This window comes from Phragmites australis, chromosome 1, assembly GCF_958298935.1.
Source record: "Phragmites australis chromosome 1, lpPhrAust1.1, whole genome shotgun sequence".
NCBI classification, from domain to species: domain Eukaryota; kingdom Viridiplantae; phylum Streptophyta; class Magnoliopsida; order Poales; family Poaceae; genus Phragmites; species Phragmites australis.
In genome coordinates, this window is record NC_084921.1 from 55,465,788 (window position 1) to 55,599,658 (window position 133,871).

The 133,871-nt window shown below is 43.2% G+C and overlaps 11 protein-coding genes, 1 long non-coding RNA gene, 2 other non-coding genes and 2 pseudogenes across 22 annotated transcripts; 9 read left to right on the forward strand and 7 right to left on the reverse strand.

Moving 5' to 3' along the window:
• Positions 1–3,440: 3,440 nt before the first annotated feature.
• Positions 3,441–7,923, forward strand: LOC133886425 (uncharacterized CRM domain-containing protein At3g25440, chloroplastic-like; annotated as a pseudogene).
• A 5,175-nt stretch (positions 7,924–13,098) lies between these two features.
• Positions 13,099–18,293, forward strand: LOC133929000 (uncharacterized). Of its 3 annotated transcripts, none has more exons than XM_062375573.1 (6): positions 13,099–13,632; positions 13,933–14,080; positions 15,165–15,348; positions 16,474–16,510; positions 16,612–16,924; positions 17,174–18,293. In XM_062375573.1, the coding sequence occupies exons 1-6, from the start codon at positions 13,432–13,434 to the stop codon at positions 17,290–17,292; spliced, it is 1,002 nt and encodes a 333-aa protein (XP_062231557.1). In that variant the 5' UTR covers positions 13,099–13,431; the 3' UTR covers positions 17,293–18,293. The 3 variants fall into 3 exon arrangements, with proteins under 3 accessions (XP_062231557.1, XP_062231566.1, XP_062231574.1); XM_062375582.1 differs by having other exon boundaries at positions 15,201–15,348; XM_062375590.1 differs by having other exon boundaries at positions 15,204–15,348.
• A 1,729-nt stretch (positions 18,294–20,022) lies between these two features.
• On the forward strand, positions 20,023–22,767 carry LOC133929020 (MACPF domain-containing protein At4g24290-like). Of its 2 annotated transcripts, XR_009911554.1 has the most exons (4): positions 20,023–20,169; positions 20,322–20,867; positions 21,410–21,576; positions 21,723–22,767. XR_009911554.1 is itself a non-coding variant. In XM_062375599.1 (3 exons), exons 2-3 carry the CDS (start codon positions 20,601–20,603, stop codon positions 21,542–21,544), a joined length of 402 nt encoding a protein of 133 aa, XP_062231583.1. In that variant the 5' UTR covers positions 20,023–20,169; positions 20,322–20,600; the 3' UTR covers positions 21,545–22,767. The 2 variants fall into 2 exon arrangements, 1 of the variants encoding a protein (XP_062231583.1); XM_062375599.1 differs by having other exon boundaries at positions 21,410–22,767.
• Positions 22,768–33,813: 11,046 nt separating this feature from the next.
• LOC133929033 (DNA mismatch repair protein MLH1) lies at positions 33,814–41,329 on the forward strand. Its single transcript, XM_062375613.1, has 16 exons — positions 33,814–34,141; positions 34,711–34,883; positions 34,964–35,036; positions 35,116–35,250; positions 35,324–35,534; positions 36,119–36,267; positions 36,372–36,470; positions 37,246–37,318; positions 37,507–37,639; positions 38,488–38,582; positions 38,659–38,767; positions 39,020–39,179; positions 39,318–39,479; positions 39,776–39,941; positions 40,254–40,402; positions 41,023–41,329. Exons 1-16 carry the CDS (start codon positions 33,857–33,859, stop codon positions 41,065–41,067), a joined length of 2,217 nt encoding a protein of 738 aa, XP_062231597.1. The 5' UTR covers positions 33,814–33,856; the 3' UTR covers positions 41,068–41,329.
• Positions 41,330–41,836: 507 nt separating this feature from the next.
• LOC133929048 (serine/arginine-rich splicing factor SR45-like) lies at positions 41,837–46,769 on the forward strand. Of its 2 annotated transcripts, XM_062375646.1 has the most exons (13): positions 41,837–42,086; positions 43,030–43,140; positions 43,669–43,757; positions 44,294–44,340; positions 44,407–44,487; positions 44,578–44,740; positions 44,926–45,166; positions 45,244–45,312; positions 45,712–45,831; positions 45,951–46,023; positions 46,173–46,210; positions 46,322–46,417; positions 46,499–46,769. In XM_062375646.1, exons 1-12 carry the CDS (start codon positions 41,929–41,931, stop codon positions 46,389–46,391), a joined length of 1,260 nt encoding a protein of 419 aa, XP_062231630.1. In that variant the 5' UTR covers positions 41,837–41,928; the 3' UTR covers positions 46,392–46,417; positions 46,499–46,769. The 2 variants fall into 2 exon arrangements, with proteins under 2 accessions (XP_062231630.1, XP_062231621.1); XM_062375637.1 differs by having other exon boundaries at positions 41,838–42,086; positions 46,322–46,769.
• Positions 46,770–46,898: 129 nt separating this feature from the next.
• Positions 46,899–49,749, forward strand: LOC133929041 (pentatricopeptide repeat-containing protein At3g13880-like; annotated as a pseudogene).
• Positions 49,750–49,996: 247 nt separating this feature from the next.
• Positions 49,997–50,069, forward strand: TRNAA-UGC (transfer RNA alanine (anticodon UGC)). The gene has a single exon. It is a non-coding gene; the product is annotated as a tRNA-Ala (tRNA).
• Positions 50,070–50,432: 363 nt separating this feature from the next.
• Positions 50,433–59,129, reverse strand: LOC133929062 (phosphatidylserine decarboxylase proenzyme 2-like). Its single transcript, XM_062375658.1, has 21 exons — positions 58,882–59,129; positions 58,632–58,711; positions 58,019–58,043; positions 57,856–57,915; positions 57,591–57,659; positions 57,103–57,195; positions 56,964–57,014; positions 56,060–56,143; positions 55,874–55,965; positions 55,634–55,789; positions 55,426–55,510; positions 55,206–55,317; positions 54,653–54,753; positions 53,637–53,684; positions 52,728–52,874; positions 51,868–51,963; positions 51,638–51,712; positions 51,422–51,514; positions 50,994–51,080; positions 50,845–50,895; positions 50,433–50,726 (listed from the first exon to the last, which is right to left on the reverse strand). Exons 1-21 carry the CDS (start codon positions 59,059–59,061, stop codon positions 50,583–50,585), a joined length of 1,929 nt encoding a protein of 642 aa, XP_062231642.1. The 5' UTR covers positions 59,062–59,129; the 3' UTR covers positions 50,433–50,582.
• Positions 59,130–60,291: 1,162 nt separating this feature from the next.
• Positions 60,292–62,153, forward strand: LOC133929073 (NAD(P)H-quinone oxidoreductase subunit O, chloroplastic-like). The gene is made up of 6 exons (XM_062375669.1): positions 60,292–60,732; positions 60,865–60,920; positions 61,022–61,087; positions 61,329–61,370; positions 61,498–61,557; positions 61,803–62,153. The coding sequence occupies exons 1-6, from the start codon at positions 60,483–60,485 to the stop codon at positions 61,830–61,832; spliced, it is 504 nt and encodes a 167-aa protein (XP_062231653.1). The 5' UTR covers positions 60,292–60,482; the 3' UTR covers positions 61,833–62,153.
• Positions 62,154–62,872: 719 nt separating this feature from the next.
• LOC133929082 (probable gamma-secretase subunit PEN-2) lies at positions 62,873–65,397 on the forward strand. The gene is made up of 3 exons (XM_062375681.1): positions 62,873–63,021; positions 63,341–63,738; positions 65,115–65,397. Exons 2-3 carry the CDS (start codon positions 63,435–63,437, stop codon positions 65,276–65,278), a joined length of 468 nt encoding a protein of 155 aa, XP_062231665.1. The 5' UTR covers positions 62,873–63,021; positions 63,341–63,434; the 3' UTR covers positions 65,279–65,397.
• Positions 65,398–83,096: 17,699 nt separating this feature from the next.
• Positions 83,097–89,810, reverse strand: LOC133929091 (uncharacterized). Its single transcript, XM_062375694.1, has 13 exons — positions 89,562–89,810; positions 89,248–89,399; positions 88,641–88,732; positions 88,390–88,503; positions 87,571–87,901; positions 86,688–86,867; positions 86,432–86,512; positions 86,005–86,223; positions 85,759–85,901; positions 85,128–85,294; positions 84,457–84,674; positions 83,969–84,061; positions 83,097–83,624 (listed from the first exon to the last, which is right to left on the reverse strand). Exons 1-13 carry the CDS (start codon positions 89,731–89,733, stop codon positions 83,433–83,435), a joined length of 2,154 nt encoding a protein of 717 aa, XP_062231678.1. The 5' UTR covers positions 89,734–89,810; the 3' UTR covers positions 83,097–83,432.
• A 343-nt stretch (positions 89,811–90,153) lies between these two features.
• Positions 90,154–94,644, reverse strand: LOC133929100 (E3 ubiquitin-protein ligase RGLG3-like). 3 transcript variants are annotated; one of them, XM_062375715.1, is made up of 12 exons: positions 94,316–94,644; positions 93,733–93,874; positions 93,082–93,166; positions 92,817–92,957; positions 92,605–92,718; positions 91,958–92,055; positions 91,805–91,881; positions 91,629–91,734; positions 91,238–91,365; positions 90,988–91,132; positions 90,851–90,907; positions 90,154–90,550 (listed from the first exon to the last, which is right to left on the reverse strand). In XM_062375715.1, the coding sequence occupies exons 2-12, from the start codon at positions 93,859–93,861 to the stop codon at positions 90,467–90,469; spliced, it is 1,164 nt and encodes a 387-aa protein (XP_062231699.1). In that variant the 5' UTR covers positions 93,862–93,874; positions 94,316–94,644; the 3' UTR covers positions 90,154–90,466. The 3 variants fall into 3 exon arrangements, with proteins under 3 accessions (XP_062231699.1, XP_062231708.1, XP_062231690.1); XM_062375724.1 differs by having other exon boundaries at positions 94,512–94,643; XM_062375706.1 differs by having other exon boundaries at positions 94,379–94,643.
• A 1,537-nt stretch (positions 94,645–96,181) lies between these two features.
• Positions 96,182–96,254, reverse strand: TRNAR-UCU (transfer RNA arginine (anticodon UCU)). The gene has a single exon. It is a non-coding gene; the product is annotated as a tRNA-Arg (tRNA).
• A 509-nt stretch (positions 96,255–96,763) lies between these two features.
• LOC133929116 (mitochondrial import inner membrane translocase subunit PAM16 like 2-like) lies at positions 96,764–98,849 on the reverse strand. The gene is made up of 4 exons (XM_062375736.1): positions 98,629–98,849; positions 98,429–98,516; positions 97,166–97,296; positions 96,764–97,060 (listed from the first exon to the last, which is right to left on the reverse strand). The coding sequence occupies exons 1-4, from the start codon at positions 98,629–98,631 to the stop codon at positions 96,941–96,943; spliced, it is 342 nt and encodes a 113-aa protein (XP_062231720.1). The 5' UTR covers positions 98,632–98,849; the 3' UTR covers positions 96,764–96,940.
• Positions 98,850–99,874: 1,025 nt separating this feature from the next.
• LOC133929123 (uncharacterized) lies at positions 99,875–103,217 on the reverse strand. 2 transcript variants are annotated; one of them, XR_009911560.1, is made up of 4 exons: positions 102,610–103,217; positions 100,967–102,489; positions 100,158–100,296; positions 99,875–100,062 (listed from the first exon to the last, which is right to left on the reverse strand). It is a non-coding gene; the product is annotated as an uncharacterized LOC133929123 (long non-coding RNA). The 2 variants fall into 2 exon arrangements; XR_009911559.1 differs by lacking the exon at positions 99,875–100,062 and having other exon boundaries at positions 100,082–100,296.
• Positions 103,218–103,460: 243 nt separating this feature from the next.
• On the reverse strand, positions 103,461–105,692 carry LOC133891117 (protein NRT1/ PTR FAMILY 2.3-like). Of its 2 annotated transcripts, XM_062331844.1 has the most exons (4): positions 105,514–105,692; positions 105,173–105,390; positions 104,502–105,079; positions 103,462–104,346 (listed from the first exon to the last, which is right to left on the reverse strand). In XM_062331844.1, the coding sequence occupies exons 1-4, from the start codon at positions 105,611–105,613 to the stop codon at positions 103,512–103,514; spliced, it is 1,731 nt and encodes a 576-aa protein (XP_062187828.1). In that variant the 5' UTR covers positions 105,614–105,692; the 3' UTR covers positions 103,462–103,511. The 2 variants fall into 2 exon arrangements, with proteins under 2 accessions (XP_062187821.1, XP_062187828.1); XM_062331837.1 differs by having other exon boundaries at positions 103,461–104,346; positions 105,173–105,692.
• Positions 105,693–133,871: the final 28,179 nt, after the last annotated feature.

A 133,871-nucleotide genomic window follows, 5' to 3' on the forward strand; every position in this document is an offset into this window, starting at 1 on the left:
CAGTGACATGCTTGCAGGGAACAAGCTAACGTGAACTGTATATGGACCATCGCTCCGGTCGTAAACCCACTTATTGGAAGGTACCAAATGGTGCAGAGGCGAGACCAAAGCGTGCAGAGTGACATATGCATGCAGACAACAAACAACGTGAATCATACATAGACCATCGATCCTACCTGTCAATCTGTGATTTTTTTAAATAATAGTATTGTAATGGAAAATTGTAAACTAAAGTTCAAAAAATGGAAAAATAAAAAATAGGTGCATTGGGCACTTAGAATGATTAGACTCTTATCAGCACTCCGTATGCTAATAAGTGGCCAGATCGGCACCACGAAGGCGTTGATAATGCGCAGAGATCTGTCGGTACTCTGACTGATAACAAATAGCTATATATGACATATCGACACCTCCATTGGTCTGTAAAGAGGACATGTTGGCACTTCTATTTACCGTAGAGCGGGATCTATTAGTCTATTATGCCAATAGACATGTCAGCACACGGAGTACCAACATGTATAACATATCAGTACTTGGAGTGCCGACAAATCTCTTTCTCACGGTCATGTATGTGCCACATGAGATGTCGGTACTTAGAGTGCCAACTGACACTTATTTTTATAATTTTCTATTTTTGAATTTTATTTTTTAATATTCCATTAAAATACTATTATTCGAAAAAATCTCAATCTGTCACGAATGGCCCAGCTTCTGCGGCTTGTCACGCGTGCCGTTTTGCTCTGTACTACAATACTGCATACTTGAAAAAAATCTCTATACTAGCTGGAAATCACATTTCGATGGACTGGTATCTTCTTTTTCTCTTTTGAGGGAACGATCCAGTGGTATCCAGCAGGCATAGTAAGATCAAGCTCAAGGGAGTTTCTTCACGGGCAGATTCCTATCGTGAAGGGATTTCCGTTCCCTTCAGCGCTCTCAACGGTTTCCCTTCACGGTTCCCTTCACGACGGGATTCCCAGGGTCATTCCCTTCAGGACGGGATTATCTCTCCGTTCCCTTCGCGATTCCCCTCGAATGGAAGCTGTTGGAGATGAGAGGAAATAAAGGGAATAATAACGGGGAAGGGAATCGGAAAGTGAACGAAATGAAGGGCTAGCTCAGCACTGTGTCTGAAAGTACGAGACGGCCCTCGGTCTCGGCCCTTTGGTCGGGAGAGAGCCTGTGGCATGTGGGTTGGCTGGCAGCAAGATCAGAGCTTTTTTTATTTTTATATTTTTTCAATTAAAAATTTAAATAAATAGATTTTTTTTTAAAAAAATACAAAACTAGTCGCTCTTATAAGATGATTAGACCCTTATCACTCCCTAAGAGGACGTTCTTACCGTCTTTTCATGGGAGGGTAGACTTACAACGCTGTGAGTGTAAGCCCGTCCATAAACAGTAATCTGTGATAACTCGTACTCTGAAGTTTAATTTCTCCTACTATCTTATCTATTCAAAACAGTGATATTCTGTTGCTCCAAAAATTCTAAAACTTTTTGTACGTGTTCCATAATTTATGTGCAACCCATTTTAATTGAATTCACCCAAAAATATTGTGTAGAATTTAAACTAAAATTCTCAAAAAAGACTACTTTTATAACTTATAGCAATTGTTAGGGCCTCAAATAAATTTCTAAAAACTGGTAAAATTCACTAATATTCTTATTACGTGATGTGATAATTTCTAAAATTATTTTAAGCCCTATATTATATGGTAAAAAAGTGGATTCCTTTGTAATGCACCATTTATATGTATTTTTATAATTTCATGTGATATTCTTCTTTTAACTTAATTTGAATTCAAACATATATAAACCTACTGCTAAAAATAATTTTAGAAATTATAAAATCACATAAGAAGAATATTAGTGAATTTTTTCAGTTTTTTAGAAATTTATTTGAGGCCCTAACAATTGCTAGAAGTTATAAAAGTAGCCTTTTTTTTTAGAATTTTAGTTTAAATTATACACTAGATTTTTGGGTGAATTCAATTAAAATGGGTTGCACATGAATTATGAAATACGTACAAAAAATTTAGAATTTTTGGAGCAACGAACCATCAATATTTTGAATAAAGAAGGTAGAGATATTGAACTTCAGAGTACTGTTCATCAGGAATTACTTAGTGAGACTGCTTACTGCCCTTTCAGCGTTCGGTAACCGCCTCATGAGAGGTGGTAGGCACCTAATTTTATAATTTTTTTCATAAAAAATCTATTTATTTAAATTTTTAATAAAAAATATAAATAAAAAAAAAACTCGCAAGATCATTCACTTGCAGCGGGCCGATCGATCATACGACTACGAAAATAAATGGAGGCCCAATACGGCAAGACAAGATCGCTTCTGTGCACCTACCTAGCTCCTTTAAAAAATAATCCTGTAAGACCTGATCAAATAAATTTGATGTTTGAACTTAATTTATAGTGTGGCATGTAGCAAAAATTATCATAAAATTTATAATGAAAATAAAGGAAATCATATGTGATGAAGAAAATAAGAAAATAAATTATCACGTGTCACAGTATAAATTTAGTACAGACTTTAAATATATTAAATCAGATCTCGTAGGATTATTTTCCGTTGCTTATTGCTGGTGTGCGCTGCCACTAGGAGAACGGTCGGCAACACGTCGTCCCGTGCACTGCTTGGGTTTAGGGAGCCTGCCCAATGAGAACGTTGCCTGATGTGCACGTGCCCCGCGTCCATCCCAAGGACGGAGCCGTTTGACTACCCGTCGCTTAGGGCGTCCACGACCTAACGGGCTAACACAGAGGAAATAACAAACCGAGAGATAAGGGAGCCTCACTCCACCTCGTATCCTGATCAGGAACATAACTAACTCTATTGGTTACGATCCTATTCCATATAACGCTATATAAGGGTGACGTTGGATCTCATGTGCAATATCCCTACATCCTAAATCCTATGATCGATCATGTTGAGCGTTGAAGTGGAACGAAGGTCGCTGTCACTGCTAGGTCATTGTCTTCACCGAGCCCTGCTCCACGTCAGCTACTACTACATCGACCGACACTTCACTGCACTACACATATTGATCCTTGTTGCGGCTCTACGTCGACGGATCTTCACTTAACGGATACGACCAAATCATATACGTTGATCATGCTTTTGTTCTTAGTTCTTAGGGTGTTCATGCTTTACAGTTAACGAATTATGATGATTACATGAGAAATTAGGCTTACACCTCACCATCGTCGACGAAAGCTTAAGCATCTATGTTAACTCCAAGCCCCCACAACGCTACTACGATTCAGCAAGACCACCGGCATCTATGCGACAATGACAGCCTCACCGTGATCGCTCCACCTGGTGCTCCGCTAACCACCATCCAGCTGCCCACATTCGATGCCAACACGGTGGAGTTTTTTTATTTTTATATTTTTCGATTAAAAATTTAAATAAATAAACTCCTCATGGTAACATTTGCAACCCTTTCAGAGGGCGGTAAGGATTGCCACGGTGGTAGGGTCACCTTTTACCGCTCTCTGAAAGGGTGGGTGAGGCTAACTGCACTCTCAGAGGGCGGGTAGGACATAACCGCCCGCTGAGAGGGTGGGTAGGTGCCAACCGCCCTCCCAAGGGGCAGGTAGGCCCAGGTGTGGGGTTTTTTTTTTATTATACATTGGTATTGCTCAATATTAAAAATAGTGGATATTCGTTCGGTGAAAAATATTTGAAATTGATATGTTGCAAATTCCCAGTGTGCAATTACGCCTTGTCCACCCTCTGAAAGGCATTATAAATAAGAAAAAATAAACACTCAAAATTGCGTCGAAGAGGATTTAAACCTGAGTGATCTAGACGTACATCAGCACCAACTGAGCTAGGCTCAGTTCCGAAACCACAAAGCTTCAATTCCAGTTATTCTGTAATGAGTTTGTTTTTGTGTTTTCACACACGCGCCCACCCACACACACAAAGGTGCAAGCAAATCTGTTTTGCTGGGTTCTGGAACTTAAATTACTAGAGTTCATTCTGCAAGTGTTGCCCACTAGGTTACTCAAATTATCGTATGAAGTTTACTAATCCAAGATGTGACTGAAGCATGTTTAACATATGAATTGTCTAGGAAGGGCATATCATATTGGTTTTGAGTACCCTTTTTCATCCATGACAATTAAATTTAGTTTCCCTCATATTTTCCTTCTACTTGTTACAGATCTGCTGTTATTTCCCCTAGCAAATGCTTCAGCCCCCTTCCCCTGTTTGGGCATTCATGCGCTGTTAGATGGGCTAGCTACGGATCAGTGAATCTAGTTCTGTCTGATGATGGCAAACCCAAGTTTCAGATTGAGGAGGTGGAGCCCTCCAAGAAGAGGAGGTATTTGACAAAGAAGCGCTTGAAGCTTCAGAGGAAGAGGGAAAAGAAGAAGAGGAAGGAGGCAAATAAAAATGATCCACGGCGCATCAGACCCAAGGGAAATAAGATAAAACAAAAATTTCCCACAGCTGAAGCTAAGCTCAAATATTGAGAAGGTTCTCATCATATTTCTATGGCTTGGTCTGCTTTGCTTTGCTTGTTTCTTGCTGAACCATTTCTTCACGTGTATTAACTGATGTATTAGTCAACTTTCTGGCATTAGTAACGTATTTCTGGCATTAGTAATGTAAACTTCCTAATTATTATACAGCATTTGAATCACCATTCTGGTTTCATTCTTACAGAACATTGTTTTTTCAGTTGTTTTCCTGCTACTGTTATAATTAAGCGCATGGAAGTTCTTTTGTATTAAGTCTCAGTCAATTCATTTGAACCCACGGGAAATTCATGGGGTATCATTTTATAAAATCAAAACCTAGATTAACACAATGTGCTTGTTTTCTTTCTTTCTTTCTTTGGTTTTGGTAGGAGAAAATGAATTGAAATGAGCTATTTCTCTTTCAGGCCAAATAAAAGAAGCTATGTTGGTTGAAAAGCTAAAGAAGTACGAGGTTGCCAAAGCTCAAGGCCTTATGACTAGACCAGATGATCTTAGCGGCGAGGAAAAATTTTACTTGAAGAAGGTTTCACAGAAAAAAGTCAAATTATGTCCCTGTTGAAAGGCGAGGAGTTTTTGGAGGTGTAATTCTGAACATGCATTTGCACTGGAAGAAACATGGAACTGTGAAGGTCATATGTAAGACCTGCAAACCAGGGCAAATCCAGGAATATACAAATGAGATAGCCAGACTGAGTGGTGGTATCCCTGTTAACATCATTGGAGATGACACCATAGTCTTCTACCGAGGAAAGAACTATGTTCAGCCAGATGTCATGTCACCTATTGACACACTTTCAAAGAAAAAGGTAATTAGGACGGTTTTTATTAATTTTGTTTCTACAGAGATATTGAATCTTGCTTATGGATGCTACAAACTGCCAATAATTTTATTTCTACAGATATATTGATGCTATCAACAGACAATGGTTCTCTCTGTCCTTTTATGTGTATTAACGAAGTAAATATGCGCATAACAATAAACTAGTAAAACTGTTGGTGCCTTGCCATTCATTCTAAATTCTTGTCGGCATCATACCACCCCTGATCCCAGCTCATGTATCCTAATACACAGTTCAGGTTCTCTGCAATCTTTTGGTCTTGATAATTAGCATCAGATTGATTCTATAACTGTATACAGCTTTTAAGTGCCCTTTACATATTCCTTTTTTTTATCATCAGGCACTTGAAAAATCAAAATATGAACAATAGCTGGAGATAGTTAGGCGTTTCATTGTAGTATCTGAAAAGGAACTTTTTTTCTCGAATACGCAGGAGATCTGTGCATCATTTCATTAAGAGAGGAAAAATACCAAAATAGCCAAATGACCCAGTTTATAAGAAAAACCAGGCCGAAAAACCTCACAAATTGCACAATTTACCGGAACCGGCAAAGAACCCTAAGACGGCAATACGACCTCGAAGCAGAACGACGCCCAAACCAACGGCACAACCAGATGACAGCTAATTCCAACCCAACTCATTTCGCGTGCTAACCAACCCAACCACTAACTCTCTCACAACTCGGACGTCGGAGCCCCGCTCCAATGCTGTCGCAACTAGGCCGGCGGAGCCCTGCTCCCACGCCGCCACAACACAACTCGGTCGGCGGAACTCTGCTCCCACGCGGCACCTCTCTGTCACACAGGTCGGCAACACGTCATTTCGTAGGAGCGCGCATTGGAACGAAAAGCAGTCGAGAGGTGCCAAATCAGATGGAGAGCCGCCGTGAAACGAGGGCATAGAGGTAGACCTACAGAAGAAGCCGTCGATTCAAATCGAACCCGACCAGGCCGCCACTAAGTCGACGACCACTGTGGCATGAGAACTGGAGCTCCAGAGCGACACCTCCAAGAAGGATGCGACGTCGAGGCGCCACCGTCGCCCGTCCAGATTCCGGAACCAGGTTTTCACCCAGAGACTCCAGGGGAGGGGGTGGGGGAGGTGCCATGACAACGCCTCCAGGGAGGAGAACAGCGTCTGAGGGTGTCGCCGTCATCGACGTCGACCAAAGATCAGGCTAAGCTTTCGCCAGCGGCTCTCACCCCCCCCCCCCCACATGCACGACCAGCCCGCACAAGGGCATAGAGTAGTAGCAGCAAGCAGCACCACGGTAGACAGCGGCACCCACAGCGACGACCCTCGTGGCGGACACACAAAACCACGGCGGCGCCACCACTGCAGACAACAGCGCCACGACGACACCCCCACGGTGAACCCCCGTAGGACCACGACGGCAGCACCGAGCAGCACCACCGGCGAACAAGCAGGAGGCCGACAAACATGACGCCATGAGCAACGCCGCCGCCAAGGAGGTCCCCACCGTGGCACCACTTGAGCAGCACCACGGTAGAAATGGCAGCGGCACCACACCAGACAGTAGAACCACAACGGCGGCCTCCATGGCGAACATGCAGCACCACGACGACGCCATCACGGCGACAGCACCACGACGGCAGCCCACACTGAGGACATGAGCATGGCGGTGGCACCAAGGCGGTGATGGACACACGAGCAGAGGCCACCGTGGTGTCACGCCCACGCAGCAGCCGCCGCAGCACCACCACAAGACGACCAGCACGCCACAGAGCCTGCAACTGCTAGCCCCTGAGCGGACGCCGACCCCGGAAGAACACTAACGGCAGACGCGTCAGCAAGCGCCGACGGCATAGCCATGCTGGGCCCGGCAAACGCCGAACCTGGCGCCGATAGCCCTCCGCCGACCATCACCCACCGAAGCATTGGAGAGGCGCAAGGCCACGATGAGCGGGCTGCCAGGACGCAGATCTAGCCGGTGAGAGACCGGAATTGGCCAGGCACGAGCGGATCCAGTGAGGACACGCTGGGCCCGACAGTAGCCCGCAACGGAGAAGAACAACTGGCATAAGGGAGAGGGGAGGATGGGACACGAGAGAAGAAGTGGAAGAGAGGGAGGGGTGGGCCGTCGCCGCCAGAGCAGGATGCCGAAGGCGGCGACGGCCGGGCGGATTGCGGCGGAGGTGAGCGCTAGGCGGGGGGTGGAGGAGTCGCCCTGAGTCGCCCGAGGAGGACAACGCGAGGCGGCCACGACGTTTCATATACCTCACCCTTTCGGGCATCTAAAAAGGAACTTGAACTTTATTATCGGCATGTTGCACTTTATGGAATTCCACAATCCCGGAATGCTGATCTTGTTTGTTGTGATGATAGAAAAGCTTCTTTGCTAAAAATTGCGGGATTGAATCAAGGGAAGGACCAAGAACCTCATTTGTCTACTAATGGTTACTCTGATGTTCATATCAGTGATGTTTCTGAATCCGATGAAGAAGATTATTCTGGTAGTGAATATGATGTTAATGCTGATGAGACTGAAGATGCAATCAACATTTCTGAAGACACTGTTGTTTCTGATCATGGTGGGGCTTTGGCCAGCAGGTAGTGAAGGTCAATTACGTTGCCTGGCATAATCACATTGTTGGCTAGAATTGATTCAACAGCTAGAACCCTTTCATGTGGACTTTTTGAACCGTTCTGGACAATGACATATCTTCATTGCACGAGGAAGAGCCTCTTTTCATTTTCCAGGCCCTCTTTATTGTCTATGCTACTAGGCCGATTATCAACACTATGAGTGGCTTGCTGCCAAAATTCTGAAATTACATGTTCCTGAGAAGTATCAGTTTGATAAGGAACAGATGTTGGCACGAATAGTACTCCAGGATGCAGATTGCCTTGTGCTAACTAGAGCAGTGCATTCTATATAACATGTATCTTCATTTCTAACATGTATATTTTTCTCGTCATTTCTTCAGAACACTGAATTTGCCTCAGATTGAGCCACCACATTGTAACATGTGTATTTCTCGTCATTTCAGGTAGAGCTCTTTTAGAATGATGTCGATGTTGGACTTTGGATATACTGAATCATTATATTATGTTGATTAATCATTACCATTTTATGGCCCTTCTATTGTCAGTGAAAACTAAGCTTTTGTGGTTGTTTTCCTTTGAAAGTTGAAAGAGCCTTGATGTATATAATAGTACAACAAATTCAGCCTTGATATGCATCTGTCACCAAATACAGTGATGTATCTTGCATATCCTTCTAAAAGTGCTCTCTCCTCGTTGTCAGAAGCAAAGTTGGGAGCTGGGACCCAGAAGACAGCTGTGGAAAAGTATACACTACCAGCTGCTGATCAGAGATACGATACTCTACTGCTCAAGAAAGTAGTCACTGAGTTGGCCTCACTACAAGGCCATCGACATCTGAACCGGTGAGGTAATTTCTGATGAATAACAAGTTAACAACGTCGGACATCCAAGTCTGAGCTTGATGTGATCATAGATAGTAACTCACCCGACACTCAGAACTCTGTTGATCACAGCATTATGAAGAATTAGACCCGTCATGCATCGATCAATTCGTGGGATATCTGTTTCTTATTTTTCTTCAACTAATAATGCCGTTATTTGGTAGCATCTATTACTGAAGAATTCTGAGAAGTCGTGGGTGAATGGCATAGTAGCAGGACAGAAGAGAAAGTTGTAAATACTCGCATAAGTCTGTCACTATCTTCAGTTTCAGAAAAACTCCATCATTAGTATCATTATGAGTTTAACTTAATACGTGCATAGTTGTCACTGAATTCTTGCATAATTATGTCACTATCATTGTGGGTTTTAACTTTATCTCCTAAGTCCTCGTTTAGAAACAAGGACATCAAAACAAATGAAGGGTGAAAAACGTAGGAATGAGATGGAGTGTAAAGTAAGAAATTACAGGAATCCAAAACACAAGAATAGAAAGTTTAGGCTGTTTGGATTGTAGGATTTTTTTTTTAAATTTTCACTAGTGACGTGCTGCTTTCTTTCCTCTCTCCTTCACTCTTGCTGCCTAGAGCATTTGCGGAGGAAACAAAACCAAGAGATAGGATTGGACTTTTTGTTTCCCGTGAAATGAGCATCTAGCTATAGTAAACACAGAGGAAAGCAATCAATACTTCCTGCATTCCTAATGCTCAGTTAACTTTCTTTCCTAGTTTGTTGATTCCTGCTATTTTCCTTTGGAAATCCTTCGATCCAAACGAGGCATGTGAATCGATTGACTTTTGGGAGAAGAAGATTATTTGCGTCGATTCCCTTGTGACTCAAGTGTTCATTGAAAAATGCAAATGGAGAACGTCAACTATTCCACCAGAAAAGCCATTGTGAGTCGATGAGATCAAAGATGAAGCCTGCAACATTATTCTGTTCCTATTTGCCATGCCGTATGAAACCTTTGCAGGTACGACTTACAGAACACAAGCCACCAACTGCATGCATATAAACAGATGTAGTTCATATATAATCCTCTTCTTATACAGATGCAAAGTTAACACATAAAAAACTTGGTCAAGAATATGTATAAAAACGAATACTGTCCCACAAGGAATCCTATCCTGAAACCAAACTCAACTAAAAGTCAACACATAAAAAACTTGTCAAGAATATGAATCAAAACCAATATACTTTTGACCATCTCTATACACGCAAGACGCGACCCAAAAGCGGTATACTTCCAATTCAACAATAGTTTGGATATTGTGCCATCCAAATCGTGATGTTTTTCTATACAAACTGAATTAAGACGATAGAATTGTATCCAAAGTTATTAGCTGTATGCCGTGTGTGTGGTGACCAGAACTGTACATAGCTAACACTAGCATATAACCTACACATATCCAGCACCCTAGCTAGTGCCTACCATAGAATGTGTCTTCCACTACTTCACGAGGTAGGTCAACTGCATTAGAACAAAGTACACACATAAATAGTTTATTGCAGAGCTAGTAGAGCAATACTTAAACATATCATCATTGTAAACAGTAGATAAGTTATTGTTAATGTGCCTGGCTGTCATCTCAAAGAAGATTCATGTATTGGTCTCCCACTCAGCAATATCATGGAGACCTTCCTGTGACAAGATTCACATATTCGATCTCCTCTTTTCTCTCGTGGGGTTATTTTGTTGCTGAAATTTCTGTCTGTAGACCTTTTTCTTGGTGTCATTTTCATAACTGGATATGGTCACTCGGTGTTCTCATTACGCCCGAACGAATCAATATCATTGTATTTCTGCGTAGTCCTGCTATCATTGCATTTCTACGTACTCCTGCCGTTCATTTGTTACTTGCTATCCTAGAATGTGTGGTCACTTTTTAAAATCTGGACCACAAATATCATTGTATTTCTACGTACTAAGTACTGCCAACATATAACGAGAGAATAAAAACAAAGGTCAAGAACAATTTGATGAGAGTAAAAATTCGAGAAAGTAAAAAAAGAAAAGGATAAACAGAGCCCCACCGAGCTCTCCCCAACTACCGCAAAAGAGCACATCAGTGCCGGTTAAAAAACGGTTTCATTGCCGATTTTTCAACTGGCACTCTTTACTCGACTAGTATAAGTGCCGGTTGTGCGTCCGACATAATTTCCATTTCCAGAGAATAAAAAAAAGGAAAATTGGCGGTGGCGGGAGCGGGAGCGGCATCCGAGCTGGCTCAGCTCCCGCCGCCGCTGCCGTTGGGCACACCTGCAAATGTGGCTGCTTGAAGGCCACCGCCACAGCACAGCATAAACATGGTGGCTCGAAGACCGCCACCACAACACAGCACATGCGCGGATCAGAAGCCCTTCAGCCCCGTGCACGGTGTGACTCCTCGCAGCCACCCTCCTGCGCACTCCGGTTCCGTCCGACGCTCCACGCCAACCTCAACTACAGGACCGCCGCGCCTCAGCCAGGCCCGCGTGGAGCCCCTCCGGCTCAACCGGCCTTGGTGGAGTCCCTCGAAGCCGTTGCCAGATCCAACGAAGCCCCTCGAAGCCACCGCTGCCAAATCCGATGGCCACGAGCTCGCTGTCGCCTTCCTTGCCGGTGGAGACCGAGTGGGAGAGGAGAGAGGCTGGATGAGGCAGGAGAGAGAGAGAGAGAGAGAGAGAGAGAGAGAGAGAGAGAGAGAGAGAGAGAGAGAGAGAGAGAGAGGAGGAGGAGGACGGTGGCGGGGAAGAGATGTCATGAGGAGTTGCCGATGAGGGTCTGACGACTAAGGGAGAGAGAGAGAGAGAGGAGGTTTGGGTCTGAGGAGAGAGGGGATAGATGGTGCAGGGAAGAGATAAAGTCGAGCCGTGAGCCCGTGACGGACGCAAGTTGAGTTTGAAGCCGATTCAGTTAAAATTTAGGGTCCGATCCCATTATCAGTGCCGGTTGAAATTAAAAACCAGTACTGATAGTATCAGTATCGATTTTAATTCCAACCGACACTGATAATAACTTATTAGTGCCGGTTATTTTTTAAAACCGATGCTAATATTAGTTTTCTTACGAACAGATAGTGATAATTGCATCAGTGCCGATTTTAATCTAACCGGCACTGATGACCCGGCACGGATGATCAATTTTGTGTTAGTGCCCCTACCACTACCACATTTATTTATTTTTCCATGGATGATGGAGAGAATGAAGAAAGAAAAAAAGAGAAAGAACGGTGAAGAGGATAAGAGGTTTTTGTCTAGTGTGGAGTCGTACCCTACATGGCTACTCTGCATCCGTCACTGCACGTAGGTTTGGATTTTACAAAGGTATAGTAACATCAGCAATAGTGCACATTAACACTCCTTTGTCTTACTAAATGATGCAGTTCTAGGGCATAATTTATATACGTTCTTTTGCACAGATCATCAGCATTCTTTACATGCGCAAGAAATTATTCTACTTTGGATGGGTAACTGAGAACCCGATCCCTCTCTTCTTTCCATCGTGTCGCAGGTTTTTGCCCATCAATAATCAATATCCCTAGCTAGCTAGCAGTAGCAACTGGGGCCTTGGCGTGCAATGCATCTTTGCAAGCACTTTATATCCACACAGTGGAAAGACAGATCGGTCAATTTTAAGCATAATAATCACAAAACTTCGACATCTAATTTGGTTGATGGATCTGTAATATTGCAAATATTCTAGTTCTACACCCAATTTTACTCTGAGTGTGCACCTAAACACTTTTGCTCAGTTGAACATATATACACGTAGAATGCATGAAATAAAATAAGTAGCTGACAAGTAATAGCTTAGCTGGGAACCACTCTTATAGTGGTGGTGAAATTGTAATTGTATGACTCCTCCCAGTATGCAAATCTCTGGTGTCCACGATTTACACATATGCAAGTATATTTATCGGTACTATATGTAGGTGTGTGATAGGTGCACATTTGCTGATGTGAGTGTGATGTGCGCATATAGTGGTGTCCGCGCATGTGTCACCTTGTAATCGAAGAAAGAAGTAATTGCTTAGCTGTTAACCCTGGTGAGAAGAACACTAGGTACATATGCATAGGTTGAGCTTACATTTTTAATTTCAAGCAAAACTGATAGTCAAGCAAAATACGATACATATGTAGGTATACTATTACTAGACTATATAGCGAGGCAGGTTGGTTATGTGATCCCAATAATACAGGGATCAAAGTTAAACTCTTGTACGATTATATCAGCTAACAATAAAGATTAATAAAACTCACTTTTCCAAAAAATAATATAATATAACGTGCCAGGTCCTACCTTCCCTCCTGTGGTCTCTTTCTTTCCCTTTGCCTGCAGCCAACTTTTGCTTCTTCTCTCTCTCTCCCTCCTTCCTTCCTACACCCTGATCTCTCTCTGCGAGCTAGAGGTCAGGCAGGCTGGTTAGGGTTGGTGCTTAGAGCCTTTCCTCCCTTGCATATCAAGCCTTGATCACACCTCACCTTTTTGACCTCCCAAACACAAAGTTAGTTCTCGGTTGGTGGATAGTCCGACAGAAGGGGGGAGAAAGAAAGAGGTGCTCTATCTAGAGGAGGAAGAAGGAGAGGCGGTAGTTGTCTGAATAATAATACAGCTAGGATCGATCCACATATACATAGCGAGGTTACAGTACAGATGTCTCAGGCGATGTCGGCCGGTGGCGGCGGCGGCGCAGGCCAATTCGGCGACACGACTTTCACGAAGTTGTTCGTGGGGGGCCTTGCCTGGGAGACGCACAAGGAGGGCATGCGGGCCTACTTCGAGCAGTTCGGCGACATCCTTGAGGCCGTCGTCATCACCGACAAGAACACCGGCAGATCCAAGGGATACGGTTTTGTCAGTACTAAACCTAGCTTACTAATTCTATGTTGCTAGCTATCCATCTATCCGATCTCTTTCTTGTTAACTTATAATTTCCCCCTCATAATCTGATCTTTTTTTCTTTGTTAATTTTGTACTATCTCATACCATTACCTAACTTCTGGTCTACTGCACCCTTAAGTTGATTAACCAAATATTTAGCATGCATACAACAAGTTGCATATACATAACCATTGAATTGAAGAACCTAATGAATCTTCGAACTATATTTAGATATGTATATAATAGTTCATGAACTTAATTTGATAACTGTAGGTTACGTTCTGTGAGCCGGAGGCGGCGCTGAGAGCTTGCATCGATCCGTACCCAGTCATCGATGGGAGGAGGGCCAACTGCAATCTTGCGTATCTCGGGGTCAGCAAGTCCAAGACAGCACCAGTACCGCCGTATCTGCAACCATATGGTAATTCATTATGTCTTCTAAAAATTAAGCAACTCTAAATTGTTTCGTAGATTAGATCATCAAAAGAATTTCTGCCATTATTATTTGACAACATAATAAGCTAGAAGCTGCAAGACAGATAGATAGATAGATATGTATGTATGTATATAGACACACACGCACATACTACAATGATAGATCAAATATTTTTGCCTTTGCTTCTCTGTGCATCATTGTAATCTAATGTATACCTTGCCAATAGACTACTTTGCTACTAAGATTTGTTGCTGCCTTACACTAAACAAGATATTATTTTCAGGCACTGCGCACACTTTTAGAATCAAACCAATATTGTCTGAAGAAAAAAATGCATTCCTTTTGTTTAGAATCAACTAAATAACTACTAACTAAGTTAAAATTTGTCACAATATTGGGCAATCTGCAATGCTAGTTTTTTTTTTGGAAAATTAATGTTGCAACCATTAGTTGTGGTTTTAATTAACACTGGATTAATTAACAGCGCATAAATCTACACATGTCTCCAGCTAAAAGAGATGCTATATACCGTGAAAAAGGGTAAAAAAAAAAAGAACATAGTATCCGGGTATCCGACAGTATTTCACCCAAGATGAAAAAAGCCGCATCGTCTTCAGCTTTCTGCAAAGCGCTAAAAGCAAGCGTGGTTAGTTATTCTTGGAGGCTGTTCTTTCGAGTCCAGGCTTGCGTTTGATTCTTCCAATACTGCAGCTGCAGTACAATTTCAGTGCGCTTTGCTGTCCTTGTCCTCTACTCCGCTGTTCCTATCGCACCCTTCTCTAACTAATTACTGGCCCCAATGTTACGGAACATGCATTCATATCTTGTGGGTTTATTTTCATAGTAGCAATTATCCTGTGTCTTTAATGTTCGCTAATACGTGCACGACGAGACTGCTGGATTGTAAATTGAATAGAAGCAGAGATCGATGCATTATTATCAAATCAGTTGCAGTTTTGATCTTCAGTACATAAAATCTAAAAAATTCAACCTAACTTTTTTACTTAGAGACGAACCGTTTTCATTTAGAATTACGATGTTTCCATTATATAAAAAAATTGATTTACAGCTGTTCCTCCTTTGGTGTGCATGAATGGATGCACAGCAGCTCATGTCTACGGGGGAGGCAACATGAGGGCAATGAAGTCCATTCAGACAGCTGCTGCTGGTACTGGTGGTGCCAGCTTGATGAACTTCGTCCCGGCCGATCATGGCATCCAGCAAGGGATTCCTACTTACAACGTTTATGCCGGGTGAGTAGCTGAGTACTTGACCACCACAATGCACCGGCCGGCCGCCGGCCGGCCATCTTTTGCAGGCCAGCTCTGCCTGTCTCCCGATCTGCACTGGGCTAGCTATGGGCGATGGCTAGCTGTAAAGAGATGGGTTTCGATCGGTTAAAGCCAGCCAGCCAGCCAGCCAGCCGTTGCTGCGCCTGCATGCCTGCTCGTTAATGGTAGGAGGGGCCAGCGACTGCACCGTCCATGATCCATGCATGTGCATCTCATCTCCATGCATGTGCGCCCACAGCTAGATCATGCATGCACATATGCACTTCTCCAACTGTAGATTGCATGCATGCTCCTTTTGTGTAGTAGAGTGCAACTAGCAGCTACTAGTATATGGAGTAATATGTATGTGTAGGGCTAGGAGACCAGGAGTATTATACCGTACTCCCTTCGTTTTGCAATATTTGTTCACGTTCATCATCACGTACAAACCAAGAATACTGAAATCGAGTGAAAAAATACACTGAGATGACCATGCTACCCCTAATCAATGTAAGTATGAGAGCAAGTAACTCACCAGTGTTAAAGTAAATGCATGCATACACTCAAGAGCATAGCAGTAAAATAGACCATAAAGCATCCTTGGTTACCGCAATGGATAAATAATTTGAGACAGATACTCTTGAGACTATGGATAAATATTGCGAAATGGAAGGAGGGAGTAGTATATTAGTTGGAGTAGTATGCAGCAGCAATAGAGAGTATCGAGCGTGCATGATCGAGCACCTGATCGTCATGTGAGCATGCTGCATCTGCTCTGGCCATTTGATATAATACTGTAGCAACATACACCTCGGGTACGGCGACTGGCGTGTGGGGCAAGGTTCGCTACTTTGGAAAAAAGCTGGTTCCTTTGCTCTTGCATGCACGCTCCCTGCACTGCTGCATGCGTCGAAATGCGTGTCTGGTCAAGTGCGAAACATGACTGCATGCATACATGCAGCAAAATGCCCTCATTTCCAATAATCAAATCATGCAGCGCGTTAATTCGATTATGATCCAATAGCAGAGGCCTGCATGAACGATCTTGCGTGTTTAAATACAGTATTTGGTTGCAATCTGAAGTTTTCTTGGCAAAATTAATTTCAGGTACTCTCCCTACTTCTCGGACTACGGCTACCCGCTGGTACGTATGCGCCTCATCTTCTTGTTCCTGAGGTGCAAAATGTTTCTTGACATGTCGTGCTGATCAGATATGCGTGCCTGTGGCATGCCAAAATTTTGCAGAACTACTATCAAGCCTACGGTGGGCTGCAGGGAGCCCAACAGTATGCAGCATTTGGTGGAGGCGCGACGGCGGCAGGACTAACAATGGCGGCGAACTCCACCGCGGGGCTCTACCCCTACTTCCAGTACGGCCCCGCGAGTCCGGTCGCCGCTGGGTACAGCATGGCGCAGTACCCCCAGTTGTACCAGTACGCCGCGGCTGCGGTGGGCGCCACCACCACGGCGGCGGCGGCCACCGTGACCGCGGTGGCCGGCGGCCTCCAGCAGTACGGTGGCGCGGTGGCGCTTACTTCTAATTCTATGGGACAAGCAGGTATTGTTTCCTCGGGTCAAATTTCCTTTTTTTTTTCCTTGGACATTTACATTTTCTACCATATAGATGCACAAGCTGAGTAGATTTACACTCTACTAGCTAGATTCCCTTAATTACTATGATCGATCATGAGAAACGCTATATGAGCTACAAGTTGATCCATACAGGATATTTTCATATGTATATAACTCGGAGTTGATTTTTAATTCGCAATTATCAGTAACGTGCTCCTACACAACGACTTTTCAGGCATGACAATGTCTCTCACAACTCCAACTCTGCCGGCACCGACAGTGCAATACCAGTACAGCAGGGTGATTCCTTCTCAGCTCGCTGCAGCACCAGATCAGAAGCCCAGCTTGGCCTAGACAACCATGGCTGCCTCTCCATGCACCTATCTCTTCATCCTTCACTAGATGTGTCATTACTCGCATGCATATCATACATCCGTGCTCTTAACAAGTCTTGCTTCAAATGAAACAGCATACCCATCATGCACGCACAATATAATGTCTGCACTGATCGAGACTCAATAACTTGGTGCCAATGTTCACTAGCTCTGGGTTGAGTGGTGCATTTGCCTGACTAACCAAGGGCCGTGGCAGGTCCAATTTTGCATGTGATTGATCGGTTACTCGTCGATCGTCTCATTTTATGGTAAAGAAGATTATTGTGTTACAAAATCTCCTTCTGGTCTTTAGGTTCTCCTTCCCAATATGCCTCGTCAGTCTAGTAAGTAGTATTGATTAGCATGCATGTGTTGGTCATGTAGTTCTCATTAGTCATTACATTACTTTGTAGGTAGATCGGGTTTATTTGTTAGTAGTTATGCCTTTGAACTCTTAAGGAAGGGTGCAATGGCAGGCAAATATAATTAAGCCGCAGAGTTGCTGCTGTTTTTTCATGTGCAGCTTCAGCTAACCTCTGCCATGTCAAGATGTCAAGAGTTTGATTACTTAGGTGTCAGTTTGTGGTAGTCCGTATATACACCTTCATGCATGCATGTACGAACCAGTAGTTCAATTTCTTTATCTATTTTGATCCTTAGTTTTGGATCCCCTTCGTCTTCTCCATGTTATGCATGCATCGTCACATTGATCCTCTCTTCACCAAGAAAGCCAGCCATGGTTAGGCCCAGCTCAGATGAACAATTACTGGAAGCCATTATGACATGTATTATCATCAAAATTCGCCGGCCGGTGATATTGATCTATAAAAAAATGCCGGTGATATATGTAATATCTGCAATGAAATATGATTAGCTTCAGTTTGAGAAGCTAATGTACCGCGCATATATTCATCACACATTTACATGAACTCTAGCCTGCTACATATATAAGTGACAATATTAATTTCAAACTTTTATGTAGCCTGTTCTACTTATATATGCCTGGCCTGCTACATATATAAGTGACAATATTAATTTCAAACTTTTATGTAGCCTGTTCTACTTATATATGCCTGGCCTGCTTGATTTTTCTCGCAGACCTGATTTATTGTATGTAGTACAATAATTTCAAGAGAGATATCTAGCGTTACGCTAGTGAGACACGATGTTCACTCAGAAAATCAGAGTATCATGCATGCATGTGTTGATGGAAACAACTGTATTGTCATGTTTGATCTATATATGTAACTGGACCAGGTTTGTTTTCTTTTCTTTTGTGTGCTTAAGTAACTAGACTGTTGGCCTTCTGAGAGGCCATGCTTTTAGAGCCATCCGGACTCCTGAAGCCAGGAGACCTTGAGAAAGATCAACTTAGAAGTGACCAGCAAAGCTGTCCTCACTTGTAGTGAGTGACATTTAATACTTATCAAATTATAGTTGCCTGACATGCTAGTGCAATGAGACGTCGAAATAGACGACCAGCTTCCTCACTAACCGTAGTGATGATTTACGGAGCTATCCCTATGCCCTACTATACAAGAAAAGAGCTTGTATGTCTACCAGCCATATATGAGCACGTTTTTCACATTTTAAATATCAGTATAAATACTGATCTTTGTCCATCTAGTCAAGGAGAACAGGTTTTTACTAAAAACTCTAGGTATTCTTATCCTCTCTATTAACTTGAATTCACTACTGTAAATTTGTTCTCGTCTCATTTTTGTGTGTGAAAGATTTTTTTTTTCCACCAACATAGACCCAGTTGATGTATAACTCAGCCAGTCGTTGGAGATTGACACAAGGGTAGACATGATCCTGCGTGCCGTAGAAGGCCCTCTGGGCGAGGACCAGGATGGCAGCCCAGAAGACGTACTGGTCGCGGTCGTCGCACGGCACGGTTCGCACTGTCCTTGTGGGGCCAGACTCATACTCGGTGAGATCACTTGGATTGGAGTATCTGTCAGTGAGTGCCGACGAGCCTGGCTGGTGTGTATTCTCGGGGCTGTAGTTGTCGCCGGAGCGACGTGAGATTGTCTCCAAGTTGAGCATGCAGGAGCCTGCAAAATTAACGACCGGCAAGCAGCAGCTCAATGCAGTGTCAGAGTGTCAGTGTGGATCCGTAGCGCCCCTTGGTTTCCGGCGGCCGGCATCTCGCTGCCTAAATTTGTCTTAGTCAGGTCCGTTAGGTGCATGTAATCTTGAGAAAAAGCGTTTTTGTTTGGTTTGTCTATATTTATTGTGCAAATAAACACATTCAACTTTTCGTCAATGCTATTGTAGAGGATTATAAAATCATTTTTATATAAACAACTAATTACAATTTTAATGTTAACATCTGTTCATATAACTCAAATTTAATTAATTAAATAAAAACCCAACTTGAACCGTCTAAACATATATATAATCATTCAAATACTATAAGACCCACCCCAGGATAAGGGAATCAACCGGCCAAAAGCAACGTGCATGATGATGACCCTGAGAAAATGTACCACGGCGTGACTTTTCAATCGCAGAGCCGGATGGATAGTCCTGTCCTGCCTCAAATCTGACAGCTCGCGTGGGCCGTTGATCAGTCGGGTCGAGCGAGCCTGTCTGTCCTCTGGCCTACTAATCACCACGACGTTGACGGGCCCACCCGCCGTCCAAAAAAAAAATCTGATATGTAGGCCAACTACCTCGAATTGGACCCAAAAAAAGATGAAGAGACAGGAGCTAAATTTAGCTCTCTTCCACCTTCGCCTCCTCTCCCTCCCTCCCTCTCTCTCCGACGGTTGCTCCTCTGTCCGCCACAGCTTTCTCGGTCCAGTGGAGTTGAGATCCATCCGGACGTGGACTGGTTTCCTTCTTTCTGCGGGTAAGTAATTATGGCTCGCTTGGATGGATTCTGAGTTGGATTGTTGATTCCCAATCGAACCTGTATTTCTTTCTCTCCACTCCATCCAGTTAGTTGTGGATATTTGTGCCATACTAATCCAATCCTTTTCCATCCATCTGTGGTTCGACTAGTTCGTCGTCGTCTTCTTTGTCGCGAGGGGACTGGGTTCTTCTTCTTCTTCTTCAGCGTGCAGGTGGCCAAGATCGACACCGGTTGCCTCCATACAACTTATTGGTATCCAACCAAGGCTGACATGATGTTTATTTTCCAAAAAAAATTGGGGTTTCGACTGACCCCCCATGCTCCATGCCAAATCCGCCCCTGAAATTTCTGTTGTCTGCTAATCCTTCTGCTATCTCAACTCAAAAGAATCGCAAGGGTTAGGATTCACCGTCGTGGAATGATCGGAAATGGCGCACAATAAAGCCATGCTGCAGAGTTCAGCAGAGTCCGCTGTACGGTCCATTGGTCTTGGCTTTGACCTGGCTACCGATATCCATCTCAAGTACTGCAAGCAGCGAAATTTGCCTGACCCGTCGCTGATCGAGCTTGACCATGGTGAGGTTCAGGATATCGTGCTTCCCGGTGGCCTGACAGTTGCCAGTGTGCCCAAGTCAATTAAGTGTGACAAAGGGGAACAGATGAGGTTCCGGTCCGATGTCCTATCATTTCAGCAGGTATGTTTTGTATATCCCCTTCGCTTTTATCGCACTATTTGGCATGACGAAGTATATCAGATGATCCACAACATGCTCCGCAAAATAATGTACCAGTAAAACACTAGAAAAAAGTCATGGTAAACCATTGCTACTTTGAACTAAGAAGTAATGCTGTTGCACTGTTACTGAATGTTGTGTTTCACTAATATAACTTATAAAAGTCTATGCTCATATCCTGTAGTTTTCCTCTCCATCTGTCATTGCTTTAAATGGTAGAGTACATGTATAGAAAAGTTAAAAAGTAATGTTTATATTCTGTTTACAATGTTCAGAGGGGAAAAAAAAAGCCAGTTGTCCATTTTCCTCAAATTCTGAAGCATTTAAATCCTAACTGTACCGTAACATCTTTGGTTGCAACATTCTGATTATAGGCCATCGTTCTGTGAATAACATATAAGCTTATAAAGAAGCACGCAAGCTGGCAAAAGTAGCATTAGGCCGCAACGCAAATCCAATTGTAATGTATCAACAACCAGGTGATATATTCAAATTTGGTGCAGATAAACCCCCAATCGAGGAATTACATCAGTTTTTGGAGTTCCAGCTTCAAAGGCAGTGGGCACCTGTTTACAGTGACCTCGCTCTGGGTCCTCAGAGGAGAAGACAAAGCAGTGCATCTTTACCAGTCAATTTAATCGGTCCAAAGCTTTATGTTTGTACCAACATGGTATGGATGGCTTCTGCTATCATCGTAATTGAAGCAGTTTTCTTTCTACATTTCATTCTTTTCTTTTTTATATAAAAAAATACGATCGTACCATTTCAGAATTTAACCCCTCTTTCACAATTTTTGAACGGCATCTCTTGCTGCAGGTTGAGTGGGTAAAAGACCAGTAACAGGGGTCCGGTTGTTTCTTGAAGGAAGGAAGAGCAACAAATTAGCTATACATCTCCAGCATCTCTGCTCTCTCCCTCGGATTATTCAGCTTCAAGATGACCCTTACAATCACCAAACTCCAGAAGCATATGACCGCAAATACTACGAACCAATCGAGCCATGGAAACGTTTCTCCCATGTCTGCACAGCACCAGTTGAGTCAGACGAAGATTTATCCATTGTCACAGGGGCACAATTAGATGTGGCCAACCATGGCTTCAAGAAAGTACTGTTTCTTCGCCTGCATTTCTCCAAAATATGCAATGCCGCCCTTGTCAAGAACCCTGAGAATTCTCCCAACCTGGCTCAGAAATCAGGCCTTATCTGAACACTCATTAGCACGCATTTCTCTGCAGTAGCTCAAAAGCCCCCACCGCGCCCCGCTGATGTGAACATCAACTCGGCAGTGTACCCTGGTGGCCCACCTGTTCCAGTGCGGAAACCAAAGCTGCTCAAGTTTGTTGATGCAACAGAGATGATGCGTGGGCCGCAGGACTGGCCAGGCTATTGGGTGGTTTCAGGCGCAAAGCTGAACCTTGAGAGGGGTAAGATATCATTGCGTTTGAAATACTCACTGTTGACAGCTATGTTGCCTGATGATGAGTTTCCATTTGATGACGAGTGTTACAACCTGGAACAAACGAAACCTGTGTAGCTAACATTGAGGATACAAACGAAGGATCCTAGGATTTGCATAGCTTTTGTGCATTTGTTCGAAGTTTCTGTTGTATACGATGTGGTTTTTGAACACCAAAGCATAAATGAGTTCTCCTGAATGGAGTGACAATTTGTTGTACCATTTCTTTGTAACGTGGCATTTAGTGGTCAGTGTTAGATGATAGGTCAAATTATTTGTATATATAAGATGAAACAAAAAATATAGAGAACCTTTACAGTACACCATGATACTAGATGGTGGAGAGTATCATTGTTGTGATCCAACCGTCTATTTTAGTAGGTATTATTGTAATTATCTTGATACCCTTAGGGGTAATTACGTCATTGACTGACCGGACTTCGGACCTTCACCACCCATCATTAACCGGCCGACGGAGGGTGAAAACCCTAATAAATGAAATGAACATAATAAGTGAAAGCTTATCCGAAGAATAAACTAATATTTTGACCTTCCCTAATTAAACATATAATTTATAAGTTTATCATGTTTTTTTTCCAATCCTACCCTTATGATACCTATGATACTTTTTAATGATACCCATGATACTGGTGGGCGATAGTGTATCATTGGGCCAATCTAAACCACCAGATGAAGAAAATGGACGGCATGCACTCATTTAGGTGTACCGTAAAAATCTTCAAAATATATTGTTTGTTCTTGTACCCGTGTATGCGATAAGCTAACTTAAAGCCTTATAATTGTGTGCCCAATGCATACTTCCCAGTCTGCTCCACCTCAATCTGCTCCTCTCAGGTTTGTCATGGTTGTCCCAATTTTCACCACCTCATCCCCCTCAAATCCTAGCACATAAACCTAGCACAGATCTAGCAGGCCTCTTTCACCTCAGATCTGGGTGCTCCCTCACTCTTACATGCATAATTGTCACTTATGAATATGTAAAATAACAGGTTCAGAGGAGGAAGGATGAGCGCTCCCCCTCCCCTCCCCCTTCTCCCACACCACCATCGTCATCGCTCACCCTGAGCTCGGCGACCACCATCTCCCCACCACCGGCTCCTGCCACCGCACCGCCTAGCTCCTCCCCCCTATCCTCGCATGCTCGCCCTTTTTGGCCCGCCGCGTCGGGCTCCGGTAGAACCAAGGTTCAACGATGGCTGCATGAATCCCCTCTTTCGGTCACCTCCTCGTCGGCGTGGTCCTCCTCGTTGCCTTCGGGTCGCTCGGCTGTAGACCTCCCCGCTGTCAGGCCGTTCTCCTCAAGGAGCAGCCAGTCTACCTCCCTGGCCAGTTTCCGCCTGACAGTTTCATGGCTGTCGCCGGGAGGACTAAGTCTGCCATGCACCGCCCACACGACCGTTATCCACCGCAGCCACTGTCTGCCCCGCCTGGTCTGTCCGCAAAAGAGGGTTGGACCCTTGTCGTTTGTCATTAGCAGCGTCGCACACAGAAGGATGGCCACCGCCGACCGGCCTCTTCGCAACACAAACGCAACTTGCCAGCCACCCTAGATGATCGTTGCCTCAACTACCTGTCTTGGATGCAACGTTGGGCGGACTGTCGTCTGCCCCCGAGGTGCTTCTGCTGTTGAGGGTTTCGTCACCACGCAGCAAATTGTAAGCGTCCGCGGGGCAGCTCTTCCGGGTCTGAAGATGTCGGTCATCATCGCAAAGTTCCTCGGATCTCTTCCGGTGGGTCCAACCGGTGGGCTCGACAGTCGGGGGGGGGGGGACACACCGCCGCTTTCCTCCCCCTGATCCCTTTGTGGGTTCCACACCTACTGGATCACGGGCTTGGGGACCTATCCCGCCCGGTTCCCCACTGGTGAACGTGTGCCTCTTTTTGCTGCAAAGCAGGCTGTATGACAGTTTCGTGGTTGTTGTAAGTCGGACCTCCGCTAGCGAGGTTGTTGTCCCACGTCAGGCGCCCACTGCATCTCGCAACATCATTTCGTGGTTGGACGCTTTTGCTGCGGATGAGAACCAACTTCGTTGGGCACTATTGGCGTACGTTGATCATGCCCGGTGAGGTTTCTAGACATAAGAACTCTCCAATCTCCTTTCGACCAGCCTCGGGATCCCGTTGGGCAAGTTCAACATCAAGACTTTATTCCCTGAGAAGTTCCCAGTTGTTTGCAAATCCTAGGCCGTGCGTGACGCCATCTTTGCTGCTAGTGGCAAGCCGCTTCCAGTCACCGTTCTTTGGTTCTTTCGGCCATGGACGAGGTTGGCCCTTGCGTCTACTGGCCTCCTAGCATACCGGGTGGTTGTCACTCTGCACGGGGTCCCACCTCACACTTGGTCCATGTCCACAGCTCAACATCTCCTCGGTGAACACTGCTAGGTCGAAAGGCTCAAGGATGATTCCATCTCAGCGGAGCGAACAGACCTCGTTGTCCTACGTGTTATTGTTTCGTGTGATTCACTGGAGAGCATCCCCAGCAATGTCGTTTTGGAGGTGACGGAGCCAAACTGCGTCATCCGCTACGACGAACCATGCAGTAGCTCTTCAGCAATCTACCGTAGTACATCATGGACAAAAGGTCTCTACATTACAACATCTCCATTCATCTCACCTCCTTGGCGGAGTTTCGGGCCCCTTCATCCACAAGCAGTGACGGGTCCATCCCCTCCGATGACGGGGATGGTGAGTTTGATAGTAAGCTGGCTAGTGGTTTGGGTCGCTCGGGCTTGTCCCCTGGAAGGCACCTTTCGACCCTGTCATTGCCAGTCAGTCGATGCAACCTTGTTGTCTGGAGGCTGTTCTCATGGTGTCCGCTGGGCGACTGGACTTCTTCCTCCGTCATCAGACTTCGTGCACATCACCTTCAGTTATCTCCATGGCTCGCCTTCCGACAACCATTTGTCTTTGGTGCCTCATGTAGGAGCAACGTGCTTTGGGGAAAGGTTGTCACCTTTTGGCACGTCTCTGACAGGGTTGCTGGACCCTTTGGTTGTCTCGGCCTCCGCCCGTGACGAAGGAATCTCGAGGGACTTTGATCCAATTTCTGAGGAGTACTTCTACTCGTGATTCCGGTGATAAGCGCCCTGATTCTTGAGTCGCCTTCTTCACAAACACCCAGTTTGACCGCTGCGACCTCAGTACACTTGCAGTCATCTTCTGGCTTTGCATTGACAGAGCAGTTTGAGCCTGTTGTTGTTCCATTCACAGTCTGTGACGAGGGCCTCTCAAAGGAGGTCAACCATACAGTGGTGGTGTGTCTTCTGCTTGAGAGGCAATTTGAACAGGCCGCTCCGGCACGCGTTAGACGCTTCACATTGGTGTACTCAAGGCGGTGTAAGGCTACCAAGTCTCGTGACGTCCACTTGCAAACTCCCTCTCCACGTGGCCCTACACTGAATTCCCGCATCCATGGAGGCATCTCTCCATGTAGGCCCTCTCCCATAGGCCGTGCCAGGCGGCTCACTTCCGCTTCAAGGAGCCCAGCAACGTGGCTTGGTTTGTGGCTCAGTAGTCGAGCCCGTTGTCGAACGAGCACCAGTAACTCGACGTTGCTACCACAACTTGATGTTGTTGTCCAAGCTGCCTCTATGAATTCGGTCAACATTTCGGTCAGTGACACGAGCTTCACAAATGTCTCCATGGTTCACTCTTTCCTTCTTGGTATTACCAGGGAGATCCCTACCCCTCTTGTGACACCTACTCGCGAGTTGCTGCACGGTTCTGCTTCAGTCCTGGGTTCGAGAAGTAGTGAACGACTAGCCGCCAAGGCCAGGCTTTCAGTCGTGTGACCATCCAAGCAGGGGAGGTTCTGCTTATGTGCCGGTTGGGTCTCCTCAAGGACGACAAGGTCATCTCGCCACAGCTTCATCAGCTTATGAACGTTTTTTCGAGCAGGCTATCCAGGAGCTCTTCCCATGCCAGGGAACCAAGTCCAGGGTTCTAACGCTTCCTGCTGAGGCCATGGCCTGAGAGAGCACTTGCTGGTTGTTGGCACTTGCATGGATAACCTAAACATTCTTAGCTGGAATGTCCACGACCTCAACGGTGTTGCACACCGAGACATTGTTCGAACTTTGATAGCTAATCACAAGGCTTCAATTGTATGTTTGATCGAAACAAAACTAGAGGTTCTTACCCCCCCCCCCCCTTCTGATTAATGAGATGTGCAACCCTGCTGTTTCTAGATACTCCTATTTGCTTGTCTCTAACACTCGGGGGGGGGGTGTTGGTTGCATGTCGACAACCTTTTTCCTTAACCACTGTTCATATACACCAATTCTCCATTACCGTCCACATCTCTTCTGAGCAGATCGACGAAAGTGCTTGATGTCGACTAGAGATGGGTGAATAGTCATTTCTGAAAATTAAAACTCTGCAACAGATCAAACAGTGTCCGAAAACTCTGGCTCAATCCGAATACTCCGAGTTCACCCGGATTATCCGAACTATACAGGAACTCAAAATTAAAGTAAATGTAAGTAAGTCTAATATTGTCTACGAGTTACCACAGGCTCTATAAAATGTATATGTTCCTTTTCAATAATAACCTGCACTCAAATACTCACAAGCAACAAAATCGAGGCAAATCCCCAAATATCAATTTGAACGAGTAAAGTGCAAGAAAGTAAATGGAGACAAGATTTGTTCTCGAAGTTCGGCCACCTCACAAAGAAGTGCCTACGTCTCCATTGAGGAGCTCACAAAGAGCCGGATCTTTTTCAATCCTATCCTCGCCCAAGCGACCACAAAGATCGAGCTAGGGCTCTTACTCAAATCACGGGTAATACAAACTTCCCGTGGCACTCCACAAAGATTGGGTGCTCTACGGGTGACCTCTTGTCGTCTAGAAGCACGAAGCGTCAAGAGTAAAGAACGCAAATCATAGCTTAGAAAGAACTCAAATGCTCAAAGGTTTGCTTTTTGCTCTCTTACTCTAAATTTTACTCCCCAAACTCTAACTCTCAAATCTTGCAAAGATCAAGCACTAGAGGGATTTGGGAGGGCTATTGAATGCTCTTAAGAAGGTTGGTTCACAGGTAGCTCAACAGCATTGAATGGAGGGAGTGAAGAGATATTTATACCCTTCCTCCAAAACTAGCCGTTACTGTGCTTTTCAGACAGACCCGGAATATTCGGGTTCACCCGAAGACTCCGGGTAGCACAGAAACACACACACCTAACCTGTCAGAACTAGCCGTTACACTGACTCGGAGTATCCGAGTTCACCCGGAGACTCCGGATAACACTTGAGAAAAACGGCTAAGACACTAGTTCGGATGATGCCCGGAAGGTCCGGAAGCATCAGGACCCAAAGACTCCGAACCTACTCGGAGACTCTGGCTTTAGCACCCTCGGCAGATAGAGACTCTTTCTCGGAGACTCCGGGATACTGACAGCATCTGGAGTATCCAGGCTCAGGCTTTGAAGCGAGACAGAGACTCTCTCTCGAAGTCTCACTCGAAGACTCCAGGACACTAACACCGTCCGAAGTATCCGGGCTAACCTGGAGACTCCGGGCTCAGACTTAAAGCCAGACAGAGACTCTCTCTCTCAGAGTCTTACTCGGAGACTCCGGAACACTTAACAGAATCCAGAGTTTCCGGGCTAACCTGGAGACTTTAGGCTTAGACAACTCTGTCCTTTTTTCTGGTGTCCGTGAGTGATTGTGCCTCTCAAAATTTGGTTTAACAAGATACTTTGAGCATTGAGACACTAGCAAGACTATCAAAATGCATCCCTCTTAATAGTACGACATTCCTAAACTCAAATTCAAAAGTAAAATAAATTAAACCCTATGAGTTTCTTCATGTCGCTTCTCTTTTCTTTTTGAGGTACGTCAACTTCTTTTAACCTTTTCAATGGGATTAAAACCTGTTCATAAACTCGATAAACTCATTAGTCTCTTAATTGTTTGTCATCGATTAGCCAAAACCCACAAAGGGGCCTAGATGCACTTTCAATCGGCTCGTTCCATCTTACAGCCATGTATGGGCCAAACGATGACGGTCTAAAGGAAGCCTTCATGCTTGAGCTTGCTGTCTGGGGCTTGGTTGGTCGTTGGCGATTTCAATATGATTGCCACTATCGTAGACAAGAATAATGGGAACATCAGTAGGCATTCTATTGCGAGATTCCGATGTTTCATTGCTGATCAGGAACTCAAAGACTTACATCTTTTTGGCAGACGCTGCACCTGGTCAAACGAGAGAGCTGCTCCTACTCTGGTTAGGCTCAACCGTGCTCTTACGTCCTCGTAGTGGGATGTTGTTTTTCCCGATTGCTACTTGCAAGCGTTGTCCACAGATTGCTCAGACCATTGTCCTTTACTTCTATCAACCTTACTTCTATCGAGTCCTTCTGGGTTAGGATGTTGGGCCTCCTCCAAGAAGTGGAGTATGGTTGGAAGTTGAGTCCTGCCAAACAAGCCAAACCTCCTCTTCTGCGATTGCACATTCTTCTTATGCACACCGCCAGAGAGCTTAAACGCTGGAGCAGCAAGTCCATTGGCAACATCCAGGATCAACTTCTCATCGCCCGGGAGGTCATTGCCCGTTTGGAGTCAGCTCAGGAATGAAGGGTTCTTTCATTGGTAGAGTATGCACTCTGCAAAGACCTCAAGTTCAAATGCTTAGGTCTGGCCTCCCTTGAACGCACTATCACAAGGAATCGATCCCGAGTTGCTTGGCTGCAAGATGGCGATGCCGACACCAGGCTCTTCCACCCTTTTGCCAATTTTCGCGCGCGTAGGAACTCAATCACCACCCTATCCACAACGATAGGCCCAATATCATCCCATTTTGCCATGGAGGATACATTGTTCTCGCACTTTCATTCTATCCTCGGGGTCACCACTGCTAGAGAGTTCACAATTGATCTGCAGCACGCTAGGATCTCTCTTCTCAACCTATCCTCCCTGGAGACACCTTTCAATGGAGATGAGATTTTGGCGGCGATCAAGAGCTTGCCACTCAATAAGGCTCCTGGCCTGACGGATTTACGGCAAACTTTTGCCGGGCTGCTTGGCTGGTGATCAAGGATGAGTTGACATTGGCTTTCAGTGCCTTCACCATGGGCAACCGTAGGGGCCTCTCTCGGCTAAATGGAGCTCTAGTCACTTTGTTACCTAAGAAGGAGGGTGCCTCTGCGACCTCGGACTTTCAACCGATCATCCTAATCCATAATGCTGGCAAACTGATCACCAAGATCTTGGCTCTCCGGCTTGCCCCTCGTCTAGACTCTATCATCTCTACCAGCCAAAGCGCTTTCATTGTTGAACGTTCCATCCATGACAATTTCAAATTGGTGCAATCCACTGCGATGCTGCTCAAGAAAGCAAAACGGCCAAAGGTTTTGCTTAAGTTGGATATTTCCCAGGCTTTTGATTCCGTTAACTGGGCCTTCTCCTTGAAGTCTTAAGGGCTTGGGGTTTCGGTTCTCGCTGGTGTGGTTGGATCGAGGTGATCTTGAGCTAATCTACTTCTCGGATTTTGCTCAATTCCTATCCGGGACTTACCCTCTTACATGCCAGAGGTATGAGGCAAGGCTACTCCCTTCCTGTTCATCTTGGTCATGGACATATTGGCTCGACTATTGTCTTTGGCTGGCGAGGCTTGCATCATAGACTCCATGGGACACGGTTCGATCTTACATCAGTGCTCATTTTACGTGGACGACATGGTCGTGTTCCTATCACCTACTCAACAAGATATCCAGGCTCATCTTGCCATCCTCAATTTCTTTGGGGTGGTCACCGGTTGTAGGGATCGCTGGATCGGTGACGTCCTAAGAGGGAGGGCGAATTAGAACACTTAGAACTATTTAGACTTCAAAAATAACACGATATAAACCTATATCAATTTCTATCTAAATGTGCTATATGTTTATCTAATGTGTCTACTCTATCGATCGAAGTGCTTGTAACCTATCTAAGAAGGTAAATTGCAAGTAATTAAATGAGGAAACGTAAATAAGGTAGAGAGAGCAAACTCGGTACAAGGATTTTTTTCTCGTGGTATCGATAGCATGAATGTTACCCTTGAAAGGATCGAATGGGCCAAGAGAGGGGGGGTGAATTGGGCGCTAATTAAAACTTCTACCGCTTTCTAAAACAAATAACAACCTTAGCCTATATAAAAGGAAATACAACTATATGATTTAAACTAGGACAAGACAACTAAACAAGCAAGATAACTAAGAGAGAGAGAGCGGTAAAGAAAAACTTGCAAGAACAAAGATACTCAAAGTAAATTGCGGGAATGTAAATAGTTGGAGAAGAGAATACCAATTTTTTTTTCGAGGTTTCGAGAAGTTGGCACTTCCCCCTAGTTCTCGTTGGAGCATCCACCAAGGATGTAGCTCCCCCTTGAGTCACCAAGACTCAAGTGCTCCTTCTTGATTGCCCCTTCTCTATCTTCGGATTGGCGGGCATCAAATCAAGTACATCATCTCTTCCCGGGGCTCCCACAGGTCCTCCAAGAGCTCACCGAGAACACCTCTAATCACCAAGACCGTCTAGGTGTTGCCAACCACCAAGAGTAACAAGCTTCAAGCTTCACTTGACAAAGACCAAGCCTAGACAACAGCTAGATGCACACTTGTTACTCTCCAAGCACTAAAGATGTCCTTAGGGCATGTTTGTTTCCAGCTGCTTCTGGCTTCTGCTTCTGTCAGAAGCCTAGAAGCCAGAAGCCAGAAGCCAGAACAAACGGGTTTGCTGAGAAGTGGCTTCTGGAGAAGCCAGAAGCTGCTTCTGAGGAAAATAAACTAAAAGCTGAGAAGCTCGCTGAGAGTAGCTTTTCTGAGAAGTTATGTGCTGAGAAGCCAAAAAATTATTGTAGAAGCCAACAGCTTATTTCCAAAAGCAACTTTTCAGAAAAGCCAAAAGCACAACTTTTCAGAGAAGCCAAAAGCAGAAGCTTAAACAAACAGGCCCTTAATCTTCAACTAAGAACTTGGAATTAACACAAGTGCTCTCTCTTGCTTCTAAATGACACACCAAGTGTATAAGCTGTTACAGGGTCGCAAGGGCATCATATGAGACCAAATGAGTAGGTATTTATAGGCTAAGGATCAAGAATTAGCCGTTGCCTAACAACCCTGAATTTTTCTTAACGCCGGAAGGCCCGGTGTGAATAACTCTCTCCACACCGGAATATCCGGTGCTAATACCCCTGACAGAATAGCCGTTAACTGTTTCATTAGCCGTTAAAGCTCCGGCGTTTCATCCGGACTAACGCCGGATCATCCGGCGTATTGAAATCGGCCAGATGATCATTTGCAACCTTTCTGTATAAAATCATCCGGCGTTTATCCGACCATACGCCGGACCATCCGGTGCATATACGCCGACTCTCTCTGCGTAAAAGAAACTCCGACGAATACTCTTCAGTACGCCGGACCATCCGGCTTGTAGAATCACGCCGAGACTACAGTGCAAAGATTGCTCCGGCGATCTCACCACTCGAACGCCGGACCATCCGGCGTGGACTTCAACAAATTTTCAACTCAGAACTCTTAGGAAATTGCTCCGGTGCTAACAACAATTTTGGCGCCGGACCAACCTGACCAAGCTAAAGAACTTTGCTGTCCTCGACCAAAATAAACTCCGGTGAGTACACTATTCATATAGAGGATCATCTGGTGTGTTGAATTTTTCGCTGAATTCATCCAATTCAAACAATCTTGAGTTCTAACTTCTTGGACACTCAACCAAAAGCTTGTATGAGCTACCTAGCTCTAGAACTTCACAAGTGTGCATCAACTATGTCTAGACTCACCTAGGTCAAGCTACAACTCTTAACCCCCTTTATAGTACGATCAAAAAACTAAAAAGAAATAGAACCTATACTACTCTAAGTGTCCTTTATCTCCTTGTGACACTTAGAACTAGTATAACCTAGCAACATACTCTCTAGACCTATAAGCACTGATCACTCTCTAATGACGTGCTTAATCACCTTAGATGATCACTTTAAGCACTTTGGTGGCTTGGATGTCTTCTCAGGTGTATATGAACTTCAGCTGCACGTCACACCTTCAAATGACTGAGTGGAGAGGTATTTATAGCCTCAAACCGCGTACTAGTCGTTAGCCCAATAACTCTGAAAAGCTGTTAACACCGGATGATCCGGTGAGAACAGTAATACTAACACCGGATCATCCGGTGAGTACACTCTCACAAAACTACCTGTTGGAACCCCACTCAAGTCACTGTGAACACCGGACACTTCGGTGTGTACTCCTCCTTGATCACCGGACTTTCCGGTGAGTATACCTTAGCAATCCGAGCTAACATATTCTCTGTGTAAATTGCTCCGGTACCTTCTCCGGTGCTTATCAGTCTATCACCAGACTATCCGGTGAGCAATTCTCAGCCATCCGAGCCAAATACAACCCTCTCTAAAAAATATGCTTCGGTGTACACATGACTTCATCACCGGACCATCCGATGGCTTGGGCTTCGTCTACCTCTTTGTACTATTCATTGTCCGGTGTCTTTGTGCGATGTACTCTTGCTTCATCACCGGACTATCTGATGCCTTCAAAATCTTCTGCTCAGAACCAAATGCTCTGGTGTGTATTGCTTGTCGAACACCGGATCATCCAGTCAGTTGATCTTCAATTTCAACGTCTGAAACTGCCTCTGCTGGAATTGCTCTGATGCTTCTGCCCATTTGACACCAGACCATTCGGTGAGGCAAAACTGCCTCTGTCTGTATGCATTGTTCATTGTTTAGTGTGTGCAACATATTCAACACCGTACCATCTGGTGATAACAAAACTCACGAGACTTCTCCAATTCAACCAAACTTTATCTCGACTGCAGTGACTTCTTCATATATTGCATCCATGAGGTCTACTAACATATATTCTTGACAAACATGTTAGTCATATTGAGTATGATGTCATTAATCACTAAAATCACAAACAAAACCTAATAGGATCATTTTCCCTACACCGACCTTACAACGAACTTGGAGAAGAGTGTTGTTGTTCCCATCTATTGTGCCGAGGAGCACATCAATACCATCAATGACAATCTTCAGTGCGGATCCTCCTCCTCCTCCATTAACTACCTAGACGTTCCGCTCACGACTGGTTGTTTAAACAAAAATAGTATTATTGGATTTTGTCATAAAAATATCAATACGTAGTAAATTTTATTTTTTGTTAGTATTTTCCTATAAAAAATAGCGCTCAAAGTTTCATACTGCCAATGGTATTGATGTCCAAAACGTCTTACAATTATAAAGGATGGAGTGTTTGACAAGTCAAATGCAAAATTTTCAAAATTTGACTTGTTTATTAAAATTCACGAATTTTGAAATCCATACATGCCATATAAAGAGAAATGAAAGGGCCGGATTTTAACCAACTTATGTGTAGTTCTGTGAAATACGCTGCCAATTTGATTTTGAGCTAAAAAATGTATTTTCGCTGCTATTATGCTATAGCTTAGACCAAGGATTCATGGTACAGCGCGCGCGAACTCCAAAGCCCTTCGCCTCCCCCGTCCCCACCTTCTCAGCCACGGCGGTCATGGACGTCGACGACCCGTCGCCGCCGCGCATCCGGCGGCTGGAGGAGTCGGTGGTGAACCGCATCGCGGCGGGGGAGGTGATCCAGCGGCCGTCGTCGGCGGTGAAGGAGCTCGTCGAGAACAGCCTCGACGCCGGCGCCTCCACCGTCTCCGTCACCGTCAAGGACGGTGGACTCAAGCTCATACAGGTTTCCGACGACGGCCACGGCATCCAGGTACGCCCACTAAACCCTAAACCCCCGACCGACTCCCCATCTCCTGAGCCCTGGCTGGCTGCTATGCTAATAGTTAGGAAATTTTGTCGCCTTCTAGCGTCGAATAGCTGGAGAACCGAGTATCTGAATTGTTGATTGCGATTGTTGCTTAATCGTCTCCGTGAGTCCATGTAGGATCATTTGGTGGAATCGATGAATTACCAAGCATGTGGACGAGGAAGGATTAGGAAATTTTGGTTCTGTGATTTGAGAAGTGTTTTTTATGTTCTGACTAAATTGCAAACAATGTCATAGGAATAAAATGTGAGGGCATAACTATCCCCATTAGGCATTTCAGGACTGCAAATGCCAATAAATTATGAGGGCATAATTTTGGTTTTGTAGTTGTTTGTGATGCTATGCTGTACTGTATGCGACTACGAGTTAGGCTTGCCGCATTTTGAGGGGCCTGCTCCGTACTACTAGGATCAGTACATTCAAAATTTCGCCTTAACTATCCCACTGAAGAAGTATTGCATAAGTATTGCTGATCCTCACCTTTCGCTAGATAATTTATTTTCCTTTCACAGTTTGAGGATTTGCCAATATTGTGTGAAAGGCATACTACCTCAAAGTTATCCGCATATGAGGATCTGCAGACCATAACATCTATGGGGTTCAGAGGGGAGGCCTTGGCCAGTATGACTTATGTCGGCCATGTTACTGTGACAACAATAACTGAGGGCCAACTTCACGGCTACCGGTTAGTTCATGAAGAGTTCATTTAATGTTTGTGCTGCATTCTATACTTGTTGATAAGTTTTATCATTTTTTTCCTGTCAGTGTTTCTTATAAAGATGGGGTAATGGAGAATGAGCCAAAACCCTGTGCTGCAGTTAAAGGAACTCAAGTCATGGTGAGTTAAGTACTACTGCCTTTTATTGTTGGATATGCTTTGTAGTTCTGAACTTCTGATAAAAACATATTTTCTGCAGGTCGAAAATTTATTTTACAATATGGTAGCTCGTAGAAAAACATTGCAGAACTCCAATGACGACTACCCCAAGATTGTAGACTTCATTTGCCGGTTCGCAGTCCATCACATCAACGTGAACTTCTCTTGCAGAAAGGTAAATAGCCCCGTCTTCTTTATCGCATCAGTCATCAGATTGAATTGGGTATCATTTTCTTCTTATGTCACAGCATGGAGCCAATAGAGCAGATGTTCATAGTGCAAGTACATCTTCTAGGCTGGATGCTATAAGGAATGTCTATGGGGCTTCCGTCGTTCGTGATCTGATGGAAATAGAGGTTTCAGATGACAATGCTGCTGATGCAGTCTTCAAGATGGATGGCTACATCTCTAATGCAAATTATGTGGCAAAGAAGATCACGATGATCCTTTTCATAAATGGTACAAATTGTGGTTCACTGGAATATGGAAGACAGTGAATGGTTTTTTTAGTCTATATTCCTCCATAAATAATATCTGATGATTTTATTTGGATTTAGAAACTTTGCTGCACTATGAGTGCCCGTGTAGATAATGCATGTGATGTAGTTGTGGTAAAAAATTGTCAATTTGACTGAGGTACTCTTGATTCCTTAAAGATGCTAATAAACAGATTAAGGCTCAGTTTTGCAGGCAGCATACTTTGCCAAACAGCTCATGTGTTGAAAAACAACGCATTACATGCGCCTATTTGAAAAAGGGTCTAAAATGGAAACCATAGCCTAATAATTGCACATAGACAAATAGTCTCCTAAATTGTTTTGGAAGATTTTAGATATCTGGCATGGATTTACCAACAGAATGATGAAAAGAAGTTTTTTCTACGGGCAGCAAGTTGTCAAATTATGCACCCAATTATATGAAACTGTTATTCTGCCATATTGTAACCCTGATCCATGGTGAACTAGTAATGTACAGTTCTTTTTATTTGTATATGTATTATATCTCCAGTTTATCATTTACGTGTCTTCACAATTACTCTTCAGATAGGCTTGTAGACTGCACTGCTTTAAAAAGAGCTATTGAATTTGTGTACTCGGCAACGTTGCCTCAAGCATCCAAACCCTTCGTATACATGTCGATCAATCTTCCGCCAAAACATGTGGATGTCAATATACACCCAACTAAAAAAGAGGTATATTGTGAAACTGTTTCTGATGTTCAAGGATTTTTTTTTTCAATTTTCCAGTTAGAAAACAAATGTTTCATTTTGTTTTTTGTGAATCCTTTGGCTTGCAGGTTAGCCTCTTGAATCAAGAGTGTATTATTGAAATAATTAAAAATGCTATTGAGGAAAAGCTGAGGAATTCTAATACCACAAGGATATTCCAAACTCAGGTGATTAACTGGTTATTTAGCGTTCTATATCTGCAATGATGATCTACTAGTTTGTTCTATTATTTATGCCCACGTAAGTTCTGAGATACTTACCCGTATGTGTATTGTTAAAATTGATATTTTGTGGTACTTTTGGGTGATAACACGTCAAGTGCTATGTGGTTACTAACCACATATCTGGTTGAGGGGGTTTTTTTTTAGCCCTTTTTAAACTAATATTTTAAAAGCAGCACGTGGGACACTAAATTTCTAGGAACTAGCACATTTTGTCACACCAAAGTACATGACGTGACTCATAATTTGGTCACGCCAATGCATGTGGTGTTACCAAGGTGGCTACGCTGGCATCCCGTCCCGGCCTTGCCACGTGGCCCCTTTTGTCACACCAAAGTACATGGCGTGACTCACCATGTACTTTGGCGTGACAAAATGGGCTAATTCTTGAAAATTTAGCGTCACACGTGCTCTTTTTAAAATATTAGTTTAAAAGGGCTAAAATAAAGAATACCTCTGTTTGATGACTTTTGATTGCATAGTTGGTCACCATCCTCAGACACAGTGTATCTGCCTGTAAAGCTGCTACACGTTGCACGAGTTTGTGCATTAATTCTCAAATGATATGCCATAGATGTGAAATGTATAAGGTACTGACAATCACCAAAATCATAATTGGCTTTCTTATACTTGACATGCTGTATGCTCTATGTAAATATGTATTTGAGCTTTGATGTGGACTTTTGTGCTCATTAATGATGCTGTTCCATGAATGTTGCAGGCAGTAAACTCCACAACACTTACTCAAGCCAACACACAGAAGGAAAAGGGTACTGAGGTCAAAATGACATCTGGTATGTAGAATGTTATACAACACTTATATTGGGCCAGAGCTTTTTAAGCTAGAATGTGTTCCAGTAATGCTCTATGCTGCCATGGCGTATTGGTTAATTATGCATTATTTGCTACCCAGTTAGTAGTGTCTGAAACCTCCACTGCCCCACCTAGCGAATCATTTCACTGTCATCATCTTGTACTGTAGGAGTGAAATCTCAAAAGACTCCTGTAAGCCAAATGGTCAGAACTGATCCACGCAATCCATCTGGGAGATTGCACTCTTACTGGCACGGGCAATCGTCAAAGCTGGAAAAGAAATCTGACCTTGTTTCTATAAGGTATGTTTTTAATTAACAAGCTGACAACCAGCGATTATTTTATTTTATTTGTAATTTGATTTCATCTTGTATTTGTGCTCATTAATCCCCCTCCCCCATCATATGCACCCTTAATGTTTTACTAAGTACCTATTATATGCCTTTTCTCATGTGAGGAATTTTGTGTTTACATGCTGTAACTCTGGTTTAGTTGGGGCACTTTTTACATTGGTTGCTGTAGGGGTGAAAACGAGTCGGATACAGATACGGATAGTGTCGGATAATTATTTCTTCATCTTGTATCCTACCCTACATTTTTTTTCTCGGATTCGGAGCGGATAGTTGGATAGGTGTCGGTTAGTCGGATAGGTGTCGGTTAGTCGGATAGATGGAAAATTTTCACTTCATTTGCATCCCCACACAACATATTAAACAGTATAGAGGTGGAACCAAAGTGAGCACAGATAGTGATCGGTGAGATGTGAAAACAAAGCATTCAATATTACATATCTACGGATGTGTGACAATCTACCTATACATTATCATGTTTTTAAGTGAAGTTACAATAGTTTTTCTCGTAACACCCAACATTCGGATACTTCAGACGGCTACTAGTCATCCTGTATTCCATCCTATATTTTTTCTTGGATCCAGAATCGGACACGGATAGTATTAAACAGTGTCGGACACGGATATCGGTCATCCCATATTTGTTTTTTCCAGTGTTGGGTAGTCGGGAAATATCCGTCCCGTTTTCACCCCTAGGTTGCTAGTTCCAACAATCTTAAAAACGTGAGAAAGGGTGATTTTAAGTCATTGATTTTTGCTGCAACTGATTTTTATTTTAAATGTTTACATGGTTCCACAAGAAATGTTGTAAGATCAAGGAGAAATCCAAAAGATGCTGGTGATTTATCTAGTCGTCATGAGCTTCTTATGGAAATAGATTCTCACTGCCATCCTGGTGAGCTCATCTTAGCCTTTGATTCCTGAAAGGAGTGCCTCAATTCTTTTAGACTGATGTTTTTCTATTGCTGTAGGTCTTTTAGATGTTGTTAAGAATTGCACATATGTTGGACTCGCTGACGAAGTTTTCGCTTTGATACAGCACAGTACCCGTTTATACCTTGTCAATGTGGTAAATGTTAGGTAAACTCCAGTGAATTATCTCTTATCCTGTCCATGTATGACTGGTGCCTACATAAAGTTGTTCAGGGCTTCATGCTGTCATGCTACACCATCATCAAACTGCTATCCCAATATCTTATGCATATAATATCCAGCTGCAAGCTTGCAAATACTGCCACCTCTTTAAAATATTGCATTGAGATTTATTTATTTCTGGGGCCAGTTTGGCATTTACTTTCATGTGGTATGTTCATGATCCAATTTGTGGTGCAGTAAAGAACTCATGTACCAGCAAGTTCTGTGCCGTTTTGGAAACTTCAATGCTATACAGCTTAGCGAACCAGCTCCTCTTCAGGAGTTGCTGATGATGGCACTGAAAGATGATGAATTAATGGATGATGAAAATGATGAGGAGAAATTGGAGATTGCAGAAGTAAGTTGTTTTCTGAACTGCTCAAGTCTTTGTTAATGTGGCAGGTGATGTTTATATTTCTTAATTCTTTTATTTCAGATGAGTCCGCTGACTCCTGTAACATCCCTCCCTCGATGAACATAATCTTTTTCTTTGCAGGTTAACTCTGAGATACTTAAAGAAAACGCTGAGATGATTAATGAGTACTTCTCTATTCACGTTGATAAAGATGGGAACCTGACCAGGCTTCCAGTTGTACTTGATCAGTACACCCCTGATATGGATCGTCTACCAGAATTTGTGCTGACTATGGGGAATGATGTAGGTTTTCTCTTATCAAGTTGTCAAGTTCATTATATGTGCTAATATAAATTCGGGCATGGCATTAGACTCTTCACTCCCTGTTGAGGAGATGTCAAGTCATAAATTCGCAAGCTGTTTCAATGTTTCAAATTTAATTCTGGATTTTCATGTAGATATGGCAGCTAAATATCTGAAAATAACTTCTTATTTAACTTATTTCATAATTTTTTGCTTCATGGCTTATTTTGTTTGAGATTATGCAGTTTTCCTAGTTTTGGCAATCCTAATTTTTAGTGACTACAATCTTACAATAGGTCACCTGGGACGATGAGAAAGAGTGCTTCAGAACGGCAGCAGCTGCTATTGGGAACTTCTATGCACTCCATCCTCCCATCCTTCCGAATCCATCTGGTAGTGGTATTCAGTTATACAAGAAAAATAAAGATTGCATGGAGAGTGGTGAGCCTGTTGATAATACAGGTGATCTTATTCGAGATCTGTATTCTACTTCCATTACTCATTGAAGTGCTATTGGTGTTAGGACATTATCAAGAGCTGCCAAGTTTACACCTTAGTAGACATTATCAAGATTACCGAATCTGGAGTTTGACCGAGTTGACAACTCTGAAACCAATCAGATAACATGAGATGGAAATTTGATGATACACACAAAAATTTCCGTGATATATGATGCTAGGGCTAGATCTTTCGTAGGCTCAATTGCAGCGATAAATGCATGTCTTTTCATCAATGTTAATTGCTATTGGTGCTAAAAAATAATTTACACCACAGATGAAGATGAAATTGATCAAGAACTACTTGCGGAAGCAGAAACAGCATGGTCTCAACGCGAGTGGACCATTCAGCATATCTTGTTTCCATCCATGCGACTTTTCCTCAAGCCCCCAACGTCAATGGCAACAGATGGGACGTTTGTTCAGGTTTGCTCCCCTTAATTTGATATTTTTGTGTCTCAAAGCTTTTATGTTTGAGAGTCTAGAAAAACCACTAGCTATGGCCTAACCCCTGATGCTGCAGTTTGTCTATGGAAGGTGTAATTGCTGCACCTAGTTTCTTGGCATGCTTTATGTACATGTTTTCTTTATATTTTTCACCAGCTGTGCATTGAATTGCCAATATTACTTTCCCACTTATAAATGCATGTACATGTACCATTGCTACCATCAAATGTGCCTCCAGGTTGATGCATACTTCCAAAACTGAAACCACCATCCCATCTTCTAATCACTGCAATGTCCTTGGCACATATCTTGAGGCATTCTTGAGGGTCAAGATAGTACATTTACAAGTGATTTTGCATTTTCTTAAAATTACCAATAAAGCTGTAAATTATTCTGGACAAATCAAAGTGTCACAACTTCTAGACCGCCTGGCCAATGACATTGTTTTGAGTAGATTATCTTATTCTGTATTGACAGGTAGCAAGAAGCTTTGAAATGAATTTAAGTGTTACCACCCAAAGTTGTATGATTCACCTTTGTCGATGACAATGAAAATGATCGCTAACATTTTGCTGTTTGTTCTTAAACTTAATTTGCAGGTTGCTTCTCTGGAGAAGCTTTACAAGATTTTTGAGAGATGTTAGCGCACGCAGGTGACAACTTAGAAGCCGAAGTAATACGCGGATGAGAAATTTGTGCCGTGTATATTTTGTACTTCTAGTGTCGTAAATGTTTGTAGAGTGGATAGATTCGACACCTGAAGTGGAGGTTTGCCCTGACCAAAACATCACGTGTACTATCAACTGCACGATCTTCTTAGTTGGGGTGTCCCAATTTTTTTCGACTTTCTGATGTACCGTTATCTTGGTGGAATTATCAGCCCTTGATAAGAACGTATTGCTCCTATATGGTAAAGTTCGCTAGCCTTCAATTTCAACAGAATACGGTGCAAATTGCATCTTTTTCGTTCTGGATGTGGTTGGAGTCAGATTAACAAGTACCTACATTATTGTAAATGAGAGTTTGAAATTTGAATTCAGTAATTTACCTCATAATACAAGTAATAGCAATTGCACATGTGAAATTAATCCAGGATATATTAATGTGTGAAAGGTAAATATTAGATGTTTAAATATGAAGATAAATAATAAGAGATTATATGTATTTTTTTTAAAAATATTTTTAATATTGAACGTCTGGATATAAAAGATAATTAATATGAGATTAAAGATATCAATTTAGGTATTTTACAGAGTACGGATGAGTTTTCCCAATTCAGTTATCCCAACCTCACAAATCACAAAAGTGTCCTGGCTGAGGGCAACGTTCTGCTTCTGCAGCAGGTGGACCCGAAGAGAAAATCGCAACCAATCGCATCCGTCCACCACAACACGTGGGCGGTAGGCCAGAGCCAAGGACTCCCACTTCATCTTACACCCCCCCTCCCCGCTCAAAACCCTAGCCCGCCTCCGCTCGCCCAGCCGATACTGCCGCCGCCGGGGACGATGGCGAAGCCTCGTCGCGGCCGCTCCGGCTCGCGCTCCTCCTCCGGATCTTCCTCCCGCTCCATCTCCTCCGGCTCCGTCTCGTCCCGCTCGCGCTCCCGCTCGTCGTCGTCGTCCTCCCCGTCCCGGAGCCGCTCCCCTCCCGCACCCAGGCGCAGGTGAGGCCCGACTCTCAACCTTACGGATCCACTGACTTTAGGGTACTCTTAGATTTTGGTTCCCGTGCGTTTTGTTCAGAGATTTTGGGGGGTTTAGCGAGTTATTTCTTAGACCCTGCTCCATCTCTTTCGATTAACTGATCTGGGTGTCACTTAGTTAAAAAAAAAAATGAAAACCCTAGAGCTTTCCGTAGACTTGGTCCTAAAGCTTGGGTGGTTAAACTGCTCCTTGATTTGTTCTTCTAAATCTATAGTTTCTAGAGAGGTGGAGCATCGCTTAGACCAATATTATATGAACGGGCTGCAGCTGGAGTATTTAGTATAAGGCTTGTTGATTCTGGTATTTGTACGTCTAACAATGTAGGCGTGGCTTGCATGTTCAAAGTACTTTCTGTTGAATACAGTTAGTCCTTGTGGCATTCAACAGAATGGATGGAGTCATTCAGTATCTGACAGAACCAAATTTTGGTAATACATAATAGTTGTATTGACCATTAGAAAATTCGTTTTTGAATCATGCTTGAGATAAGCTGGAAATTTAAGTTAAATGTTGGACCCTACTTTCAGAGTTCAGATGGACTTCTTTGATTTGATCTAGTTCCTTCTTGTTGACTTATTGTTTAGCTGTAGCGATGCGGGCATGTGGTTACCTGCATTTGCTACTGAAATTTGTTTGTTGGTGTCTATTTATTGAATTCATCCTGCCTACTTTTGGTTCTTCCCGTTAATTCATAACTCGCCATGTTTTTACTGTTGTCATGGGCTCACGGCGGTCTAAACTCTAAAGTTTTTCCCTTATATGAAGTCCCTTAGTTTTTCCCATACATGCTTTCTGCTTTTGTGAACATGGTTATTTGATATTGTTCTAAAGAATAGTTATGCTTCACATGCTAGTTCTCTTTAACCTCAGTGCATTTACATATGGATACTATTATCTGCCCAGCTCACCTGGAGCACGGAAAGGTCGATCACCTTCACCACCTCCTAAAAAAGGTTCACCCTCAAGGAAAGGCCGTTCACCATCTCCGCCACCTAAAAAGGCTTCACCTCCTAGGTATGAGTTTGCAGAGTATCTGTGTTTTTTATTTTAATTTTCTGACTCTACATTGATACTTATATGTTTAAGCGTGTTGTTCAACTTGCTAGTTGTTACTACATTTTTATCTGGTAGTATTGTGTGTAATATGGGATGCTGTTTGTGGGGTAATGATACAAACTACAAAGCTTGTTTGAAATGCCTATTATATTGGAGCTTTCAAATCATGTTAGCAAGATGAAGTACTAGTAGCTTCTGATACAATTTGTTATTTTAGCTGCTACGTTTCCACTGACTGTTTGTACTCTAACTGACCTTTTTTTTTGGTACCCTGTAATTTTTTTGGGGAAGTTTATTTGTGTACCTAACCTGCTGCTGGGCATTTACTTTACTGCTTGTTTCTCAAAGTAGGAGTTGCATGTTTAGAGATTTCGTCTATTCCCCAGGCAATATTAACTTAGCATTGTTTTGCGCTCTCTTTCTGTCTCTTCCTCTACATCTATCTGGTGTGCCCTACAATATTGAAAAGGTGGTTATTTGTTTCAGGAAAGCGTCTCCTCTTCCTGAGTCGGTTGTTCTCCACATTGATCATTTGTCAAGGAATGTTAATGAGGCTCACTTGAAAGAGATATTTGGTGAGCCTGTGTTTACACTTTCATGGGCTTTATTCTTGTTGGAAGTTTAGTGATGTTATGGTTTTAGTTATATTGAACTATTACTCAGATAGTGAAACTAGATTTATGTTTGCATTTGCATGAAGTTTCCGTATGTGATAGTTAATCGAGCGACCTCTTAGCATTTGGAGACTCTGTTGACGATGTGAATATTTGAGTATTTAAATGTCGATGTTATGCTTTTGGGGGTTTTAATTTCTTTTTCTATCTCCAACTGTCGTATTTTGCATGATGTGCCCAGTTTTAAGGTTGGTTATGTGCTAACCATACTGATCTTCTTGCTGGTAGCTTCATGCTTAGGTGTGTTCCTGTCACTATAGTAATGGGCAAACACAAATCTTCATTAAATCTAGTAGGATTTTACTGTTACACTTGACATAAGATGCTTTTAACAAACTGTTGCATCCAAAATTAGAATAAATAAGCGTTTTTGAAAAGCCACCATGTTGCCAAATGGAGCCACAAACTATATTGGGCTAATGATCCATGTTTTGTAGGAAACTTTGGTGAAGTGGTGAATGTGGAGCTAGCAATGGACCGATTGGTAAGTGAATTTGTTGTTCTCATTATCCGAGAGAGCTCCTCTTGACACCTACTCGTCGTTTTATAGGTTAATCTTCCTCGTGGGTATGGATATATTGAATTCAAGAAGAAAACTGATGCTGAGAAGGCTCTTCTTTACATGAATGGTGTATGTGTTCTGCCCTATGTTTATGCATTCTGTCATTTTTTTGGTTGATAAGTAAATGGCCAACAACTTACTGCTAAAAAATTTCTTCAGGCGCAAATTGATGGAAATGTTGTTAGGTTGAGATTCACTCTTCAACCACGCCAAAGGGCTCCTTCACCTATGAAGGCTCCTCCCCCTCCAAAAAGAGATGCTCCTCAGAATGAGAAAGCTGCTAGCAGTGCTGAAAAGGATGCTCAGCAGCGTCCTAGGGAACGTAAGTTTCTGAAGCGTTGTAACTTATAATTTAGCCATTGAGATTACTATCCCATAGTGATCATCTGGTTCTTCCATAACCACCTCTGTTTGTTGCTTGTTACTTTTGCTCCAATCTAGGATTTAGTTCTGGAGGTGCATGTTTCAGCTCTCTGATGATTTGAACGTTTACGTGCGTATCTGCAGCATCTCCACGAAGAAAGCCAGCTTCACCTCCACGAAAGCGATCTCCAAATAGAAGGGCCGAGTCACCCAGGCGTCCACCTGACCCATCACCTAGGCATCGTCCTGATTCTCCACCTGTTCGTCGTCGAGCAGATCCTTCCCCTGTCAGGCGTGGTGACACACCTCCTCGCCGCAGACCACTATCTCCAGTTAGAAGGCGTTCTCCTTCTCCACCACCTAGAAGGCATAGGTCACCGATGCGGTGAGCAATGTGTAAATACCTTATATAAATCTTAGGTATTGTCACTGAAATTGCTGACACTATCTTCCCAATTACAGTCCTTCACCTAGGAGGGGTCGTGGCAGTCCTTCACCACGCAGACGCTCCCCTGGGCCTCTTAGACGCCGGTAAGAAGTCTCTTTCAGCTTGCCTCTATTTACTATTTTTGTACAATATCCCTGCAATGCGATATATTGTATGCACTTTGAGACGTATGTATACAATATAGTGCATTTTCCTGATGTTCAAAATGTATCAAGTATGCTCCATTTTTATATTTCACAGCTGTGGATTGCTTGTACCTATCCCATGTTTATACTTGACTGTATATCTCGCACATGATTATGTGATTGGTTTCTTTGAGCTGTTTGCTAAAATTACTCTTTATTTGGATACTAGCTTTACCGTTTTCTTTTTGTGTTGGGTTCTGTACTTCTGTTGTGCCTGAAGGTTAATTTTTTTTCGTCCCTTTATTTTGTTTTTGTGTGGTAGAGCCATTGTGTTCATTCCTCTTTTTCTCTCTCTAGGTCACCACCCCCAAGGCGGTTGAGGAGTCCACCAAGAAGGCCACCACCTCCACGTCGTTATAGTCGTTCCCCTCCTCGCCGCCCTCTCCACTCACGGTCCAGATCAATATCTCCTAGAAGGTATTGTATTTGTTGAGATCTTGCACTAAATGCCCAAATAATCCAGCGGAGCTCCTCTCTCTTTTGTTCAACATCATAGGTGCTATTCCACAAAGTTCTAATTCTCTTTGTATTAGCAGGGGTCGAGGACCTCCATTGAGGCGTGGAAAGTCAGATTCATCATATTCTCGATCACCCAGTCCTCCAAGAAAGGTGAGCACTACATCTGCTGTGGTGTTTGCAACCCAAAGGAAATGGTGTTTAATGTCTGCTGCTGTTGTTGCTGTTTAAGCTGTGTAATACTTAGTGGTTATATGTTCCACCTAAAAATATGGTTAAATTCTAATACTTTTGCTGTACAGGGGCCAAGAAGGGTGTCAAGGAGTCGCAGCCCTAGGAGGTAACACGTTTTTTTAATGTAACATTTTCTGGTAGTTTTGCGCTTGTTGAGATATTTTAATATATGGTTGAAACAGTTTAATTTGAAAACTCACAATGTCATTTCTTGCAGGCCTCCTAGAGGAAGAAGCATCTCTAGTGACAGTCGGAGTAGCAGTTCACCTTCCCCTAGGCGCAGGTAGAACTCGTGACATTGTGTTTCCGGCAGGTAAAGCCTTTTATCCCTTGACTCTATCACTATCGTTTGCCTGTGCTTGTGAGTTGCTGTGAGCTCAAGTGTTGGTTTGAGGAGACGATGAGAGAATTCTTTTGACGGCAATGCTCCCGATGGATCTCGCTTAACATGCTACGTGGAGTCTCTGGCCTATGACTTGTACTCAGACAAATATCTGCTATGTTGGTTTATGTACTTGTTGCCTGTACCGAAGTACTACTTTCTGAAGTTGGTTTTTTCGCTTAGAAGGTCTGGATCAGAATATTTTGTAATGCCGAATACTGCTGTGTTGGTTTATGTACGTAGAATACTGTCGTCGTGGAAAGTATTATTGACTTTCGTTTAATGTGTGCTGCCTGCTGCTATTTTGTTGTACGGGTTGATCAATACTTTTCACCGAGGCCTGTATCGCGACTGTTGGATGACAATTTTTCAAAACTCATGAGCCTGGACAGACAATGCGCGTATGTTCCTTGTCTGTCGCGGCGTTTGCTAGTCTTCTCGGTATGGCGTCACGTACTCGGGCGAGAGATGGGTCCCAACTTGTTTTGAGTTGAAGTTGTCTCGCCGGCGCCGTCGCTCGTCGCCTCGCCAGCCACCGAGCATACTTTTCTTAAGAGGGAAGCGTTGGACCGGAGTGAATAGACGGTCGTCAATAAACGCTATCGGCCTCAAACTGGACCCAAATGCATGGCAGTTTTTGAAACCTCTCCCGCCTCTCCTCTCCCTTGCGGAGACGGAGGCTGAGATGCCACCGTCGTTCGCGTTGCGTCCATGGACGCCTTCTACCTCCACCTGCTCCGCTTCTGCGCCGACCTGCCACACGTTGCCGCCGTGCACGCCCACATCGCGCGCGCCCACCCGGCCGCCTCCCTCTTCCTCCGCAACTCCCTCCTCGCCGCCTACTGCCGCCTCGGGGGCCCCTCCCGGCCCGCCGCCTGCTCGACGAAATGCCCCGACGCAACGCTGTCTCGTTCAACCTCCTCATCGACGCCTACTCCCGCGCCGGCTTCGCCGAGCAGTCCCTGAGGGCCTTCGCGCGCGCGCGGGGTGCGGGGGTCAAGGTCGACCGGTTCACCTACGCGGCCGCGCTGGCCGCGTGCTAGCGGGCGGGCGACGTGAGCACTGGCAAGGCCGTGCACGCGCTGGCCGTTCTTGAAGGTCTCGCCAAGGGGATGTTTGTGTCCAACTCGCTTATCAGCATGTACGCCAGGTGCGGCGAGATGGAAGAGGCGAGGCGGGTGTTTAACGTCGCCGATGAGCACGACGATGTCTCCTGGAACTCACTGGTCTCGGGGTACGTCCGTTCCGGTGCGCACGGGGAGATGCTGAGGGTGTTCGGTCTGATGAGCAGGTGCGGTATGGGTTTGAATTCGTTCGCGCTTGGGAGCATCATCAAGTGTTGCTCTTGCGGTGGTGATATTGGAGGGCACATTGCATTGGCAGTTCATGGATGCGTGGTGAAGGCTGGTTTGGACAGAGACGTGTTTCTTGCAAGCGCGATGATCGTCATGTATGCTAAGAAAGGCGCCTTGAGCAATGCTGTTGTGCTTTTCAAGTCGGTGCAAGACCCAAATGTGATTGTTTTCAATGCAATGATTGCAGGATTCTGTTGGGACGAAGCTGCAGTTGGCAAGGAAGTCACAAGAGAAGCATTAAGTCTGTATTCAGAAATGCAGAGCCGAGGGATGCAACCTACTGAGTTCACATTCTCAAGTGTTCTACGGGCGTGTAACTTGGCTAGGGAGTTGAATTCGGGAAACAACTACATGCACAAGTGCTCAAACACAGTTTCCAAGGCGATGGCTTTATTGGGAGTGCACTCATCGACTTGTACTCCAGCTCTGGTTGCATGGAAGATGGATACAGGTGTTTCAGATCTCTTCCTAAGGAAGACATTGTCACCTGGACATCAATGATTTCAGGGTGTGTTCAGAATGAGCTTTTTGAGAAGGCACTGAGATTGTTCCAAGAATCATCATGTTGTGGATTGAAACCTGATCTTTTCACTATATCGAGCGTGATGAATGCTTGTGCCAGTTTGGCTGTTGCAAAGACTGGTGAGCAGATCCAGTGCCTCACCACAAAATCTGGTTTTGATCGGTTCACTGTCACGGGGAATTCATGCATACATATGTATGCTAGGTCAGGGGATGTTGACGATGCAACTCTGAGGTTTTAGGAAATGGAATCACGTGATGTTGTCTCTTGGTCTGCAGTGATATCAAGCCATGCGCAGCATGGTTGTGCAAGGGACCCTTTACGCATTTTCAATGAAATGATGGATGCAAAAGTGGCGCCTAATGAAATTACTTTTCTCGGTGTCCTTACTGCATGTAGTCATGGAGGATTGGTTGACGAGGGACTCAAGTAAGCCTTTGTCATATCTTTCAAGTCAGATCATTCATTCAACTGCACATCAAACTTTCTTTGTTATGCATGCCTCATATGTCCATCTCCTTTGATGATCTCATGCAGGTATTATGAAATTATGAATAAGGAATATGGGTTTAGTCCAACCATAAAGCATTGCACTTGTGTTGTCGATCTCCTTGGACGAGCTGGGAGGCTAGCTGATGCTGAGGCTTTTATAAGGGATTCGGTCTTCCTTGATGACCCTGCTGTTTGGCGGTCTTTGCTGGCCTCATGTCGTATTCATGGAGATATGGAGAGAGGTCAACTTGTTGCGGATCGGATAATGGAGCTGGAGCCCACTTCCTCGGCATCCTATGTAATCCTTTACAACATGTACCTGGATGCTGGGGAGCTTTCCTTAGCTTCAAAAACTAGAGATCTGATGAAAGAGCGAGGTGAAAAGAAGGAACCTGGTTTTAGTTGGATTGAGCTAAGGTCTGGAGTTCACTCTTTTGTTGCCGGTGACAGGTCCCATGCAGAGAGCAATGCAATATACAGAAAACTGGCAGAGATGCTTTCCAGGATAGAAAAGTTGGCAATCGGTGGTAATGTTAGGACGGAGTCAAATGACATCTCTAGCAGGGAGCAAATTTTGGTGGGTTGCCACAGTGAAAAACTAGCTGTGGCATTTGGAATGATTCATTTGCCAGAATCAGCTCCTGTACGAGTAATGAAGAACTTGAGAGTTTGCCGTGACTGCCACTCGACTATGAAATTGATATCAAGGACTGCGAGCAGAGAAATAATCTTGAGACATCCAATTCGCTCCCATCACTTCAGAGGTGGTTCTTGTTCTTGTGGGGATTACTGGTGATGACCTGTACAATTGTTCTAGGTTGAGTCTTGGAAGATAAACATGACCCATTTTGTATATTACAGATTGCCACAGCATGAAAGGAAAGACTTGTGCAGTGATGAGCCTTAGCCTGCGTTGTAGGTGTTTACCCGAGAGAAATATAGGAGCATATCGGGTTTTTTTCCCTGGCCATACCTGACTGGAGTAATCTGTCCTTAACCAATGACGCAATTGAAGCCTTACTTGGATACTATTTTAACGAAGTGAATAATTTTGCCAAAAACCTTGTCTCCACAAGTTCCAAAGCATAAATCATGTTGAATTGGCTCATCGATTAGGCTATATAAAATAACAGGCAGACAGGGGATGTAGCTCAAATGGTAGAGCGCTCGCTTTGCATGCGAGAGGCACGGGGTTCGATCCCCCGCATCTCCACTCGGCCAGATTTTGGTTTTCTCTTTTATTTTTTTTTTATCTCGCTGGCCGGTTTTTGGCCCCCCCGGGCCCCGGGTGTTCGTTCGTTCAGTTGACTTGGGTGGGCTCCACTCGGACGGTAGAAATCGGCCTCGACGTTCACGCTCACTTGTTCGCTATAATTTTTCTGGGGGGTAACGTACGACAGATCCACTGGGGGAAAACTACGCACACGATTTTTTTTTTCCCGACAACAGGGTGTCAACTTATATTTGAAGCTAAACTATTCGTGCATCTGATGAAATTGTTCGTCAGTCATGCGGCTCAAATTTCACTAGAAAATATATCAACCTGCTTCTCATAATTAAGTTTGCTCCAGGAAAATGAGATCCAGCAGTGAGCCTTTCATTGAAATAGCAATATTACGAAGCTAACGTGAAAATAATAATTGCAACTAGTGGTCGCGAATACTTCCTACTATTTCCTTGTGCCTGCAAACTATATGAATTTTACAGCTCTGTACCGTGGCGCGCTTCACTCAAGCGAACATTTCTGCAACTCAGGGACTTGCAGCTCCTTGTTCCTTTTGGAGACGCCCAGAGTCATGCCAACAGAAACAAGGGTTTCGAGCGACCTTCCAGTGTTGGCCACAAGATCAGCATCAAATTGTATCGCATCCTACCATAAAAAGTCAAAAAAATTTGCAATAATTTGGCTTCAGAATCTGTATGCATGGGTGACTTCGATTTTTTTATATAAAAAAACACAGTTTGTTAGCAAACGGGGATGAGCAAACCTTCTCGAAGATGCATATCACTGTGCTCCCTCCAAAGGAGAAATACCCAAACTGGAAGAGAACAAAAAAGATGAATCAGATAATTTTACACATTAACACGAGCATCAGGATTCTTACAATATAGTAAGGGATAATGCATGAAGAAAAACCTCATCTCCTTTGTGGACGTAGTCACCCTCATTTTTTAAGAACGTGATGCTTCCTACCATGGTTGCTCCAATGGCAACAAATGCTACCTGAACCATGCCATCAGAAAAAAAACATTGCATGGTGAGTAAGGGTCAGGTAAGCAAGCTACTGGCAAAGCTCCATGCTGTTTTGAGTTCATTAGTTCATCCCAAGGAAATGGAAAGCACAAACGAGTGAATCAAGCAATGTGCTTTGACATTCTTGATGCTCCAAAAATAAATATGCAGAGATATGCTGATAAAACAAGCATTTCACAAACGGATCTTGACAAATTCTACTGGTAAGTGGTAGCCTCTGGTGATGGTCCTACTGATCCCAAAGATTTAAGAGCTCACGATTGAAAGTGGGTGCCCGGTAATATATAAGGGACAAGAACACAAATTCAAACCTTTCCAAACTCGGAAGTTGATATCATTGCGATAACTCTTTTATTCTCCGTGAATACATTGCAATACTTACTATTCACAGCGATGGGATTGACCTATCGAATGAAAAGATACCAGTGTCAGTCAGATGCTGAGAAATGGTACAAAGAGAACAGAAACAGAAACACATCCCTTTCCACACACAGGCATTAAAGCATGCCAATATAAGTATTCTATACCGTATACAGGCATCCAGGAATCTCCACAAATTTCTCCACGGTTCCGGAGACTGGTACATGAAACCTATGGTAATCCTGCATATTACAAAAAATGTAAGATAAATAATTGCATAGTATGTTTTCAACAAAACATTGAGCCTTTAGGAACCAAATACATAGACACATATGAAACCAGTATTAATAAGTGAGGATTCTTTTTTTTTTCTTAACAAGGAGATTAAAAGCTGTACCTGAGGTGCAAGCCGAAAAATGACCAACGATCCATTGCTTAAAGCATTCGAGTGCACATCCGGTCCTACGAGACCCTCAACTGAAAATTTGCGGCCCTAGGAACAGAAGACATACTACAATGAGACTTCAACTAAACACTCTACCATAAGAAGGATCATGTTGTGCTTACATGACCATGTCCCATCACTCGTAATATGGTAACAGTTACTTGATTACAACATTTGAGTAATGATAATGTAATCATCAATAAATGCTGCAGTCCTATTCATGTTACCCTGGTATATAGATTTATCTTCACCTTGAGAATCATGCTACCTTTACAGTATCCTGAAAGTACAAGTAAAGCAATCAACCTATCCCATAGACATCACTTCAAAAGCGCCATACTCCTGAAAGGCCCAAATGCAACAGTATACAATCCTTCACCTTGGCATAGGAAAGCTACCGGCTATATGCTTTGATTCATAGGATGCTAGGATTCTTGTTTGTTTGTAACCATGCCCTTGATTTAATGGCTAACGGAAGATGACGGGCACTGAAGACCAGCTAGAAGTTAACAGGCAAAGCACTGTACATTACTGCTCACAGTGTGGCACACTGGGACTAATGTGGTAAGCATTCCTATATAAGATGACATGGGACATATATAGTGGACATGACTGTTTCCCCTTTACCATGCAACTGTAAGGAAAAATCAGGACATATCATATGAAATAGACATCAGTTTTAGTGAGATTAAATTGGTTCAAGAATATACTGGCCTCCATTTATTGCAAGTACTTAGGTTTTTATAAGGAACTTAAATCTCTAATGTAGTGATTTTCTGATTTAATCAAAATTAGTCAATTAATGCCTTTACCTTGATCCAAAGTCTTGTGCTCTCATCAATGGAACTGAAAGCCATTAAACGGCTATCAGCAGCACAGGTAGCAATACTGTCGTGATCACTGTATGCAATTGGTCTGGCGCCAGGCTTTAGTCCTCTTATGAAAAATTCGTTAAAAGTCTGCAAAGAACAAGTAATTCAGTGCAACAAATGTGACATCCAATCAATGTCTACTGCTTCATTCCAAAAACATTTAGTATTATAAGAAGCCCAACAGACAAGATAACAGGGAGAGCATTGAAGCACCTCTCAAATATAATATGACCATAAGCCTAAAGCAGAACAAGGTGACCCTCCATGAGGGCTTCTTTGGATATGCATGAATTAGACCAAATCCCTTCCGATTGTTAGGGAAATTAATTCCTTCTCCCACCAACCTGAAGGGAATGGGTCCAATTCACAAGTCCAAACAAGCCCTGAGAAATTCATAAAGAAAAGTCAACAAGGCTAGGAGTGCATCGACAACAGTCCAGCATTCCTCAAAGATATTAGTATGTCGAACATATTGTCACATTGGTAAACTTTTGAGAAAATATGAATAGACTCATGCAAGTACAGCCTAGCTACTGTGCAACAAGATAAGTAAGGCAATAACTGTTATGGCCGCTGTTACTGCAGCACTACTGTTCATGCACGTTAATGTAGCAAGGATTTGGAAGCCTTCTTCCCAATCAAGATTATCTCTTTCCATAAATATTTGATTACTTTCCTATGATAAGGAATCTAATTAGTAATTCACTTCACTTGAATTCTCAACATTATTAGGATGTGTTGCAGTGAACAAACAAACTGACTACAATGATAATATCCGCACAGACATAGAAACTTAAAAAAAAGGGAGGCGACCGTAAGTCAATAAATATGGAAGCTGGCATTACTAACCTTAAAACTTTCGATAGGGTCCTTGACCTCATCCATATTAATTTGATCCTGCAGTTATATATAATGAAAATCTAGGTTGACAACGGTGGTTTTATATAAAATGCAAATGTTTGCCATGCATTCAGAATTTCGGATGATGATCAACAAAATGGATCAAAACATAAACAATAAGACCAAATGGCTAGCATTTAGCAAGAATTAGTAGAGACGGTCAAACTACTGACGATGATACTCATACATTGAACAAACTGAGCCGTCAGGATTCAAACTACACAGTTAAGCTGAAAGAATCAGAAATGAAGACTGCACATGCAAACATGTTTCAGAAGACATTTAGAATTCTGCATTACCTCTAAGGACTTAATCTAAATTAAAACTTAGCCACTGAATAGGAAAAATAAAAAATGTAGTCTGTTGTTTTTCTGCTTTTGTGGTTTCTAGACTCTTTTACTGCTTTTTCTGCATCAGTCTCCTTGTATTGTTATTACTTTTACTATATTTCACTCTTATTATTATTATTATTATTAGTGTTTTCTCATTATTATTTTTATTATTATCATTATTATTAGTGTTTTCTCATCATCTTTTTAGTTGGATCTTGTGGGTTTCATCTTTAGCCTACCCCAACTTACTTGGGACAAAGGCATTGTTGTTGTTGTTGTTGTTGTTGGTGTCTAGACTCTTGTTTCCGAAAACAGACCTTCAATAACCAGTATAGACTTCCAGGATCACAAACCCTGCTTGGAATTACTCCAAAAGTTGTTTAAAACAAAGTTCCTCTTCACGTAGCACATATTCTATACATATCTGACCACGCGTGATTTGAAGGCACAAGATACAGTTATGCTAGGGAAACATTACAAAACTTCTTAAAAGTACTATTTATGGAAATCTGACCACAGAATATTTTGACATCATATACTCTCTAGGTTTCGTTAGGTTGTAAATCATGTGCATGTTCTTTATCAAGAATGAGTAAGACAAAAGGTTCAGTCCATAGTCTCCATACTCCACACCTTAAACAACTCAACGAACTTGGGAATATCTTTGGCAGATTCCGGCGAGTTCATCTTTTTTCCTTGCTTCTCAGATAGGTTCTTCAAGAGATCTTTAACACCTGCATGATAAAAATAGCAATTACACCGAAGGTATCAGTCTAGAGAAAGGTGCACATATCAGGTCGTGATAAAGACCACTAGACCAACTCTAGAAAAGAAAAAAAATTGTTGTGATAAGTGTAAATATCAGATATCCTAATTTTCATAAAGACACTAGAGTCCTAAATCCAACATCTTTCAATGACTTTTGTACGCTGGTTTCTTAAGTAGCTCACACAATTTTAGATCATCCTGTTTAAATGCAAGATTGTAATTGGTGATCGAACAGTTAGTTTCTTGTTCTATTCACAAACCAGCATTCTTCAGTATGATTACGCTGTTGCATGTTTACAAATGAAGGAAATTCAGATAATTTTGAATGAATCTATCTAGTGTACCTACTCAAGATGTGATTACATAAATCATTAATGGGAAATATGACACAAACTAAGATTGTATTGTTCCAACATACCTGTATTGATAAGAGTGAGCCCTACTTTTGATTGGTATAAAGCCCTCATGGACAACACAATCTTTCCATCAATAACCTCTTCAACTATTCTCTTTGTTCGCCGGTCGAAAACCTTATATTACAGCGTTGATTTAATGAAAGAAAGGAGCAATGCAATTGGCATATCTTCCTTCACTTACAACTTTAAGTTAATCTAACTAATGGAGTAACTGATACACACCAGAATATGTGAAGCTGTAGAGCCGGAGTGCAAACCAACATCATATGTGGAAAAATGTGCCCATTCACTGAGCTTGAACATCCACCTGCACATGACAACTATATGACCATAGAATAACTTGCTCATATTTGCATGACATTTCATAGCAAACAGGGGGGAAATGGCAGCAGCCAGACACTCAGACTCATTAATAAATGAATCATCTTACCCATATGAAGCCTGCTTATCGGTTAGAAATCCACCAGTCATAATCTGATTACCAGTTCCCTCATCAAAGCAAAGTGTCATATGTATCATATCGTTTATGTTATCATATTTTCCGAGAACTTCACCACAGACAGGACAGTTACTTATAAGTGGTTCTCTGAAAAAAGGGCAGCATAATCGATGATACTGCTACATTTTAGAGCTAATCAACAATTAAAAAAATGAAGTAGAAATGTGTTACTTTTCTTGTTGATCAGCCAGTAGGGCTGCCAGTTCATCTATGTCAACTATGCCATCACCATTTTTATCCGCTTGGCGAAAAAGCTCTTCAATCTAATGTATGAAAGAAATTAATAAGATACACTCAGCATAAGGGACTGAATACAACAAGGAACATAATCCCCAAGTTAATGGAATAAAATCAAACCTTTGTAACTGCTAGTTTATTACCAAAAGCTTTCATCAAGTCTGAGAATTCAGATAAGGAAAGTGTTCCATCTTCATTGTAGTCCTGTTGTAGCACGAGCAATGTTATGCCTTGCAGGGTGGAATACAAAGAAATAAAGGGAATAATTGTAATGCGAAAATGGCAAGCTGCATATTCGAAAGCATACAGCTATGTTCAGGTGACTGATGAGTGCTGTACATTAAAGAATACTGCTTTGCTTTGGCTGCTTAGTAATGGCAACAACAATAACAAAACTAAAAGAGGCGCAACAGCAGTAAATAAGGTATAAAATAATGCATAAACACACATTCATTTCATAAAAGCAGGTTGGAAAAGAAACAAGGAAGAAATGAATGAGTAGAAGTTCCAAATGATGTTTACTACAAAACCATCAGTCCATCACACCCCAATAGATTCTTCTTTACAATTCTGCCGCGGCATTACCATACACTCCTTAGTTTAACAGTTCTGAATAAACATATTTTTATATCTACTCATGCCATCTTACACTAGGATACTAAAAGTTCAGTTTGTCTCACATGAACTTAGTTTCATGTTCTATAATAGGAGGAAATGGTGCCTAGTTAAAATTTCAGACTATCAAAGCAGCAGAATTGAATTTCCTGACAAGCGGTAAACAATACTCTTCAAATTATTGAAGAGATTTTGGTTATGCTGCCCAAATAGTCCATGCAATGCTGAGAAATGCTGAAGTACCAATGCACTCACTTGTTGCAGCTCTACAGCTATTACATCCAAACATCAAACGCGCACAATTAATCAAAAACAGCATACAAAACTTTGGCATGCTCCATTCTTCAAGTGACATGAATATTAAGTTCTAATTATATATGAAGACATAGTATCAGTATTAAAAGAATACCACTATAGCTAAGACACGATGGGCAAAGCTTTGTTCTGTTTCAACAGGATCCTGCAACAGAGCCAGTGGACAAAAAAATTAGTACTTGGACGATGCTCCGTGAGTTCTGATGATAAAATAAATAAACAAGAGCAGTTACTTCGATGTAACAGGAGATGGATATGCTACCCACGGTAGTATTGGGTGATGATGGGTCCAACAGAGAAAGGTCCACAGAGTGTTCGTCTAAGTCCTGACATGGGAAATTTCAGTCATAACAATTGAAAATTCAACCCTTTCAAAAGAACAATTGAAAAATCAAGTTCAGGTCCACCAGATAGTTTTAAATCACTGTGAACTTGTCTATTATGGAACATAAGATCTACATTCCAAAGGAACAGAACGCTTCTAGTCTTAAGTCATCAACAGATGGGGCAGATATGCTGTGCATATACATATAAATTTGAATTCAGATACTCTACATTGTGCTACTCAATAAACACAAAGCACCCCATAGGATTTTCTCTTGCAAAAAGGTACTACAACCTACTGGACTGAAGAGCACATGTGTCTCTTCAGTAGAAAATAAGAAACAGCATGGATAGAGAGAAAAATATAATTCATGACTAAGATGAAGAACAGGGTTACCTTAGTAAGCATTTCATAGAGATCAACTTCACAGTAACCCACCAAAGTATTCTTGGAAAATCGGTTAGTCTGCGAAAATGTAGAAAGCATGTAACGGCACTGTATAGCAATTTTAGTTTGACTTATACTTCCATCAATACATGTTCTTCCGAAGCTGTTCACCAATAATTTGCTTATGGAAGCATTGTACATGAAACGCTTACAGCATAAAATAATACAGTTAGGCTCGAAGACTTTACTTTTAGCTAATGCAAGGGAAGCATACCTCAAAAACAGATATACGTGCAATATGAGGTCCGTTTGTTTCTACTATAACTTTCTTTTCCTGAAAATTTATCAACATTATCATAATAATGCTGAACTAGATGCACCAGAAATCTAACAATAACATTCAGAAGCAGCACAGAGAAAACTTGCAGCTTACTCACTGAGTTCCATACGGGCCTGTGAGTACTGCAACAAAAAAATGTTCGTAGATTGGAAACGGAAAAAAAAAGGTATTAGACGTGTCTCAATATGCGAATAAAATACATTACAAGCCGGAAGGAAGGAAAGAAGATGCAATTCACAATATGAAGTAGCTGTGGTATTTTATATTTAACTAGTAAAGCATACTATCTTTCTGAGAGTCCTTGCATTGTGGTCTCTCAAGACGAGAAAAAGGTACTGTTTTATTGATGGTTATCATTGAAATCGGGAACTGGCTGTTACAAAATAAGTCAGGATTTTTCGCCGTATACTAAACAGGTTGTCATCGCCAAAACATCAATGTTAATCTTGTACTGCTAGTACTCATCAGTAATTATTATAAGATAGGGTGCTAGCTTCGCAACCTAAGCACTTTATGCAAGCACGCAAAGTGTACAAGAACTTAACTCGAGAAGTTGCCTAATAACTTGCTATCCCGGCCGTCTAAACTAGAGGGCTCAGACATGTGAGAGTGTGAAATTAGTAACTATTGCACATCGATCGAGAACAGTTTAGAGCAGCACTGGGACAACATAGAAAGAAGCAAAGGGATGGGATGCAAAAATGACGCACTTGTCGGACGTCTCGGTGCGGTACGTGCGTTCCCCCAGCGACAGGCACGCGAAGAACTTGTCCTTGAACTGCATATCCGCCTGGCACACCAACCGAATCGAACAACACACACACACACACACACAGAGAGAGAGAGAGAGAGAGAGAGAGAGAGAGAGAGAGAGAGAGTTAATCACGACCAAATCTACCAATTCCGCCCGCCCAACGACAAGCGAGCCATGGAAAGTGACGGAGTGGCCGAGGGCAGTACCTTGACTATCCGGATGCGCGCGATGCCGGCGAAGTCGTCGGCGGCGACGGCCTTCTCCGACCCCGAGTCTTCACCAGCGCTGCGGTGGCGGTGGCGGAGGCGGCGCCTGAAGCGCGCGAAGCGCGAGGGCAGCGGCTCGCCGCCGGCGCTTGCATTGGCCCGGGACGCCGAGTGGCCCATTCGTCAGGGGCGGGACGCGGGGAGCGGGTCAGGGCGTGTGGGGAAGTTGGGCTTCACGCCCACGACCAAGGCGAGGGGCCTTTTAACCCTTCATTCGAAAAAAACTTTTTTGTTGACGCAGACCGGGCCCACATGTCTGCGGACTTTTCGCTGCCGCAGGTTCAAAACGGGTCCCACGAGTCAGCGAACGCGCGCGTCCTCACTCCCTCTGCCCGTGTGGTCCCTCCCCCCATAACCGCGTCTGCCATCGTCTGGCTTATTGGTGGGCCCGGCGTGGTCCCACCTAGGTCGGCCCCGCTCAGATATTCAATCAGTGCATTCTGGAATCAGTCGCCGTTGAAGGCAGGTACAGCAGCAAAACCAGACGATGACTGCAACCTTGCACGCTTGTACTAGTAAAACATAAAATCAGTGCAACCTTTTCGTACCACTTGCCTTTGTTTATTACACTCTTTCCATATCAGTGAAAGCAGCCGCTAAAACAAATCAGTGCACCCTTTCCATATCCCAAAAACTACAGAATATGCTTTAATTGCACGTTGGCTCGAAAGGAAAGGACAAAAGACTCTGAGCTTTGTTGGTTGCTGCCCTGTCAAATTTACCTGGTCTGAGCTTGTTCCTGAGAGCTCCCAAGTAGTGTTTGATTGGTGCCCCAATATGCTGCCGGACTCGGGCAACGAGCTCAGGCTCAAGAGTTCGAGCGCCTAGACCCTGTTTGTTTCAGCTTCGGATTCTGGCTTTCAGCTTTTATAATCTGAAGCTGAAACAAACAGGCAGATTTTAGTTATAGCTTTTTAAAATCTGTTGGTTGAATTGTGAGAATCTGAGAAACTGGTTTTTCTTAGCTTTTGATAGATTGTGAAAGTTTATTTTACTAAACTGTCCATTAAATTTTTTTAGAATCTACAGTCTAAAAGCTTTTCATAATCCAGCTTTTCACAATCCAGCTTTTCACAATCCAGCTTTTATAAACTGCTTTTCAGAATCTCTAGCTGAAACAAACAGGCCCTAAGTCCTCTCTCTGTTCTACCGAACATCTTCTTTCTTCTTGTGCCTGAGCAGGCAAGCTCCTTATACCTGAGCAGACAGCTATTTTGCTCACGCATCTTGACAAGGACACCAACCAAACAGACCCTCTGTGCTGCTATGTATGATTTCGGATTTCTTTTTAATGATGAAATATTGCAGGTTAAGCAACCACAATTGTCGGTCTTCTTCCTCCTCCTTCCCAATCCAATAATCCAATGGAGCCCGCCTCCTCCCCACCCAGATTTTTTATTTTTATATTTTAACTACTACTCCGTGGGCCTGTGCGTGGCCCAATCCAATTTGCGCGCGCGTCGCGTCCCGTCGCCTTATCCGCCGCGGTGCAATTCGTGTGGCACTTGGCTCGCGCCAACCAAGCTGAGCAAACTCTCGCCATGGAAGCTCTCGCCGCGACGCCTCGGGCCCTCTTCCCGCGCACGTCCCCGCCGGCATTAATCCCAACGGCGAGAGGGACGTCATCGGCCCGGCGTCGATGCGCCGCTCCTGTCAGGGCCTCTGCCGCCGCCGCCGAGCCGGCCGGGGAGGAGAAGCCGGCTGCTCCCAAACCAGCCGCGGCCGGGGATGGCGCTGCCTCGCCAGCGCCAGCGCCCAAGAAGATACTGAAGAAGAAGCCAGTCTACTCGAGTAAGCAAGACGCTCGCGCTCACGATGTTCTCCGACACACACACACACACCGGGTAGACGGATAGCAGAACCGTAAATTCCATCACGCCCTTGATGAACTGAACTCTCGATCCTTCCCTTGTATGCATGCAGTGAAGAAAGGGCAGATTGTGCGTGTCGACAAAGACAAGTACTTGAACAGCATCAATGTGGGTTCAACTCTTCATCCATCACTGCCTTTTAGTTATTTTTTTCCTGATTGATGCTTGTAGACTTTGCTGACTGTTGTGCATGATGTATTCTTTTTCAGTACCTGTCAGTGGGACATCCACCCTTTTACAAGGGGCTAGACTACATATACCAAGACCGCGGCGAGGTAATATAATCAGTTCTGCTAATTCTCGCAATCATGCATAAATATCATATTGCTGGCATTGCTAATAATCAACTTTCAGACTCGATCGCTAGTTATCTCATCACTGCTATACACGCATATTGTCCCGGGAAACATTTCCTTCAGTTCAGTGCGCTAATCAACCATCAACACGGCATGCAGCTAGTGTTTCTTTGCTCATTAGTCGTCATCTTCCCTTTCTGTTTTCTACCAACAAGTGCAGGTTTTGGACATAAGAGTCTTTGAAACCGGAGAATACGCCCTGGTAAGTCACTTCCAGCTGATTCAAGCTTCTTCTTTTTTTTTCTTTCGTTCCCTCTATTTCCAGATCAACTTACCTCTCGATGATAAGGCCTAGTGGAATTTTCGTGTTCATGAATCCTCCTCCGCAGATCGCGTGGGTGGGGATTCCGACACCACCGGCATGGCTACCAACTTACATGCTCATCAAGGTATATATGGCTACAAGCTTTGAACACTTTAACATTCTTCTAGCGTACGTTCTCAGATGATTTAATTTGCCCGTCTGAATAAATAGATTTCAGTAGTAGATTAGTTCCCTTTGGTAGTTCGAGGTCGCATATTAGTGCTACCACTTGGTGATTAAGGTACTGAAATCAACCGCGAACAGAGGGTATTGTCTGAATAAGTGGAATCATTAGGAAAACACTGGCCTAATTATGATTATTATTTTCAGTCGGACAAGCTCGACTACGAGAGAATATGATGGGCTCACGATCACGGAGACCTTCGAGGTGACTGCACACGATCAATCCCTGGACAACGCCATGCCGATATGCCATGTTCAGACTTCAGTCAGGTCGGGATGCAGTGTTGCGTTGCATGTATATGCCACTACGAAGACGGTCGAGGCAATGTGCCGTTCAACCATGGTCTCCACGTGAGTCGAAAAGGGAAGAAATTGAAAGCGAGAAGATTCAAAGTTGTTGTACCACTGATTCGATTATAAACTTTGTATTACCTTTTGAAGTTGACGACGGCAGTGCTTCTGGGTTCTGAACAAACATTAGCCCAGATTTTGACACTACTCCATCTGTTTCTCGATAGATGTCATCGTACAATTTTGTGCAACAATCAAATCAAAGCAGCAGGGGCGAAGCAAGAGCTCCAAAACTAAGTGCACACTTCAACGTATATAAATTTAGATGGTACACATACTTAAGATTAGTTGGTGGATAAGAGGTGAAATTGAATTACTAATATCTAAGATTTTTTTTTTCTCGATGCCGGTGCATTTCAGGTAGGTTGTTGTTGCTTCGCCCCTGAATCAAGTAGTAAGTATATTATGCATACGAAAAATTTCGTTTTTCAATACTTACCACTTTTGATCATTTTATTTGTTTTTAAATACTTATCACTTCACATTTTTTTAACTTAATTTCTAATTTTATTCCTACAAAATATCTCTTATCCATTTATTTACGTTAGGTTCTAGAATATTTTAGCTAGTTTCTAAGGTATTTTTGTCATTTCACATTTAAAATTTATACTATCTTTAGTATGTCTTGGTATGCATGTTTAGTCAAAAGTGATAAGTATTGAAAAATGGATAGAGTATATGTAAATGTCTAGCTTTCCAAAATCAAACCAATGAGTTTTCATACCAACTGCACATGCCCTGCCCTTCGCCGCGGAAAGATTTCCCCTTCCTCGTCCTCTCTCTGGGTGCCTCTGAACTCTGCCTGGCCGTCGGACCTCCTCCCAACCTCTATCGCTCTCCATCTGTCGTTGGAACTCCTCCCCACAGCCGGTCCACCCTGCGGCCGGCCGGATCTTTGCCTAGCGCCAGACCTCGTGCCATCGGCGGGCGCTGGAGGGTGAGCAACTCGCACTGTGCCAACCCTTGCGTCGCCGTTGCCGGAGAAGTGGAGGAGACACACCGGCGGGAAGGGAAGGTAAACCCTTCTTTTTTATTTTCTATTTTTGATTTTTCTGGTAATTTTTTCTTTGGTGAAATCGAAACATTTTGTTGAATGGCTTCAAACTTTTCTAGATTTAGGCTTAAAACTTTTCTCGAATTGGAACTTTTGGCACGATTTTTTTTTTCAAATTGAAACTGATGACTTGGATTTTTTCTTAAGTTGAAACTTTTCTCAAACTGAAACTTGAAACTTTTTTCCAATTGGAACTTTTTTCTTTTTCATTTGATTTTTTGCTTCAATTTGTTGATTGATTCTTTTTTCAGTTCAGTTTGTCGATTGATTCTTTTTTCAGAGCGAGACTCGTCCGCGCACGTGATCGGAAAACCTGAAAAAGGGTAACTGGGGTACCAAGCAACAACGACACAAAAGAAAAGGAAAAGCCAGCAATGGAGGCGAGGGTTGCAGGAGTGCCCGAAGACGAGGAGTCCGGCCTCCTCCCCCGTCCGTCCGCCGCCGGCCGCCGTCCATCCTCCGGCGCCCCCCGCTTCCGGCCTCCGCCGGCGGTCTGGGCGACGGTGGACGGCCCCCTGGGGCTGCCGCTGGAGGAGGCGGAGGGCCACGCTCGGCGCTTCTTCCTGTGGGGGTTTGCGTGCCTCCCCTTCCTCTGGGCCATCAACTGCTGCTACTTTTGGCCCGTCCTCCGCTCCCCGGCCGGCTCCTCCCCCGCCGCCTTCGCCCCCATCCGCCCCTGTGAGACTGAGACCCCCTCTTCTCATCTTTTCGTTATCGTGTAAAAGATCTGATATTCTCGTAATGCTAATATGTGATGAGTTGGTGGTTTGAGCTGCTCTTGACCTGTCGACGTCGTCTTTTGCGAATTGGCCCGTCTTGCGTTGAAATTGACATCTTTAGTGATTCTCTTATGATGTTGGATGCTGAAATATTTCCATTACTCTTAACTTTATGCAAATTGTAGTTGTAGTGATTCTTCAGAGATTAATTGGTCTTGGTATGAATCTATGAGTTGGATCGGTGTAAAATTTTTTGTGTTGAAACTGGAGGCTGGTGTTGGAGTATGATCTTTATTTCAGCCTTCAGGGGAACATTTGTTGTATCTTGACATTACGATTTAGTCTACGAAAGCACATTCTAAGTAGTCCTGACTCACAAAGTGTACAATGAGTTGGAACATCACTTGGGAAAAGAGTGAGTTACATTTAGTCGGAAATTAAGCTGGCTCAGAAAATGCTGCCCCGGTTGGACGGCACAGAACTTCCTGTGTTCGTGCTTGTTTTCTTCCAGTTTGACAGCTTGTACTGTACTAAGTAATTAGGATAGCTGTTATATGGCCATGCTTTGTAATTGATAATTGCTTGGAAAGCAGCATTATGTTTGCATCATCATGCACAATTCAGTAGATCTATGAAATCAAATATCTGCCATTCAGTATGTTCTTATCCTTGGAAAAGATTTTAAAGAAATATTGAACTAATTTTTGGAAGATACTACAGAAAAAGGTTTTGAGTTTCTTGTAGTGACAATACTGAGGACACCCATTGCTTGAACTTTTAACCAATTTGAGGCTTCTCGGTGGCATAGTTATATATGCTAATAGTTATTACTAGGTTCACCATGATATTTCCTTATGGAGATTAGCGGTAAATCTAATTCTTTTTCATGTAAAAAACTAACTTTAACTTGCTTACACCTCTTGAGAATAGCTGTCTGATCTTTTAGAGCTATAGTTCTCACATGGGCTAAACAGTGTGGTTGATCTCTAGTTGTTTGTTGGTTGGATATGCCATTTACAAGGTTGGTATTTCTTTGTAAACTGAAAGTTAAACAGAAAGAAGAAAATATCTCAACTAGAAGCTCTTTGGGGCTATTTAAGTTCACATGACAGCCATTTTCCAACTTGCCTGCATATTATATTCATTTTGCTTCCATGGTTATCGCGCTTAGGGTTTTGGGAAATAAGTATTATGTTATCATCACCAGTTTTCTATTCTTTTACTTCTTTTCTTACTAGCTTAACTCCTACCCTCTCTTATCTTGGTTAGATGCCATTACATCCTGTGATGGCATTGTCATTTGCAGTTTCTTACACACGTGAATATCCTGTGCAGATGTTGTGCGATCCGCGATTGGCTTTACCGCCTTCTCTGTGGTTCTGATCACCTGGGCCACGACTTTTATTGTTGGAGGTGAGCGATTGTTCGGACCAGTGTGGAATGATCTGGTAATGTACAATGTCGCTGACAAGCTTGGCATCTCTGGATTCATGGGATAGCCCCAATGTATTCCTTACTTTGAGCGGAGTTGCTCTGATCATTTTATTGTCTCACTGGTACTCCAATATGCTTTCCTCTGGAAAAGCTAGTTTCATCCTCCTGGGGACTGAAAAAGTCAGTAACTGTCTGTGGGTGAGGTCAACTATGGTGGTTCGATCCATGTAGATTTTACATTTTGTTTTTTTTAAAACATAGTCTACAAAAAAACAAATTTTGAAAATAGATCTTTTTGCATGCTACCATAATATTTAGCTGCGTGGCTAAACTGTACGGCGCTGTGACAATTGATGTCGTGGTATCTACCACATATGATCTCCTGCCTTGGACTTTGCAAGATCATACAGCGTCAGTTGCCACCACACTTGAGTAATCCGGTAGTGATCCAACATTGAGGAAATTAGATCAGAAGCTGTAATTTGAACCGGATTGAACTCTCTCTCCTCAATGTTACTCTCATCTATTTTCCAGTCCTAGCTAATTTCTCATCCCAGTCTAAATTCCCTCCCATAATCCCCAAATCCTTGCTATATTCTCTCGGTCGGTCTGTGTATTAATTCCAGTATTGTTACAAGTCTGTTAGCGTTGGATTATGGACACGTTCGCATGCATATGCATCGGGACAAAGGTAGCAGGTGACCGAGCCCCTGATCGATTGAATTGAAATGAAATACTGTCATAAGGAGTCGGGTGATTACGATGACTGATTAAAGAGGGGAATGCTTTGTATATATACAACGGCGTTACAACCAGGTAATCCAAGCCCTTTGATTAATAAGTGAACCACCACTCTAGTGATTTAAACCATCGGGATCTCCTGGCTGTTGAAAGGATCGAATAGTCCAAGAGGGGAGGTGAATTGGGATATTAATTAAAACTTCTACTGCTTAAGCAAATAAAACTAAAATGGAATGCGACTATGGGATTTAAACTAGGACAATATAACTAATTTAAGCAAAATGACCCAGAGAGAGAATTCTTAAATAAGAACTTGCAATAGCAACGATGCTCAAAGTAAGATGCGGGAAAGTAAATAGTTGGAGAAGAGAACACCGATTTTTTCCCGAGGTTTCGAGAAGTTAGCACTTCCCCCTAGTCCTCGTTGGAGTATCCACCAAGGATGTAGCTCCCCCTTGAGTCACCAAGGCTCAAGTGCTTCCTCTTGATTACCCTTTCTCCATCTCCGGATTGGTGGGTATCAAACCAAGTACATCATCTTTTCTCGGGGCTCCCACAATTCCTTCAAGAGCTCACCGAGAAATCCTCCGATCACCAAGACCATCTAGGTGTTGCCAACCACCAAGAGTAACAAGCCTCAAGCTTCACTTGACAAAGACCAAGCCTAAACAACAGCTAGATGCACACTTGTTACTCATCAAGCACTCAAAGAAGTCCTTAATCTTCAACTAAGAACTTAGAATTGACACAAGTGCTCTCTCTCTTGCTTCTAAATGACACACCAAGTGTATGAGCTGCTACAGGGTGGCAAGAGATGCTGAGAGGTCCAAATGGGTGGGTATTTATAGGCTAAGGATCGAAAATTAGTCATTGCCTAACAACCCAGAACTTTTTCTTAACGCCGGAAGGTCCGGTGTGAATAACACGCTTCACATCGGAATATCCGGTGCTAATACTTCTGACAAAATAGCCGTTAACTGTTCCATTAGCCGTTAAACCTCCGGTGATTAATCCGGACTTACGGCGGATCATCCGGCGCATTGAAATGGGCCAGATGATAGTTTGCAACCTCTCTGTGTAAATTCATCCGGTGATCACGCTTTGCTACGCCGGACCATCCGGTGAGTGGAATTAGTTCTGAACTTCACTGCTTTCTATTTCTCCGATGTTCTCACCTCTCTAACACCGGACTATCCGGCGTGGTCTTCAACAATTTTTCAAGTCAGAACTCTTAGGAATTTGCTCCGGTGAACTCACTCTTGATACAGAGGATCATCCGGTGAATTTAAGTTTCGCTGAATTTATCTATTTCAAAACCATTTTGAGTTCTATCTTCTAGATTCAGAGCCAAAAGCTTTTTGAGGTTAACCTAGCAATAGAAAGTCACAAGTGTGCATCAACTATGTCTAGACTCACCTAGGTCAAGCTACAACTCTTAACCCCTCTTTATAGTACGGTCAAAAGACTAAATAGAAATGGAACCTATACTACTCTAAGTGTCATTCATCTCCTTGTGACACTTAGATCTAGAAGATCCTTATCCTTCAAGTTCCGGTCATTTGATCGTCCATATAAGCTTTTTAACGGGCAAGAGTATCAAGGCATCATTGTCAAATAAGTTTTTCTTTATCCTTTACACTGCTCAAAAGCTCAAACGTTAGACACAATAATATGGTTGTCATTAATCACCGAAACTCTTATCTCTTTCTTAGGGGCTTAGATGCTACAATCTCCCTCTTTTTGGTGATTGATGACAACACATACTAGAAGTAAAGATGTGAAATTGAAGAGCAATCTACCAAACTATGCAATCATCGGCATATATCAATTTGAATAAGAAAAAGTGATAGAAAAAATAGGAATTATGCGCACAAAGAGATAATGTAATGACAAACAAAACACATCCATATAGAAAACCAAATGGCCTGCCATTACATCAAAAAAATCAAAAGGTCCAATAATCCAAACTAAAAACTACCCAAAGATCTAAGCTCTCTCCCCCTGAATCAAAAACCTACAGCTGCCTGCAGCTACTCTCTCTCTACCCACTCCCCCTATCACTAGACTCTCCCCCTTTGGCATCGAAGCACCAAAAAGAGGAAACACAACTAAGGATCTGGAGAGATAGGAGACTGAGGATCTGCGACAGAAGAGGGGGCCACGACAAACTGGGAGCCATCATCGGAACTGGACGGACTGTGCCTCGCAGCTGCTGTCACCTCATCAATCTGACGCTGCACTGACTGAAGGGTAGCATCGGGCGCATCAGGTGCAAGCTCAGAAACTGGTGGAGGCATGACTGGCTGCTGTTGCTCAGGGACTGTCGGCTGCAGAGTATCCTCGAAGCGTAGAGGACCAGTGGGCAAAGGTGAAGTCAAGGATGGTAACACTGGCCTCTGAGATGTCCCGACAGGCTCTGAGAGCACTCCGGAAGCCAAAAGAGCAGATAGTGGAAAATTGGACTTTGGAGTGCTGAGCAAACTGGTGGTGTCGGCAGGGAGAGGGCTAGGATCTGATGCTGGAAGCTGCTGTCCAGGCTGCTGAAGGAGGTATGAGAAGAGCCGAGTGTTAGTCTCCCTGTCGGCCAACAGAGCCTATTGCTGCTGCTGAAGTGCTGCAAGCATGGCCTGCTGCTGTTGCTGGAGAGACTGAATAATCAAAGTCTGCTGCTCCTGCTGGTGAATGATATCAGCCTGATACTTCAGCTGCCTCTCCTCCTGAGCTGTCTGCTGCTGAATGATCATCTGCTGCTGCTGTACCAACATCTGCTGCTGCTGCAGGAACTGAGAAAACTCCGAAGATGATGCAGCAGGAGGTGGTACTGGGGGGTCGTCTCAGGTGCTGAGGGAACTGAGGCTGAATGCTGCATACCCTGAGCAGACCCGCCTGCCTCGTGATCATGACGTCGAGGTAGAGGCGGCAAGAACTCGTGATCCGTAGAGTCGGAATCACTGTCAGAGGCGATGTCTAAGAATGCCTGTGGTAGATCAGCCTCGGCCTCTGCAAGGGCCTCATCCTCAGCAGTTGATCTCTCTCTATCCTCAGGAGGGATCTGCTCCTGGGCGTGAGCCATCGCTCGCTGACCACGACGTCTATCTGTAGGAGGAGCCAGAGCATATACCTTGAAGGACCAAGAGGACTCATATGTCTCAAAGAACTCTGGAGGTCTGGTGGTCTGAGCAAGCAGAAAAGAGATAATATGTGCATATGGCTGCTGTCTGACCATCGTCATCCCATCGGCAATCACATCCTCAATCTCACACAGAATGAAATCCACAATGTCGAATGGCTGGTGAGTGAAGATAGATAGGATAAGCCACTGCTGAAGGCTAGTGATCGACTCGGCGTTTCCAATCCTCGGTAGCAGACTGTGCCTCAGTGCATTATGAATGACGCGCACCTCAGGGATCAGCATATCTGGCAGTCTCCGAGATCCTGGAGGGAACGATAGCCTGAACAAGGGGCGGATCTGATCATCAGTCGGGAAAATCCCTCCAGTCAGACCACAGCGAGGAGCACTATCACCTGGATAAACGATCTCATGCAAGCTCCTGTCAAACTCCTGCAGTCTCAAGGCCTCTAGAATGTCTGCCCTGTATAACCTCTGAAAGTCTCCCTGGAACATAAACTGCACAAATGATCGATCCTCTGCAATCCAGGCTGTGGCATAGAATACTCTCACCCAGTCCTCCACATAGTGATCTACATCTGTCAGCAGGTCAGTGAGTCCTGGAATAGAATCAAAGTGACGCCTCACATCTACTCCCCCTGCAGCTATCCTCATATACCTCCAGTTGAGCGTCTTGTGAAGGCTCAAACTAACCTTTAGCTTCTGATATGAGACATAGAAGCTCTCCTTCAAGAGGGTGTGGAACCTCGGATCTGTTCCCTCTTCTCTCTCCTTAGGGAACCACTCATCAATGGGCACAAATCGCAGCTTCTTGACATTTGCTGACTTGTAAGAGGTCAAGTCACGCAACCGCCTCTCGGCCTGTGGCTGTGGCTCTGCTGACTGCTGCTGCTGCTCCTCCTCAGGCTCTGGCTCCTGACGAGCCCTCTTCCGGCTGTCTGACTGGCCGGAAGGTGTCGAGCTCGCTCCTCTAGCAGAGCGAGAGCGAGTCGACCGGCGCACAGGGTGGCAGTATCTCTGATCTGAATCCCCTGACCCTGCTGCTGCCTGTTATAGGCATCTACGGCTGCAGTAGCTCTCTCCCACTCCTTCTCAGATGGGGTTCTCTTGGCCTTCTTAACCATCTTGCCATTGCCTTTGTCAGTGCGCTCACGACCCATCTGAAGAGATGAAAGATAATGCCGAGATGAGAGAACGCATAGAGTGTATGAGATTTTGCAATAAAAGAATCCTAAACAGACCCTAAGCATGTAAAAGATGAAAAAGATGATTATGCTAGGATTTTGGATTGCGATATAAGATAATGGATCAATTTGCAGAGTATTTGAGACAAGTTTGAACAATTTGATGAAAAATTAAGAGGCTAAGGGAACATTGGATGATTTTTGACGAATTGATCAATTGAAACTCAAGAATGATGAACATATACTCAATTTTTGATAATTGAAAGTTAATTATTATACTTTTCAAGAATTTGACTCGAATTTGCATGAATTTGAATAGATATTGTTTGAAGTTGCATAAATATGCATAATTTTGACCAATTGAAGTATAAATCGATGAATGTGTATGTAGTAGATGATAATGAGTTGAAGATTAAGCTAGTGAAGCAAATTTTGCTAGAGATTTGATGGAATTTGAATGAAATTTGATTGAATTCGACTATATTTGCTTGAATTTTGCATGAATTTGACCAAATTCTTCATGGATCAATGAATATGTATGTAACTTATGAGAAGTGAGCTAATGCAACACTATTTGCTCAAAATTTGAAGAGATTTGGATGAATTTTGCATGGAATTCGTTGAATTTGATCTAGGGTTTGATATTTTTTGAAATTTGGATGGAGGTTTGTGCTTACCACTCCTTAATGGCTGTGGAGACTACGGTGAGGGGAGAATTCGTCGGAGAAGATGGCCGGCGGCGCTGGTTCTTCGGCGGCGCGGAAGAAAACGACGGCGGCGTTCGGGAGGAAAAATCATCGGTGCAGAGGAGGAAAGTCGCCGGCACGGAGAAGAGAGGTCGCCGGCGCGGAGAGACCGTGGAGTGTGGCGGCGTTGCTTGGTGCGGTGGTCGGCGATGGGGGTGACGAGGATGGGCGACAGGTTCGGTGCGGCGACGGGAAGAAAATAGAAGGAGCGGCGACGGGCGACCGACGAACTGCTTATATGACAGGCGGGGCCTGCTCAAATTTGTGAACACCGGAAGGTCCGCTGAAATAAGATTTTAACGCCGGAAAGACACCGGATCAAAATTCCAGAGACATATTCGCCTTAGTTTGAGAGCGCCGGATAGTCCGGTGACCTTGCCACTGAACACCGGATACATGTCGGAACAAATTTTCCAGAGAGCATTTTAAACTACTGAAGAAACATCTTCTGTACGCCGGATGGTCCTCTGAGTCATGTACTGAACATCGGATAAACGCCGGAACAAATTTTCCAGAGCACTTTTAAACTGCCCAAAACAACATTACTGCACGCCGGATGTTCCTCTGAGGCGTGTACTGAACACCGGACCTTCCGGTGCAAGTCCTTTTTGAGTTCGTTCTCATTGAACTGACCGGATAATCCGGTGATGACTTTGAGCAGACGCCAGATCATTTGGTGATAGAAGGTTGCGCTGAACTAAAATCTCTTACTGAGTCCAAATTTTAAACAAACCACTCAACAAAAACACATATTTGGACCAGTTTGAGTGAAATCTTTACCCTCTCAAACACTCATTTGCAAATATTTGCCAAAAGGCTTTACCATATATAATTTTTGAAATAGGCAAATAAGAACAAGAGAATAAGAGATGGAACTCCAAATGGAAATGTTTGAGTCGTATTTCCTATGAACTTAAAGATTAAGACTTTAAATTCGATAGGACATGACTCAATTTGCATTAAGCACTTATATCAATTTAAGCACACTTATAGAGTTGTATGCTCACATCAAGAGTGAACAACTATCTCAAAGAGTGATATTCTCCTTTGTGATCTCTCTACCGCCAATACTAATGTAATGCAAGGTTCATTCATTAAAGTAAACATGAGTGCATACTATATGACATGTGAATGTGAAGCATAAAATTAATCTATCTTGTCATATTACTTCCCTTCTCAAGCTTCTTCATGGTGAACCCAACAACATGCCTTGAGAAGAACTAGTGACCCACCATCTCAAGCAAAACTCATGTTCACCATTATCTTGAGAAGGTTAGACAAGGTCCTATTATGAATGCATCTATATGACAAGGTATCACATGACATTAGAAGCATCGATCACATTTAATTTATTTCGCAATCTACTAAAAGTGGCTTCATCTAGAGGTTTAGTGAAGATATCCGCCAATTGATCTTCCGATCGAACACTACTAAGGGAGATATCATTGTTAGCCACATGGTCTCTTAGAAAGTGATGACGGATATCAATGTGCTTTGTGCGAGAGTGTTGAACGGGATTGTTAGCAATTTTTACGGCACTCTCATTATCACAAAGGAGTGGAACCTTCTCTAGATAAGCACCAAAATCTAACAAGGTTTGCTTCATGTAGAGGATTTGAGCACAACATGCTCCGGCTGCAATGTATTCTGCTTCCGCTGTGGATAAAGCTACTGAGTTTTGCTTCTTAGAACTCCAAGAGACTAGGGATCGCCCTAGCAAGTGGCACCCACCCGAAGTACTCTTGCGATCCACACGGCATCCGGCAAAGTCCGAATCCGAGTATCCCAGGAGTACGAAACTAGCGTCTTTCGGGTACCACAAGCCTATGCTAGGTGTATGCTTTAGGTATCTAAGGATTCTTTTTACCGCGCTAAGATGTGATTCCTTAGGATTAGCTTGAAAACGAGCGCACATGCATACACTAAACATAATATCGGGCCTAGATGCGGTAAGGTAAAGGAGTAACCCAATCATAGAACGATAGAGTTTTTGGTCAATCGATTTACCCGTTTCATCCAAGTCGAGATGTCCATCTGTAGGCATGTGGTCTTGATTGGCTTGCACTCATCCATCTTAAACTTCTTGAGGATATCCCTCGTGTACTTCTCTTGATGGATGCATGTCCCTTCCTTCAATTGCTTGATTTGAAATCCAAGAAAGTAATTTAGCTCGCCAATCATCGACATCTCGAACTCCCTAGACATCATGTCACTAAATTCCTTGCAAAACTCTTTGTTAATTGAACCAAATATTATATCATCAACATAAATTTGACACAAGAAAAACTCATCGTCGATGATCTTTGTAAACAATGTGGTGTCCACCCTCCCGATCTTGAATCCTTGGTTGATGAGGAAGTCACATAGACGTTCATACCAAGCTCGTGGGGCTTGCTTGAGTCCATAAAGCGCCTTGACCAACCTATAAACATGATTAGGATATTTAGGATCTTCGAAACCGAGGGGTTGTTCAACATATATGAGTTCATTAATAAGACCATTTAAGAATGCACTTTTCACATCCATTTGATAAAGTTTTATGTTATGATGTGAAGCAAATGCAAGAAGGATACGGATGGCTTCAAACCTTGCCACGAGAGCGAATGTTTCGCCAAAATCCAAACATTCAACTTGTGCAAAACCTTATGCGACAAGTCTTGCCTTGTTGCGTACCACCACACCGTGTTCATCTTACTTGTTGCGGAAGACCCATTTGGTTCCAATCACATTCTTGTCTTGAGGCCTCTCTTCAAGTTTCCATACCTCATTGCGGGTGAAGTTGTTAAGTTCTTCTTGCATTGCCAACACCCAATCCGGATCCTTGAGAGCCTCATCTACATATGTGGGTTCTGAACAAGATACAAACAAGTAATGTTCACAAAATGAAGCACACTGACGAGAGCGAGTTTGTACTCCCCTAGATGGACTCCCAATGATCAAGTCAATCAGGTGATCCTTGGAAATGTGTGTATGCTTCACTTGTGGTTGTTGAGGTGTATTTTGTGGTGGTCCAACATCTTGATCTTAAGCTTGAGCTTTCTCTTGAGAGATATATACATCATGTGAAGGAAGTGGTTGATCATCCTTGTCTTCATCTTTATCAACTTGGGGTGCTATTGAGGTGTGCGGATTTGAAGTAGAGGGTTCATCTTCATCATCCTCCTTAGGCTTGATATCCCCAATTGCTATATTCTTCATTGCATCTCTCAAGGGTTCATCACCTACATCATCACAAGAAATATCTTCTCCTTGAGAGCCATTAGATTCATCAAACTCCATATCACAAGTTTCTTCAACAAAACCGGTGACATTGTTGAATACTCGATATGCTTTGGAGTTTGATGCATAGCCAACAAGAAAACCAATATCACAACGTTTTTCAAACTTGCCTAGGCGTTCTTTTTTCTTGTAGATGAAGCACTTACACCCGAACACCCGGAAATAGGAGATATTGGGTTTTCTCCCAATGAGAAGCTTGTATGGCGTCTTTTTCAATAGTCGGTGGAGGTAGATTCGGTTAGATGCATGACACGCCGTATTGATTGCTTTCGCCCAAAACTTCTTCGGCGTACCATACTCATCCAACATTGCTCTTGCAAGCGTGATCAATGTCTTGTTCTTCCTCTCCACCACGCCATTTTGTTGAGGAGTGTAGGTTGATGAAAACTCATGCTTGATGCCTTTTTCTTCACAAAAATCTTCAATTTGAGTGTTCTTGAACTCCGTCCCATTGTCACTCCGGATCTTTACAAGTGTGGACTCAAACTCATTTTGAGCCCTCTTTGCGAACTTCTTGAAGATTTCAACGGTCTTGCTCTTGTCATCTAAAAAGAAAGTCCAAGTATATCTTGTATAATCATCAACAATGACAAGACAATATAGATTACCACCAAGACTTTTGTAGGTAGTTGGTCCGAAGAGGTGCATGTGTAGAAGTTCCAAGGGTCTTGATGTAGACATCATGGACTTGTATGGATGAGGACTTGCAACTTGTTTTCCAGCTTGGCACGCACTACACAACTTGTCCTTCTCGAAAACCACATCCTTCAAACCAACCACCTTCCCATTCTTGAATACCTTCTTGAGTTGGATCATCCCAATGTGTTCAAGCCGACGATGCCAAAGCCAACTCATAGATGTCTTGATGAAGAGGCATGTAGTCAAGCTAGCTTCATTAGAGGAAAAATCCACAAGATAGATATGCCCATGTCTAAAACCTTTGAATATTAGGTCATTATGCTTCTTACTAGTTATGATAACATCAACATCATTAAACAAGCATGTGAAATCCAAATCACATAGTTGAGCTACGGAGAGTAGATTGAAGCTAAGTGATTCTACTAAAAGAACATTGGAAATAGAGAGATCTTTTGAGATAGCCACCTTACCCAAACCTACCACATTTGCCTTAGAGTTATCACCAAAAGTGACTTTATCATGATTACCCACTTCATCTTCTAGAGAGGTGAACATCGTTACATTGCCGGTCATATGTTGTGTACATCCGCTATCAAGCACCCAATATTTTTCACCGGCTTTGTAGTTCACCTACACACATGTGATCAAGCTTTTTGTTTAGGTACCCAACCAAGTTTGGTACCTTTCATGTGAGACACAAGAGATTTAGGCACCTAAAGTTGCCTAGGAAGTTTGCCCTTAGCTTGAGTTCCAATGAATTTTGCTATGATTTTACCATTTTTAAGCTTATGCAATAGAAAATGATGATCATTAAATGTGAACTTGTATTTAGAAGGCAAAATAGGAAGAGATTTAGTAGGAATTGGACACTCCCTTGTGTGGTGTCCGGTGACTTGACAATGTTGGCAATATGAACCAACTTCCTTGATGAAACAATTCTTGATCTCCGGTGTCTTTATGACCCTTTTACCGGGTTAGGGAAGCATCCAAGTCCTTTCTTGTTGTAGTATAAAGTATTCTTCATGAGGATTTTCTTGTGCTTGTACTCCCCCTTAGTCAACCGGGCCACACAAGATTTAAGACTTGCAATCTCACTTTCAAGCTCTTGCTCCCTTGCATGGTTAGTCTTAGATGATGATGTAACATCACATGATATATCAAGATGATAATCACAAGAGGTAGATGCATTGACCTTAACTACATCAATATCAACCAATTCATTCAAGCTACGATCAATGGCATCATAGGCATACTCAAGTTCTTGGTGTTTGTACATCAAGCCATCATGCTCAAGTTTTAGCTTGTAGTTACTAGCCTTGAGAGACTTGCTAGATTCAACTACTTCATCATGTTTCTCAAGCAAATTATTGTATTTAGCAAGTAACTCATCATGACTAGAACTAAGCACGGAATTAGCATTTTCAAACGACTTGATTTTAGCATTTTGCCTTTTGATAATGGTAGCATAGTCATTCATTAACTTAGATAGATCATTAGGAGAAAGACCATTATCATCACTACTATCATCATCCTCACTACTCACCTTGTTATTACCTTTTGCCATGAGGCACATAGGTGGTGGAGGTAGAGGTGGATCATCATTGACGATTACGAGACCCGCGAAGTTGTTGTCATCATTATCATTTGAGTCATCACTTGAGCTCTCACCGGAGACCCATTCACCAACAATGTAGGCTTTACGTCCTCCACCCATCATGTTAAAGAGCTTCTTCTTCTTGTTGTCTTGATCCTTATTCTTGTGCTTGTCCTCATCCTCACTTGCATCAAGCTTCTTGGACTTGTTCTTGTTTCTCTTGTCAGGATGAGGGCAATCATATGATATGTGACCAAGATTACCACAATTGTAGCACTTCTTCTTGTCTCCACCACCGAACTTGTCAAATTTCTTTGGACGAAATTTCTTCTTCTTGGGATCATAGTTGTAGCCCTTCTTTTGAAACTTAGAGATCATCCTTGTGGTTCTTCTCATGAGAAGAGCAAGCTCGGTGTCGGAGTCATCATCATCATCTTCATCATTATCGTCATCTTCATCACTTTCACTTGATGATGATGGAAGCTTGATCTTCTTCTTCTTCTTGTCAACCATCTTTGCTTTGAGAGCAAGGTTTTTCTTGGATGAAGACTCATGATCTCCAAACAAGAACATCTCATGAGCACATATCTTTCCCACGGCATCGATGATAGTTATGTCATTGATGTCCCTTTCATGAAGAAGAGAGATAACAATATTGTATTGTGGCTTGAGAAATACCATCAAGATCCTATGAATAATGTCTCCATCGGACAATTGAGTGAGTTCAAGAGAATTGATTTCTTCCACAAGCATGTTCATACGAGAATACATGTCATTGCATAATTCATTTGGAAACATCTTGAATTGATTTAGAGCATTCATAAGCACATGATATCTTTCTTCACGAATTCTCCTAGATCCCTCATGAATTTCACAAAGAGCGACCCAAATGTCATGAGCGAATTCCTTACTTCTAACTCTAGAGAAAACTTCTTCACTAATTCCCTCAAATATAGCATTCTTAGCCTTAGTATTTCACCTAACTTCTTGTTCGGTAAAAGGTTGATCAAACCCAACAGAGGTTACTTGCCAACACTCGGGGGAAATAGCCTCAAGATAGCTCGCCATGCGAACTTTCCAATAGGCAAAGTTCTTTCCCTCGAACCTTGGCACGCTACTTCCGCTCCCCGAAGCCATTTCTCTAGGATTTTAAGCCTATCAAGAGAACGAGGCTCTGATACCAATTGAAAGGATCGAATAGCCCAAGAGGGGGGGTGAATTGGGATATTAATTAAAACTTCTACCGCTTAAGCAAATAAAACTAAAATGGAATGCGACTATGGGATTTAAACTAGGACAATATAACTAATTTAAGCAAAATGACCCAGAGAGAGAATTCTTAAATAAGAACTTGCAATAGCAACGATGCTTAAAGTAAGATGCGGGAAAGTAAATAATTGGAGAAGAGAACATCGATTTTTTCCTGAGGTTTCGAGAAGTTGGCTGTCGGAGAGTGAACTCCTGTCGCAGGGATCCCGAGAGACCCCTTTTTAGAGATTCGGCCGGGGGGATGATCCTGGAAAAGCTTGTTGGGGAAATAAGCGGGAACGGAAATAAATGCGATGGCTGGTGGGAGACGATCACCCTAATGCAAGAAAAAGTGGGTACGCCGGGTTTTAGACAGGTTCGGGCCGCACGGAGGCGTAACACCCTACTCCTGTATGAGCGCTATATTTATCCTTGAAGGGAATTCTTCAAGGAGGTATCTGGTTCTAAGGGGAGAACTGTTTACAAAGAGCTTGAGGCTCTTATGTTCTAGCTTAACTTGAGCTGGTTCGAGTGTCTGTCGATCTATCTTTGGTCCGGTTCGTCGGGGATTGTTGGTTGTCTGGTCTCTTGGTCGTCTCGTGGTCGGGGGCTGTCGTTCTCCTCCTTTTAGTGTTCTCCATCCTTTCCTTTTATAGGCGCGCCGACCTCAACATATCCTGAATGGGAAAGAGGGGACGCGAATGCCAAGGTGCCACGGAGAAAGGCGTAATCATTTCATCTTGGCGAAGTGACAGGGACGGTGGAGAAATGCGGCGCGCATTCGACCACCAGCCGCTGCGGAAGCCTCTGGGCGCCATAAAAGGGGCCCACCGGGCAGCCTCAGAGGTGCCCGGTGCGCCCACCCCGTCTTGTCCTTCTGACAGGGCAGGGTGGCCGACGGAGCGCTTTGATCCTGGCAACGTTATCCCGAGGCACCCGGATGAAACGGGACGGGACCCGTGCATTTAATGGACCCACGCCCCCCCCTGCCAGTGCATGGCAGGGTCAGACACTGGGGCGTGGGCAGCTGAGAATGTCAGGATGTCAGGATGTCAGGCCACGCGTGCCTATTAAATGCGGCATTGGGCCTTTGACTGGATGACACCCTGACGACGGGACCCTTCGGGTCGTCGAATGATCTTGCGCGAACCTTCGGGGCACCGAGTCCTCGGGGGCCGCCACGTGCAGCCCCGAGCACTCTCTCCCGAGCACTTCGGTGGGACCTTCGGGGAACCGAGTCCTCGGGGGCTGCCACGTGCAGCCCCGAGCACTCTCTCCCGAGCACTTCGGTGGGACCTTCGGGGAACCGAGTCCTCGGGGGCTGCCACGTGCAGCCCCGAGCACTCTCTCCCGAGCACTTCGGTGGGACCTTCGGGGAACCGAGTCCTCGGGGGCTGCCACGTGCAGCCCCGAGCACTCTCTCCCGAGCACTTCGGTGGGACCTTCGGGGAACCGAGTCCTCGGGGGCTGCCACGTGCAGCCCCGAGCACTCTCTCCCGAGTATCTGCGGATCATCGGGGAACTAGGGTGCTCGGGAACCAGAGGCGGCGGCCCCGAACACCTTCTCCCGGGACTTAGCTTCTTCCTACCTTGCAGGGTGGTGACATGTGGCGGATGGCCGGCCGGGTCTCGGGACTTAGGGACCCCTGGTTCTGAATACACCGACATTGGCACTTCCCCTAGTCCTCGTTGGAGCATCCACCAAGGATGTAGCTCCCCCTTGAGTCACCAAGGCTCAAGTGCTTTCTCTTGATTACCCCTTCTCCATCTCCGGATTGGTGGGTATCAAACCAAGTACATCATCTTTTCTCAGGGCTCCCACAATTCCTCCAAGAGCTCATCGAGAAATCCCCCGATCACCAAGACCGTCTAGGTGTTGCCAACCACCAAGAGTAACAAGCCTCAAGCTTCACTTGACAAAGATCAAGCCTAGACAACAACTAGATGCACACTTGTTACTCATCAAGCACTCAAAGAAGTCCTTAATCTTCAACTAAGAACTTAGAATTGACACAAGTGCTCTCTCTCTTGCTTCTAAATGACACACCAAGTGTATGAGCTGCTACAGGATGACAAGAGATGCTGAGAGGTCCAAATGGGTGGGTATTTATAGGCTAAGGATCGAAAATTAGCCGTTGCCTAACAACCCAGAACTTTTTCTTAACGCCGGAAGGTCCAGTGTGAATAACACGCTTCACATCGGAATATCCGGTGCTAATACTTCTGACAAAATAGCCGTTAACTGTTCCATTAGCCGTTAAACCTCCGGTGATTAATCCGGACTTACGGCGGATCATCCGGCGTATTGAAATGGGCCAGATGATAGTTTGCAACCTCTCTGTGTAAATTCATCCGGTGATCACGCTTTGCTACGCCGGACCATCCGGTGAGTGGAATTAGTTCTGGACTTCACTGCTTTCTATTTCTCCGATGTTCTCACCTCTCTAACGCCGGACTATCCGGCGTGGTCTTCAACAATTTTTCAAGTCAGAACTCTTAGGAATTTGCTCCGGTGAACTCACTCTTGATACAGAGGATCATCCGGTGAATTTAAGTTTCGCTGAATTTATCTATTTCAAAACCATTTTGAGTTCTATCTTCTAGATTCAGAGCCAAAAGCTTTTTGAGGTTAACCTAGCAATAGAAAGTCACAAGTGTGCATCGACTATGTCTAGACTCACCTAGGTCAAGCTACAACTCTTAACCCCTCTTTATAGTACGGTCAAAAGACTAAATAGAAATAGAACCTATACTACTCTAAGTGTCATTCATCTCCTTGTGACACTTAGATCTAGAAGATCCTTATCCTTCAAGTTCCGGTCATTTGATCGTCCATATAAGCTTTTTAACGGGCAAGAGTATCAAGGCATCATTGTCAAATAAGTTTTTCTTTATCCTTTACACTGCTCAAAAGCTCAAACGTTAGACACAATGATATGGTTGTCATTAATCACCGAAACTCTTATCTCTTTCTTAGAGGTCTAGATGCTACAGGCTGTAACGCGGTTGTATGTATAGCAGTACCCGATTAAAGATGCAACCGATAGCGAGTTTTGTGACCTGATGGATCGATTAACATGCTTTGAAAGACATGCATGCATATGTGTCGCTTCTTTTGACAGGTTAGATCGGATGGTCACCATCGATCCTGCTACTACGTCGATCGTTCACACTATCTCCTGCTTCGAGAGATCTTTGCAGATTTGATGAATCCGAGAGAAGGCAAACCACATGGCAAATGCCGGGGACGGACGCAAAAAAATCATAGAAGAAGGCTGATCTACTTCCTCCTCCTTCACTTTATCTTCCTCCTCTTTTTCTTGTCTTGCAAAAAATAGAGAAAGAGGCTACGCCCTCTACCGGTTGTCACTCCTGTATACCCCTTAAGATCTGCTGCCGGCAGTGGCAGTCGGCACAAAAATGGAATGGATTGTTCAGGATGCCTTTTCGCTTTAACGGATTAATCTTCCTTGTTGCCCTTCCAAGTACACATCACAGGACACGTGTTCCATTGCACACACCGGAAAGGAAATGATCGATCGTGGCACCATCGTGTAAGAGCATAGACTCTCTCAATCTCATTTAGAAAATTCCACTCTAAACTCTAGCTCCAACAGCTTTCAATCTCACTTCCAGTGTTTATCGACACCCAAAATTACCTATATCGCTAGCTACTTGGGGGAGTGCCCCTCGCTTCCAAAATGCTTGACCGTCCCCAGGTCCACCACCTCGATCATCCTCCGTCCAAGCTCATAGCGCTAGGAGCTCGCCCTCGACCTCCTTAAGCCAACATCCAACCGGAGCTTTGTCCACGCCATCCTCTCCTTCTCTAGCTGCCGCCTCAAGCTCCCCTCCAACCTCTCTATTGACAGGCCGCTCCAGCGCAACCCCGTCCAAGCCGAGCACTTGGTGAGCTCTCCCATGCTTCACTAAAGCTCTCTTGCCCTTTCCCTCTCTCCCCATCCCCCCTACTGAATCATGCCGCCACCGTCGCACCCAACAGCCGCCATCGCATTGCCACCGCAGACGCACTTCACCAGCGTGCATGCCACCGTTGACCCCACAAATGGGTTCGCCTTGGTGGGTTGGACATCTTGGTACCACCTATCCATCGAACTTTGCTGTCGTTCGTCGCTGGTGAGCGATCAATGACCAGTCAAAATCAATCCTCTCACCTGGGTCGATTTTGACTGAAGTCAAAACCTTGACCCAAGTCAATAGACCCTGGACCCACAAATCTAGAGAGGGTCTAGGTAGATCCGAGTAAAAATAGTTTTAGGGTTAGCTAGTTTTCAAAAAAATTAGAAATAATTTTGAGAGTCTAGTTAAAAAAAGATTTACAGAGTGAATTTTATTAAAAAAACTCTCTGTATGAAGATATTAAAAGTGAATTTTTCGCATCTCTGAAAGATGCTCTAATATAAGTTCCTCCAACAAACGCGTCATTGTGGCCACAGGATGCGAAATTCTTGGATGTTTCCGCGGGAGGGACACGGGGACAAAAATGCTACTCCTACATTTGCAGTAAGGCCCTCCAAAAGTTACCTCACCTGAAAAGTATGTTACCGCTGCAACTATTATCTGAAAATTACATCGTTAGCCGATGTTCAGGTTATTTTCGGTTGTCAGCTCAAATGACATTTATCAATTGTGGCTTCACCTATAGTCGATAGGATATGAATTGAGGCTTCCGAACCAATCTTTGCTAGAGTAAGCAATCATTTACTTTCGTGAATTTCGTGCCCCTCTTTAATTTTAAGAAAATAGTAATAGATTTTCTCGGATGAAGTTACACTCGTTAAACTATATGCACCCCTTTGCATAAGAAACATTACATTAGCCTGTTAGTGGAGTCATGGTTACATTTCACCCACCAAAGTTAAAATGAGGACTTGTCTCCTATTTCTAGTCGGCACATTTGATTGGAATTATGCCATGTCTTGCAGAGGACAATTTTGTGGTTGCTGCGGAGAGAGTACTGCAAATTCTTTGTATAGATTTTTAGATATAATTTGGGTTTAGGCTTTTTAGTTTTTACAAGGCTTACCGTGGCAGAATGTTAGTGTTCTACATAGGTTCTTACCGACTCGTAGAAGGTACAGGGGGATTTAACTAATGGTGTATGATTCAGAGATTTTAGCGATTACTTATTTCTTCTGTACATGACACTTACAAACTAGTGATTTGTTCATGTCTCTGTTCATGGCTTCATCCAGCACTTTTTTGAAGTCAAAATTAACACATACTGCAACCAAGACTATACTTCCTTGCGTTATGTTTTTGTTTACCACGTAAATTTAAATGGCACAAATGCAGACAACATTTCTCTGTAAATGGTAGTATTACTTTGTTGCATTCAAGAATTTGGAAAGATTTCGTGTTACACAGATGAACAGTGGCTGCTTTCCATTATCATTCCACATTTTCGTTGTCATTCTCTACACTCTGCCTTCTAATTTATGAAGCATCAGAAACTCTCTACAATTGTAATTACCAGCCTGATCTAACATTCTAATTTCTGAGCGACATGCACATGTAGGGAGAAAACCCATGACAGAAAGGGGCCCCACAGGATCACCACCATTTGTTGCATACACTACCTCACAAAAACTCCTTTCTCCAAGTGCAGTTGCCTGAACCAGCACCAAGTTCACCCAATTACGCAGTGGAGGCATGGACCACTTCCTCTGAAGAATCATCTGCCTTGACTGCAGCGGATCTCAGCTGGTCTTGCTGTCTCGTGTGGTTAGCCATGCGACGGTTGCTCTCCATCCAAATGAGGAGAACAGTCATGTCAGCTGGGCTCACCCCTCCAATTCTGCTAGCCTGACCTATTGTTTGTGGCCGTACCTACAAATGCATCATAACATGATTTAAATAAAATGAGGACATAAACATGGCATCTCAATCTGCATTCTTGCAAACATGGGATAAGATGTAACTGCAGTTTGCCAGGTCCATGTTTTCTTCTATGGCCTATTTTAAACAATGAGCTCATGCTTGCACACGACAAAATGTTTCAGACAAGATGTCACCAGCATTCGCGACTTATAGTAACTGATATCTTTAGAATTCTAAATCATGGATTATCACAAAAGATTTGAGTTATTTTTCAGGTTCAAAAAAGAAAAAAGGGAAGGTAGACTCATCATTTAGGTTCCTGTACATATTCTCAAAGTAGATGGGTCACTTACCTTGGAAAGTTTCTCTCGAGCTTCAAGCGATAGATTTGTCATTGAGTGGTAATCCAAGTCTTCAGGAAGTTTCCTGTGTTCTTGGTTTACAATCTTAACAGAGGGAAAGAGAAAAAGTGAAGAGTCAGCAGGCTTTTCAAGTAGATAAAAAAAACAATTGAACTCGGCAAAGTCAATGGACGTGGACCTTTTCTTAAGCAAAGGAAGAAAAAAGTACAACAACATTCTCTATTCAATGAAGAGATAAAGAGCCAACCACTGCTCCCATACTGGGAGTCCCAACAGAACACAGCTACCAAAGAGCTGAACAAGACAGAAAAAGAATGCAAATCTGTAGAATGGAAAATATACAAATATCCGCACAAGAGATGCAACATGCATTGCTGTTGGCCATCTTGAATGATGTATGTACCATTTTTCTAGCAGTTCATCAACTTCCCTATAAATTTACTCCAGAAAGAAAAAAACATAGTCACAGAGCAAATTACCTGCTGTAATTGACTCTGTTGTCGTGCAATAAAACCTTTATACTTGATATCAATCTCCACGCATTCTTTCTCAATTCGAGATAAATTTTCATTTCCATATCCATGCTTATCAAGAAGTTTATATTGTATATGTGGCTTCTTTAGTATGGCTTCAAGTGTAGATGAATCCTTTACGGGTTGGTTGGAAACTGCAGTAACTTCAGCAGCAAATTCACCTCCTAATAACAGAAATATCAGTTAGAGCGCCTAAAACCATGCTAGTAACAGCACTGAGTAAGCACACCTTAATAATACTACCTCCAGTCAAAATACATGTCGTCCTAGAATGTGTGCAATCAACCTTTTAAAACATTGGCCACTAATATACATAAAAATACCACCTCCATTCTTTCTTAGTTGTCGATTAGGACATCAACAGTCTTTAATAAACGTTTCTGACCATTGCTTTTTCTAATTATATTCTAGCAGAACTCATTGAAAATATAATGATGTTGATGTTGATTTGATGACATATCTACTAATATAATTTTCATGTGACAAATCTAAACACTTTTATGTAAACTTGTGGTCAAAAGCTAAAAGGTTGAATGCATGCATTCTAGGACACCTAACAAAAAGAATGATACAGTATTTAATAGATATGTCACTAGCTTAGAAATTATAACGCTTACCTGACATTTTTGTAGATTTCAACCGTTCTTTTTCTTGCTTAATGCGGGCTTGCTTTGACTGATAAAGCTCCCAGCGCCTATCGTCTATTAAACCAATCTCTCGTCCCAAAGGGGTCAAACGACTATCAGCATTATCTGCTCGAAGCAATAACCGGTGTTCTGACCGGCTGGATGTCCATAATTGTCCCAGTAATAAAAAGAAGCCAACGAATTTATGATCAGAAGAGTCATATTTAATTAATTGAACGGTAAGTTCCTTCTAATGGATAATATGAAATTAGAAGTACTCAGCATGTAACTTTATGTTAGCAAAACAAAATGAAATTTCGATAATATGACTCACTAAATATCCCAGTATAATATTTCTCTAGTCAGGAATTTATATACTGTTAAACTAGCTCCATCTGATAAACATTGCCTGATGAGGATCATGATAATCATTATACGGACAATTGATGTCCTCAGATTTTTGCTTTCAAAAACTAAACTCAACTATCAACTGAAAATTTCTCTTAAATACAAATATTACATAACACTGCCTAGGTTTATTATTTAGGACCCTACAACTGTTTTTCCGCATCAGTTTCTTTAAGCATTAATAATTAGAATATTTTCTACTGAAATTCTGTACCTTGTTAACATGCGATAAGGCTCCCTAAGATCTTTTGTAACAAGATCATCAATCAAAGTCCCTATATAACTGCTTTCCCTCTCAAGAATAATTAGTGATTTTCCATCAGAATGCCTAGCTGCATTGATTCCAGAAATAATACCCTGTAATCAACATACAACAAGCTTAGGATCCAGCAATCTAGTTCAACCAACAAAAAGCAATGCACTGAAGTTATAAAGAACAGAATAGCAACAATGAATAAACCTGAGCGGCAGCTTCTTCATATCCTGTTGTTCCATTGATCTGGCCAGAGAAGAATAGGCCCTCAAATTTCTTTGTCATAAGTGATCTTGAGCACTGATAAGCAGGTAAGTAATCATATTCAACAGCATAAGCAGGCCTCAGCATTAGACAGTTCTCCAGCCCTGGTAGTGTCCGCACAAGTGACAATTGCAACCTCTCAGGAAGCCCAGTGGAAAAGCCCTAATAAAGATGTATAAATGATCATAAGTGGTAGGTTTCTCGTCTAAAAAAAGGTAGGTTTTGGGTAAGCAATATTGCATAGATATTATTTTCACATACAGATGGGGGACAAAATAGTACAGAAGCACAATATATGCCAACGTCTCAGACAAATTTGACCAAAGATAAGGAGAAGGTGTAGAATGGAGAGAGGAAAGGTGGAAGATACCTGCAGATAAAGTTCAGGAACATTTCTACCCTCCGGTTCAAGAAAGACCTGATGAGACTCTTTATCTTTGAACCTTACAATCTGAAACAAAAAACTTGGTTATCTTTGGTATAGTGAGTAAATCAGTCTTTATGGGTGTAGTACTTCATTCTTTTGTAGTACTTCATTCTTTGCAAGAAAATTACAAGTTTGATTACCAATCCAAGAAAAGAAAAGACTATCATGTAATAAACCAAAAAGGTCCATGATACAATACCTTGTCTTCAATTGCTGGGCAGTATCTTGGTCCCTTTGCTTCAACCCAGCCACCATATGTTGGTGTTTCACCTAAGTTGTCTATAACAATTTGGTGTGTCTCTTTTGTAGTTCGTGTTAAATAGCAGCACATCTGTTCTCTCTTGATGTGAAATTCAGGATCAAAACTAAACCAGCCTACCTGTTTCAAGAAGCACCATCTTTCAAACAAACATAAAAAGCAACTTGAACCTCAAGCTTAGCCCCTCCTGACAAGCCCTATATTTCTAAATGCAAATGATTTCCTTGAACATATATATATTTCTAAATGCAAATGATTTCCTTGAACATATGGGTGCAAACCTACAAGGTATACATCATATACTAGATGCAGGAAATGCTGTGAAACTTCTGTGGGAGAAACCTCATATAGTTTAAAAGGTGCGACCAGCTAGATTAGCTAGTGAATGCATGTACATATTCTGAGTCCGACAGCGTACTGAATTCAAGGCTTCTTTTGATCTTACACATACAAGAAACACTCTATTCAATACTTTATTATCAGCTGTATAAACTACAAAAATCATGCCAAGTACAATAACTTATCAGAGAGAAACCAGATTAACTGGGTCATCTCAGAAGCAGTGTTATTATATCTAACTATCTGACGATACAGATTTTTTTAATGAAATGATCTCAAGAGCCCCTCTGGAGCATTTAATTTGAAAGTACTAATCTTGTTGCTTGCCTTCATATGCAATGTAAAACAACCAATAAAAAGAACAGTAATCAAAAGCTATTGAATTACCGAATCTGCATTTCTCAATTCAAGTAGGAAAAATGCTATGAATGCAGATAACCAAGAATATGCCAAGGATGAAGTTTGTCGCATGTACTATATGTACCTCTTCATCACCATGCTGGGGTTCCAATCCAGAAAAGTCAACCGTCCTGCGATCAATTCGTGGTGGTGTGCCAGTTTTTAAGCGGTCAGTTTCAAAACCCAGATGCTGCAAGTTTTCAGTAAGTCCATGAGAAGCTGATTCTCCAGCTCGCCCAGCTGGCATTGATGTCCTACCAACCCAAATCTTACCACTCATAAATGTTCCAGTGGTAAGTACAACAGATGGTGCGTAAAAGTCCATGCCAAAGAAAGTGTGAACACCCTCAACACTGTCATTTTTTCCTATCAAAACCTCTGTAGCCATTGCCTCTCTAATGAAAAGATTTTCTGTGCTGAAAAATAATACATGGAATAGTCAATAAGTAACATGAAAGATATCACACTGAATACTAAATTATATGCGATCAACAGAAGTAAATATCGACATAGCATCACAAAACTTCACCTCTATTAGTTTGGTAGGCAGACAAATATTAACCTCTATGACAGAACTAATATGCAGAGTAAAATATTTACCTCCACCTGAAAACTAGTCAAGTAGTAACCACATGGTCTTAAGTCGGGAACAACAATATCACATGCCAAATTCATGAAGGTGTCACGTTCGTACTGCTTAAACTAAAGAAAATCACAAATTTGTGAGTATAACCTAAGAAGCTCTGAAATGGTGATCAAGTCAACAAAATTTAAATGAGATGTCACCTAAATGAAGCATATTCAGAATTTATGTAGCACTAACTACTTTTGGAGTTGCCAACCAGGAGTACAAATTCGAGTAAAGTTTGCAACTTATGATAAAAGTGGTTTAGTATATACTGACCTTTCCACAATGTTCTTCATCTCTATTGCGTACTCTCTCTTATCAGTCTGAGCACGCAGTGCACGTACAGCAGGCCCTTTTGAGCTGTTCAGTACACGCTTTTGCAGGTAGCACCTATCAGAAGAAGAGGTAGATCTCTAAGCCCAACACCCCAATACAAGCAAAGGGAATTTGGCAAAAAAAAAAAAAAAAAAAAGGCAAAGGCAAACGAGAATTCATTTCTCCAGATAAGAAGACATTCAAACTTCTACCTATCTGCAATCTTTCCAATTTCACCACCAAGGGCATCTACCTCGTGGACAAGTTGAGACTTTGCAGGCCCACCCACAGCAGGGTTACAAGGCTGCATAACATAAGACAGAAAATGAGTCAGGGGCCAGAATCATACTTCTAATCCGTGTAAAACAGCATGAAATCTACAGGCAATTCCTTGACAAAGGATGCTTCCTTATGACATACTGAGATCTGTGACACACTATCAAAATTCGTCCATGCACTGTTAGTTGGAACAGTTTTATCTTCTGCATTATCTTATTACTTCATCAGATACACATACCATATAAAAATCTGTAACAAAATACATGTCTTATAGACATACTGTCACAGAAGAAATCTTACATTGCTCAATTCTTATGCTACAGGGTTCAATGGATCAATTCTTCATGTAAGGGACTTGATTTTTACTATGTCACACCAGGACTCAATGTTCACATATTTTTGGCACATGAACTTGACTAGAATATTTACCATCAGGAATCAGAAAGCATAATTTGTTGATTCCAAGACTATATTAGTACGTAATTGAGAATGGATACCAGAAATCTAGAACTGAAGAATGAAACAAAGCTTAGTGCAGACCTGCCATGCGATCCGATCAATGTTGAGTGTAAGAAGAAGAGTGCGCGCACCGAGACGAGCCGACGCAAGCGCGGCCTCACAGCCGGCATGGCCACCTCCGACCACAATGACGTCATACCTCTCCTGAAGCGAATCCAATAGGCCTCTCGAATCTAATGCCACAGCAGAAACTCATCAGTAGGCATCTCTTCGTCGTTTTATAGTTTGCATCAGTCGGTTTAAAAAATTGAACGGAAAACCATCCCTCATCAACGCATAGAGCTCGATTTCTCGAATCAATGACAGCTCGGAAGGCACAGGGAGAAGAGCGTTACCCTTCGCGGAGGCGGCGGCGGTGGCGGAGAGGCGGCGGCGCGGCGGCGGGCGGCAGGACGGCAAGCGGAGGAAGCGGCTGAAGGAAGGGGAGGGGAGGAAGGACGAGAGGCTTTCGGCGGCGGCAGATGTCGCGGAGGCCGGCGGAGGCGGCAGGCGGAGGCGGAGCAGCATGGCCGTCGTGGGAAGAGGCGGAGGCTGCGCTATCTCTCCTCTTTTCTCGCAGCTGTGGGCCTGTGGCTCTCAACTCTCTTGATGAAGAAAATGGAAAATTACAAAAACACCCATACAGATTCATGCAAATTAATTATCCACAAGTCTACAATAATTTTTCTTCCATTTTCTTAATTTATTTTCTTTTTATTTTTCTGTTTCTTTTTGCTTCCTGCACACTATGTATTCCTGTACTCATTACCTTCATTTTGATGAGATATTTTTTAACACGTCAAGCAAAATCATCCATCAGTCGAGAAAAGCATTCCAATTTGTTCCGGTTTGTGCCATGGTGCAGTACAACTGTCGTACAAATTACAAATGGCAAATGAAATTGATAACTGCATTTCTCTGAACAAAATGCAAATTTTGAGCTCAATCTCTTCAAACTCGAACAAGAGCTAGCCGTTCCATATATAAACATTGTGCGACATCAGAGTATCTGTTCTCCGAAATGAACAGACAAGTATCTTGTGACAACTGCTGGTAACCCATTCAACTAGAAACCACAATTCCCAGCTAGTACTACAAGATAGCAATAAACTTTACATGCTATGATTCGTCAATCAACATCCTTGGAAATGGACAGGAAATCAATTTTACATCTCCAGCGTTCTTGCTCCTTACTGTTTGATATACCCCATGGATGGAAGGGTTGATTCCTCCCCTCCAGATACCACATCGTCTCGAGAAGTCAAGAGTAGAGCCTCACGCGCATAGTGATTGGCGCACGGCACAAGGGGCATGTTGATAGTGTTGGGCCACATTCCTTGCATGTCTTGGACAAAGAAACATGAGGTAAAGTTAACAATCACTCGTCCAAACAGAGACACTTCCTGATTTCCATCCAAATTCTATCCCTATATCGAATTTAGGTTTTACATACTTCTCAAATCTCAATCCAAATTCTATCCCTATATCGAATTTGGGTTTTACATACTTCTCAAATCTCAAGTTAGGTTACTTCAGTTGTGCAAGTTCACTAGCAATAGATATTAGATTATTATTGCGGATCATTTCACACTTTCACAATCTGATGGTTCACCCATGGAGATCACACGTGCATAGAAAAACTTACCAGGTGACCACACTGAAAAGCCATGTCCTTCGGATTGGTTAAACAGATGGGGCATACCTATAGGTGGCAAAAAATTAAACTGTTTAAGGTGTCATAGCTCTAGACGAATATAGTGCAGAGTAATTGGCCCGAAGTACCTGCTCGTCGGCAGCACTTTTGCCAATGCCGGTTGGCCGGGAGCTTGCAGTTGGAGGATGATGTGAGGCTGCAGCATTATCGTGTTCAAGAACTTTGTTCGGAGGAGGAAGAATTCTCGGAGGGGCAGTCCTTTGCGCTTGCTTTCTGAGATAGTAGTTTGGATAAGACAATAAATAGAAGATCAGCAAATATAACAATGATGCCAATAAACTAATACAGGACCACAAAGAACTGAGCAGGAGCAAGTACTCTGGAGGCCGGAGGCCTTGAGTTGCTTTATACTGAGAGGGTATTTCCATAAGGGCTGCAAGGGCAAATGCAGCCTCCTTCTTTGGCATATCCTTGCTTGTCGACATAATATCAGTGAAATTCACAAACTGCGATAGTTTATCAATAAGATTCTCAGCAGAGAAACAGATGAGAAATTGCAACACGAGTCTCCTCTACTAGTCAGAACTCAGAAGGCAATGCCAGAAAGTAAAAACTGAAGTCAGCATTTTTTTTTCTAACTAAAATTATCAATATGTTCACACCATTAAGTAAAAGAATGATAAGTAAAATCACTAGCATGGAAGGTACTGTTGGAGCAACATTGTAGGTTTGGAATTGACAAGGCATATAGTAGTACTATTATAACCACCTGGAAATTATCAAAAGCTCTTTCAGGGATACAGTCATCAAAATGCTGCATCGCATCCCATGGTCCATCGCCCACCCCAACCATCACAATTGAAAGAGGATAGTAGCTGACAACCAAATAAGCTTCAGTAATACTACAGTAAGACCAAGTTCTAACAAACGATGAAATGAATTTACCTAGCATTAACAATTGCTTGTATAGTTGCCTGTTCCTGTGGACTTAATTTTCCATCATGTGTATTAGCGGTGGTCACCTACAACTCTTTGCTCAGGTAAGACACATGGTAACGATTCTATTGTAGTAATTTGCTGCTATTATGAACACGTTACCTGGCCATCAGCTATGATTACGAGAGCATGGTATTGCCAGTTACTATTTTCAACAACAGAAATCGCTGCATAAATAAGAGGTGCAAAAGAAGTTGGTCCTGCACACCAGTTGAACAAACGAATGAGCAAAGCATAAGTACAAACCAGCAGTGATTGTGATGTTATCTGTTACTAACAAGTAGCAAAGAATGCACGATAGATCAACCTATCATTCAGTGCAAACACAACACATAAATTATATTCCAAAATGTTTAGTCTAGTCCAATACTCTTCTATGGAATCTAGCCATGTTGATAGAATAAACAATGTCTGTTTCTCATGGCGCTGCAAACAAAAAGAATAAACAGTTTACGAAGTGATGACATGAAAACTTCCTAGTGTTCCAAATCACTGAGCACCAAAGATGACAATTTTGTATGTGTTACGGTACAGTAAATTTTAAAGGGTGGATTTTTTCCTGAAAAACTTGAAGCAAGAAAACAAAGCATAGCAAAAAAATTGGGTACTCTAAATCATAATCTATCATAAGAACAGTTCAGTCAGAACAAAAACTGAAGTTTGGACTTGGAGTTACTGAAATGTTCAGTCTGTTATCATTGTACAATATGTACTGTACGGGGGTGGGGGGGGGGGGGATGACTTGTTACCTGAAAGATTCAAATGTGGAATAATTTGTCGATACCTTAAAAGAACCTCCTCAAAGCCACGACAGGGATGGTTATCTGAGTAGAAGCTGAAGACAGAGTGATCATGCGTAGAAGCTACAGATTGAATTACATTTTATTAAACTCATATAAGTGTAACATTCTTCCTCAAATGGAAGTAATAATGGGAAAAAGGAAAAAGAGCAGATACTTACCATCACCAAATCCAAAACATGGTATCAAGTTATCATCATCGAAAGGTGAAAGTGTTCGCCCAATTATAGAAATAGCTTGCTCATATGGATTTGGGGTGCCATTAATGGCATGCAGAGATTTTCTTCTAAAGGAATGCCTACCTACAGAATCAGCATAATATTTCTTTAAAACAAAGAGGATCTTATTAAGTAAAACTGCTGGAAAGCCTAGATTGAAACAGTAGATATGATGGGGCAGTAACACAGATTACAGAAGTAACATCACCTGACCATTCATTGCTTTTGGTGAAGTCGATACCAAGAATTAGATTTGATGATTCAAGACCAGCTTCTCTTAGGGCAGTAGTGACCTTCATCAATCGAAATAAATAATAATGTATACAGCAGCATGCAACAAAAATACATGCTTTTCAAAAAAAGAAAAAGAAAAAAAAGAGGCAGTTGAAGCACATGAACAATGTTTAATACTAGAAATGGAATACATAAAAGTTGTGGCCCTAAACTTATGTTAGGGAAACATAAACCATGTAGCATGCCAGATAGTTATTTTTGTTAGGAATAGCAATATGTATTCCCTGGAGGCCCTAGACCAGTATATATACACATGTACATATGACAATATGCAAGGAACCCTAACAATTTTATGCACTGCCCGTGCCAAGATTTGACAGTTTTTGTTCATGTTTATCAAGCCCTTACGTTGAAGATTGGACTATTAAAATGCAAATTTTAGGGGAATTAGCAAAGATTTTAAGAAAACAAAATAAGGTCGGCTTGAACGCCTCAATTCGACATTTATGTTCAGTGCAGGTGGTGGCAACCCGAGGGTGACAAGAGAGATAATATCCAAAACAGCGGATTTTTTTAGACTTCAGATATGAAGGAGGTCGTATTAGGAGATTTTACTTCTTGTTACCTCATCCACTGAGCTGTAATTGTCTGGTATAAATTTTGGCTGCCGTTTGTCGTTGATTTTTTCCTTGGAACTTCCAGATGGAGCATGAGCTTGATGCCAGTGCTTGTGATGAGTCCTTTCACCCCACATTATCAGTTACGATCTGCAGAAACATATAGATTTTCAAAGCAATACGAACTCACACATGAATGAAACTCCTTTTAATACATCGTGTGTAGTTTCAAGGCATTACGCATAACAAGGCAAGAAGAAACCAACAAAAGAGCAGTCAATTATGGTTCTCTGAAAATTCCTATGAGAACTAGAACAACCAGAAGAACTATGGAATGCCATATCCAAACCAGTTGCTTCTCAAGAACTACCAAAGCAGTTGTCCCAAATAGTGCTAACCCTAACCTCAAGAATCGACTGATACCAAATTAATTGTTCGGGACTTCCTTTTCCCAGTCACCCATCAAAGCCTCACGTCGCCACAGCTTAAATTCCCTCACTTAATCGATGCTAACTCTTCGCAAAAGAAATCGATGCTAATTAATAAATCTATGAAGAAATGATGGCCTGGAAATTCCAAGGAGAAGATCACCTCCCATGAACCAACCAACCCTTGCAGGGATGCAGAAGGCACGAAGATGATTGCGTTAGTTACCGGGTGAGAATCGACGCGGCGGCGCACGTGCGGGCCTGGCCGTGGCCGGGCTGCTGCAAGCTCGCGGCGGCGCGCGTACAGACCTCGGACGCGAGAAGAGAAGAGAAGAGAAGGGGAGGTCAATGGAGGAGACCTCGGATGCTGCGCGGTCAATGGAGGAGGCCAGTGGTTGCGTGCACGATGCTCCTGGAAGTGACCATGGCGTGCGTGAAGCAACCAAAAGGACGGCAAGCCTGCTCCTGTGCTCCATACTCCCGTGGCATCCTGTGTACGGAACCGGCTTTCCTTTTCCTTCATGTACCGTGCTGATGAGACGAGCCTATGACGTTCGTCCATCCATCTCTTCTGATTTTCTTTATTTTTAAGAAAAAATCTACGATTCATCATTAAATAACTACTAATTCTACAATTCGTCATTGAATAAATTCTGTTTATTTCTATAGCATGGAATAAATATTTCAGTTCCTTATATGCCATCAGCTTCCGATACTGCCCTCCGCTATACTGTTTATGAACAGTACCCGAGAATAAAAAAAGTCACACAAAATATGTTGATTTTTGTGCACGCTCTATAATTCATAATCAACCTATTTTAACTGTATTCACTAAAAATACTGTGTAAAATTCAAACTAAAATTTCTCAAAATGAGCTACTTTTGTAATACTGTGCATTACAAAGAACTAATTTTTTCACCGCGGGAGATAATTTTAGAAATTATTACATCACATTAGAGGAATATTAGTAAATTTTCTCAGATTTTTTGTAATTTTTTATGAGGCTTAAAAATTGCAAGAAGTTACAAAAGTAGTACATTTTGAAGAATTTTAATTTGAATTCTATACAGTATTTTTAGGTGAATACAGTTAAAACGGGTTGATTATGAATTACAGAGAGTGCACAAAAATCGACATATTTTTTGTGACTTTTTTTATTCACGGGTACTGTTTATACTGTTCATGAACAGTGCAGCGGAGGGTAGTATCGGAAGCCGATGGCATATAAGGAACTGAAACATTTATTCGATGGTATAGAAGTAAACAGAATTTATTCGATGACGGATTGTAGAATCAGTAGTTATTCGATGTTAAATCGTAGATTTTCTCTATTTTTAAAGGCGATCTCTTCTGATTTGATGAGTAAGAAAAAATTCATTTAACACATTGCGCTTTAAATAAGTATTTAACAGGTTTGGAAAACCAGAAAATCCCTATCCAGCGACTTGAAAACACCTATTCTAAAATTAAAAAACTGATGACCGGAAAATCCTTATTCAATGACCGGATAATACTCATTCTAAAATTGGAAAACTGATTACCAAAAATCTTATTCAATGATCGGAAAACCGACGACCGAAATATCCCTATTCAGGGTGCTGAAGGTTAAATTCTCCTTTCACATTAAAAAAGTTTCCAAAATTTTAAAAATTCACTATAGATAGGGAGACATGTTCTATATCTTCACCAAATTTCATGACCAAAGTCAACTTAATTATAAAGATATAAAAAAAGATAAATATTCATTAAGTATTTGTCTTTTCATATCTAGCAAAATAAGTTAAGTTTGGCACTGAAATTTGGTGGAGACATAGATAATGCCTACTCCTATATCTATTGATTTTTTCAGAATTTTTTAAAACATTTAGACCTGGTAAAAATAGAATTTGCATAAAATTGTTATTTTCACATGATACTTACCCATATATGTGCCATTTTTGGTAAAACAAAAATAAGAATAAGTTTCTACTGATTAATAACTACAATAAGGAAATAAACTACAATAACTAAAGAACGTAATAAAAATATCACGCCCGGTGGGACTCGAACCCACAATCGCCTGATTAGAAGTCAGACGCCTTATCCATTAGGCCACGGGCGCTTCGTTGATGGTTGTCGCAACTAAATTAATTATTTGTAATTCCACCTGCCGAGGCAATAGGAGAAATCCTGAGCACGGTAGGGTTCCTTTTTTGATGGATAGGATTGAAGTTGATCCTTGTCCTTCCGAAGTTCCAAACCGTTGTGGAATTCTATCTCTTTATGTATACTAGTTTCCAGTTCATGGAATTCCTGGTTTCTATGGGATACGCTCCGCCCCATTTGATAACTATAATACTTAATTCATGAAGTTGTTCTGGTCACATACGTGATCCTGGTGCAGAAATTCGCACCCAAAAAAAGAACTAAAAACTAACTCTCTCGAATGGTAGAGCATAAACACAGGATAGGATGGATCCTGCATACCCTTTGGTCGCTAGCTTGGCAAGTTCAGACACAAGCACAGAAGCTGCTCGAGCAAGCAATACTACCAACCAACGATTCCATCACAGCCAATTGACATATGAATTTACAATCAAAACATTAATGATGCACTAGCAATGCATATCATAGGCCAAAATTTCGTATCTTTGTTGAACATATTTTGAGTCCAGTAAAGCTGCTTCCCGTTACAACCAATCAATCTGATGCACCCAACATAACTCAAAAACAGAATGATGATCTTTAGCCGCATCAGCAAATAGTTAGACATAATGCTTCAAATGGAAGCTAGGCGTCTACTCAGTCTCAGTTTGTTACATCAGGCCTATGATATGCAGCTTCCAGACATTCTTTGGCACGATGAACCTTTGACTGGAGATAGAAGCTCCCATTCTTGGCATTCCTCTCAAACATTGTGTCATACTTCTGCAAAGTATTCAAAGAAGAGAGAATTTGACGTTAGGTTTGGCTCAGGCAATGGTTTGGCTAAGGTTTGACATATTTAGTGGATCGAAATATATTGTCACAGACCTGAACAATCTCTTCCCAAGTCGATTGTTCACTGATACCTAGTATCTGCCGGGCTTCTTGCTCTGTCATGGCCTTGTTAACCCTTCTAATACCATTTATAGCTTCCTGGGCAGCTCCAGTTTTGTTTGCATCTACAAAAATTTTGGAAACGAATATATACATTTCAGAAAGACAGAAAGTACATGTCGCATGGATGATGTAGCCACACAGATGTTGCTTCAGATCAAAAACCAATTTTTTATAGGTAAATAAGGATAGAGGATTATGTAAGGTAAGCCCATTTGATTCAGTAGCATTCTAGCTGAATAAATATCTGGTGTATCTATGCATCTTGTAAAACTAATCATGAAGGTTAGCATTATGCAGTTTATTCACAAGTGTGCATACACAGAACATAATCAATTCAGTCAATATCAGGGATCATCAAAAGTTCCAAACACAGAAGCCAAAACTACTTTATGATGGTTGCAAGCAAACCAAGGCTGTGTATTAACAATACAAACATAAATCAAGTGCAAAGGTTAGATTTTGATCTCACAAAATAATTACTTATTGAAGTAGCAAAATGAATTTCGTACACATTTAGTGCAAGCACTTAGTGCATCCTTTAATGCTAAGTGAGAAATGTCAATATATCCTAATGGCAGAAACAAACTTATGATGGAACGCACCACATACTTTTAGTTCACTGAGGCAACATTACAAAGGAAAGAACAAAGTTTTGCAGTTTAACAACAGAGCACTCGAAACGATGCCCCTAAATCTAGGGACAAATACGCAATGCCAGGTTACCCTGGTACCATCATATCACCAGCTGTGACAGCACAGGCCCCCGGGGGCAAAAGCCTAAAAAACTTTCCTTTTGGGATCGACATTTTAAGCTATATAATATACCTGACAATATTCACAGATAACCCTAAAAAAATTAGAAAGAAGACTACAAACGATGCCTCCCAAATCTTAGGACTAACCAACAGGATGCCTGGTTACCCCAGTACCCTTAGATCAGCGCCACCCAAATTGGGACAGCACAGGCCACCAGGATCAAAAGGACTCCAAAATCCCTTTTAGGATTTGACACTGTAAGCTAGATACTAGTCCGTACAAACTAAGAGGAGTTGCAGATAACTCTAGTTACCCAATTACTGTCTCCACCAGCCACCGGCGCACAGATACGCCCATGGATTCAAATTATTAAGCACTGTACAAACAATCGGAGGAGCGCGAAGATCCAATTTTTCGCAGGTGAAGAGGAGCACTCACTGACGATGGCCTGGCGATAAGCCTGGAGGACGGCCCTGCCGACCACGGTTCCGCCCATGACGATCAGATTCGCGAGGAGCCTACCCGCCTACCAAATCATTAGCATCAGGTGAGGCGCCAAGCTCGAAAAGGGTAGCGAACGCACGAACAGATCGACAAGTAGAAATCGAATCGAGAAAGGAATCAGAAAATCAGCGCACCATCGCGATGTATTCCCCTCGTCTTCTTCCTCCTGCGGCGGCGAAGGAACCCTAGGGGCCAGGCGCTCGTGGGGGTGACGGCGGCGAGTCGCGGGGAGGGAGGGAACGCGGCGGGATGGCTCCTGTGGGAAAGCTGGTGTAGGGTTCGGATTCCGAGCTTGTGCGGCTTTAAGCTCTAGGGTCTCATCTTGGACGGCACGAAAGACGGTGGCGAGTGGAATTTTTTTATTTTCTAATTTAGCCGTCCGTTTCAAAAAAATTACAAAAATAGGTCTACCAGAATTGATATGGCAGTCCACGTATATGTGCGTAGATTCTTTTTACTCTTTGAATGGGAGAGAAATATTTTTCACTTCTTTCCCACCTCGAGGGCAAAAAATATCCCACCCAGATAGCATAGCGAGAAGGATGCTTTTATATAAAATTTGTATCCTTAGAGATAGCAAATTTCTCAAGATTCCTCTGTTTTTTCGATTAAAATGAGAATTAAGATATATTTTTTGTATTTTTATAGCGACTAGATATTTCTCGCACGCACTCTCAGCGGACAAAAAACGTCCTCTAAGAGAGATATTTCTAAATCTCGTTATCTTAGCAAGCATCCATTTCTTAGCCTCACCGCGCAACTACGCAAGCCACTATGGCAGGCCAGATAGGCTCTTTCTCACCATATGGATGGGTGATGATATTAATTTAGTTATCATACTCTAAAAAGATTGTTCACTGGACGAGATTTATTTCTCTTCTTTGAAAGAGCTACATGTACCTATTTTTATAATTTTTCTATACAGACATCTATTTCTGTTAAATTAGAAAATAAAAAAATCGTGGTGAGTGTAGGAGTGGAACGCGACACGTGCTCACTGGGCTGGGTTGGGTTAGCCTAGTTCGACGAGGCCCAACATGTCGCACTCCCTTGCAAGTTGCAACAACGTAACTTAAATTTCAAATCTGCTAAAAAAAGAAACATAAATTACAAAAAATCAAGATTCATATAGTACTAGACTAGAAGTTCGGCATAGCATTACTGTGCCTTGATGGCCAGTGGCCACACCGGGTGCCTTGCAGTTACCGTATTCCATTGATATTAGTTAGACATTGAGGTCTCAAGTCTACACGTTGGGTCTTCTGCTTACTGAAGTCTTGTAATTACTAATATTCAATAGCATTATTTGTATTACTCTTCAATTTCATATTACACAGTTAGACTATAATAAGCTTTAAAATACCAGACCCATAAGGTACAAAGGATAGATTATGTCAATTTTAGGTTTTTTACCTTCGCTATCTTCCCATTTAATTGTTGCTCCACAAAAGGGAGGCTCTTGACAATAATGATACGCCACCTTCCTACCATTCCATTGTCACCAACTACCTTCCTTCAGCTTCCTGAGTTGATAGTGTCACCTCATCCAAGAAAGCCATGTAGCAAACCTGCTTTACCACAAGACCATGCAAACTCACATATAATCATTGAATGTGATGGTTTACTCTGATGCTCATTTCTGAAAATCTTTAGGCTGGAATACCCTGACCATAGTAGAATTGGCCATTCCAATAGGTTGATATAGATCATCCCCACCACCAAATACGCAGGTAGACACAACAGCTTTGCAAGCTCTCATGTATCTCCTATCTTCAACAGATATTTTGAAGCCACCATTGTCGCTGTAGAAACCACAATGCACATTAACAGTCTCACATGCTTCTAAATTAACTTTTTTCTTTTCTTTTTTGGTTCTAGAATAGCATATGAAATGCTGCAGAGCTCTATAATGGTCAGGGAAAAAAAGATCAGATGAAAAGGTCAAATGTTGCAAAAAAGAGGTGATTTCAACATAATGGGTTAATGAAGCCAAGTGTACAAACTAAACTCCTCAATTGTGGTGAAAATGCAGTTACAAATTGTACGGGATGCTATAGCTTCCAGTTAAATCGATATCAAAGTTTTTAAAAAAGTTTAAGCTATTACTCATTACTCTTTGGACAACTGAATTCCATTTTGAGGCCTATGATCTATGAAGTTTCAATGGATGGTCACTCGCGAGTTCCTTCTCCTTTTTCTTTTCATAGTTCAATGGGCTCATTGTGAACTCATTATTATTTGGGTCTTCATATGTTTAGTTGATATGGCCAATTGAGTGTTAATCCAAATAGTATAACAATTCATTACTACTACAAAGTATGCTAAAGGCCACACACTCAATAAACACAATCATGTAATAAACAGTATCAATCTAATGTAGTCATCTTTGTTATCCTAGACAAAAAAAGTTTTAGAAGAAGACCATTTTATCCCTAATTTGAAGTCTCACAAATCCAATGAGGAAGACATTACCAAGTATCACACAGATGCATCTCCATTGCAGATTCTCCAGTTCTTCCATGGGCCACAGGCAATGGAGAACATGGTAGCAGGGCTGCGCGCCCTTGAGTACGCAAATTGGGCTGCAAGGGTCCTCTAGCGCCATGGCGAGGATGCTGAGCTCGAGCTCGCCATGAGCTTCCACGCTGATTCCTTCGCAGTCCACGAGCATGCTGTCACCATCATCACGTAATTGCAATAAGCTGGCGCGCCGTTCTTTCGGCCCATCATCATGCTAATAAAGGGGCGGCTGTCTCTGAGGGTTATTTCGAGCAATCGTTGAGTGTAATATTCAGCTCAGCATTAATGACCCCTTTCTATAAGATAGCATCATAGCCTTGGTCTGCACACATATGCTCAATAGGGGATAAGAAAGTTAAACAATACAACATAATTGCATGCCTTAACAACCCATATTAAAATGTCGTCATATCAAGAACACTGCAATCTGAGCGGGTAACAACATTGAGAAAATACAAACCACAGAGAGTTCAGTGGAGGCCCATACATTAAGCCAAGATGCCTAATTTGAAGAAACTATTCTTGTCTAGATGTATGGGTCTTCTCTGATTTGATACAAGTTTGCGATAATACTTCGAGGCACAACAATAAGCTACTCTTGTCTAGATGTATGGGTCTTCTCTGATTTGATACAAGTTCAGGTAGCTGTAATGCAATCAGATGTTGTCTAGATATAATGCAATCAGATATTGCCTAGATGTATGGGTCTTCTCTGTTTGTGCATGTCATACTCAGATCAATAAATTGCAAACATTTTCCAAAGAATTATGCGCCAAATAAAACCTTCCCAACCTAGTCTGCCTTTAAGTTTTTAAACCCAGACTTAGAGCTCTTCATTCTGAAGGGCTTTTCTGTCAAACAGCGATACAACAATATTGTCCTATGGAGCTGCTTCCCTACTATTATTTCCCTGACGTAAGATCCTATCAAAATTGAAAAAGAAGAAGAATGCAATTAGTAAATCATTGACTAATAATTTGGAATTCTTCATTTAGCAGGGGGGTTCCATCCTAAATGCATACAGATCCATAACCAGATAACTGTCCATGAAGTCATGGACAGTTGTCCTAAAAGGCTACAATGAAGATTTCATGATTTGCGTTTTTTTCAGAACAATTACAAGGTCCTAATCAGCATCTTTCATTCTTGCTTTCGCGTGGCTAATCAGCAGGTCCTAATCAGCCATTTTCTTCAGCAACTTCACCCTGGTCTTGATCAGCAACTTCACCCTGATCTTGATCGATTGCACTTGCTGAAAGAGGTAGTAATAATTAAGGAGAACTAAGGATAGCGTGCGTGCGTACTGAAGCTCTGGGGGGGAGACAGAGTACATGAGCATCGTCTGCTTGAGCATCTCGTGCTCGTGGTAGCTGGACAGGCTGTTGGAGCTCTTGAGGACGCCAGGCCACCTCCTAGACCTCCTTCACCACTGTCCTCATCGCTCGCAAGGCTGTGCAGCTCACTTAGCTCTTCTCCTGCACGACACATTTGCACACAATGCAGCAACCAACCGTCAGAAATCAAGAACTGCACATTTGAAAGAGAAAAAAGAGGGCGATTTCGCCCAATTGGGAATCAATTGACGAATACCGTACAGAGGGGATTCGGATCTTGGGGATCTTGGGATGGTTCTCCCTTTCTGCGACGAAGCTCTTGCTCCTGGTCAGCCTGGGCAGCACGCTGGTGCTCTTGCTCACCAACGCGGAGCTCAGCGCTGGTGACGCCGCGACGCCCCGCTGCCTGACAGGCGTGGCCGCGCCCGCCCGCTCCTTGACTGGCGTCGCCAAGGCCGGCCGCTCCTTGATCGGCGTTCTGTCGGCGTCGAAGTTGACTGCAATGGCTTGATAGCTCCGGGCCCCAGGATCCCCTGCGCGGCGCGGCGGGCTTCGCCCTGGCGGCCGGGTAGGGCGTGCCGACGATGAGCGGGGGTGGCGCCCCTAGGGCGGCCTGGCATCGACGATGACGGGACGGGGTAGGCCGGGTCGGGTCGAAGCGGTCTATGTCGACGAACTGGCCGAGGTGGAGCTTGTTGAAGAGGACGAGGTCGGCCTGGGCGAGCGGGAGATTGGCGTAGATGGAGTGCGAGGCCGTCGGAGAGAGCGTGGGAGGGAGAGGACAGCACGCCGGAATATTGCCGGGGTGTTTGCCGCTTCCATCCCGCCCCGTCGCCCTCCTCTGAGCCGCCGAGAGAATGGAGGCTCATTTTAATTTTTTACAACTTTGATCATTATTTTTATTAAAATATAATTATAATATCTAATTAAAAATATAATATTATAAAAATATTTTTCGAGATAAATCTACACGTAGGATTTTTAGTTTTCTAAAAACTAAATATTTTGAAAACTAATGACAATCAAAGTTTTAAAAGTTTAATATAATCTGAATCAAAACATTACGTATAAATACCGGAGAGAGTAGTATATAGATTTTCGGATGACGGGGCAGAGCGACGTTCTGAGAGAATGGACGCTATTTACTAGTATATAGATTAGTGCTAGTTTTCCTCCAATATCTGAGGTTTTCCGCCGCCGTCGGCATTCTTGTACTCGTACATGCTCGCGCACACCAGGAAGTAGCCGAAGTTCACGGCTGCGACCAAGGCCAGCGTCCAGTACACGCTGTCCAGCCGTGACCGGTTCAGGTCGTCGGGCAGCCACCCCGTCGCCCGCCGCACGACGTCCACGAACGCCGTGCTCATGTACGATCCCACGGCGATGAACAGCGGCGGCATCGCCGTGGCCGTGCTCCGCAGCGTCGCGGGGAACTCCTGGTAGAACAGCGCCGTGTTCCCCGGCAGGTGCAGCGCCTCCTCCGCGCCGGTGAGCGCCAGCTGAGCCACCAGCCACAGTGCCGACATCCTGGCTGAGTCGCCACTGCCGACATGGGCCACGCCGATCCGTCTCCGCTCCACGAGCGCGGCGACCGCCATGCTGGCGATGTTCACGGCGTGGCCAAGCCCGACGCGTCGTAGCGGGGTGAGCTTGCCGTCGGTGAGCCTCTCCCAGTGCGGGATGGCGAGGCGATCGAAGAGCGCGGCGAAGAGGACAAATGCGGCAAGCACGGTAACCGTCATGGAGGCGGCAGGGACGGCGAAGTGGGGCCCAAGGGTGCGATCCATGGTGAGGGCCTGGAGGACGGTGAGGCTGACCTGCGCGTTCACGGTCATGCTCACGAGGATCCCCGACGCCCAGAGCGGCAGCACGCGGAGGAGCGATTTCAAGTTCTCCACCTCTTGCACCGTGCACAGGCGCCACGGCCTCGCAATAGGCCTGTCCTGCGCGTTCGTCTCACTCTCATCTGGTGTGACCATCGCAGCTCGGTTCAAGAACCTGACAGGCATAGGATTATGGCATGGCATGTTTGAAACGCGCAAGAATTTTGCAGAAATATATATAGTTTGAGTTTCTTCAGAATTAACCAGGAGAAAAGAAAACTGTAATAATTCTAAATGGGACCTTATTTTGTGGAAATGGCATTCATATACCTGAATGTTTCGCTTGGGGCATGATCTTGTGTTTGAGTAGGTGTGTCAGTGTCACGACCTGATCCATGGTAATATTGCCCTCTACCAAGGGACCTCGAATCCAGCGTCGCCTTCCTCGCAGCGGCCACAGCCACCCTTGCCAGGGCTGTGAACGGACTCCCATTCGGTACGGGCCGCTGGTAATACCTCGACCCAGCAACCAACGCGACGAGACCCAGCCCAGCCGTCGCGGCGCAGACGCCGAAGCCCATGGCCCAGCTGACGCTGTCCTGCACGTACACCACCACCGTGTCGCCCACCATGTAGGAGGCGTAGAGGAACGCGAAGTACCAGCTGAAGAAGGCGTCCCGGCGGTGGTGGTGCCGCCGGTCGCCGCCGTCGAACTGGTCCGCGCCCATCGTCGCCATGTTGTACCGCGTCCCGCCGTTGCCGACGGCCAGGAGGCACACCGCCGCGTAGAGGACCGCGGCTTGGGTGGCGCTCGGCGGCTGGCACGTCGTCGACTCGGCGCCCGGTGTCGGGCACGATTGCGGACGCAGCGACGGGAACGTGGCCGTCAGCGTGAACAGCACAAATGACTGCAAAATTAATTCACGTAACACAAATGTAATTAATTACGACGCACAAGCTAGTGAGATCATGTGTCTACGTGACGCGTGACGATTTTTTACAAGGAGCGAGACGGCGACGCCGGCGGCGGCGACAGGGTAGCAGCCGAAGAAGGCGTCGGAGACGACTGCGCCGACGACGGGCGCCAGCTGCATGCAGCCGCGGACGATGTTGGAGATCTGCGCGGCGTCGATGCTCTTGACATTGTACTTCTTGATGAGGTAGACGATGAGGTTGCTGCTTGTGGCGCTCATGGCCATCCCCAGACCCATCACGCTCCCTGTACATATATACATACGTACGTACCTCGTACGAAATGTGTCAAACAATATAATGTACACTACGTATGTGTGCATGCGGTATTGGAATGGAAATTTTAAAAAATAGCAAGCGATAGATCGACCTGCAAGAAACGGCAGCGTGATCAAGCCTCCTTTCTTCCTCGCAGATGTCTGGTGATCATGTGATTCATGATCAGATGATACATATGCAGTTGTTCTCATGTTGCCCTGTCTGGATTAACTGCGTTAAACTAGGTAGCTAGATGTCATACACTGAGAGTATGGTACGTAATATATATGTGTGCGCAAATATGCACCGTCTCTCTCTCTCTATATATATATGGAGAGAGAGAGAGAGAGAGAGTCAAAGTAAACTAAATGGAGGGTAGTGTATAGTTTTTTTCCCAGTTGGACAAAAAGGTAGTGTGTACAATGATGAATGAAGGGAATAAAACTCCACATGGATGGATGAATGGACGTGCTTTATTGTTGCTTAGTTTATATAGATTTGGTCTACAATATAAAACACCTAGATACGTGGAGAATTAAGATGGAAAGAAACAGCACGGAGGCCAACACTAACTACGTACGTACATATGATTTAGCTGTTGCACTAGTATAGCTTAGTTAAGATATATGTTCCACTAACTCTAACTGTAATAATGGGAGTACCATGATATATACTTCCACTTTGTGTATAAGAACTAAAAGGATCGGAGCACGCTTGTGAACCACTCCTTTTGCGAGCTAGTGGATCGAAGGCGATGCGCAGCTTGTATGATATATCCTTATGATATCTTCATTTATACTGTGTTTGCTTTGAGAAATGGGTTGGTAATGCACTACAACAGAAACATTTATCTGATCTGAGTTATCAGTGTCGGTTAGGATAGAACCAATACTGATAAAGTATCAATACCGGTTCATACCTTCACGCACTCGATCATCGATTGAGGGTTGAACACTACTACAGAAAGGCACATCAGTGACGGTTCAAAACACCATCAGTGTTGATTTTTGAACCAACACTGATTACTCGGCACTGGTAGATCTGAGTCTAGGACTATCAGTGCTGGGTCTAGAACCGACACTGAAAATTCTTTTAACTGCCGGTTCTCAGTTGGCACTAATGTGGTTCCAAGAGTCAAAAAATAGAGCCGACTAGAAAGAGTTGTCTCCGCTCCTGTTGCCACGGTGCTCCCGCCGCCACTGTCGCCACCGCATGCTTAAATTGACTTATCTCATTCATACAAACATATCTCATAATTAAATCTAGTCCATACAACACATCTCAATCAAATTCAATACAACGCAAGAACCATCGTGTATAGCAGACCACCATGTACAACAAACATTACTACAACTCCTGCAGCTCCTGCACTTATCGAATCGAATCGGAGACGACCTTGACACCGTTGGCCACCGTGTACTGCAGCTCCTGCAGCTGCGCCATGCACTGTTTGACCTGCAGACAGATTAAAAAACACGCATTCACTGCCCCGCAAGAACCGAATCGAACAAAAGCCACACCTTGGCCTCTCCCTCAGATAGCATCTCCTAGCTAGAGCTTCTCACCTTCCTCGGACTACATCAACTGCACCTTGGCCTCCACCTCCTTCACGCTCACCAGCTCCTCGTCGTAGCTCTCTACCACCACCCCGACCTTCAAACGCTCCACGATGAACTTATGAATACCTTGCCACGTAGACTGAGAGAGAGATGGAGGAGAGGAGGAAGAGATAAGATAGAGAGGGGATCGATGAGATCTGCTCCCATGAAAAGATAAGGTAGAGAGAGGGGGTGGACTCGAGCCGACGAGCCAAAACGTGAATTCATAATTTTTTTGGGTTTGATTTTTATCAGTGTCGGTTGCGGATGGAACTGACACTGAAAAAGGATTATCAGTGTCGGTCCACGGTAGGAACTGGCACTCATACTATCAGTGTTGGTTTCAGCCACAGACCAGCACTAATAGTCATTTTCAGTGTCGGTTCTTAGCGGCTCACTCATTTTTCACGTACGGAAGATCAAGAACTGGCACCGATACATCTTCAGTCGTGATTTGTGCACAACTGGTATTGATAGGACGCTACTTATGGCCTATTCTATAGTAGTGCAATCGGCACTGATACTCAGTATCAGTGCCGATTTTTAGAACACATCAATCAGTGCTGACTGGTAGCTATGAGTCAGCACTGATACTGAGTATTAGTGTCGATTCGTATTATGAGCCGGCAGTAATAAGTGCACAATCTTTAAAAGACTCATTCTTCTCCCCAAGTGCAAACAGAACAAAGGGGAGCTATGTTCTACTCCATTTCCACCATTTGTGCCCAACCTTGCGCTTGGAGACTTCAAAATTTGGAGAAATCTACATGACCAAGGTGCTTCAATGTTAGTAAGATGATCTATATTTTATTTTTACTTAGATTAACTTGCTAGATTTCTCTAGATTTGAAAGTATGTGATTGCTTCATATGATGAATTTTGGGAGGACCTAGAGCTCCAATTGAGCTCTACTTGAGTAAGAATTACAATTTTCTCATTGTAGGGCACATAGATATTATCCACGTTTCATTTGCGGCTAGATTTGTTTGCTCTATTGCTCTAGATTTGAAAGTATGTGATTATACCATAGTGACACATATCTCCAATTTTCTAGCAGTGATTTAAGAAAAATGTCAACATCACCTCTAAATAGATTAAAACCTATCTTTAATTTTCTAGTAATGAATTAGTAAAAAAGATTAAAATCACATCTAAATAGATTGTGAGGAACCGTCTAAATAGTATTCTAATTAATCACTAAGTCGATCATTTAAACAATCACAACTACAACGATTAAACAGAATAACATTTCGGTAGTCTCGACATGTGTTTTGTGCCCAAGATCGGAACAAATGCCTTTCCAACAGATAACACCACAATAAATCTTAAGAAAGAGGAGTAATTAAATTATATTGCAGGCATAAGAGTAATTACAATTTACAACAGTTTACAGAGATACTACGCAGCAAAAATGTAACATCTATGAACAGCAACAACTAGGTGAAATCATGTGCCCTTATGCTCCACCTAAAAGCACGCCACTCGAGTAGATAGCACTACTCTTACCCGCCGCCTACATCGGTGAACATGAAGTAGCCAGCAACTAACCTTTCCTCGCCTGCAAACCTGAAAGAGCAGCGTGAGTATGAAGGTACTCGCAAGACTTAATCCATATTAGATACATATAATAATCCGACTCCAAGGATTATGCAATTGAGCCATTAGCAAGGAGTATATCATAAAGTTAAGTAAATTCATATACGTAAGCAACCTTAACACTTATGTATGAGCACATAGACTTAACCACATATATCTTTCTACCCTGTAACCAACAACAGGAACATAAAGGTAATTGGAACCATAACAGTCATAGCTGTGAACATAACCATCTCAACCACAACCCAACATACCCTACATTCCCAAAGTCAGAACTCTATGACTGTTGCAAATGGACAAAAAAACATGCTCATGACCGAGAGCACGGCAATTTAAATTGATTTTACACCCTGTAGGGATACTCCTAGACCCACACTACACGAGACCATCGCCCACACAACCCATCAGTTGTGAGTGATAATTCACGTACCAACCATTCACGTACTCACCCCGAACCTTTGTTTCCATGTCGAGTAATGTAGAGGCCACCTAGAGCCTGAGTGTACGATGACTTACCGGACACAATCTCAGGCATCCCTAACAACATTCTCGCTCACACCTCGACTCATGGGTCAGATGAACATGGTGACATACGGTACTTGGCTTATCTATCCCATATCCGGGTATGTGGTATGTATGAGAAGTGCTTAAGCCAACTACAATAACGATCAGTACTTAACCGATGCAAGCAGTCTATGGCATCTGAGTTCCTCACCCGAACTACACTGAGGAACTCCTCTGGTGCAGAAGATACCCCTAGCACCACTCATATCTCACCTCATTCTCACATCTCGTACAACTCACATCATTGTCATTGTGTTTGTAAACAACAATTAGGCCCTAAGCTTGCGAACAATGGTGACACCATCACTCGACTTCTACCGAAGACCTATGCATTGCTAAGCATTTTGAATAACTCTTAAGTTAGACATCAATAATGTTATCAAGACTACAAGGATATATACAATCAACAACTCAAGGTAGAGGTAATGCAATTCATCAACATAGGTTCTACCCACCAAACCCGACAATAGACCCACTACTCATACAAACATACATAAAGCGTAATTTAGCAAGTTATATAATACGAGATCCAAAGTAGTAGGTTGAGTATATTTATATGCTTGTCTTGCTGCTTTGCTTCAATTTGAGATCAAAGCCAAAAACCTTGTCGCAAAAACACGTTGCTCTCCGACTCATCGATCACTAAAAGGGGAAGAATGTAACGCAATAAGCATGATGAAATGCTATAAAGGAATTTGTATTATGCATGATTACAAAAATATTTGTAAATGAATGCTTGAACAATTAGGCTAAAGGAAGTTTAAACATCGGATACGACAACCTAAGACTTTAGAGTTTTGTAAAGCTGGCGGTCAGACTGAGGAAGCGGTGGCGGTCGGACCAGTGGGTTTTCTAAGTGGTCGGGCAGTTAGACTGGTGGCTTGTAGAGAGATTTGGTGTCTGGAGGTCAGACTGAACCGGTCGGCGGTCTGACCACGAGGTTTGGCGGTCAGACCAGCGTCGGTCTGACACCTGATTGTGGAGTTCAACCGGACATTCCAGATTACAACTGGCAGTCAGACCACCCAAGTGGCGGTCAAACCGCTAGCAAGGGGTAGTGCCACTTTGGTGAGGCCACCGACGAATGCTCCGGTGATGCCTTCAAACACGAAGGGTGCCAGAACACCTCATGAGACCCAGGGAGCGTTTTCTTGGTTGGCTCGGACGACTTACATAGACCAAGCTTGAGAAATCCTATGGATGATATCTAGACTAGGGTTTTAGCTCGGGTTCATCCTATTTTAACAACAAAAGGGGATCGGCTCGAGCTCAGGAACAATGAGAAAAATGTATGGGAAGGCTTACCTTGGCGTGGAGGAACTTCCTATCGGATTGGTTCGATCCAGAGGGGCTCCGATTTGGAGATCGTCTTTGGGATGCTCCGACTAGCCAAAAAGGTGGACGAAGACGCGGGAGGCCTCTCCGGAGAGAAAATGACAGGGATGAACTCATGGAAGCCTTCGGGGAGCTTAGGGAAACCGTCTCCGCCGATCTCCGGACGTCATGGCGGTTAAGGTGGAGCTCTCTTCTCTCCTCTGGCTTAGGGTTTGCCCTGACGAAAGGGAAGCTTGGGGACAAGCTCGAGGATGACATGGGGGACTCATGGACTATCTCCTCCTTAAATCTTCATCCTCCGTTAATCTCAAGTGGAGGATCTCCTCTTCCTCCTCCTTTCTCTCCCTTCTTTCTCCTTTCTCTCTCTCCCTTCTCTCTCACTCGGATGGGGGAGAACGACTGAGTGGTTGGTTGAGTGGATAAGAGTTCGGTCGATGGCTTAAGTGATGGTTCTGGACAGTGGTAGTCAGACGCAAGCTCGGGTGGTCAGACCGCCCCGGTACAGAGGCCAAAGTGGCTTTGCTCGCCTCTAGCGGTCAGACCGACTGTGGCGTGGTTGGACCGTAGGGGGTCTTTTCCTAATTCCTTCCTAGATGGTTTTGGATTGGTTAGGAAGACCCAACACATATGGTGGAACGCGTATAAGTTAAAGACATACATTTTCACAATGTTTTAAACACTTAAAACACGATTTTAAAACCTATGATGCTTATGCATGATTAATTATGCAATTAGCGTTTTAGGATGTGACATAGATCAACATATTAAATACGAATATTATGTTGTAGGGATGGCACATCCACCCACTAGTTGTAAGCGGACGTGGCAATATTTAGAAGGTGGGTCCTCCGACCCGGGCCAAGTGACAGAAGGTGATGAGCCATTTAACATGGAGCAATTAAGATGTGAGGTTATTCAATAAATTAGATGTGTATTTTGAAATATTGCATGGTTTTGATTGCTAAAACGTAATGATAATCAAACATTTGTAGATGGGCCGGACATAGATGTACAAGGCTGGCCATCATGGCCCATAGTTCTTTCAGAGTGTGGATAATTTTTTGAGGGCTGCCATGGCGTACAAGAAGCCAAAAAACAAGCATTATGATCACTATATATGATGTTCGTGTATTGATTGCAAGAATGAGAAATTATTTCTAGGCATAGAGAAGATCCATACACACTTGTTTCATAGGGGTTTCAAGCATGGCTATTTTAACGGGACCGAGCACGGTGAATATGAGGAGATTATGCATGAAGATCAGCCCTCAGTCGAGGAAGACGAAGGCAACAATATGACGGTTGATGAAAATATCGATATGTCAGCGTTCGAAGATACTTTTATCAGCAACAATTATGACAACCTAGAAAAAATGTTGCGCAATGCAGAGGGAGACTTCACTAGTGATAGGCAATATGAAAAGTTCCAGCGCATGTAAAGGACTATAAAAGCTCCAATGTTCCTGGGCTGTAAGAAAGAGCACAACAAGCTGCATGTTGTGCTGACATTGCTGCAAATAAAGTCTAGCAATGGTTGGTTTGATAAGGGCTTCAACGAGTTGTTATGATTCTTGAGGGATTTGCTTTCAGAGGACAACGAGTTGCCTAAAAACACGTACCACGCCAAATAGATTGTTTGCTCATTGGGGTTCGAAGTAGAGAAAATACATGCATGTCGAAATGACTGCATGTTGTATTGCAACGGGGATGTAGACTTGGAAGCGTGCCATGTTTACGGTGCATCACGGTACAAGCGCAACATTGGAGACATCGATAGCGATGATGTAGGGGAGAAGAGTAAGGATAAAAGACCCCCCGCTATGAATGTTTGGTATTTCCCTATAATCTCTCGTCTGAATTGGTTGTTTGCCAACAAAGCAAATACCGAGTTGATGCAATGACACACTAAAGGGTGCAAGAAAGACGGAATGTTTAGACACCTTGCTAATGAAATTCAATGGAGGAACTTTGATACAAAATACAGGAAATTCAAAGCTAAAGTGAGGAATATAAGGTTCAGATTGAGTACGGATAAGATGAATCCTTTCGGCAACATGAGCAATAGTCATAGCATTTGGCCCATAACTCTCTGTATCTATAACCTTCTATCTTGGTTGTGTATGAAGCAGAAGTTCCTTATGATGCCTTTGCTGCTCAGTGGGCTGAATAAACTTAGCAATAATATCAATGTGTATCTATAACCATTGCTTGAAGATCTCCTTGTACTATGGAAAGATGGTATACATGTGTGGGATGAATACAAACGTGAGTATTTCACCTTAATGCGCAATGTTGTTCGTAACGATCCAAGATTGATCTGTTCTTGCTAACTTATCGGGATAGACTTTAAAAGGCTACAATGGATGTGTATAGTGTTTGGATGAAACAGGGGATTGTGGCTAAAGAACTATAAGAAAATGGTCTACATGGGTCACCGTAGGGTTCTACGCCTAGATCACTCATACCGCAGGAATAAAAGAGCTTTTGTCCAGAGGCAGTTTGCCTCACCGGATGATCCGATGATAAGGAATATACACACTAGAGCAATTTTGTCAGAAGGGGTCGGAGTGGATTGCACTCACCGGAAGGTCTGACGATCAGAAGAGATGTACACCAGATTATTTAATAGAAGCTTGATATTTTCGGAGGAAATGGATTATAAGGCATCAGATGATCTGGTGATGAAGTAATGCACACCGGAGGCTTCACCGGAGAATTTAACAGAGTGTGTGAAAAATCGAGAAAAGAAGAAGTTTTATACACCGGAAGGTCAGGTGATGAAGACAATGCACACCGGAGTATTTTGTGCAGAGAAGAAGTTTGGCACGGTCTGGCTCAAGTATACTCATCGGATAGTCAAGTGATGGATTTATGGTTACACCGGACAATCCGGTGTTCAGAAGAACTCTGAGTGGAGTTTTAACGGCTAGTTTCTCATAATGTACACACCAGATGGTCCGGTGCTTCTACCTCTGTTAACGCTAGATCATCCAGTGTTCACAGAATATTTGAGTCGTCGGGATAACGATTAGTCCGCGGGGTTGAGGCTATAAATACACCTTCACTCATTCATTTGGAGTTGCTGGAGTCCAGAGAAGTTTATATACACCTAAGAAGATATCCAAGCCATCTAGGAGCATAAAGTGTTCATCCAAGACGATTAAGCACACCATTAGTGAGCGATTAGTGCTTATAGGCCTAGAGAGAAGAGTTGCTAGGTGCTGCAACCTAGAGTGTGGATCAAGGAGTGGTCCAAAAGTGTACCGAGAGATACGTCGGCACCTTAGAGTCTTTGTGACTCGCCAATAACTTGTTGACCCTCCGACTTGGTGTGGAGAGGCAGCAAGAGGATTGTGCGGGGACGTGGATGTCGGTGAATCAGGAACCGGGGGTCCCCGAATCCCGAAGCCAGGCCAGCAGTCTGCCACGTGGCGCCATTCCGCGGGGTCTCCTCCGCGAGGCAAAAAGATTAAGTCCCGGGAGAGGGCGCTCGGGGCCACAGTCAGTGGTCCCCGAGTACCCAAGTTCCCCGATGATCTGCGAAGTCTAAGTGCCGGGAAGAAAGTGCTCGGGGAGGTCTACGGTGACCCCCGAGCACTCGAGTCCCCCGACGACCAGGGAAGCTAAGTACCGGGAGAAGTGTGCCCGGGGCCGCGAGCGGTGGCCCCCTGGGCACCCAAGTATCCTGAGGACCCACTGAAGGAAGTTCCGGGAGAGAGTGCTCGGGGCTGCATGCAGCGGCCCCCGAGCATTCAGTCCCCCGAGGATCCGTACAAGCGTGCCCGGGAGAGAGTGCTCGGAGAGGTGAATAGTAGCCCCCGAGCACTAGGTTCCCCGAGGATCGAAGAAGGGCATTCTCGGGAGAGAGTGCTCGGGGAGGTGAACAGTGACCCCCGAGCACTCGGTTCCCCGACGACTCAGGAAGCCCCCTGACAGTGACCCCCACAGGGGCCACTGATGAGGTGTCAGCCAGTCAAAAGCCCGAGGCCGCATTTAAGAGCGCGCGTGGCCTGTCACCTCCAACTGCTCCCGCCACGTTCGGTGTCAGTTCCTGCCACATTCTGGCAGAAGGGCGTGGGGTCATTAAATGCACGGGTCCCATCCCGTGCCATCCATCCCGTCTCGGGATAACGTCGTGAGGGCCGAGGCGTTCCGTCTGCCGCGCTGCTGTGGCAGGAGAACAAGACAGGGCGGGCATGCCGGGCCGCTCTGCGGCTGCCCGGTGGGCCCGCTCCACGGCGCCCGTTGCCAGTGCATTTATGGTGATGGATGACCGGGCGTGGGGCGCATTTTCCACCCCTGGTCACTTCGCGCAGAGGCTATGATGACGCCCTTTCCATTTATGGTGCCTTGGAACCCGTGCCCTCCCGTTCGGGCCACGCTACTGCCGGCGGGTATTTAAAGCAGCCGGCAGCACGGACAAAATCAATCGCTCACAAGTAGACAAGCCCTCAGGCGCTCAAGAATATCAGAACAGGCTGAATCTCGTCTCAATCTCTAAACAAGCTCGACAAGTGAGTAGAGAAGAGAAGAGAAGAGAAGCCCAAGAGCACCCAAAAAGCCAACAGATACACGCAGACCGAAGAACAAGGAGCTTCAGGCTCTAGGATAGACAAACATTCTTGTAACCAGCAACATCCTTGAGAGACATTCTTAGGGCATTTATAGTATCCATACAGGAGTATGGTGTTACGCCTCCGTGCGGCCCGAACCTGTCTAAACCCCAGTGCATTTACTTCGTTCCGCACTAGATCATTCCACCCCGCCGGCCATCGTATTTATACCCATTTATTTCTCCGGCGAACATATTCAGGATCATCCCCCCGGCCGAATTTCTAAAAAGGGGTCCCTCAGGATCCCTGCGACAGGAGTTACCCCTCCGACAGTGGAGGTCCTTGTCTTTGTGACTAAAGCTCCGAAGTGAAGACGGCGTATAAGTGATCGGAAGAGAGGCTAGTGGTGAGACCTCGCTTTGGTGGCTCATCGTATTTGAGGTCTTGTCTTGGTGACTTGGTATATCAAGAGCCGTGACCGGAAGAGACTTGGCGACTGGGAGCATATCCTTTGTGGAGCTTCAACAGGGACTAGGGGTGGCTTGTGTGCCATCGATGCTATGGGATAAAAATCTCTTTTGTCGAGTTTGTCTCTCTACCTCATTTACGTTTTCACATTTACTTACTTGCATTTATCCTTGTAATTCTCTTAAGCTGTAGAGTAGACACACTAGATAAGCCTACAGCACATTTAGATAGAATTTGAGATAGACTTATCTTGTGAAACTTTTGTAGCCAATAGTTTTAAGTGTCATAATTCACCCCCTCTTAGGACGTCTTCAATTCCCTTCAGACATACGCAAAAATAGCAGCAACTATGCATTAAGCTAGGGAGCAAGCTAGGCAAGTGTGGTTAGTCGGCGTAGATAATGATTTGTTCATGAGCCTTTGTAGTCCCCGGAGCAGTTGCATGTCCACAGAGCTACCAGGAGAAACCTTAATCCGTCACCTCGTGGACGATATCATAGAAAGCACACCATACAAGCTTGTTGTACCACCTCGGGTGTTCCCACCATGGTGGCTAGGGGTCAAGCTGAGCAATGGGTGAAAATGACTCTCTTCAACGGTCCTCCGATACCACTAGTACACGCCAAGGTATACATGGACAGTGTAATACATGTGTACCGTAAAAGTAAGTTAGATTACCCTGGAGATGTGGGAGAAACGAGGATCTCAAAAAATATAGGCAATTACGTCATGTGGCGTAAGCACGACATATTATTTGGCGAAGACACAGACGAGTATGGGTCTAGTTTAGGGTCGTCAGAACCACCAAAAAGATCTCTGCCTCCTCCGCCATCGCCTCCACAGCCACCCAGAAGATCTTCGCCTCCTCTGCCATCGCCGCCACAGCCACTCAGAAGATCTCCGCCTCCCCCATCGTCACCTCCACAACCACCAAAAAGATCTTCAACCCCTTCGCCGCCATTGCCTATCCCGCTTTAGAAGCTGGTAGCACCTGCAGAAGCTCATAAGTCGATGTCATCTCAGAAATCCACTTCGTCGCAGCAGCGAGCCGCAGCTAAGAAGTGGTAGGTAGCATCTAAGAAGTCAGCATCTCCTCTCCCTTATGATAAAACTGATAAGGAAATCAGAAGGAAAGTGAACGTTTATGTTACTGCACACTTCAAACGTATTGAGCCAGAAAAGAGTGTTATAGATCCAGCAACAGTCACTAAGTTTCTTCAGACTTTCGTAAGACCTACCCACCGCTAAAATCTAACTACGCGTGCATCATAGGTAAAAAACAGTTGAGAAAGGTGTCAATCGAGAAGGTAAAAAAATAAAGAGCGCTAGAACAACAGGAAGAATCAAGGAACTTTCTAATTGAGGTCAGAATGACAAAAGAAGCACTTTATGATGAGTCTAAGATTGAAAAGGCTAAATCTAAATGGCAATTTAAGCTTGGCGAATCATTGGTCGAGTCTCTATCAGAGCTAACCACCCAAATGCGAAGATTCCATGTCTGATACTTGGAACAGTTGAAGATCGGTAGACAAATATTCTTGTTCCAATACAGACATTGTGATTTCCTCCACAGGGACGGTGAAGTCTGGATTCATTTTGATGAAATGTATCAACTGTACCACCAAGACGCCCTCGGCGTTCAACTCATAAGTTTGTGGACTCTGTAAGTGTCGTATATGTATAATTCATAGTATATTTTCTTGTACAATTAGATTCAATGTCTTAAATTCTTATGTATATAGAATGGAGATACATACATGTGGTCAAAAATGCATCACTGAAGTAGGATTCCTCGACCCAATAAAAATAAACTGGACGATGGTCACTACCCAGCCACATGCAACCGAGGATTATGCACTTGAATTTATTCAAACGTACCAATTAAAGAGATACATATTTTTACCTTACAACTTTGGTACATGTTTCCCTCGATGTTTGTACCACTCTTTTTGAGCATCACGACTTTAGGACTTAGAACTAAGTACCTACGGTGACATATATGCAGATTTTATTGGGCCCTCTTTGTCATCCAAACTGATTATAGCAGTATCGTTGTCCTTGACGGGAAAAGAAATCCAAGAGCTGAATACCAACCCGTCATAGACTTACTACAAAGGTAAACTAATCATTTCATTAACGCTTTAGTAAACTTTGAATTGATTGAATCTAAGTCTAGTTACGGTCAATAATCACACATGTACAAGGTGTACGTGTGCTACGTCAAGAGAAAAAGACGTCACTTTCTATTCTAGAAGGAATGAAAAATCGTGATAGGCTTTCCATGTAATATTCAGACCTAGAGGAACAATTTATGTGGTCACTATATATGTGACTTCATGCATGGATGGACTAAAAACAATTATAGTACCATTACTAAAGCTGAGGTAAGTGGTATAGATATTGATGATTAATTTCCAGTTCCTACTAGTGTTCAAATTAATTGATTTCTTTATTTATGGTAATTGCAGGACCTCAAGCTGGAAACAGGTATCCTCATGCTGTAGAGAATCAATGCAATTCCGGAACAATTCTGCGGGTTCATCAATGACCAAGTCATTCTTGAGTCCGGGTGGTACCATGTTATCAAATGGTGATGTTCGAACGCAAAAGGCATAGTTTAGGGTCTTCGGTCAACAAGAACCATTGAATGACATCACTTCTTACTCTTTTGTTGCATACTTCTGTTAATTATGAACTTTTGTTGCAAACTTGTATTAGTTATAATATCTAGTCAATGACATGTGAAATAACATGGTTACGTAATCATGAATGAGATGAGATGTGAATGAATTGTGTATGTGTGCGATATTATATGTGCTGAGATAATTATATGTGCATGTGAAACTTGAATGCATGTTTATCTTGTTGTATGTGTTGTATGCCTATTTGTGTTGCTGTCGGTCACGGGTAGATTCTGTACATGGGGGAGGGGCCATCAGTGCCAGCTTATGATAAAAACCGGCACTGATACAGAGACTATCAGTACTGGCTTGTACCAACCGGCACTGATAGTTGAGTATCAGTACTGGCTTCTTGGTTGTGAACTGGTATTGATAGTCTCCGTATCAGTACCATTTTTTTATGAGCAAACATTGATACTTATTATTAGTGTCAGTTCAAAAATCGGCACTGATAAACGTGACTATCAGTGTCGAGTAATCAGTGTCGGTTCAAAAACCGCCACTGATGGCATTTTGAGTTGGCATCGATGACCATTTATGTGGTAGTGATGGATCGTTGTTGACGTTAGATGCGTTCACAATTTTATAAACCGCAAGTGAATGGGTTAGTGTAGCATTTTTTTAATTAGAGTATTCCAAAGTTTATCAATCTAAAGAAATGAGTGGATCTCGAGCTTTAGTTATCAAAGTATTACTACTAACAGAAATAATGATTGGTTGTTAATTATGGATATTCACAGAAAAGGGCTTTAGGGTTGTAGTAATTACGAGCGGATGTCTTTCCTAAGGTTAATGTTCACTTGCATGTAATGATTAGATCAAGATATCTAAATTATGATTGACCAATGACGGTTATGTCACAAATGAAGAGGTCCTCCTAGTTCTCTATCATGTCATAGGTTGTGCCAAGATCATCTATAAACATACTATGATGATGCTATCAATAAGTATAGGTCCAAACACCATGTTTGTATCTATCTCGGTAAATCATAACATAACGTCTCAAGTACAATAAATTAAGCATGCATTGCATAGACTGGAATAGATCAAAATCAGCTCATAGTTTAGATGGCAAGATCCACTGACAACCTAGGGGAAGAACATAGAGATTACCCCATAATACCTTGTTGATACATGTCTGGGGATGCTAGAGAATCTCTCTGGAGGTCTTCTGCAGAAGGAGGCAGCCGTTGGGATGAAGGTGCCGTGCGATACCCTAGGGTTGTGCCGTGTGGCACTACTCTATGATATGCGGCGGTGCCTCAGGCTTCACCGAGGGCAGTGGCCAATGTGTCTAACCCTAATGCAGCCTGTTCTCCATGGGAATTCTGCTCTTTCTCACCATGGGGTGAGGTCCTCTATTTGTAGGCCACCGGATAAGATCCTTTCTTCGAGAGGTAGAAAGAGCTGTCATAGATATTTTCTCTTCGTGTGAGGAAGGCTCCAAAAACCCAAATCTAGGTCAAACCACGTTTGGAGGAAAATGGGCCAACCAAGGTGGTCTTCTCCTATCTTATGCTATGTGATACCCACCTTGTGCCGTGCGGCACCACACTGTGCTAGGCCAAATCTGGCCTAGCTCTTCCTAATGAGTTTGGGTTGGCTCCTTGGTCATCCTTAGCCCTCTGAAAATTCATTCATTTATTGTGATTCTCATGGCTTCATCCGTCATCTCTGCATTGTGTCGAATTCTGAATGTATTTCTATAATTTACCATAATCGTACACAAAACATGTACAACATGGTACAAAAATAGGGTTATTGTTAGACGCCAAGTGACATTCATGATAGAATAATGAGAATATATCCACTAAATTGATAGCAAATATGGTACAATAACTCACATCAACAATCATCCAATCCTAGCTCCAAACCTAATATAGTTGTTTGGTTTGAGAAATGAAAAATGTTGATCTATCATCACCTTATTCTTTACAAACACATGATTAGTATATAGATGAGGGGATCCCTCAAACCAAACACCCCCTTAATGAATAAGGGTTGCAAGTTTTGTACAAACTACATAACAAATTTAGGGTTAATGTGTAAGATGCATGATGCCTAGCTAGAATTAACTAGTTTCTTGTGCATGCATGCATACCGGTGAAGTGAGAACTACCTCTCCGTAGGGTGGGTCATATGGGAGAAGTAGGACATGACTTGCTTTGCTACGGTTCAAATTATGGTGTCTATCTTTATGCACAAGCGAGTGCACACCCATGGTGCAGATGCCCTGGTTTATCTTTCTTTTATTAAACAAAAAGTATCACACATACAGGCATATCATGCATATAGACCTAAGACGCCACTTTAATTAATTTACTAAGTTGAATATGTTCTGTTGATTGCTTATTACAATATGTCAATGGCACAATTTATTCCAAGCACAACAAAATCTTATATAACCATGTTCACAAGAAATAAATACAGCACAAAATATACTACTCCTCCATCCATTTATGTAAGGCGTATTTTTATTTGAAAAGGTAAAATATTGTAAGTTTTAATCAATAATTAATCAAATATATAGGAGTGAAGGAAGGCGACTAGAGGGGAGGGGGGGTGAAAAGGAGCTTCACCAAATTCTTGGATGACTTATCATAATCTTTCATCCAACACACCTTAAATAAAAAAGCGAAAGCAAGAAACCGAGAGAAACAAGAATATATCACATCAAACATCTCCGAAAAGAACATAGCTCCAATGGATGAATCTGAACCATAGGTTCCATAGAAAACCATTCCAAGTGTCATAGCTTAGAACTAGATACCGGGTGAAAAAACTCTCCAAGTTAATAGATCTAGAGGTAAGGGATGGTTTATGACCAACTTATAGATGATTCTCATCCCTCTAACAACAAGAAAAATAAATTCAACATGATGGAAAAATTCAGCTCTCCAATAAAAACGAAAATCACAACAACACTAAAAACTTGCAATTATGCAAAGGATCCAAAAGAGGGAAACTAGAAAGAGATAAACACAGGCGTATGAGGAAACACAATATTCATTACTTGCAGATAAAAGCCCTATTTTTGACTGATTACAAAGTGGCTTTACATACACAACTCTCACATAAACCATAGGCTAAGCATTCATCTATTCCTCTTCTAAAACCCTAAAATTTAACTCTCAAATGGATGGCTCAATGAGACTCTTATAATTATCCCCTCATATTTATAGGTCTTGAGAGCTTCCTTGCCTCCTAAGTTTTTTAGATTTCTTGCACCCTAAGTTTCCTAGATTGCTTGCATTTCGAGTAACCTAGCTTTCTTGCATCACAAGCAACCTTCTCGATGATGACATGTGTACCCTATCTTGCGATCTCGACCGTCAGTAAGTCTCTCCAGCTCCCAATCCTTTGGGTTGCCTTGTCACTTTTACCGACATCATTTTCGCTTGACTTTATCAACACGTTGCTTCATACACCTTCTCAAATTTTGCTTGCTCTCCACGTGTACAGCTAGGATCACCCTTGACTCCACCCGACGTCCTTGATCGTCTGGCACCAAGCACCCCGCTTAGCTCCAATCATCTCGTCATCATTCGCCAAGTTGCATCGATCACATACACATCATAAGACAAGCACACAAGTATCTCCAAGTCCATTTCTCGCCATCTTCAGTTAGTTATAATCATAATCATGTATTATAATACATAGACATGCTCATACAAACCAAAATCAAATCAACTCAATCTTTGTCAATCACATATAAAAAGACTGTGAACACCAGATGTTCGCATTAACAGTAGTATAAACACCAAAACATATGACGTGTACAGCAGCAGCGCAACTTTGTGAATCCTCTAGCGATTCCTTCTATATGTACGCTGGACCATCGTCGTGTAGAAGTCCTCTTTCCGACCAACTCTGGGAATTCCTCTGGACTTTACTCTGGCGAAGCATCTGATGTATATGCTGATGTATACGTCGGACCATCCGGTGTATACAAAATAGCCAGGGAAAATACTCCGATGTGTACAAACGTCTCTGCGTCATACCATCCGACGTGTACAAATTTCTTATGACTTGTCCAATTCAATCCAATCTTTGTCAATAACTCATCATATTAAAATAAGGTATATATCCACTTGGTTTCTTAAAATTATACATATGTTTAGTTTAAAAAATTGTATCTATAGATTTGTATTTCAATGTGCTTTTTCTATGAAGTTAATTTTGTAGAAATTAATAATATATTGTAGGAGTGTTTAGTTTATAAAAATTGTACCAATAGATTTGAACTTCAACATGCTTTTAATATGATTAATTTTGTAGCAATTGGACGGAGGGAGTACATGAAATCCAAACAAGCAAGCAACAGGCGTTGAAAAATGTACTAATGTACGGATTGGAGCACCATATGTACATACTAACATCAGTTAAGTTTCCTAGAAGTCTATTAATTAGGCTCATAATCAACAACGACACTTGTTTGAAAGAGAAAATAAAAATGAGAAAGGAAAATAAAAATGAGTACTTAAAAAATTAAATTCAAATTAAGTCAACATCAAGCAATTCTTACTATTCCCCAAACAACCAATCATTACTATTCCTAGAAAAAAAAATCAACTCTTAACCTATGCATGTCAAGTGGACCCTCGATCCTACTTTACAAGGTCTCCATCTGTCTTCTCATCACCTTTAAAAAATTGTGAAAGAAGCAACAACCATACCCCAGGTGATCGATGATGGAACACCAGAGCCAAAATGTCGACACCCTGCTTCGCCCTAATAAAACCCCAAACGAACCTGGCAACGCCTAGGGATGCGTGCCCACTGGCCGGGATATAGAGATGAGCACATCGTGTCCTCATCCGGGGCCAGGTCCCTCAATCAGCTCCGACGACATGCTCCGAGCTGATTCCGACGCCGACGCGCCGGCATCACGTTCACATCAAACGCAGTCTGTTCCGAAAAATCTTGTAGGAACATATCACCCTCGAGCCACATCCAGGGTTTTAGTTTTAGTTACCGTTTACCGGTTCCTGATGGTAACCACGGTTATCACGGTAAACGTATAGTAATTCAATAAAATTTACTAGAAATGGGTCGAATTTTGTTTTTTTTTTATTTTTTTTAAATTTTAAATTTAAATTTGGTCAGTAACCATTTAATTTATAAAACTAGTACGGATCAAATCATCTAGTAACCACGATAAATAAACGGTTACCCATAATATTTGTAACCGTGGCCACATCTTAGAGCGCAAGAGTTTTCTTTTGAATAATCTTGTAGGAATTGAGCTCTCCGCTTTGAAATTCCTACATTAGTATTGCAAACAAAAACTAATGGATTATTAATTTGCGTCATATTTCTTTTGCACATGTAAAAATTGAACTACTTGGTTCGAAATTCCTACAGTCCAGACAAGACTTTAGTGGGTGATATTTGCGTCATATATATTTCTTTTGCGCACACCGATACGATGGTTCAAATTATAGATTGTACTGAAAATAAGCCTCTCTCTTTACATATATTCGAACAAGCATGCCGATCAATTCCCTTGCTTATAAACTATGCACATTGTTAGACGCACTTGATGGAGAATAATGTTTTCAGCTGGGGGCATTTTTATCGCTTGAAGATGAGCTACGGTGTGACCGGGGTACACCACGTGGGAATGAGCACATCATGTTGCGAATCACTGTCGCAGGTATGGCGCATGTATGACTATGGAGGCAAAAGCTACACTCTGCTTGATCGTCACCGTCCCGCTCCCTTTGATTTAATATATTCGGCTTAATTTACTGCTTACATATAGTATTAATTTTCATGAATTACTATAAGCCATGACATGATTTAATAGTTGAAGTAATTCGTGTGCAGAGGTGGGGATCATGCGAGAATAATATATATGCCATCCTTAAACTTTTCAATTTTTTTCAAGGATGTCATGGTTAAGAATTTGCGTCTCATGAGTTGCACATTGCGTGTTGGATGCCCGGGTTCCCCCCTCCCTCCTCTTTTTTGTGCAAGACTCTTTTTTCACAAGGACTCCAAAATAAGCGTATAAATCATGACTCATGCATGATAGATGAAAAAAAGAAAAGAAATTATTTTAGCTATTTCTTGGCTTCTGGTTGCAAATTTCAAGGCATGCATCGTACTGCTATTCTATTTGTTTCTTAAAGTTTTTATGGACATCTTCGGATTCATCACCACAATTAGGTTAAATAAGTTGGTACCATATCTAATGAATGTCTGTGCATGGTGGTACGCATGATTAATTATTGTTATCCAATATGCATCACTTAATTTGGACAGCATATACACAGATATAGTCATGATTCATTCCAGTTCACAAGCTAATAAACATGTGACCATGAAGATGACAACATAAAATGTAGGTGGATCTGATTTACAGCATCTTTCATGTGCACGCTATAGTACTGAGCTACTGCTAGCTACAGCAGTTATAATTAATAAAACTGATGCAAGTGGTGGAAGCTAGATCATATATGTTAATTGAAAATAATAATCCCCCAAAATCTAATCAAACTGCACAAATGTTATCAACTAGTACTAGTAAAAACTGCTAGCTAATAAATATGGTCACAAATCATTGATAGTGAGGATACCCATTTTCTTTCTAGAGAAATTAAATATATGGTCCATTAGAGAACCACACATACATACAGCGTGATTTCATGCATCCCAGCTATTTAATTCTTGATGTTGTTATCTCACCGACATGCTTAACCTGATAAAGGACTTCCAAAATTACAAGTAATTAAACGACTTTTACAACCTGCTTTCATCCAAACTAAACGCACAGTAGTATGTATGCATTGAGCATTGTCACAGATCCATGTTGCTTTCAAGCCCATTAAATATTTGCAAGGTACCTGACATAAGCTAGCTACTTCGTACGCCTAATTACGCAAGCTAATAAACTTCAACGGCGAGAGAGAACCAAAGCAAGGGCATCCGTGCTTGCAGTTGCAGGTCTGGACCTGCAGCTAGAGGAGATCGACTGTCTAGCTAGATGGCGTCCATGGATTGCGTGATCCATGTCGTTCTGCGGGTGATGATGAGAAGGAGCATCTGCAGGCTGCAAGAGGTCGTCGGCATGGCTGTGGAGATCGGCACGGCGCTCTTCGTGGCTGTGCGTGTCTCCGGCCTGGTCTTCCGCTGGCCGACATCGCCGCCGTCGTCGCCGTCGATCTCGGGCTCCGCCACAAGGTACTACTACTCTCCGGCGGCGGTCTCCTTGATCGGCATGTCCAGGATCGACAGGCACTAGTGTGAGCTACATCTGGCCTATAAGTACCAATGATTATATATATGTGCGTGTTGCGGCTAATAAATCAAATTCATGTGTTTAGCTATATATTTGTGCTACTGATCTATGTAATTTTAGGAATTGAGGTCGCAAAAGTAAATTTTGTTCACATCAGTCCCAGATAGAAATGGTGATTAATTAGATCTGATAGTCCCATTAATTCCCCCCCCCCCCCCCCCCCGCGGAGGTCTGGAGACTTTAGAGAAAGTTTCATAATAGAGCAACACTATATGTCTGCACGCACAATTTAAGGATCTGCAAAAACAAGAACAAAGTCTGCAGAAAACAAGCCAAAATATAATTGGAGACTATCTGAATATAGAGTTCAGGTGGATCTTACTTCTTACTTCAGAATGGGACCATGAACTATTGTTGTTCATCTCTTTTATGGTCCTGAATTCAAGCTCCATCAGAATTAATTGCTCTTATCTCGTGATATGTCCTCCCATTAATAATTGTAAACCCATTTATCTATATATGACCACATGTCACATGATCACTATACCTATAAACACTCTGTCAAGTACTTAGAAAAACTTGTGCAAAACCAGTTGCATTTTTTTTTTAAAAAACAGTTTGCATATTAAATAGCTAGAATATTTTTCATGAGCAAAATGTGCTACATTCACTTCTTTTGGTTGATATATAGAGATCGAAAATGCACAAGTACTAATCTTTCTTACAAATGATTTACAAACGATAATGAGGTAGGTTATTATGAGTGGACGATTATCTTCCTATGAATAAATCTAATGAACATGAGTTTGGTTTATTTGCGGCGTTTTTTGAGAAAACATTAATTAGTCTCATATACCTATCACAACATCAGCAACCAATGCACGACCCCAAGCATTGTGTTTCTTCATGTGCTACGTATACTGCTACGCGCTGTTGTCTTGGCTAGGCTAATGGTATGTTTGGTTATTGCATCTGGCTCAGTCTAGCACTGGGATGTGCATACACTAGGTGTTCGATTGCCAGCATGCCATCTTGATGATCTCTTAGCCTGGCTCGCAGAATTTGGACGTTCTATAGAGCCAGTCTTGCTAGATGCAGCCTGATGTCTAGCTAATGATATTATTATATGTGATTAATACATATTAAGTGATATTAACATATTTAAAGAATATAAAGGTTTAATAGGATAACTTAAGGACTATAAGAATATAGTTATGTAAAATAAATATCATGATGACATTTATTTGTACACTTTTATCTCATGCAATATGTCTTCGTGTGAGCAATTAAACACCATATCGTCTCAACCAACACATACAATTAGCAAAACAAATTGCTACTACATACACTTAGCTAGCCTGAGACATAAGCCATATCAAACATGCGGACAACCAAATAGAACCTAAGTAAATTCTTTTTCACTTCTTGATGGTGGTAGCACCTGCGTATACCATATGGATGGCCTTCAGTTACAGTTTCTGGAAATCTGCTAAAACACACGCATGCTGCTTGTTGTGCCCTTTTTTGGAGAGGAAATTGTGTCCTTAATTAAAAAGGAGACGGTAATTGCTGTAGCCTTTTAGCCCAGTAAACACGACGATGGTCCGTCAGGGCTTGGCCCAACTAATAAGTAGCCCGGTGCAACGCCTCCCTTCCCCACCGTCCGACGTCCGGTGGTGGTCGGGGAGCGCACGAGGCTCGGCACGGCACCACCGGGGTACGTACTTCATAGATTCCAAAACATGATTACACGAATCATGAAAATTAGAATTATACTATATGAATCATGAAAACTATATTCATGTTGAAAATTATTTCAGCCTTTGTATTCTAATATGCACACAATTATTGGAATATGGTATATCTATCATCGTACATGTACCCGTTATCACGTACATTAGCTTTAATAACCGTCATGATGTAAGTAAAGCGTGTGCGGATGTTCAAAATATTTTATTGTGTTCTGTACGAAAATTATCATCAAATTAGAAAATAATCTCCAAATAATACAATCTGAAAAGATTACGCTTGAAACTCTGAGTACCATACGCTTCCCCTAACCTGACTACATAAGACGAGGATAGAGGGAGAGGTAAAGGAAGAGGAAGGAAACGCAAAGGTTCAATAGAAAAGTAGAAACAACACATTGAGATCCATAATATATTCAAGTAACGATCGGATTCATTCAACAAAAGCTTTAGAATATAGAACACAAGAGAACTCGTCGAGATTCATATAAATAGATTTAGGCATACCCACATTGTAATTATCTTTTTCTTAGATTAATCAAGATAGCACATGATATATGACTATTATGCTGATGGAGGTTTGTAACTTTATAAAATCTCATACTTTTCTCTTCGATACATACAGTTAGTGAACATATGAAATATTTGCATAATTGACTTTATTAATCATCGACAAAACATGTATTGCATGATAACATGAGCTTAAACACAAAGTTTGCTATTGAACCGCCACCGACGCTTGTCGAAGATTTCAACACTGAGGTCTCCAACAAGCAGCATCGCACCCTTATGCGGTGCCATTCTTCCTTTTTAAAAAAAAAAAGTGGGACCAAAAGTGAATCAAAGCTAACCTACATAGAAGATTGAACTGGTGCCTTGTTAAGAGCTACATCGTTATGGCCCCCGTTTCATGTACTCTAGTTCCAGCCCCCATTTGTTATACATCGATATAACTCTAGTTACAGCCCTCGTTTCATGTACAAGCCTGTGATGATAAAATGCATGAAAGGACGTAAGATGAAATTAAGTTATATAGAGTACGGACGAAGAAGAAAACAAAATCACAACTCGAAAGCGGTCGTAATTAATTTCCACGCAGCAAAATATATTTATGTACATGCGCTCGTGCGTACACAAATAAGGTAGTTTCACCACACGGTTTGCACCAGCACTACGTGCGCCATGCATGCATCACATATACAAGCAGGTCGAACGGTAATTAATCAAGCCATGCGCGATCACGTCTAGGCAAGTACAGGTCGATCGGAGTTCAGAACCCGACGGTGACGACGGCCCCCGACGGGCGCAACCAGCGGGCCAGGAGCGCGGTGCCCTCGATGAAGTCGAGCGGAGCATGCGCCCGTAGAGGCCGCAGTGCGCGCCGGTACACATCGCCGTGAGCCACCGCACGCGCTGCCGCAGCCGCAGCGCCCTGAAGAACCTGATCTTCCTCATGCTCCCTCCACGGCCGTCACCACCGCCACCACCGCCTAGCCTCATCACCGGACCGCCATCCTCTTCCTCCTGTTGATCACATCACTCGATCCATTGATATGCATGTCCTAGGTTCTATATATTTCCGACGGTCAAATTTGATTGATTGAGATAGCAGTTCAGGCACATCGTTCTAGCATATCGGATCATGCAGTTAGTGCCGACTCCCAGCATATTTCAATATCCTTTCCATTATTAAAACAGAGAGCCATAATGTATGGTCTTTAGCAGAACTTTTAAGAGACTAAAGAGAGCAAAAGTCATGATTGGCTAAAGAAGTAAAGAAAACAAATTAAGTCCTGATTAGCCTTTGGAGGGGCACGCAAATTCAAACATATAAATTCAAACTACAGTACTATCACTGGGATTGATATCAGATTAGTTCACCAACCAGTACATTTTGAACAGTAAGAAATTAAGGATACATCATATGACCAGCTTTATAGAGAAAAATATACATATCCTAGATTTTGTTTCCGACGGTCAAATTTAATTGATTGAGGTAGCAGTTCAGGCACATGCTCTAGCATACTGGACCTTGCAGTTAGTGCCGCTGCGATATTAAGAATGTGATTCCCTCACAGCCCTATCTGCAAGTTGGAGTGATCATTTATTGGAACTGTATATTATATTCAATGGCGATAACAAGTATTTATAAATTATGCTCACAAATAATCTAAAATGTGTAGGAAAATATCTAAAATTCAAAAAATATGAAATAAATTTAGTTAGGTTCGTATTAATGTTGTCTACATGTTAAAATTATGTGCATGCATTAAATTATCACTGTTTTTTCTCAAAATTAAATGAATGTGTTAAATATTGATGAATTCATAAATAAATATTGAGATGACTAAAATTCGTGAACCTATTTTTTTAGTCTTCTTCTATCATGCCTTGTCCAACAAAAAACGAGCATAGCATAGGCGTGCTAATCCACCTAGTAACATATATTAAAGCGCCAAGAATTCATGAAATCCCAAGGGCAGAGGTATTCTAGCTATTGTAGTTAAGGCACAAACAACTGGGGCCCATTCAGTTTCATCTTTTGGGTACGTCGAAGGGCCGGTAACAAAACGACTGCTTCATTTTTCATTTGAGACCGCTCCTTTTCTAGACGCATGGGCCCTGCAGCCGAAATCTCTCCATGTATCTCTCTTCCACTCGAGCTTCCGATTCGCCTGACGACCGGCGGCCGATGGCGAAGGCCGCGCCAGCATTGCTATGCCCCCTCCCTTCCTTTCCAACTAGCCGTGGAACAGAGGAGGTGTTGTGGCAGTTAGCTCCCAACGGCGGTAGGATCCGAGCTCGAGACTAAGCAGCCATGTGTCCCCAATTACCGCATACATGGCTCTATGGATCCGATTGTAGAACCCTCCCTGTCGCAGCGGTCGATGAAGCGGCAACCACCCACGCGCTCTCTGGATCTATCATCAAAGGCGGGGGCTGGGGCCGATGAGGCACCGGCGGTGGAGCTGATAAGACAGGTAGGGAAAGAGACCATAGAGGAGGTGGCGCGCGTGCTGCAGCAGGGAAGAAGCGCTAGACGGGAGGCGAGGGATGGCGAACGCGACTCAGACCGGAGTAACACTGGATGGGAGGCACGGGGTTGGCGCCGCCGTGGCCGAAGCTCCACTGTAACATCTTGAGTTTAACATGTTAATTAATTGCAAATTTCACTCCAAATTAAAACTTGTTGTGATTGATTTGGCTAACTAAAATCAAGGAGGTATGTATATGAATATACACCAATGTGTATGCATTCATATATTAAATGTATTAAGTTGATCAAGTATTCCAGAATGCACTAAAATAATTGGTTTATGTGAATTGGTTTATGGTTTTTGTCGTTCTTGTGTGGAGATTGAAATTGAATGTCTCTCAATTTCAAATCTGTTCCTAGATTCCTTCAGCTCAAATCTAATTTGAATTCATATCATCTTCAAAGTCTCAAGATCTAAATCCAAATTACAGTTCATATGTATCCATAGAAATTATACCATACCCAAAACCTAATTCCAAATCTAAATTCAAATACCTCTATTTGAATTTAAACCCCCAAACTCCTTTCCTTTTTCTTTATCTCCTGGGCTGAATCTCTCTTCTTCCGCCCCCGCCCCTTCTCTGTTCGGCTCGTGCTCAACCGACTCCTCCCCCTCTTTTCTCCCTCGCGCGGCCCAACTAGTCTAACTTCTCTCCCCCTTTCCTTCTCTCACGCCTGGGCCGCCATCGCACTGCCAGCCCAGCTCACGTGCGCGCTCGCCAGCCCGTCGCTCGCTCGCGCTCGCACAAATGTGGCCGTTTGCATGTCGGCCATCTACCACTCGGTCGCCCGCTGTCGGTGATATGGGATCTAGGGGTCCTCGAGTACCGAGGCCAGGACAGCGCAGTGCCACATGGCGCCTTCCCTCGAGGACCATCTCCTCGAGGGCCCGAGGGAAGCCAGATCCAGGAGGGGGTGCTCGGGGCCAAGAACAGTTGGTCCCTGAGTACCCAGAGTACCCCGAGGACCCGAGAAGAGTCAGGTCCGGGAGGGGGTGCTCAGGGCCAAGAACAGTTGGTCCCCGAGTATCCAGAGTTCCCCGAGGACCCGAGAAGAGCCAGGTCCGGGAGGGGGCGCTCGGGGCCAAGAGCAGTTGGTCCCTGAGTACCCAGAGTTCCCCGTGGACCCGAGAAGCCCCATGCTGGTGGACCCCGCAGGGACTCCACGATGAGGTGTCGATCGGTGGGAGGCCCGATGCAGCATTTAATGAGGAGCGTGGACGGTCACATCCAACCACTCTCCCTCACGCCTGTCGTACTAAATACGTCAGTCCCTGCCACCGCCTGGCAGGAAGGCGTGGGAACAATTAATGCGACAGGTCCCATCGGTTTGTCCCCTTGTGGGGCCCATAAAAAAGACGGCTTGAAGATATCTTCAATGGGCTTGAGGCTTATCGCTTATCGTTCTGTTGCATTAGACTGTGTCAGACCTACTCTGACCAGACGAGCATGAGAGAGTACTCAGAGGCTGGCCGGTGGGCGCCCCTGCACCTGCTAAAGTTGGGACGTGAAGACCGATGGGACCGTCCGAAGGATGCATTTTCAACCCTCTGTAACATCAACTGTAGACCCATGATGGTTGTTTTCCATTTATAATTTACAGAAACTTGTGCCCTCGTTCTAGGCACACCCTGGAGGGCCTCCCCCCCGGTAGATAAAAGGGGGGGAGCACTTCGTAGAAGGGGACGGGGGAAAAAGGAAGCTCAAGACTCCGGATAGCCGATAGAACAACAGCACCTTGTAACACAAAGAAAAACGAGAGTGCTAGAGATCCAGAGAAATGCATTCGAAGAGCATTGATAATATACTAGACACACAGGAGTAGGGTATTACACCTTCGTGCAGCCTGAACCTGTCTAAACCCTTGGTGCATTCATTACTACTAGCCAACGATGATTCATCCCGCCTAAGTCCCACACGCATTAACCCCACGTACGAGGTAGATCCAGGACCAGCCCTCCGGCCGAATCTCAAAGGGGGTCCCTCAAGATCCCTACTTGCGGTGTTCATCCACCGACACCCGCGCTCTCTCCTTCCTTCTCCAGTGCGCCGCGCACCGCTCGCCATCGCGACAGTCGTGCCCCTCCAAGAAATATCGCCATGACACCCCTCCACTCCCTTGCTCTCTCTTTCTCTCTCTCTCTCTCTCTCTCTCTCTCTCTCTCTCTCTCTCTCTCTCTTCTCTCTTCACACATGCTTGCATCGCCCAAGCCTCTGCACCGCGCAACTTCCGCACCCACGCACGCGTGTGGATGACACAACACGCCCATGTCGTGGGAAAAATAGTGGGCATCGCTCCGCCACCTCACCGTCACGCTACCACCGATGACCACATGACGTCATGCGTCGTACCACCTCATTGCTCTGCCTCACTCCATAAATAGAGCCGTCCGGCCCCTCTCTCTCTATTTCCCCATTTCGCTACCACCACAGCACCTACTCCACCGCCATTTTCGTCGCTACAACCTCATCGTCGACGTTCTGCCCCCACGAGCTGCCGAGGAGCACCCAGAGGAGGCTGTCAACCCCTTGCCGCTCTCCATTGACCGGAAGCCCAGTGGGAGCCCACCCGCACCAGTAGCTGAGCCGTCTCCATCGCCACCGCTCTGTTGCATCATCGGCTGCCATCCAGCTTCTCGCTAGCATGTCGCCACCTCAGTGCTCTCTCTTAGTGCATAGCCACGTGCTACCCATGTCCTTGCTCCGTCGTCGTGAAATTGCTCGCCGTCGGTATGCTTATGCCTCTGCTTGTGTCCAGCCATCGTGCTATGTAGTCTAGTGAGCCTTAGGCTCCTTTTTTTTAGGCCAATCATGCATAGACTAGAGGAGGTGCAACCCATTTTTCTTGCGATGCCATCGTCTACTCCGATCACCCTCTGGTGTCATTCCTGTCACCGGCCGCCGTCGATGTGCCCCTAGCCAAGTTCCCCATCACGCGTAGATGCTCGACGTTAGCTTCTGACCGTGGAACCCCGGCGACAGCGTGTTCCTACCGAGTTCACCGGCGCGGCTCTGCCAAATCACTCATCGCTGGATGATCATTCCCCCGTCGTTGCTTGTTCGCTTGCGTGATCCGCCTACGTGGCTGGGCCATCGCTCGCCCGAGCGGCCTTGCCAAGTTGGGCCGCGGTTCGGCCCGAACGTCGTCGACCTGCCAGGCCGGCCCAGCCACCCAAAGGTCGTGCCCCAGTGTGCCGGCCCAGCTCCATAGCTCGCTAAACCGGCCAGCCCGACCCACAGTGTGCCAGAACTCGCTCCATAGCTTGTTAAAATTCATCTAAATTCGAGATCTATCTATCTATCTATCTAACAGTGTGATATTAATTAGGATTCATTAGCTTTTCATTTGGTGTTATTTGATTCTTCTCTAGTATAGCCCGTTAATGATCGTAGTCACAATTCCAGAACCACCAGAATTCTGTGAGTGCTGCACGAGAAGCGTCAGGGGCGAGGAAGATATTGAACCTATGTTTTCAACTAATCTATATAATCAACTAAAACTGGATTTATATCGCATGTGCTATATAATACGCTTTTACAAACTACTTGTAGTAGTTAATCTTATTAAACACTTATTATGTCATAAATGTTATCATCTAAAATACATATCATCCTAAGATTACCTGTTTTTATCTATATTAATCACAG

Bases quoted from the DNA above. Each gene is read 5' to 3' on its own strand.
- LOC133929000 (XM_062375573.1), top strand. From the start codon at position 13,432: ATGTCTCAGGCGATGTCGGCCGGTGGCGGCGGCGGCGCAGGCCAATTC. The intron at 13,633-13,932 runs GTCAGTACTAAA...TGATAACTGTAG, and splicing joins GATCCAAGGGATACGGTTTT to GTTACGTTCTGTGAGCCGGA. The intron at 14,081-15,164 runs GTAATTCATTAT...ATTGATTTACAG, and splicing joins GCCGTATCTGCAACCATATG to CTGTTCCTCCTTTGGTGTGC.
- LOC133929020 (XM_062375599.1), top strand. From the start codon at position 20,601: ATGGCGCACAATAAAGCCATGCTGCAGAGTTCAGCAGAGTCCGCTGTA. The intron at 20,868-21,409 runs GTATGTTTTGTA...AATTTGGTGCAG, and splicing joins ATGTCCTATCATTTCAGCAG to ATAAACCCCCAATCGAGGAA.
- LOC133929033 (XM_062375613.1), top strand. From the start codon at position 33,857: ATGGTACAGCGCGCGCGAACTCCAAAGCCCTTCGCCTCCCCCGTCCCC. The intron at 38,583-38,658 runs GTGAGCTCATCT...CTATTGCTGTAG, and splicing joins AGATTCTCACTGCCATCCTG to GTCTTTTAGATGTTGTTAAG. The intron at 39,480-39,775 runs GTAGGTTTTCTC...ATCTTACAATAG, and splicing joins TGCTGACTATGGGGAATGAT to GTCACCTGGGACGATGAGAA.
- LOC133929048 (XM_062375646.1), top strand. From the start codon at position 41,929: ATGGCGAAGCCTCGTCGCGGCCGCTCCGGCTCGCGCTCCTCCTCCGGA. The intron at 44,341-44,406 runs GTAAGTGAATTT...GTCGTTTTATAG, and splicing joins AGCTAGCAATGGACCGATTG to GTTAATCTTCCTCGTGGGTA. The intron at 45,313-45,711 runs GTAAGAAGTCTC...TTCTCTCTCTAG, and splicing joins CCTGGGCCTCTTAGACGCCG to GTCACCACCCCCAAGGCGGT.
- LOC133929062 (XM_062375658.1), bottom strand. From the start codon at position 59,061: ATGGGCCACTCGGCGTCCCGGGCCAATGCAAGCGCCGGCGGCGAGCCG. The intron at 58,712-58,881 runs GTACTGCCCTCG...TTGGTGTGCCAG, and splicing joins CGCGCATCCGGATAGTCAAG to GCGGATATGCAGTTCAAGGA. The intron at 50,896-50,993 runs GTTTTTCTTCAT...GTTCTCTTCCAG, and splicing joins ACGTCCACAAAGGAGATGAG to TTTGGGTATTTCTCCTTTGG.
- LOC133929073 (XM_062375669.1), top strand. From the start codon at position 60,483: ATGGAAGCTCTCGCCGCGACGCCTCGGGCCCTCTTCCCGCGCACGTCC. The intron at 60,733-60,864 runs GTAAGCAAGACG...GTATGCATGCAG, and splicing joins GAAGAAGCCAGTCTACTCGA to TGAAGAAAGGGCAGATTGTG. The intron at 61,088-61,328 runs GTAATATAATCA...CAACAAGTGCAG, and splicing joins TATACCAAGACCGCGGCGAG to GTTTTGGACATAAGAGTCTT.
- LOC133929082 (XM_062375681.1), top strand. From the start codon at position 63,435: ATGGAGGCGAGGGTTGCAGGAGTGCCCGAAGACGAGGAGTCCGGCCTC. The intron at 63,739-65,114 runs GTGAGACTGAGA...TATCCTGTGCAG, and splicing joins CTTCGCCCCCATCCGCCCCT to ATGTTGTGCGATCCGCGATT.
- LOC133929091 (XM_062375694.1), bottom strand. From the start codon at position 89,733: ATGCTGCTCCGCCTCCGCCTGCCGCCTCCGCCGGCCTCCGCGACATCT. The intron at 88,733-89,247 runs GTCTGCACTAAG...TATGTTATGCAG, and splicing joins TTGATCGGATCGCATGGCAG to CCTTGTAACCCTGCTGTGGG. The intron at 85,295-85,758 runs GTACAGAATTTC...ATGGACATCCAG, and splicing joins CCTTATCGCATGTTAACAAG to CCGGTCAGAACACCGGTTAT.
- LOC133929100 (XM_062375715.1), bottom strand. From the start codon at position 93,861: ATGTGGGGTGAAAGGACTCATCACAAGCACTGGCATCAAGCTCATGCT. The intron at 92,056-92,604 runs GTAACAAGTCAT...ACTGGTGTGCAG, and splicing joins TCCACATTTGAATCTTTCAG to GACCAACTTCTTTTGCACCT. The intron at 91,882-91,957 runs GTAACGTGTTCA...AAAGAGTTGTAG, and splicing joins TAATCATAGCTGATGGCCAG to GTGACCACCGCTAATACACA.
- LOC133929116 (XM_062375736.1), bottom strand. The intron at 97,297-98,428 runs GTGAGTGCTCCT...AAATTTTTGTAG, and splicing joins TTATCGCCAGGCCATCGTCA to ATGCAAACAAAACTGGAGCT. The intron at 97,061-97,165 runs GTCTGTGACAAT...AATACTTTGCAG, and splicing joins CTTGGGAAGAGATTGTTCAG to AAGTATGACACAATGTTTGA.
- LOC133891117 (XM_062331837.1), bottom strand. From the start codon at position 105,613: ATGAGAACAACTGCATATGTATCATCTGATCATGAATCACATGATCAC. The intron at 105,080-105,172 runs GTAAAAAATCGT...TTAATTTTGCAG, and splicing joins GCGTCGCCGTCTCGCTCCTT to TCATTTGTGCTGTTCACGCT. The intron at 104,347-104,501 runs GTATATGAATGC...TATGCCTGTCAG, and splicing joins GCCCCAAGCGAAACATTCAG to GTTCTTGAACCGAGCTGCGA.